Here is a 140,855-nt window from a genome sequence, read left to right on the forward strand (position 1 = left end):
TCAGGAAGTCCAAAAAACTCCCTAAAAAGCCTCCAGTTAATCCAAAATGCTGCAGCAAGAGTCCTGACAGGGACTAGAAAGAGAGAGCATATTTCTCCTATATTAGCTTCCCTTCATTGGCTTCCTGTTAAATCCAGAATTGAATTCAAAATCCTGCTCCTCACATACAAGGTCTTAAATAATCAGGCCCCATCTTATCTTAATGACCTTGTAGTACCATATCACCCTATTAGAGCACTTCGCTCTCGCTCTGCAGGCCTACTTGTTGTTCCTAGAGTATTTAAAAGTAGAATGGGAGGCAGAGCCTTCAGTTTTCAGGCCCCTCTTCTGTGGAACCAGCTTCCAGTTTGGATTCAGGAGACAGACACTATCTCTACTTTCAAGATTAGGCTTCAAACTTTCCTTTTTGCTAAAGCATATAGTTAGGGCTGGACCAGGTGACCCTGAATCCTCCCTTAGTTATGCTGCAATAGATGTAGGCTGACGGGGATTCCCATGATGCATTGAGTTTTTCCTTTCCAGTCACCTTTCTCACTCACTGTGTATTAATCAGTGTTGGGTAAGTTACTTTAAAAAAGTAATTAATTACTAATTACTTAGTCAATATTGTATTTAAAATAATTATCTAATTACTGAGTCAAAAAAGTAACTTAATTACTAAATAAGTAATTTAACGAAATACTTCTTAAAATCCCTATAAACCTTGAGTGGAGAAACAATAGAAATTAAACTCTTTAAATAATATTTTTTTTTTAGAGACGGAGACTCTACAGTACACAGCGGTAGCATCTCTTCCACAGTGTAGCCTGCAATCATTTTTTAAGCTCACCTTCAGACGCTTTCTGTGCTGCTGAAGTAAAATCAAGCTTCGTCTGCTTAGCAGGAGTTGCTGCGGTGTTATCCGTGGATGATGAACAAGGATCACTCAGAAGTGTTCGTCTATGCTCTCGTGTCAGGTGCTTCAGTAGATTACTATTAACAGCAGCCGATAGTTTTTTCTCCCCACGACATAGCTTACATATTACTGTAATGTTCTTGTCTGCTTGTTTCAGAAAAGTGAAGAGACGGGAATATGTCCATGTCATAAAACAGCCACACGCTTCAGCCGAGTCCAACATCCGCTGTAGAATACGACTATGCAGCAAACTGGCGCGAAATGACGCGCAGCTGCACTACAGCCATGTTAAAGCGGCAGAGTTTACTTCTACGTTTAGAAGATAAATTAATGAAATTAAATAATGATATTCAGCGAGTTTAATTATTTTACAATGTAACACAAATACATTGTAAGTAACTGTAATTAAAATACCTAAAAATGGACAGTAATTAGTTACTCTACTTTTTCAGTGGAAAAGTAATTTAATTACAGTAACGCGTTACTTAGTAACGCATTACACCCAACACTGGTGTTAACAGACCTCTCTGCATTGAATCATATCTGTTATTAACCTCTGTCTCTCTTCCACAGCATGTCTTTATCCTGTCTTCCTTCTCTCACCCCAACCAATCACAGCAGATGGCCCCGCCCCTCCCTGAGCCTGGTTCGGCCGGAGGTTTCTTCCTGTTAAAAGGGAGTTTTTCCTTCCCACTGTCGCCTAAGTGCTTGCTCATAGGGGGTCATATGATTGTTGGGTTTTTCTCTGTACCTATTATTGTGCGATCTACTGTACAACATAAAGCGCCTTGAGGTGACTGTTGTTGTGATTTGGTTCTATGTAAATAAAATTGAATTGCATTGAATTGAATTAACCTTTGGCATGTGTCTGCTTGAGTGGAGCAGGGAGTGATTTAAATAGTTACTGTGTATTTTTAGTGTTGTTCCTGAAAACATTTGTATTATTTTGTGATTATGGTATCTCTGCCCGTTGGTTTAGGTTGGAATCATATTTTTTCTCTTCTCTGTGGGGTGTTATTCAGCTTGTACTGGTGTAACTGTAATCATAGGTGAAGCTCATTGGACTTTATATGTATTCCATTTATCATTCATCCTAGGTACCGAAGTGACACAGCACCACACAAAAGCCCCTCATGTCTTCATATCTTGGGAAATTGGGAAATCGGTGGAGCGATTTATTGAAATATTTGCAAAGTATTTAAGACAAAAACAGAAGATCTTGAAGGTCAATATTTGACATTTTTGATATTTTTGTCATTTCTACATGACCACCTTTATTCTTTAGCACAGTCTGAACTGTGTTAGGCAGCTTTTTGCAGTGTTCAGGAGTAGTTCTCCAGGACTTTTGAAGGACATTGTGATTTAAAAAACAAAAATCCAGATATGCTTTTACTGCACTGGCAGCGAGTTCAGTTCTTCTGTATCAAGAATGGCTACCTGACAGCTGCCCTTCCATTGAGACCATTTCTGATGATGCTTTAATGGACGACTGAAAGAAAAAAAAACATTATTCGGTATTTCTACTTATGTATTACAGCTTCCAAAATCACAGCATTCTTAGATAGCTGGAAACAGGACAGAAGATCAAGTGTTTAAATGTCTTCAAGAGTTTTTTGGGGTTTTTTTGGCAAGTTGTGCTGCTGTGTCTGCCTTTTTATGACAGGGTAAAGCACAACTCCCAGTACCCCCCACTGCCCATGGCCTTGAATAACAACAATAAAAGCAGAGTTTCTCTGAAAATACAAACAGTAAACTTAAAATGAGTGATGCTTGTTTCATGATGCTCCAGATGTTCTAAGCTGGTAAAAGCTTTGAACTGCAAGCAGACCAGTTCAGGACCTGAACTCTTCCCTGCTATTTTATCAGACGCTGTTTAGTATGATGTTACTGAAATATGTAAGGCCTTCACTTAAGAAGACATCGTATCAATTGGAGAATTTGTTGTTGTATAACCTGTAAATACCTTTGAGCACCTTTCCAGATGTGGAAGCACTATTACATACCATCAGAGATCAGGTTTTGTAAGTGAGCTCTAATAACAAGTCAGATGCCTCCTTTTGAGGATGCAGTGTCCATGTTGTTCCCATAATCCTAAAATTTAATCCGTCTGACCACAGAACAGTTTTCGACTTTTTACTGACGTTTGCCCCAAAGAAGAATAGCAGTGTCTCTGGATCATGTTCACATGCGCTGTTTTCTTTGCATGATACAGCTTTAACCTGCACGTGTGCATGGCATAGTCAAGTGTGTTGCAGTAATATCTGTAAACGTTTCAAAGCTCTTTCAAACCAAGGATCGCAGGTGCCCAGGACTGATTTTCAGCCTTGTTGCTGTGCACAGAGATTGCTCCTGATTCTCTGAAACCTTTGGCGATGTTATGTGCCGTAAATGATGAGATATTTATAGTTTTCAGAATTCTGTCCTGAGAAACATTGCAATTATTTTGTAATTGTTTTTGCAAACTCTGAACATCTTTACTTCGGGTAACTCTGCCTCTCTTAATACTCAACAATGTTATTGACCTGTTGCCAATTAGCCTAATTCAGTTAAATGTTAGTTAAATAATTATACAGATGTTTCATTTTTCGCTTTTTGTTGCTGCAACTTTTTGGAAAATTGTTACTGCCATCGAATTCAAACCTTTATTAAAATTGTACATTTTCTCAGGTTGCTGGTTCCCTTAAGAACATGGCTGGATAAATCTGAGGTCAAGATCACTAACCACCATCATTTAAAATTGGAAATTTGACCACATCACACATGTGACAAATCACTTACCTTTCACAAAATAGTGTCTGAAGTACATGCCTCCACCCACAATTAAGAAAGCAGCCAAATTCAAGAAAACCAGGAGAACTGTGACCCTGCTGCGACCTGACAACAAAAATGTGAACAAAAACAGGAAAATTGTGTGATGTTAAAATAATGCTGCAGAATCTCTAACGCTGCACATGATTTTTCATTTGTTTGCACTGACCTCCACCTGTGGCCCTCTGGACCTGCAGCTGCACTGTTGCCTGACCCTGTTCAATACCAGACTTGCGGGCGGTGCAGGTGTAGTTGCCACTATCAGACAGTTGAAGATTTTTCAGAGTGAGGCTGAGGTTTCCAGTTTCCAGAGCATCAGTATTCATGGACGTTCGCCCGCTGTAATGCTGGTTTTGGTTCTGAAGGTTATCACCTTCCGGTTCACGCAGGTGAACTGTGGGTGGGTTGAGGTCGGACCGGCTCCACACAACTGCGCATTCTTTCACATTAACACTGAGAAACTTACATGGCAGCAGGACAAACTCTGCTCCCTCCTGCACCTTCACACTTGAGGCATGCTGGGAAACTGTGAGGACAGGAAGAGTTTAAACCTGAAATCATTCCCACACTTTATTATGACAGCAGGAAACTTATTACAGGCTGAAGTAGACACAGACACAATACAGCAGTTCCAGTGATGCACACCGGCTGATTTCATGAAATCATGTTGATTCAGTGTTTTTTTTATTAGTTTAGATAAGTAAGGACATTATTCCTGAGACATGACCAAAGTGGCGGCTGTTTCATAACTGTCACAAAACCCGTGAGACCAGTTACACTGTCATGGTGGCTAGAGAGGAAATGAAAACCGCCAAGTGCATCAGCTTAGAGGGACTCGAGCTGATAACAGAACAGATAGAGACCATTTTTGTCTCACTGCTTCAGTGAGAGAAGACATTTAAGATAAAGTTACGCTGGCTCGGATAATCTCAACTGCAACAGCATGTGGCAGTTGAGACCTCACCTTGTTTATGAATGCACACAAACCTGTCTGACTGTGTGTGTCTCTGTGTGTCTCTGCAAGTGTGACATTAATGGAGCTTGGATCGTGAGAACAGAGGCAGATTTTCTTACCGTGCAGGAGGATCACAAACACCAACAGGGTCTGCATCTTTCTGTAAAAACAGCAAATAGCTAAAACTTTTCCTTCAGTCGTCTTCTGCCTGAGGAAATCAGCAGTAGATCCACAGACATAATCCACCTGCTCCTCACCTTAAACGAACACACCTTCAATTTTTTTCATTCAGGAAGAGGAAACACTTGTTCAGAGGGAGGACGGGACTGTTCACGCACCTCTAGCCAGTAAAGACGACGACAAGAGAAACAAAGCAAATAAAGAGAAAAGAAACGTGAGTCAGGACCAGTTTAAATTTTAATCATCACGTCAGACTAAAGTGAAATATTATCTTTGTTTCCTCGTGTACTTCCACATATGATAAATGTGAATACAGAACATAATAGTAATCATCATAATAATAAATTATGTTTTATTACTGTCTACCAGCAGCAGCTTCACAGCCCACCAGGGGGCCCACACACTGTTATTTGCAGACTACATGAAAGGCTGGTGGTGAAATGTGAGTCTATTCAGTGACAGACAGAAGCTGAGCAGGTAACACTTTCTAATGAAAACATAACAACCAATGCTGGTTATTTATATAATATGGCTAATTCAACTTTGTACTGCTGATAAAACCAAGAGGACAGGTTTAAAATACTTCCCCCAACAGCAGCCGTCACTATAAAGGTAACTGTGGTTAGTATCTGCAAGAAAATACAGATGCTAGCAACAGTTAACTTTATAATAACAATAGCTAACTTCAATTCAGCAATAAACAATATTATTATTATCATTAGAAAAGAACAGGAGTGATGTACTGGTAACACAGTGTAAGAGTAACAGTATTTAGAATATTAGTAGTTATTAATTATATTTTAGTCAAGGTCAAGTATTACCCTTCCACCTCTAACAGTGATGATATATTAGTTTAGGATTAACAAATATTGTAGTTTGTATTCTTTCTTTACATGTTAGAGTTTTAAATAACAATATTTATTCAGTTGTCTGTGGAAAGGCAAAGAGGGAACTGCACATCTCGTTCAGTAACTATAAAAGAAAAAGTTTCCTCTGTGTTGCTGTGAAAATCACTCATTCAGTTCAGCAGCTCAGCCTCACTCTGCAGAAGCAGCGTGCCGAGCTGATGATGTTAAGAGGGAAGTAGTGAAGGTGATGATGTCGCTCTGCTGTCAGTCATCATCCCGACAACATGAAGACTGCATCTGCTCCTCTGTGAGTCACTGAAATCCTTCACTGATCTTTTTCATCGATTCATTGATAGCAGCTCTAATAAACACTCTTGGATGCTCTCACTGTCTGACTGCTTGTTTTAGGTGAGAGGATCAGTTCACTCTTCTTCTCTTGTATTACAGGTTTCATCTGAGAGCAGTCTGTGATTGGAGCCAGGAAGAGATATTATTGGCTTATAATGAATATCACAAGTTTATTTTATTTTAGAGCTTCCAGACCTTCTGCAGTTTATTCTGGAGTAATGCATTAGTAACGTCCACCATGTAATCTGGACTGTCATAATAAATTGAGGCCTCATGCCCAGTTAGTGACTGTAACATGAAGTCAGATGACCTCTTTTCATCAAACATGCAGGGTCAGGAAACCACAGCTGCTGGCTGCATGTGCCACAGATTCTTCTGCCTGTTTTGTAGTCTTCACTTCCTCTATTAGAAGCACATTTTCCACAGTGAGTCAAACCAAAGAAATGGAGACTGTTTTTGGTAAAATCAGGTTTCTTTTTGCATGTTTGGTTATTTTTCTGGTGCTGAGTTCTAAAGAGCAGCAGAGTGTAATTTAGCCCTAAACTTGTAAATAAAAACCACTTTAAGAGATTTTGATGCATGCTCAATCATTCAGGTAAGTCTCCAAAAGTTGATTCTGTTCATCTGGACGTAGCGTTTTCAGTCAGAGAAACGTTTCATCATCCAGGTGACGTCTTCAGTCTCAGCTGACTGCAGGTTTCAACCTTATAAACAGAACATTTGCATAATGATTGAAACCAGCACCACTGAAGGAACAATGGGCCGGGAGGTCAGCTCCTTAATCTTAATTATGCAAATTCTCATGACCATTGATCAACAACCACTGATCAATGGTCATGAGTACCATTCACAGAGAGTTGGGGAATGGCAACAACATTAACATCTTTCCACCAGGGTAGGTGCACAGTTTTGCTAAAGCAGAAAGACTATCATGAGAATATTTTGTCCCTGCTCAGTGACGAAAATGCTTATGAGCCCCTGACCTCATACCACAGGCTATACCAAGGGGAACCTACACCAACTCTGTATGGTTTACTGAAGATACATAAACAACCTGACCTCAACCTCAGCAACAGGACCGCTCTCAGCATCGACCAAGTGTGTTTGCTTTTGGAACTGTGCCTTCATTCCACCTATTTCACAAACAAGGGTCAGTTCTACAGGCAGGAACATGGGTGTGCCATGGGCTCCCAGTTTCACCCATCGTGGCCAATTTGTACATGGAAGAAATGGAAAAGAGGGCTTTGCCATCCTACCCTGGAACACCACCAAGCCATTGGTTCAGGTATGTGGATGACACCTGGGTGAAAATCCAATCTCAGGACGTTCCACAATTCACGGATCACATTAACTCGGTGGACCAACACATCAAATTCACCAGGGAGGATATGAAAAGTGGCAGGTTAGCCTTCTTAGACTGTGAGATTTCCATCAGTAATGGGGGACATCTAAAAGCTGACGTGTACCATAAACCTACACATACGGATCAGTATCTAAGGTTTGACTCTCATCATCCACTGGAGCACAAACTGGGTGTCATCAGGACGCTACAACACAGAGCGAACACCATCCCCACTGACACAGCAGCCAGGGAGGCAGAAGAACATCAAGAAGGCCCTGAGTAAATGTGGTTATCCCAGCTGGACTTTTGTCAAAGCTGGGAAGCCACCTAAAGAAAGCTCCAGCCGATCCAGGAGAGAAGGACAACCGCTGCCCAAGCGAAAACCTGTAGTGATCCCATATGTGTCAGGAGTATCAGAGCAGTTGAGACGCATTTTTTCTAAACACTGGGTCTCTGTGTCTCTAAAGAGCTCCTCAATACACTACTTGTACTTCAGCTTGGCCTCTTTGATGACCAGAGTCACTGTGCCCCTTTGTAAGCCTGTAAGTCCCCAAATTTGAGACAGTGGTGACAACAGACTGGGACCAGAAAAAGTAGCTGCATATATCATTCATTAGCTCCCAAACTGTCCAGTTATGGACTGAAACAGTGAGGGTTACCGTGAACATGACTCATGCAGTTTATCAGGGAAGCGGCTCAGCCTCGCTCTGCACAAGCAGTGTCACAAGCTGATGGTCTTAACAGGGAAGTGGTGAAGCTGAAGGTGTCACTCTGCTGTCAGTCGTCATTCCGACAACATGAAGACTTCAGGTGTGTCTCTGCTCCTCGGTGAGTCAAACACTGAAAAACTTTTCATGCTTACTTTCAGTCATGTATTCATTTATCACCGCGTCATCACACAATAAAGTGGGAAAACACGTTTTCAGCAGGAGGAAGCTTTTGCTGAGGGTGGATGGATCCCCAAGTGAAGTTTGTTGGATCTGCTTAAAGTTTGTTTCATTTAGGAGAGAGGAAGAGTTTGCTCTTTTTCTGTTGCCTGTTTTCTAGTAGGGCTAAAGTAATTTAATTAAAAGTCATTGAAAATAGACAGTGATGCAGCTCACACTTTAACTCAGAGGCATCTAATGAAATAAATTCTTTCACACAAGCATGAAGCAGGAAAGTGTGCTTACATCATGACTTTATCTCATCAACAGATGTGGATGCAAATGAGTTCTAAGCAGGAAAACCTTTTTTGTGATCCATCATGTAATTTGGACTCAGAGTTAGAGCTTCATGTTAAGTTCACTGTCTGTAACATGATGACTTAAGGAGAAGTCGGGCAACCTCGTTTCTTCGAACATCGACGTTCATTCAGGAAACCACAGCTGCTAGTTGCACTCACCACACGTTTGTCTTATCTGCCTATTATGTAGCCTTCACTTCCTTTAATAAGAGCAAATTTTCCACTATAAACACAGAGTCTAACAAAAGACTGGAGACTGTTTTGGTCATTTCCCTCAGAGTTTGTATGTTTTGTTGTTTTTCTGGTGATGAGCTTCAAACAGCAGCAGATTGAGACTCAAATAGAACCTAATAAAATCAGTGAAGCTGTTCATTGCTCATGTCATCCATCAGGGAGTTACTTTAATATCATTACATTGTTTGCTTTTAGTAAATGTGGGAATTGAATATGAATTCATTTTATGTTTTTCTTTTCTTTTTTATTTCTTAATACCTAACTGCTGCACCTGTACTGCCCGTATCTCTGCAGATATACTGTATAGCCACTCAAAACTGATGTTCAGATAGAGGGTGGGAGCCGCCTGTTTTCTCTCTCCACTATAATCCCTGACAATTTTATTAGTTTGGGCGACCTTTACATGTAGGTTGTTGGGATCACAGCAGAGTTAGAACAGAGGGGACATGGTGTTTGTTAAATGTCCGAATGGCCCAGGTGGAAGAAGCTGTTAGTGAATCTGGAGATGTGGGACCTGAGGTACCAACATACAACACTGTAAAAAATGACGGATGCCACCAAAGTAAATAGCAACATTTTACTTTGTTGTTTGCATCATTTTTAAAAATGTATCATTTCTATTTGCATTTCAAGTTATGAAAGGTATTCATTAAACATGTTTATGTTTTTTTTTTCTTTAACTGTTTTCCACTCGGACTATACAAGAGGTTGAAGATACTATTACATACGGAGAGAACTCCACACCGGGTGTAGGCTTGCATGACTAAGAAACTATTTGAGGCAATTTTGTGGAGTTTGAGGTTGGACTCGGCTGCACATGTGTGCTTAAGCCGATCGATGGCTGCAGACTCTGTGGGAACTGAAATCAGCCCGTCATCGATGCAGAAGTGTCTCTCGACAAAGTGTCTTGTGTCTGCTCCAAAGTTTGTCTCGCCTTCCCAGGTGGCTCGTCATAGGTAATAGATGGTTACTACTGGTGACGGGCTATTACCAAAAATATGCACCCGGGCGTGGTCTTCCTGCACTTTGTCACATGAGTAGAAGTAATCAACAACTTTCTATTCATTTTTATTCTTATGAGCACGAGAGAGAGAGAGGGGGGGGGGGCAGGTACACAGTCACTAAAGATGAATAGCACAGCATTTAGTTGAATAGACGTTAAAAGAGAAGGTGTTTCAACAGCTGTTGTCTGCACCCTTGACACAGGAGAACAGAAGACTTCACCACCAGGACCTCCCCACCAACTGGGTGTCACCAACTTTCTCACAACACCTAACTGTGACCTACACAGATAACCAGTGTGCAGCTTTGAAATATAACATCCAGAGTCTATGTGACAAATGGCTAAACAAGTGCCATCACAGCAGGGTGAAGGGTGAACATGGTAACATAGAAGATGCTCTCCCAGGCCTATTACTGCCTTCTGGTCATAATGTCCACTCTCTTTCAGTGACCTCTGACCTTTAATATCCTCTGACCTTCAGTGACCTCTGACCTCCTGTTTCAGGTGTGTGTGTGCTGCTGCTGTCTGCACTGACTGTTTGTGCAGGTGAGTAGATGAAGTGCACCATGGTCCAGGACAAACACTGAGTGTAAACACTGATAGAAACTGTCCGTCTGTCCTCCAGTCTCTCTGAGCATCAGTCCAAACCTTCAGCAGTTCTTCACAGCAGCCTCAGTGTCTCTGACATGTGAAGGTCAGCTGGGCTCTGATGGATGGACGGTGAAGAGGGACACAGGAAGTGGGACTGAGTCATGTGGAGCAGGGGGGCGGGGCTTCGGGAGGTTCAATGGTTCATCCTGTGTTTTTGATGAGTTCAAGCCAATCAGTGGAGTTTACTGGTGTGAAGGTGAAGCTGGAGAGAAGAGTGAAGAAGTCAACATCACTGTATCAGGTAATGAAGTCATTCATTTCATCATCAGACTAACAGCACACTGTTATACCACCTCTACATCACTCTGTGTGTCTTTTCTTCAGATAAACATGTGATCCTGGAGATCCCTGCACTTCCTGTGAGGACAGGAAGTGATGTCACACTACGCTGTAAAAAGAAAACTGGTGGCACAGCTGCAGCTTATTTCTACTTTAATGGACGTCCTGTTGGACCTAAATCAGAGAAAAACATCACCATTAACGTGCAGCAGTCTGATGAAGGTCTCTACTGGTGTGCTCCTGATGAGTTTGGATCATCTCCTCAGAGCTTTCTGAGGGTCAGAGGTCAGAACACTGACATCACTTCCTGTTTAAAGCCAATCTGCTGAGCTGATGATAAACTGACTGAACCAGCTTCCTCATCTCTCCTGCAGGTCCTTCAACCACAGCCTTGTTTACAACAACAAAAGAAGCAACAACAACCATAACGTCACTCACAAACACTCATATCTCCTCTTCTTCTACCCTTCTTTCTCCTCCCCCTTCTCCCTCTCCCCCCTCCTCCCTCATATTCCCAATTGTAGCTGCTATAGGTTCCCTGGTGCTGTTGGTTCTGGTTCTGTTTGTACTTCATCTTCTGTGGAAGAAGCGCACAGGTATAGCGTCTGTCTCAAATTTTCATCCAAAGTCATCATCTTGGACACATCAAGACAGCCTCCATCAGCGTTTCTATTTTTAGAACACTTAGAAAGTAGATTCAGACTAAAACTCCACAGACACAAATACTAGTATTCTTTCAGATCACTTCATCTTTGCAGGGAGATACCAGTCAGCTCCAGTAAATGATGTCACCTATGCTGAGGTCACCAGTAGAGCCTGGACCAATAAGACTCCAGCCAGCGAACCTGAAGTACTTTACTCCAGTCTGAGGACAAACACTGCAGGTACACATTCACCTGTGTTCTAACGAGGGACATCAATGAGAGATAAACCCAAAAGTAGTTTTCATTGGGCTTGTAAAATGTGCTCAATGAAACAATGAGAATCTTCTTCTCACATTTATCAAACTAGTGTTTTGAAAGTGGGATTGACAGCAGGTGCAGTTCATTCTTTAGGTTCCTGTTTCCTCAGTAAAACCTGTCACTGGTTTCATAATTAAAGCTGTACTGTGGTTTCGTTGGTCAGTTCAGTGTTTATAACATGAGTCAGCAGAGAGAGACGTGGCACTGAGACAGGAAATCCTGCAGCTTAAACAGATATGATCGGTGTTTGATGGGAGTCAATTCAGGTTTGTGTGTATGACACAGTGTAACAGGAGCTGTCGGCCTGAACTGAAGATTAAAAATAATCTGAGCGGATTTGGTTTGTTTTTAATCCAGATGTATCTTTTCAAAAATAAATCGGAGAAGCACACGTTGGACAGTTTAATAAAAATACTGTACAAACCAGCAAACCAGCAAAATTAGGAAAATAACAACCAGTACAAGGTGAGAATGTACTGCTCGCGTTCTGACTCTAATCTGAGGAGCAAAAACACATTTTAAGACATTATTTAAAGACAGGCAGCGAGTGGGCTGAACTAACGAGGGCAGGGTGATGCTTCCACAGTTTAGGCTACAGCTGAAAAAGCCCAGTCAGCTCTCACTTTGAGTCACGTTTTTGGGACTAGCAGGAGAAGCTAGTTCAGTGACCACATTATTTCTTTTATTGCCATGTAAATCTGAGGGTTATACACAGTAGTAGCAGTAATCAGATGTAAAAGCACATAAATAGTGAAGTCACCTGAGTCAGTAGTTCATATTTCCCGGAGTCGAGCGTTCATTCACCCACATCAAAACAGGTGCTGCTGGTGTGGTTAACTGCTGAGAGAAGCTCTCTGTGACGGAGCTTCTTTGTTGAGATCAGTGGGAAATGATCAAAGGTAAAACACATAAACCATGAAGTGTTTTATGTGTTTAAGATCAGTCTAGCAGCTATTTGAATGTTGTGGACTCTGTAGAGATAAACAGTGTCTGAGAGTAGAGAGAGTGCATGTCAGCAGATACCGGTGCTGAGATGCAGGACTGAACAAAGGAAGATGTAAAGTTACCACACAGCAAAAGATGTTCTTAACTTTGTTTCTTGTCTTCATCTCTTTGTGTGACTAGTGTTTAAAGTGAAACAAAATGAGTTCTTTTTCAGAGAGAGATTCATGAAGCCCCTCACAACGTCTTCATAAGAATTAAGATTTCTCTGCAGGATTATTATTAAATGAAAACAATATATATTTGAATTCAGTTCAGCAGGCAAACAGGGTTGATGGGAAATCCAAGTTCAGTGAGTTGTAAATAAAACCCGGATATTCAGTCACTCATTGGCATGTTCTTGTCTTGATGATGTCATCCCAAAAACACACATGACCAATGCTGACATCATCACTCAGACCCCTGAGGACACAGGTAGGGAGGCTGCACCTATATGACTCATGTCCCAGTGTTATTACATGCTGAACTATCGGGGCGACTGTGGTTCAGTGGATTGGGAAGCTCCTCTATAAGTGGAAGGTCGCCGGTTTGATCCCTCCTGCTCTCTGTCTGTCCTGGTGGTTGTGTCCTATGGCAAGACACTTCCCCTACCGCCTACTGGTGATGGCCAGAGGGGCCGATGGTGCGATATGGCAGCCTCGCTTCTGTCAGTCTGCCCCCGGGCAGCTGTGGCTACAACTGTAGCTGCCTCCACCAGTGTGTGAGAGTGACTGTGGAACTGTACTTTGGGTGCCTAGAAAAGTGTTATATAAATGCAATCCATCATTAACTTTTTTCTCTTTAAGCTTCAGTTTAAAAATTAGGTTTAAAGTTTCGTATATTTGTTACATACATATACATTTTAATTAGGTTTTAAAGTTGGTAGGACAATAAATGCCTCACCCTTCTCGTGACCTGCACCATGACTGCACACTCAACTGTCCCATTTTTACAGAAGCTAAAGGAACCACAGACACCACAGAAGAAGTGTAAACAGGAAGCTGAGGACAGACCTGCAGACTTCCTGTGGACAGTCTCACTCTGTTAGTCACCGTGGGAACATTTACAGGCAGTCATCAGCTTCCTCCTTTCTTCATTCACTCCCATTCATTCACACAGTGATGTCATTGTGGGAGCAAGTTCCTCCTGAGCAACCAGGATTGACGGGGAACTAAAGAAATCGACCTGCTGCTGGTTTGAGTCTGTGCAGCTTGAACTCTGACAAAGGTCTACTGCGAGGTGAAGAGTCGTCACTTTCAGGAGCTGCTTCCATCATTTCAAACTGATCAATACTCTGAACTTATGAACACTCATGTTTGACACAGAGTGTCCTGTGATGGTCCTCAGTCTTTGAGCTAGTTTTTGTGTTTGTTATGGACTATGTGTTTATTTGTTCTCTTGTTTCAATGACCTTTGTTCTGGTTCTATATTGGTGTCTCTTGAGCTCAGGTTCCCTTATTTGTCAGAGTCGTCATTATTTATATTTCTTATTCTCTATTTCTTGTTGTTCATGTTTATTTCCTTCGTGTCCAGTCTGTGCCAGCCTCTTCTCTGTGTTTTGTTATTCTTTCAGTCTCCCCGCTCACGTACCTGCGTTTGTCTGTTTTCTCTGTGTTCTGTCTCATTGTGTTTGTAATCCCATCCCTGTGTTTAGGTCCTCAGTCTCCCTCGTGCCTGTTTTGCTGTGTTCTTCTGTGAGTTCTATGTTTCCTTCGTAGTTTCCTGTTTATATTCTCTAATTTTCTTTTTTTGTTTCTCTTGTATTTTTATGTTTCTTTCTGAGTATCTTCTAACATTAATAACGCTGCCTCTTTTAGCCGACCCCTTTGTTTCCAAGTCCTGCATTTGGGTCTTGCCTCTGCCTGCCACACAGCTGTTCATGACAGGCACAGAAAACGATTTTGAGCCTAGAAGTAATAAATGCATGAACTTGTTTTTCAGCATCACTCTGAGACAGGATATTTCTAATTTTAGAGATGTTGCTCAGATGGAAGAAAGCAGTCTTACATATTTGTTTAATATGTGCATTAAAGGACATGTCCTGGTTAAAAATGACTGGTTTCATCTCAAAGCTGGCCAGTTGGACAGGAAACAAAACAAGATGTTATTTACATATGAGCATCACACTTTACCTGAAATACACAAAGAATCTTTCTAATAATAGAAAACAGTTTCAAACCTGCAGGATTAAAGTGATGAAAGTTTGTGATTTAAATTTGTCTCATAAACGTCCAAAACCTGCTGAAGGTTCAGTTCAGTTAGTATCTGTAACATGACGACTGAACATGAAGGCAGACGACCTGTTTTCATCAAACAGGAAACCACAGCTGCTGTGTTTAGCATCGCTCCTGCTGATTGGGTCTGTTATGTAGACGATGTTTCCTCTATTAAGAACTAATTTTCCACTGTGTGGACAGAGTCGATAATCGTCCTGTGTCTCTCAGAGTTTCATTGTTTGGTTTTCAGTCTAAATGTTGCCATCAGTCACTGTCAGTTTGGGCACCGAACCTTAAACACGCATGTCAACAATTAGTAATGCATAAACAGCAAACCAGCAGGATCTCTCTGTGCACTGTGAACACTGACTGAGGCTCATGTGATGCAGTGGGTTGTCTTCTAAATGTGTCTTCTTGTCTGCATGCTGAAGTATTCTTAGGCAAGATACTGAACGCCAAATTTCTTCTGACGCCTCCATCCAAACGTGAGTGTTTGATAAGGGTGCTTAGAAAGCAGTGTGTGAATAGCTGAGTCTTGAGTGCTCAGCTGGATTAGAGCAGTAGCAGCAGTTCGTTTACACAGACAACCAGTTTACATCTATAAATGATGATCAGTGAACTGCCATCACTCGTGGTTGAAGCGTTTCTTATGTAGAGCCGGAAAATAAACCAAGCTTGAACACTATTTTTACTGACCTTTATCTGTGTAGCCTTCCTGTATTGAGCTTGGCAAGGACTAAATGTCATCTTTTCATTTCCAGTCAATTTTATTCATATAGCGACCAATCACAATAACAACCACCTTTATATTGTAAGGTAGACCCTACAGAGAAAAACCGAACAATCATATGATCATCTGACCAGACCATATTTCACTGGCTTCTCTAAATGTTCAGCAAACTTTAAATGCTCTTCATCATGCTTTTTCTTCAGCAATGGCACCATGGATGGTGACCTACATGCCATGCCTTCTTGAAACAATTATACCTGCTGATTCCAGGTTTTTCTGTAGCACCTTGGCTCTTCAACGACTCTTCTGATCATTATTATATATGGTGAAATGATGTTCTTTCCACCTCTGCATTAAGAACCCAACAGTGCTCACTAGAACCTCCAGTAGTTTAGAACCAATACCTTCAGTATGTTTTGCAACAATACGGTTGTGAAGGTTTTGAGACGGCTCACTGGTTTACCCATCATGAGATGTTTCTTTTGTGACACTTTGGTAATGACACAGATCTTTATAGGTCATCAGTTGGGACTGAACCTGCTAATATTAATTTGTAATAACTGTCAGGATGGCTTTCAATTATTGATAAATTTCATTTGCCATGAATCATGATTTCCTATGTCTCATTGCACCTTCCTTTTCTTCCTTTTGTTTTTCTCTGTTATTTCTCATTATCACACGTTAACCCCTGACCTGAACTTTCAAAGGTGAGTGATAAAACATTAATTGAATTACAATATTATCCAAAGAACAGAAGTAAATACAAAATGCAGTTTCTAAATAAATGTGTTTATTATTAAGGGGAAAAACCCAAACCTAGATGAACATGTCAGAAAAAGCTATTGCCCCCTGAATTTAATAAATAACTGCAACCAAGCATTTGTAACAACCTGCAATAAATCTTTAACAGCACTGTGGAGGATTTTCAGCCCACTCACTGTTGCAGAATTGTTGTAATTTAGCCACATTGCTGGGTTTTCAAGCATGAACCACCTTTTTAAGGTCATGTCACAGCATATAAATCAGATTCAGGTAAGAACTTTGACTTATTTGGGTGTTTTGCATAATTTTCCGGCTGCAGAAACCAAGTGCGCTTCAGGTCAGATGAGAGCGGATGGCCAGATAGTCTCCTAAAGAATTGTTTCTTTAAGAGGGCCGAATTCATGGTTCCATTTAGGGAGGCAAGTCTTGCAGGTCCCGAGGAAGCAAAACAGCCTCAGACTATCAGACTATCACCACCATATTTTACTGTTGGTATGAGGTTCCTTTTCTGAAATGCAGTGTGTAATGACACACACTCATCAGTCCAGGGTTTTTTTCCCCAACAGTCTTGGAACTCTGCCACGCAGGCTGGTGTGCTCCAGTCCCTTTCTTAAAGTGTAGTCATGAGAAAGGGACTTTAATTTTAACTTGAACTAAAAGCTGATCCTAAACTAAGCACAGATCAAACTGGTTGATCAGCCATCAGAGGAGTCGGATCAATGGAGCTGCTTCTGTTCCTGATGTCCCCTGTTTGATCCTGGACCTGAACTCTCCCTGCAGAGACAAGACAGTCAGACAGGGACAGACAACAAGAGACAAACTTATATTTTTATACTGACCTTTGACCTTTAATAGCACCGTGGTCTCTCTTGAAATGCTTCTTTCTTTGCTGCAGACATTACAGATGTATTCTCCACTGTCTCTCTCTGTGGGCTGTTTCAGGGTCAGACTGAGGTCTCCAGTTTTCAGCAGGTCTTCATTCATCTCCGTTCGGTCTCTGTAAACCTGGTGCTGTTTGTGAGGCTGGTCAGAGCCGTTCTTATACACGTGGACCTTCCTGTATGGTTCATAGCGTCTCCACTCCACTTTAGCATCTTCAGGCAGGTTTTGTGTGGTTTTGAAGGGCAGCTGGACAGACTCCGCCCCCTCCTCCACCTCCACCACACAGTCTGAGAGGACAACAAACACAACATGAGCTGTACAGACAGCAGTGAATCTAGAAAACACCTTATTAAGCTTCTTTATGCTGCAGTCTGATATTTACATTTAATTATTGTCATTTTATAAACAAATACACTGTAAGAAATATTTCATAGGTATTTGCACTGACTCATCACTCTCAGCAGAACTGTTTTCTTTCTCTTGATCCCTTTCCCCTCAACTCTGCAGATGTACTTTCCAGTGTCTCTGTCTGTGGGGAGCTTCAGGGTCAGACTGAGGTCTCCAGTTTTCAGTGAGTCGTCTCTCATTTCGTTTCGCTCTCTGTAAAACTGGTCTCGTGCGTCAGGCTGGTCAGAGCCGGCGTGATATTTGTGAACAGTCATCGGTGGTTCAGGTTCATAGCGCCACCACTCCACTTCAGCATCTCCAGGCAGGTTTTCTGTGGTTGTGAAGGGCAGCTGGACAGACTCCGCCCCCTCCTCCGCGTCCACCTGACAGACTGAGAGGACAACAAACACAACATGACACAGCAGCAGTTTTATTCAATGATTCCAAAGAGAACTTTAATATTCAATTTTAAGCTCAAACTATGATATTTGTCTTTGCTTGTGTTGATTTCCTAAAGATGAAATATACTACACTCATTTAATTCAGGATTAATGTATTTTATTGGTTGTTCTTCATTTCTTTTGAATTGTTGCCTTCAGTCCACTTTAGTAGGATTTGAGTGGGACTGCTCACAAAGAAAGAACGAGTCTCTAATTTTTTATGGTAGTTTAATTTTAATAAAGGGAGACAAATTATCACCTCGCCTCTGTCGGTGTGCCCCAGGGTGGCTGTGGCTACACTGTAGCTGCCATCACCAGTGTGTGACTGTGTGTGTGAATGGGTGGATGACTGAGTGTAATGTAAAGCGGGTCCTTAGGGACTGAGTAAAGCGCTATATAAATACAGGCCATTTACCATTTATTAACAAAAAATCCAAAAAAGAAAGATTACATAAAAAGGGTAAATTCATCTGTATATCATTGAATGAAACACATATTTGGACCCTTAAACTTACCCAAAACTACAATCTGTGTGTTCATGTAACACACAGATTGCGATCAATCAAATCAATGAAGTACAGATACTCCTGATCTCAACTCATTTTGTGTATAAAGTATCTATTGTATTGTATCAGTACAATCTATTTTGGTAACTAGTTACAAGAAAGTGGAGCATATAATGACAAGATGACACTTTATTGGATCTTACACCAGTTTACCCAGAGCACTCCGCTCTCGCTCTGCAGGCCTACTTGTTCTAGGACCAATTAGGTCCTAGAACTGAAGAAGCTTCTCAGATGAGAGGTGAAACGTCTTCAAGCAACTTAAAGAAGTCCAGATGTTTTTCCTTTCCACACTCCTTAGACTACGATGACCTGGATCACTGAGAAGCTTCACAGACAAGATCCAAACTACAACTCACATTTGATAAATGTTATCATTAATTCCACTTTTAAAAAGAACCTCTGCAACTTTGCTCTGCTTCACTTCAGCAGCATCAGGTAATGTTCATATGTCGATTCATGGTTTTCTACAGTTTTTGATCTACTGCAGAATATTTTTAAGGTTATCTGCTATAAAACGCCAGACCAGGAAAATCTCCTTCATGTTTTTCTCTGTTTTATCCTCAGTTACTTTCACACAAAGACATCTGCTGTGATGCTCACAATTGTGATGAAGTCTCACATGTATCAATACTGATAAATGATCAGAATTATAATATTTCTGACTGTCTGAGGCTAAATTGAATCAAATCGGGACCTCGTGAATCGGAATCAAATGGATTATAGAAATCAGCGATGATACCCAGCCCTAGTGAGCAGCCTAGGCCTGACAGAGTGGATGTAGGTGTGGGTAATAAGGAAAGATGAAAAGAACTACTGATAACTTTTTTGTTAAGTTAAAGTCTGATCCGTCTGAAGTTCATAGCCAGCTCTGACACGGTGCCATCGATCTCTGAATGCTGTAAAAGCAGCAGTGTATCCAGGAAACACATTATACGTGATAAATGCACTGCCCGAGTGTCCCCTCTCCCCACTGCCTTTCAACAGCATGCAACAGCAAACAGGTCGTCAGAGGAGCCGAGATGATGATTGTGTTGATTGTGGTTGTGATGATGTGTTAATACACTAATACACCTCTCTGAATGTAATAATTAGTCATTAATAACCTCTGCCTCTCTACCACAGCACGTGTGTTTATCAGCCATCGTTTTGTTGGAATGGGTCAGAAATGGCCGCCCCAGTCCTGGTTCTGACGGAGGTTTCTTCATGTTAAAAGGGATTTTTTCCTCCCACTATCACCAAAGCACTTACCCATAGTGGGCTCATATGATTGTTGGGTTTTTCTCTGTTTTCTCTGTATTATTGAAGGAACTACCTTATAATATAAAGTGCCTTGACGCAGTTGTTGTTGTGATTTGGTGCTGTATAAATAACTGACTTAAATTCATTTCTGACCTTTGACTCGAAGCCTCACTTCTCTCTTCAGCAGGATGTTTCCCTCGCTGCTGTAGGCGGTGCAGGTGTAGACTTCGTTGTCTCTGTCTGTGGGGTATCTCAGGGTCAGACTGAGGTCTCCTGTTTTCAGCAGGTCTTCATTCATCTTCGTTCGGTCTCTGTAAAAGTGGTCTTGTTCTTCAAGCTGGTCAGAGCCGTTCTCAGACATGTGGACCTTTGTGGTCCGGATGTAAATGCAGGTCCACTCCACTTTACTGCCTTTAAGCAGGTGAAGTTTGGTTTTGCAGGGCAGCTGTACAGACTCGACCCCCTGCTCCACCTCCACCAGGGGGACTGAAAGGAGAAAAAATACCACAATGAGCTGAACACAGCATCATCAGCACTGAGAACATTTTGTTTGGATGAAGTGAAACATCTGCACTGAAAACATGTTTGACTGGCTGCAGCCTGGGATTTGTCCCATTGCTCCACTGAGCAGACACTGTGTTATCTTTGGTGTCCTAAATCAATTATGGGAAGAAATTTATCATCTGTCTTTATCTTCACTTACTACACCCAAACTGGAAATGTTAATAGACCATAATGGGAGCTTGCCTACTTAATATTTCCTTTGAATTTTCTCTCTACATGTAGATTATTATGAACTTTTGTTAAATAAGCTATTATTCTGGGCTATGCAGGCCCAGACAAAGCGTGCAGCATTTTAATGAGGTTGTTTAATGTGGAATAGAAGAAATAGAAGAAGCTCGTGTGAGTTTCCTTAAGAAAACATCTAATCCTCAAAATCCTGGTGCTTTCAGGCTGACATTGACTCAAAAACATAATCATTATAATATTTTCATTCTAAATTATTTTATAAATTTCTCTGAAACTCCTCAATTTCTTGGACTAGTGTCACATCTTCAGTTTGAGCTGATAAAAAAGTAATGGTTGAAAAACCTAACTTAATAGATCTTACTGTAGCTCACTCATCAAGTCCTGTTCACCTCAGGGACAGATTATCAGTGTGGTCACCAAGCTCTTCAATTCATGACTCACATCTTCATCTTCTGTCTACAGCACTCACCTCTGACATAGAGCTTCACTTGTTTCTTCTTTAGGATGTTTTCCCCCCTGTAGACGGTGCAGGTGTAGGTGAGTGCGTCTCTGTTTGTCGGGTATTTCAGAGTCAGGCTGAGGTCCACAGCTATCTGCAGGTTTTTCCTCATCATTGTTCGATTTCTGTAAAACCAGTGCTGTTTTTCAAGGTGGTCAGAACCGTTTTTAAAGACGTGCACTATCCTGTTGGAGCTGTCAGTCCACTCTACAGTTACATCTTCATGTCGGTAAACTGTGGTTATAAAGGGCAGCTGAACAGACTCCACCCCCGAATCCACATCCACCTGTGGGACTGTGAAGTAAGAAAAACAAATAATGATTTGTGCACGCAGTCTGTCAAAGCCCCCATGTTTGACATGTAAAGTGTGTGAGGGGAGCCTGTTCTGCAAAATGCGCTGGAGGATTCCTTAAGAACATGAAACATGGGGAAACACTGGTTTGTGTTTTATTGAAAGAAAGGAGACAATTAAAACCACCTATTAACATAACTAATAGATTAAGAAGAAGTAAAAACACTGCAAGTCAAGTCAAGTAAAACAAATCTGAGGTTTAGGGATGATTCAGATTATTCACAATGCAAACACGTCACACACACAACATACCTTCCTTAAAATAGCCTCTGAAGTGAACTCCAACACCCACGATGACAGCTGCAACTACAGCCAGGACACCCAGAGCCACTGGGACACTGATGGGAACTTATAACACAATGAAAACATGAACATTACATGATGTTAACATGAAATGATTAACACTCTGTGACACTACATGTGATTTTGAATCTCTTTGCACTGACCTCCACCTTTGACCCGCTGAACCTGCAGTTCCACTCTTGACTGACCCAGTTCTACTCCAAACTTACGGACGGTGCAGGTGTAGCTGCTGCTGTCAGACAGCTGAAGCTTTTTCAGAGTGAGACTGAGGTCTCCGGTTTCCAGAGCGTCAGGATTCATGGATGTTCGGCCGCTGAACTGGTCATTTTGGTTCTGGAGGTCATCGCCTTCTCGTCGACGCAGGTGCACTGTGGAGGGATTGAGGTCATAGCGACTCCACACAGCTGTGGATTCTTTTTCTTCAAAAGTAGGAAACTCACAGGGCAGGAGAACAAACTCCGCCCCCTCTACTACCTCCACACCTGAGGCACACTGGGAAACTGAGGAGACAGACATAGACAAAGACCTTATTGATCCCACATAAAAATAGAAAAAATAAATAATAAAAAGATTCAATGGTTACTATGTGCAGAAAAATAACACAAGATGTTTTATGTGCACATAAAGTGCAGGCAGTGATAGTTATACACACATATTTCTAAACAGTGTTTATCCTGTTTATAATGTTACAGCCTGGCTTCTGTCGGGATGAAGGACCTGTGATAGCGCTCCGTCCACAGTCTCCGTCCACAGTCTCCATCCACAGTCTCCATCCACAGTCTCCGTCCACTGTCTCCGTCCACAGTCTCCATCCACAGTCTCCGTCCACAGTCTCCTTCCACAGTCTCCGTCCACTGTCTCCTTCCACAGTCTCCATCCACAGTCTCCGTCCACTGTCTCCGTCCACAGTCTCCGTCCACAGTCTCCGTCCACAGTCTCCTTCCACAGTCTCCGTCCACAGTCTCCATCCACAGTCTGATGCAGGGATGAGAGATGTTGTGCATAATAGCCCACCCACCTCCTTTATGGGGTCTAGGGGACTGTCTAGGACAGAGCTGGCCCTCTTCACCAGGCTATTTAGCCGTTACCTGCCCCTCTCTCTGCTGCCGCCTCCACAGCAGAGCTCTGGATAAAAGATTGCAGACATCCTCAGTAATGTCCTGCAGACTTCAGCCTGTCAGCACAGTCGACTTTGGTCCTGGTGCCAAGTTTGAGTGTTTTCTGAGCAGTCCAGGTTATTGTTAAGGTGAACACCCAGCAGCTTGTACATGGTGACCACCTCCATGCCCAAACTTTGGATGAGGTGTGGTTTGACCACCACCTGCTCCGTCTGATCATTTGCCTCAGATACACATCCAAGGATGGCTGTATCAACGGATTCAGTTTATCTGCCCACCAGTGACAGATGTGGATTCTTCATGCTCAAAGACTATTTCCAAGACGTTTCTCCTGTCTATAATAATGCCGTGTGTGTGTGTGTGTTTACCTTTGCTGTTTTTATATTTTGTCTGTCATCTCTCCCCCTTGCCTGTGATATTTTACCCACTGACTGTCTTACTGTTCAGAACTCAGGCCTGGATTACAGCTGGACTTCAGTTTCAGTGTGTTTGTGTTTGAGTCCCGTCATTGTTTTAAAAGAAATGAGAGGACTACAGTTCACTTTTTTCTCATTTACATACTTCTTATGGTAAAAGTCTGGTGCAAACATACACTTGGTCCTAGAACAAAAAACAATTCTCTCTTTTGGCTTTAACTATGCGAGAATAACCTGCGGCATTTGAGAACTTATCTTCCAGATCAACATGCACAAACCTGTCTGACTGTTTCTGTAAGCAAAACCAGTGTGTGTGTGCTTGTGTAAATATGTGTGTGTGTCATAAGTTTAAAAGAAACTTTTCTTACCGTACAGGAGGATCACAAACAAATCCAAAATCTTCATGTTGCTATACATAGAGTAGACATCTACAAAGTTAATCTTCAACCTGAACCGACTACGAGATTAAATAATCCTGCCAAGAAGCCAAAGGTGTTTTCTGGCTGCTCTCCATGTCACACATCACACCTGTGGATTGTTTTCATTCAGGAAGAGGAAACGATTTTTTAAAAGCAGGAGGAGGAGGAGTGTTCACAAAAGCCTCAGCCAGTAAAGAAGAAACTGTTTGAATGAAAGAAGCATTCATTAGAGTAAAAACCTAAATAACCTATTTGCACATTTAAAAACTTCCTGCTTCAAATCTGTGATTTTAATCTGTTATGCATAACTTTAATCATGACACTTTTTCAACATGAAACACTAAAATTAAATGTTTCCAGTTTTGGATCTGTTGATTCCCACTCTCTTTTAACTATTTCCCCACCATCTAAGTGCATCTAAGCACAGCTGGGATTGATCTTTATTTTCACTTCTCTTTAAATGTAACTTTTAATCATAAATATTATAGGATAGATTTAAATTCTAGTTACAAAACTGAAGAAAACAGCAAAAACAACAACAAAAAATCTACTGCCATTCACATGTAATACCTGTACAGCCCACCAGAGGGATTGATACTCAAACCAAACACAGCAAAGGCTGATGGTGACCAGTGGGAGTTCATTCAGTAACAGAAAGGAACTGAGTGGGTAACACTTCATAATGGCCACTGTTATTTAACTGTGAATTATAGGTGTTAATTTAACTTTACCATACTGCATGACACCATCTTTATTTATAAAGCCCTTTAAAATAAAACCAGGGTTCACAAAATGCTGTACACGCCAGCAAAAAAATGTGTTTTAAGAAGAGTTTAAAACTCAGAAAGAGAAGAAGCCTGCCTAATGTGCAAGGGCAGATCGTTCCACAACTTTGGAGCTGCTACAGCCAAAGCAAATTAATGCTTACTAAGGGGGTGGGAAGGTGTATATGGCTGCTGCATCTCAGAGAGGTGGGGGCAGGCTATAAGAGATTTAAAAACAAATAGAGAACTTTAAGAAGGACCCTAAAATGTACAGGTAGTGTCATGGTCTCCGTGCCTGCCCGGCCGGCCCCACAAGGCTGCATGTGGTGTTTGGTTTCCTCTCTCTCTGCCTGGGCGGAGCTCAATGTGGGCTCCCGCCCTTGGCCCACACACCTGTCAACAATCAGCTGTCATCACCTGGAGCACTATTTGAGGCTGGAACACAGATCCTCTCATCGCTGGATGATTGTACTACAGATGTTAGTGATTCTCCCAGCTCCTGTGAACCTGTGCTTGAGTATACCTGTGATTCGTGATTTGTGAGTGACTTCCCTTTCCTCTGCTACAGACTTTCCTCCCCGGACCTCCCTGTCGTGTGAGCGTGTGTGAGTTTCGGCAAGAAGACGTGAGCGAGTGTGAGAGAGCTACCCTGTGATTCCCTGGAGTTTGGATTTTCCCTTCACTGTATATATCGTGCACTGGTGCTGTAAATAAACTGTTTTTGGAGGCGTCACACCGCTCTGCTCTTGAGTTCCTACTACCAGTTTGTGACAGGAAGCCAGTAAGTGAAATTAAAATGGGGGTAATGTGCTCAGACCTTTTTGTTCCAGTTAAAAGATGCGCTTCATAACCTGCAGACGCCTAACAGATGCATCACTAACCCCACTATAAAGTGCGTTACAATAATGGAGTCTAGAAAATTCCCACATGTGGGACTAATAAAGGTACATCTTATCTCATCTCTTATCTTAGATGTAACAAAGACATGGATTACTGTCTCAAAAAGCTGCTCTGATAAGATGGGCTTTATTTTTGCCAGTTGTCTCAAATGAAAAAAAGACAGATTTTACAACAGCTCTGACCTGGCTTTCAACTTCATCATCTGCCTCCATTTAAACTCCCAGGTTAGTGGTGATTGGTTTAACAAACTGTGCCAGCAAACCAAGATCCATAGTAGTGGTCTCAGAAGTGCCACCAAAAACCATCACTTCTGTTTTCTGCTCATTAAAATGTAAAAAGTTCAAAGGCACCCAGGCCCTTATTTCATCAAGACATCTGAACAGAGGGTCTACTGAGAAACCATTTATCTTTTAAGTGGGAAACAAATCTGGGAGTCATCGGCAAAACAGTAGAAAGAAACCCCATGTTTCCTGAAAATATACTCGGGTGGTATCAGATATAAGGAGAAAAGAAGCGGGCCTAAAACTGAACCCTGTGGAACCCCACATTGAAAAGAAGCAGCAGAGGATACAAGCTCACGAAGTTTCACAGAGAAAGTTTGGTCTGCCAATTAGGATCTGAACCACTGCAGTGTGGTTCTCCTAACACCCACCACCTGCTCTAAACTGCACTAAAATCTTATGATCCACTGTATCAAAGGCAGCTGTTAAATCTAAAAGCACGATCATAACACAGTCATGTGATGCAGTTCCTAAAAAAAATTATTAAAAGCTCTTAAAAGGGCAGATTCTGTACTATGCAAAGCTTTAAAACCAGATTGAAAAACTTCCGAAATACAACATTCTTCTAAAAATGGATATTCATGGCTTGTAAACTACCTTTTCAAGAATTTTTGAGATAAAACTCAATTTGGAAATAGGTCTGTAATTTGCAGTCATTTCAGGATGTGAATTCCAGTAATACTGTAATATTTGCTGACACCTGAAGTTCATCCTTCTTCCGTTTACGTTCAGCTCTCTACACTTTCTTCTGGCTTCACAGGTGCCTTCATTCAGCCATGGTTCAGATATGGCTTTTACTTATCTAAGATTAAGGAATCCCAACAGCCACTTCATAAATGTATGGCACAGCATAGAAGAGCCACCTTCACAGGACAAGACTCAGCAGTCCATCTGCATCTAAAGGACAAAGGTCACTCTTTTGAGGATGCCAAAGTTCACAAGCCATCTATGTCCACTGTGAGCGACCATCTTTGAACAGAGGCGGGGGTTTACGACACCAACTCTCTGCCATCTATAATCCAGTTTTGAGATCCCTCCCCAGACGCCTTAACGCCCACTCACACCCTGGGCCATCTGACCTCAGGAAATCACATGATAGGGTGGCGTTAGGTTTCACAATGAACTCACCCAAAAACCTTGGCTGATTGTGACCCACACACGTTTTCACACCATTGTCCCTCTTGGGGGGACACTCCCACAGGGCTTAAATCTGGGATTTTCCACAGTTCGACCCTAGAACTGAAGAAGCTTCTCGGATGAAACGTCTTCAAGAAACAGCTGTGAGGACAGAGCAACTCCTTGGTAAATAATGCACTTGATGGTGACTTATGAAGGTCCTTGCAGTCCAGTTGATCTTGCGCACTTCCAGGATCCCTGTGTGAGGCACAGAGTCATAGGCTTTCTTGTAGTAAATGCAGGTGGTGCAGATGTTGGTCAGTGTAGTTTTCCTTTGTGTGCCCCACTCACATATTAATCCTTATTCCTCTTTGTTGCTATGCCTAACAGGAACTTATATGAAGTACCGAGGTATTCGGGTGAGACCACTTGCTTCTTGGGATCCTTTGGCATCAGGGCTGTCTCCGGCCTCCACTACATAGCACTGAGACGGCACTTTTAAGGATTTTTAACGCTATTCTTTTAGCTCTGGACTCTGGCAGCCCTGCTGCCCTTTTATTGTTGGACTTGTCAGCAGCTTTTGACACGGTCGACCATGACATCCTGTTATCACGGCTAGAATTTCATGCTGGCCTAAAAGGATCTGCCTTACAGTGGTTTCGGTCCTATCTGTCAGAAAGGTTTTTTTATGTCAGTATGGGCCCCCACAACTCCAAAATAGCCCCTCTTAAATACGGTGTACCTCAAGGCTCTATTTTGGGTCCTGCTCTGTTCGTACTCTATTTGTTGCCATTGGGCTCCATCTTCTCGCGGTACAGCATTTCATTTCATTGTTTTGCTGATGATTTGCAGATTTATCTACCTTTAAAAGCAGGGTCAGACCATCCCCAGCTCTTATTACGCTGCCTTGATGATGTCAAACAGTGGTTGTCATTAAATGTTTTAAAGCTAAATGAAAATAAAACTGAGGTTGTCATTTTTGGCAACTTTAATCATATCGACATCACTCTGGGCGCCTTTCCTCGTATTGTAAAACACATGTAAAAAACCTCTGTGTCTATATTGATGGTTCTTTTAAATTGAAAAAGCAGGTGAGTGCAGCAGTTCAGTCCTGTTTTTTTTAGTTAAGACAGCTAGCCAAGGTAAAGAAATACCTTCCGGCTAACGCCTTTGAGCGTGTTATTCACCTTTTTCTTACTTGCAGATTGGACTACTGCAATTCATTGTATTATGGTCTAGATCAGGCCACCATCCATCATCTTCAGATGGTTCAAAATGCAGCTGCTCGCCTGCTAACTGGTACCAAACGGAGAGAGCATATAACCCCACTTTTAGCTTCTTTACACTGGCTTCCTGTCTCCTACAGGATCCAATTTAAACTTTTACTTTTTGTTTTTCAGTCACTTAACGCCCGAGCCCCTCCTTACCTGTCTGAGCTCCTCTCTGCCTATGCTCCAGGAAAAACCACGAGGTCTAGCTCAAAACTAATGCTGTCCATCCCACGGACTAACCTCAAATCCCATGGTGATAGATCCTTCTCTGTGGCAGGTCCCAGACTTTGGAATAGTCTCCCCTTAAATATTAGATCTACACAAATACTTGAGCAATTTAAATCTTTACTAAAGACACATTTCTATGCCCTGGCCTTTAACACACCATGACCCAAACATTTTGGTCTTATTTGAATCAGTGTAGTTATTGTTTTAATTCTTTTACTGTCCTATTATTGTTTTTTATTGTTATTATTGTATTACATTGTTGCTTTTCAATACCATTTTTATATTGTTAAGCACTTTGTGCAGCATCGGCTGTTTGAAATGTGCTATATAAATAAATTTGACCTTGACCTTGACCTTAAGTTAGGAGCCAAAAAGGGTGTAGTTTGTGTGTGTGAGCACCGGTGTGTACACCTGTGAGCATGGACGCGCTTGTTTTTAAAAGGTTCCTTCATGTAATGATCTGCTAGAGGGTGTGGGGGGGCCACAGCCCCATCCTCCAGGGCATGAAGCAGGTATGGAGGAGATCAAAACTCCAGACATCCAGAGGCCCCCAGAAGACAAGAGACCAAGGAAGACCAACAGAGGGGCAGCCGCGCCACTGTCCCAGAAAGAGCTGAGGAGAGTCCCAGATGAGGGCTCACTCAGCAGCCGCGGAGCAGAAGCCAGGGGGGGTTGCAGTGACGCGCCCGTGAGCTCCGCCGGCAGCCAGCTGTGCCTGAGTGACCGAGCCCCAGGCCGAGAGGCCGAGGGCACCCCACCCCCGAAGTGGCCCGAGCGAGCCCCAGGCTCCAGGCCCCGATAAGCATCCACCAAGGAGTGAGCCGGTGTGTACCTGGACGCCCATCCCCAGACACAAAGAACCACCAACGCACCGATGTCTGAGGGTGTCTGCCACCGGATATGAACTTTTTTCAAGACAGTGAATCTTGAAACCAGAGAAAAAATAGAGAATTTTAACTTGTTCCATTGGCAGATTTTTTTCACTTATTTCAAGCTAAAATATTTATTAGAATTCAAATTTAGACAGAAACAAAGTGAATAATATTATTTTATTATCACGTTGATGCAGCACATGGTTCAGTTAGCTTTGTATAAACACGTGTTAGAAATGTTCTTCAATCAGCTCTTTTTACTCTCATTTCACAGCCAGTACTTTTTACTTTTACTTGAGTAAAGAAGTTGAAACAGTACTTGGAGTATTTTTAACAGTAGTACTTCTACTTCAGTACACACTGTGTGTACTTTTACCACCTGTGTCTGAGACCTCCTTCAGGGTCCACCTGAAGCTCTCAGTCTGCTGTGGAAAAAGGAAATCCAGGTGAGTTTCTCCTGATCACCTGAGGCCGTCATTACTGTATGAACCCACACACCACTCCTCACTCCTCCCACCCGCTGCACACAGTCACTGAGTACAGACCGGCTGATTCCTGTAAAGGGAGAGGCAGGAAGAGGTGGAGCAACAGCTGAAAAACAAGAAGCTCAACGTCATTTTGCAGAAGTGAAAGTGTGAGAGAGCAGCAGCAGAGCTGCAGTCGAGTCCTGTTTGTCTCTAAAAGAAGATTCACTGGAGTCCATCAGGTTTCTCTCAGCAACAGTGGTGAGTGCAGCTGATCACACTTCCTGCTTCTACACAAATCTTCACTCTGTTCACTTCATCAGGGTCTAGAGCGCCACCTCATTCCTCCATGGTGCCACTTAGGCTACGTCCACACTCGCCCGGATAGATTTGAAAACAGCGCTCCGTGTCCACACTAGTGTTTTCAGTCGTTTTCACAGAGTTGTGCGTCCACATTAAGACGGCTGAAAACGCTTACGTTCCAGTCCTGCGCATGCGTGAAACGCAAGACGATTCGACCGGTCTCATTTCTGTCTGCCGCTTATTCACTTTCCGGCTGTTTGAAACGTCGCGGCAAAAGGTGGAGGAAAAGCACCGAGTTTTAAAATGGACTAACAATGAGGTGGAGTTGTTGCTGCGAGTAACACAAAAGTACAAAGTTGCAAAAGCGAGAGAGAAATAAAGAATTTGAAGAAAAGCTCTGTGGAGCATGTGCAGACTGATATTCATCTTTAATAGGACTGTCAAAACTGCAGCTGTATAATGCTCTCCACTATCTTTGTTTAATTGGTCACATGCCTGCATCACATGACTAACATGCATCATTGTTTTAGAAAGTCTCTGTTTTCACTGTTCACTGTGACACAAACGCACCGTCTCCAAATTATTTACTTTCCGGCTGTTTGAATCGTCGCAGCAGAGGTGAGCAGCGTGATAGGAGTGGATGTAGCTGTGGGTAATGAGAAAAGATGAAAAGAACGATTGATAACTTTTTCGTTAAGGCCGGTGCTCTGACACGGAGCCATCAACCTCTCAGTGTCTAACACTGGTCTGCAGACGGCATCAGATAATGAGACACATTAGATGGACTCTGAGCCCACTGACAGTAAAAGGGTGAAGTGTAGACATTTGGAAGAGAGCGGCCTGACCAGTTTCTCTGACTATGATACTGTAAAGCTGACAACATGATGCATTTACTGTGGTGAGTGTGCAAAGACCATGGCAGGTGTTGTGCCAAGGTAGGGATCCCCAACAGGATCTGTTTCCCTGCGTCAGGAACATCGGCTGGGCAGGGAAAGCGGACCCAACGCACTCCGCCTCCATCACGACCAACTAGACGTGGAAGGAGTGATGTTTTAGTGACAACATGAAAGATGAGTGTGACCGTTCAGTTTGTGGGTTACAACAGAAAATGATACATTTATTGTTCTCGTGTGTTATCGGACGGGATCATTTTAACAAACCGAGGACATTTTCCTGATAATTATCTGTATCCTCCTGTAACTTTACTGTTTAAAGAGCTAAAACCTCCAACATTTCAGGATCAATAAGTCCTTATAAGACGTGTTTGTGAGCTAAAAATCAAGAATGTGGGATACTGTTTGTCTGTGTCAGCCAAACAACTTCACATCTTTGTAACGACTGTTAAAAAGATGTTCATCCTGTTGATCCTGTTCATCTGGACGCTGCACTGTACAGCAGACACGACGTTGTTCAGTTTGTGTTTCAGATGAACCAGTTTGTGTCTGAGTGTGTTGCTGGGTCTCCACCAGTTACTCTGACAACTGAAGGTTCAAGATTTTTATTTTGACATTTGCACACAGGACCAACAGTCCATGCACAGTGGAATACTTGTGCAGAGCTTTCCAAGTCAAATCACACTTTAACAATATAAAGACAGAAAAAGCAGGAGGATAGAAATGAAGTCCGGAGTAGGGTAGTCGTACTATTTTCTATATACAAAGAAAAAGAAGAAAATGTACAGAGTGTGTAGTTCTCTACCTCTTATCGCACTCACAGTGTTGCACATTTGTTCCACAGATCTGTTTCACAAGTCTGTTGTGAGTGTATTGCCCGATGGTCAGTGAACCGATGATACATTCAAAGTGAGGTTAAGTAGTGCTGTGTTATTTTAAGTGTTCAGTGTGTTTTTGTTTGCCGTCAGTCTGACAGTTGTGGGGAAGAAGCTGTTGAAGAATCGTGTTCTGTGTGTGATGCTGCTGTCCGCTCTGTTGTGTCTGAGATTGTATGTGCAGCTTTGTATGTGCAGGTCCATGGATGCAAGTGTTGTTCCCATAATCCTCTCTGCAGACTTTCTGACTCTGCAGAGCCTTCCTCTCTGTCTGTGTAGTGTTTCCATACCAGACAGTGATGCCTGCGGTGAGGATGCTGTCTATCAGTCCTCTGCAGGCCTGGGTGAGAGGGTGGTGGTTCATGCCAGCTTTCCTGAGCAGCCGAATGAAATAAAGCCTTTGCTGGGCTTTTTTCACAGTTGCTGTAGTGTTGAGAGTCCAGCTCAGGTCTGATGTAACCTGCAGTCCCAGGAATCTGTGGCTGTTTGTCCTCTCCACCTCCGTCCCTTTGACGATAAGATGCTGCAGGGGAGGGAGTTCTTCCAAAAGTGCAGTATTCATTCCTTGGTCCGTGTTGAGGATGAGGTGAAGAAGCTTCTGTGATGAAAAGAAACTTAAAGAAGTCCAGACGCTTTTCTCTCCAAGCTCCTCAGACTACTGATGCTTGTTTCTCTCTTTGTAAAAATGAAATTTAAAGTGAATTTTGAATCAAATGTTTCTCTTCTTTCTCCCTCAGAGTGCAGACATGTCTGCTGCCAGCAATCTGCGATCTGAAGATCAGTTTCTGTGCTCCATCTGTCTGGATGTGTTCACTGATCCAGTCTCTACACCATGTGGACACAACTTCTGCAAAACCTGCATCAGTCAGCACTGGGACACTAATGACAGAAAGAAGTGTCCTATGTGTAACAGAGTGTTCAAGAGACGACCTGAACTAGACATCAACACTTTGTTCTCTGAGATGGTTGCTCAGTTCAGACGTGAAGCTCAGCAGAAAGCCAGCAGCAGCAGCTCAGAGCAACAAGCTGCCAAACCAGGAGAAGTTCCCTGTGACGTCTGCACTGGAACCAGACTGAAGGCCCTGAAGTCCTGCCTGGTGTGTCAGACCTCCTACTGTCAGACTCACCTGGAGCCTCATCTGACACTGAAAGGCCTGAAAAGACATCAGCTGGTTGATGCTGTGGAGAACCTGGAAGGCAGGATGTGCACGAAGCACGATAAACTCCTGGAGCTGTTCTGTAAGACCGACCAGACATGTGTCTGCATGCTCTGCTCTGTTTTAGACCACAAGAACCACGAGTTTGTTCCTCTGAGAGAAGAATATGAAGGAAAGAAGGCAGAGCTGGAGAAGACAGAGGCTGAGATTCAGCAGATGATCCAGAAGAGACGACTGAAGATTCAGGAGATCACAGAGTCGGTGAAGATGAGTAAAGATGCTGCAGACAGACAGAAAGCAGAAGGTGTTCAGGTCCTCACGGCTCTGATGGAGTCTGTTGAGAGACGCCTGAAGGAGCTCATGAAGGAGATCGAAGACAAACAGGAAGCTACAGAGAAACAGGCTGAAGGTCTCATCAAAGATCTGGAACAGGAAATCTCTGAGCTGATGGAGAGAAGCTCTGAGGTGGAGCAGCTCTCACGCTCTGAAGACCACCTCCACCTCCTCCAAAGCTTCTCCTCCCTGAAAGCTGCTCCACCCAGCAAGGACTGGACAGAGGTCAGAGTTCATCCACCATCATATGAGGGGACTGTGGGGAGAGCTGTGGCTCAGCTGGAGGAGACAGTCTGGAAACCCATGAAGAAGAAGCTGTTTGAGGCTGAGCTGCAGAGGGTGCAGCAGCATGAGGTGGATGTGACTCTGGATCCTGATACAGCTCATCCTAAACTCATCCTGTCTGATGATGGAAAACAAGTGTACTGTGGTGATGTGAGGAAGAATCTTCCAGACAACCCAGAGAGATTTTCTTACTATGCTATTGTTTTAGGAGAGCAGAGTTTCTCTTCAGGCAGATTTTACTTTGAGGTTCAGGTTAAAGGAAAGACTGAGTGGACTTTAGGAGTGGCCACAGAGTCGATCAACAGGAAGGGACAAATCACACTGAGACCTCAGGATGGTTTCTGGACTGTGATGCTGAGAAATGGAAATGAGTACAAAGCTTGTGCTAAGTATTCAGTCCCCCTCTGTCTTCATCCTGGTCCTGAGAAGGTGGGGGTGTTTGTGGATTATGAGGAGGGTCTGGTCTCCTTTTATGATGTAGGTGCTGCAGCTCTGATCTACTCCTTTACTGGCTGCTCCTTCACTCACAAACTCCACCCATTCTTCAATCCCTGTAGCAATGATGGAGGTAAAAACTCTGCACCTCTGATCATCTGTCCTGTCAATCAAACTGATCAACGACTGATTTAATTGGATGAATGATTGATTTTTCTTGAAGGGAACAAATGAACATATTGAGTGTAAATCCTCTACAGTCTCCATGTTTCTATAGAATCTGATCATCAGGACTCTGATTCACACTTTGATTCTCATGGAGTTTGATTTGAACAGAAGAAAAGTTGAATCAGGAAATGTTCCCACTGATGGAGACTCGAGCTGAAGAGCAAATATCAGAGAACAAATGTCCAAAAGCTTCATTTCCAATAAAGTTTGTTCAATGCTTTGAGTGAATCCAGACTCATGTGTGGCTGTTATACGGAGCATCAGAGTCCAGCTGAGTTATGTTGGATACAAACTGCTTATTTTGGCTCTGTGAGGAGTTTTGTTCACTGAAAACTGATGAGACGGATAATATTCAAAGAACTCTGTAGAGATTCATGCATCCATGTTCTCCACCTGCAGGTGTGGAGGAGAAAGGTGGAGCACAGACTGCTGCATCCTTCCAGTCACATCATTTTGATGATTATATTTGCATGTTGTGATGATTTGGGTTAAAGACAAACAGAGTTGAACGGCTGCAGTCACAGCATGAAGACGATGCTGAAGCTGAGCTGTCAGTGAACATGTTTCACTGTGATTTGATTTGAAGAATAGAAAGTGTGTGTGGCTGCTGACAGCTGCAGTCTCTGCTAGTCTGCATAACACACACACAACTTTCCCCCTGAGGCAACGATGCAGCAACAACACAACAGCTGCAGACACACACACACACTGTTAAAGAACACTTTACTGTTTAAGGCAGAATTCCTCAGTAACAATGATTTGAGTCTACTGTGTCTACTGTGGTTTCCAACATACAATCTACTGAAACATGTTTTTCTTTCTGCCGTACAAACTATTTGATCACAACATCTTTGCTTTTTTCCTCCAATCGTTTATTCTGATTATTTTATTTAGTTTAACTAAGAAAAGCTTAAAATTTAACTCTTAACCTGTGTAGGAATGTTTAGCTTATTTTAGAGTTTAGAAATATGTTATCATAGAATGTAGAATTATTGTAGGGACACTGTTTGTAAAGTAATAAAGGCCTCACTCTCTTGTGAAGTTAGGAGTAGATTTTAGAAGGCTTCTCCCCCACTGAGTGGAAATTCCCCAGAGGATGTCTTAAGGTGGGGGTGTTAACATTTGTAACTGTGGGGGGAGTTTTATGACCCCTAGGGAGTCATCTACACCCACAGTGTTTTAACTGTCACGCACACACATCCACACGCACACTCACTCATGTGCACTCACACATACACACAGGTATGCGCACACACTCACTCACGAGCACTCACATAGACACGTGGGAACGTGCACATGTAGGCATTCACGTGCTCGTGCACATACACACAGACAGAGTTTGCAGCACACCGTAGGGGGGTTTTATGATGGGGTCACTTCTATAAAGCTGGCTGTAACTAACAAAGGGGTGAAGATTTTTGCAGAGGGACACCGGCCTCATCTTCCCTTCTAGAAGTGCATGCTTAAATGAAGAAGAGTAAAGATAAATGAAGATGAATAAAGTTTTGTGAAAATGACTACTGAGTCCGGTGCCATCTCTGGATGCTCGAGGAATAAAAAGAACCGGGGTAAAACTGATTTCTCAACAGTTTTGGTGCCGAAACCCGGGATTCGCTCGAGGCTCAGAGATGAATTGGCAGAGCTGAGATCGTGAAACGAGGCGAACAGAGAGCTAGCTCACATGATTAAAAGGTAAGCACGACCTGTTTATTTTCGAACCGTGCATATTGTCCATCCATCCATCCATCTTCATCCGCTTTATCCGAGGCCGGGCCCGTGCATATTGTTTAAAGCCTAAATTATCTGTTCGCTAAGTTGAACGTATCCCAGTGTAAATTCACTCAGTAGAAAAGGCGGCTAGTGACCGCCTCAGTGCGACTAAAGCAAGAGACTTTTTTTTAAGAACTCCAAGTTGATGTTTAGCGCCCCGTAAGGATATCTCGGTGCGTTAAAGCAGGAGACGTTTGTTACGGATTAATAGAATCGGTGTTTCATCCGTCCTAGTCATTAGGAAAAAAAGTGGCGGTGTGTGATCCGTCCCCGTGCGTTAAAGCAGGAAACGTGTGTTATTATTAGTTAGAAAGCGGGGCTGAGAGGCCTCGTCGCCAGCTACGGGCTGCGCGTGTCACGGGTTTGGTTACCCCACCTAGTCTCGGACGCGGGGCTAGGACCTGAAGGCAGGAGATCCAGGGTGGTGACCTGGGGATTTGTGGCTCCTTAAATAACTAAGTCGGGGAGAGGTCCCTGTCACAGTCTGAAGTATGCATAAAAGCAGGATTGGTTGCTTTCGCCAGTTAGATTCCGAGCTGAGTTGAACCAGTGCCTGATGCAGAAGGAGGACGGTGTAGTGTGTGTGAAAGCGCCGTTAGAGTCGGCGTCTCGTCTGAAGTACGGGAGTCAATTAAAGTAATAAAAGAATTCGTGTCTAAAAGTGTGTGTTTGTGGTGTGCAGAAATCGCGGCAGGAGGCCGTGTCGCGAATTGTTGCAAGCTGTGAAGTCAATTGGGGGGTTTAATTTGGTTTTATATTTTTTCGGGGAAGAGAAACCGCAGTATCAAGTCCGTGGCGCAAGTTTTGAACAATTCGTGAGGTGCACGAGCGGTGTGCCGCTTGGGGCGTTGTCCTGAATCAGCAGAAGTGTCTCGCAGAAAGTTTGAATGGGACTGCGAGAAGCATGAAGTGTGTGTGAGCCAGCCTCGAGGGGGCGGGTTCACAGGTGGGACGAACGAAGAGTAAAGTGTGCGTGTGTGTGAGTGAGAAAGAAAAGGTGGGGGCAAGTGACCAGCCTGTGAGTGTGTGTGAATTCCTTGATCATAAAGAGGGAGACAAAGTAGATTAGTTGATTTTCTGTGAAATAATAAGAGTTAATAATTAAGAAATTGTAGTGATCAAATATGAGAAAATGAACTAAAGTAAATAAAGCAAATTAAAGAGTGGATCAGTGTTAGACTAATGATAAATAAATTGATAAAATTAACAGTGACATTTAAAGTGATCAAGTACTCAAGGATGAATGGAGAATTTGATTGCTGACTGTATGAGAGCTGTTGGGCTGAAAGGAAATGAGGTTGAAGGAGTGAGTTAACAGGTTAATGTGGGGTGAAAAAAAAAGAGAGAAAAGAAAATGATGAAAACAAAGAAAATAAAGTGTGGAAGTGGGAGTGGGAAATTGTCTCCAACTGGGAAGCAGTGACGCTAGGTCACCTTCTTCCCCTGCTGGTTTTATGATGGGGTCGCTTCTATAAAGCTGACTGTAACGAACAAAGGAGTGAAGATTTTTGCAGAGGGACACCGGCCTCATCTTCCCTTCTAGAAGTGCATGCTTAAAGATGAATAAAGATGAATAAAGATTTTGTGAAAATGACTACTGAGTCCGGTGCCATCTCTGGATGCTCGAGGAATAAAAAGAACCGGGGTAAAACTGATTTCGCGACACCTGATTTAAACGTTTAATTTCTCATTAACTCAGACTTTTAATTTATTTCCTTGTTTAATGTATTATTTCTTTATCCTTGTTTAAGTTTTGCCGATCCTTTCTGTGTAACCTGTTTAATCTGACCTTTGACCCTTTAATTTTAATTTAACAGTACTCTTGTTTTGACCTTTGACCTCTTTATTCCTTATAACCAAAAAAACCCTTTTATCTGATATTTTCACCTTATTGATTGATTATATATATCTATTATATTTTCTCACCTTACCTTATTTTGACCTTTGACCTATGTCCTTGTTAGCCTTGATCTTCCTTCATCAAACGTGAAATTTCTTTCACCTTTGAACTTAAAGCTTAAATCAAACCTTTGTTAAAAAGCTTCTTACCAACTTGTAATTCCAACTCTCTGCATTAAACACGTATCTTATCATATAAACACTGGATCACTGAGAGAACTTTAGGCAGAACCAAATGAAGCAGCTGACCTCGTCAAACTCACAGCGACAGTAACTGACAGTGAATTATTTTAATCTTCTTCATTGTATTTGTTAGAAACATTTATTTTCCTTTAATTGGACTTTGGTTAAGTTCAATCCGATGTATTAACCGACCTTTGAGGTGAAGTGCAGCTGCGAAGAACGCTACGGCAGGCAATGAGGTGCGTTTAATGTCGCTCTGTTAATTTGAGCGTCCATAAATTGAATGTCTTATTTTTTCTTACTTTATTATTGCTAATTTATTGGAGAATTTGGCCATTTAATTAAGATAGATTTTATGTTGTTGGTGGTAAAGATCTGGATGGATATTTTACTTTATTCTGTGTTTCTATTTTTCAGTTTTACTTTTCAAGACTTGGTGAATTGCCTTTTTCTACTTTTTGTTTAGTTTTGTTAAAATTAGCAGCAGTGAGAAGTGTTGTTGTCGGTCTTGAATATATTTGATGTAGCCCATACTGTTAAGGTAAGTGTCATGTTTTTAGTTGTTAGTCTGATGAAGAATCTTTTACTTTTCTCCAAAAGTTGATTGTGTTTATCTGGACATAGTGTTTTTCAGGTCCAGCTGAATGCAGGTTTCCCCAGTCTTATACGTGTCAGGAGCATCAGCACAGCTGAAATGCATTTTTCCTAAGCACCGCGTCTCTGTGGCTTTTAAACCCCAAAACACGCTAAAACAAAAATGGGTCCACCCCAAGGATGGGGTCCCCCGGTGTAGTAACCTCGTTTCTTCGAACATCGACGTTCATTCAGGAAACCACAGCTGCTAGTTGCACTCACCACACGTTTGTCTTATCTGCCTATTATGTAGCCTTCACTTCCTTTAATAAGAGCAAATTTTCCACTATAAACACAGAGTCTAACAAAAGACTGGAGACTGTTTTGGTCATTTCCCTCAGAGTTTGTATGTTTTGTTGTTTTTCTGGTGATGAGCTTCAAACAGCAGCAGATTGAGACTCAAATAGAACCTAATAAAATCAGTGAAGCTATTCATTGCTCATGTCATCCATCAGGGAGTTTCTTTAATATCATTACATTGTTTGCTTTTAGTAAATGTGGAAATTGAATATGAATTCATTTTATGTTTTTCTTTTCTTTTTTATTTCTTAATACCTAACTGCTGCACCTGTACTGCCCGTATCTCTGCAGATATACTGTATAGCCACTCAAAACTGATGTTCAGATAAGAGGGTGGGAGCCGCCTGTTTTCTCTCTCCACTATAATCCCTGACAATTTTATTAGTTTGGGCGACCTTTACATGTAGGTTGTTGGGATCACAGCAGAGTTAGAACAGATTGGACATGGTGTTTGTTAAATGTCCGAATGGCCCAGGTGGAAGAAGCTGTTAGTGAATCTGGAGATGTGGGACCTGAGGTACCAACATACAACACTGTAAAAAATGACGGATGCCACCAAAGTAAATAGCAACATTTTACTTTGTTGTTTGCATCATTTTTAAAAATGTATAATTTCTATTTGCATTTCAAGTTATGAAAGGTATTGATTAAACATGTTTATGTTTTTTTTCTTTAACTGTTTTCCACTCGGACTATACAAGAGGTTGAAGATACTATTACATACGGAGAGAACTCCACACCGGGTGTAGGCTTGCATGACTAAGAAACTATTTGAGGCAATTTTGTGGAGTTTGAGGTTGGACTCGGCTGCACATGTGTGCTTAAGCCGATCGATGGCTGCAGCCTCTGTGGGAACTGAAATCAGCCCGTCATCGATGCAGAAGTGTCTCTCGACAAAGTGTCTTGTGTCTGCTCCAAAGTTTGTCTCGCCTTCCCAGGTGGCTCGTCATAGGTAATAGATGGTTACTACTGGTGACGGGCTATTACCAAAAATATGCACCCGGGCGTGGTCTTCCTGCACTTTGTCACATGAGTAGAAGTAATCAACAACTTTTTATTCATTTCTATTCTTATGAGCACAAGAGAGGGGGGGGGGGGGCAGGTACTAAAGATGAATAGCACAGCAATTAGTTGAATAGACGTTAAAAGAGAAGGTGTTTCAACAGCTGTTGTCTGCACCCTTGACACAGGAGAACAGAAGACTTCACCACCAGGACCTCCCCACCAACTGGGTGTCACCAACTTTCTCACAACACCTCACTGTGACCTACACAGATAACCAGTGTGCAGCTTTGAAATATAACATCCAGAGTCTATGTGACAAATGGCTAAACAAGTGCCATCATAGCAGGGTGAAGGGTGAACATGGTAACATAGAAGATGCTCTCCCAGGCCTATTACTGCCTTCTGGTCATAATGTCCACTCTCTTTCAGTGACCTCTCACCTTTAATATCCTATGACCTTCATTGACCTCTGACTTTCAGTGACCTCTGACCTCCTGTTGCAGGTGTGTGTGTGCTGCTGCTGTCTGCACTGACTGTTTGTGCAGGTGAGTAGATGAAGTGCACCATGGTCCAGGGCCCTATTTCAGGAAGCCGGTTTAGTGCAAACTCTGAGTAAGTACACCCTGAGTGAACGAAAACTCTGGGTTTTCGGTTTCACAAAGCGAGTTTAGATTAATTCTGAGTGAGTCACTATGACGACACACTCCGTGAAGCTAACCTGCCCCCTAGCAGGTTTACTTCAACTAACCCTGACGTTCTCCGCCTCTGTGTCGGAAACCTGACTGTAGGAAGTGTCAGACATGGCGTGCCCCTGCCTTGAAGAGCCAGTAGATGTTGAAGCCCAAATTCTCCGCAGAGCTCTCCGCCGGGAGAGAGTGATTAGAGCGCGTTTGGACATTTTATCATTTCCTGATGATTTTCTGTGTGAACGTCACCGTTTTTCAGCACAATCTATAATTTATTTGAATAACATCCTCAGGCCTAATATTGCTCATGTGACACATCGCGGACATTCCACAAAATTCCACAAAATTGCAGGTATCAGGATGAACAAAACTTAATTCATGATGTGGTGATACTTGAACTACTACTTAAATTTTACATTTATTTTCACGGTTCCCAGGCGTGATTGGCTGTACAGATGGCACTCACATTCCAATCATTGCTCCTTCAGTAAATGAAGGAGACTATGTGAACAGGAAGTCTTTCCACAGCATTAATGTACAGGTACATAGTTCCCTGTAGCATTTCAAACTAACAAATTATTTCATTATAGTAATGGATGCTAATTTGTGTTCTCTGCACTGTGAAGATCATATGTGATGCTGCCAACATTATCACAAATGTGGAAGCCAAGTGGCCAGGCTCTGTGAGTGGTGGTGGTGGAGGACCCCCACCTGTTTTTCGGGCCTCCGCTTTTTTTCTGTTGGCTATATATATATATTGTATTCACCACAAATAAACCCATCTAAAAAAGAAATTGATCAGTTTTTGGACAACATAACTCTTCCAAAATTATTGGACACTCAAGCAATGGCACTGGATTCACCACTGACACCAGGTGAACTCCAGGAAGCCCTGATAAGTATGCCCAATAATAAGGCTCCAGGTCCAGACGGCTTTCCTGCAGAATTCTACAAAGAATTCTGGTCGATTCTAGCACCAGTTTTCTACAGAACGTTGTTGGAAATTAAAGAAAAGGGCAGACTTCCATCAAATATGAATTCTGCAAACATTAATCTCCTGCTAAAACCAGGCAAAGACCCTGTATATCCCTCAAGCTATCGTCCAATATCCCTTATAAATGTAGACCTTAAAATAATCTGCAAAGCTCTCTCAAAGAGACTGGAGAAAATAACCCCCCTCTTAATTCATCCTGACCAAACTGGTTTCATAAAAGGTAGGCACTCATCAACAAATACACGTAGATTACTTAATTTGATAGACTACTCATACAGTAAAAACCTAGAAACTACAATATTCTCTTTAGACGCATTTGACAGAGTTAACTGGAAATTTCTATTTGCAACTTTACACAAATTTGGTTTTGGATCCTCTTTCATAAACTGGTTAAAAATATTATATAATTCCCCAACAGCTTGTGTTAGAACAAATGACCAGACATCCTCCAGCTTCTGTCTCCTGAGGGGCACCAGGCAGGGATGCCCACTCTCCCCTTCACTGTTTGCAATTTTTATTGAACCACTAGCAGCAGCAATTAGACAGAATTCAGTAATTAAGGGCATAAAATGCAAGAACGTGGAACATAAAATCAGCCTTTATGCGGATGATGTGTTACTCTTTCTCCAAAATTCACAAACCAATATCTCTGGGGTGATTGAATTGATAAACTCTTTTGCAAGAATATCAGATTACTCAATTAACTGGTCAAAATCTACAGTCCTACCGATTAATTGCTCCTTCCATAATTCCTCTTCTACACCACTGCAATCGGGAAATATAAAATATTTAGGTATTAATGTTTCTCCTAAGCTTGCAGATCTAACTAAATTAAACCATATCCCACTTCAAATCAAATCAAATCACTTTTTTATTGTCACATCACATGTGCAGGCACACTGGCACAGCACATGCGAGTGAAATTCTTGTGTGCGAGCCCCACAAGCAACAGAGATGTGCAAACACAACAACACAAATGAGCAAAATACAAGAATGGCCAACCTGAAACTAATAAATATATGTACAATATATAATAGTGTATGCATTTCTGGATGTGTATACTAAATATTTTCCTACGTGTGTGTGTGTGTGTGTGTGTGTGTGTGTATACACATTTTTACAAATTAAATAGTAAAAAAATAAAATAAAATAATAATAATAATAATAATAATAATAAAATATATAAAATATACAGAGTTGAAAATGTGCAAAACAAGTGGCATTTATATACAGTGTGGAGTGCATAATGTTGAACTTTTAAAGAAGGTAGAAGATGATCTGGCTAGATGGAAATGTCTACCCATATCACTCATGGGAAGGGTTGCCGCTATAAAAATGATGATCTTACCAAAAATAAATTATTTATTCTCAATGATCCCAACTAAACCGCCACAAGATTGGTTCAGATCTCTAGATTCATGTATGTCCAAATTCCTTTGGAAAAATAAACCCCCACGTATAAGCTTAAAAACACTACAAAAGACCAAGGATAAAGGAGGACTAGAACTGCCTAACTTTCAGCACTACTTCTTAGCCAACAGGCTTCAGTTTATCTCAGGATGGCTAAAACACACCCTCTTAGATGAACCTTGGCTAGATGTAGAACAAGCACTCTGCAATAATCTAGAGATCTCAGACCTACCATTTATCAGCTCAAACATCCAACGACATGAATGCTTTAAAAGCATCAACATCAGCTCTTCTCTGACAGCATGGTGGGAGTTTCTAAAATTGACGGCGTCTTCATTAATCCCATGCAAACGTACACCTATCTGGATAAAATATAATAAAATAACGTGTTAAATGGGTGGAAATCCCTAGATCAATGTTTAAATTAACACTCACGCATTGACTCTGTCGGCTTTGTTTTGCCATGCATGCTCCCTTTCTTTTGCAGCTGAGGCTGTGTTACTTTTTTTCTGCAAAATTTGCATGTTATCGGCATATGCTGCCATCAGAATTTCGGCCTCAAGCGCTGTAAAATACATTGACCGCGCCTTCTTTCCCTCCGTCTCCATGGTGACTCGCTTAATCTGTGCTCCACTAATCAGGGCTTTATGTATCCTCGTGCGCGCGCTTAACTTGGGGTTAAAGCAACTCCGCGTTGATTGAACTAATTGTTATCAGCCTTTCTGAAACCGAATATTCCAAGTTGGACAGTTCGGGGTTACTCAACCCTGAGTATCGTTTTTCACTCTGAGTTTTCTAAACCGGCTTCCTGAAATAGGGCCCAGGTATAGGTGGAGTTGTCTCCATCTGTGGGCTGTTTCAGGGTCAGACTGAGGTCTCCAGTTTTCAGCAGGTCTTCATTCATCTTCGTTCGGTCTCTGTAACGCTGGTGCTGTTCTTCAGGCTGGTCAGAGCCGTTCTCATGTTTCTGTCACACTGAATCTGCAGTAATGCATCATATTCTATAAAATCATATGTTTGTAGTGGCTGTCCTGTGAGGACCACGTCTCTCTAAACAAACAGCTGTTAATGAGCTCACAAACACAGGCCTACAGCTGGATTTGAAAAAGTCCATTCAATAGAAAATCAACAGTCACAGCTGGATTCAAAGGCTTGAGCTCTGTGTGACATGGTTACCTGTCAGCATCTACAGGGGGATTCAAATATGAAGGAAACATGAAGGTGGTGCATTAGAAAAACTGCTGCTTTCAAGTGCAGAGCAACAAACTGTTTGAACTGATCCAACTTTATTAACACAGACAAAGATTTGTGCATCAGCTGTTTGCTGCTATAGATATAATCCAGCTGATGTGGAGAACTACATGTGACACTGTGATGCAGCCATGAATCTGACTGATTTCTTTCCATTTTCAAAGGTTGATGCATCAGTTAAAGTCCTTAAAAAGCTCAGAAATAAAGAGAAAGGTTGGTTACAGCAAAGAGAGGCACTGGCAGCCTTTAAGACACTAAACAAGAGAAACAGATCAGAGAACATCAGACTGAATAAGTGGAATAAAGTGAAACAGAGAACTAACGCTCCCTAAGAATGGAGCTGTCAGAGGAAGAGAGCAGCAAACTGAAAGTCTCTGTTAGCTGCAGAGCTCTGAAACTTCACACAGCTTTGGATGATAACATGGAGAAAGGATGTGGAGATGTTCACACTTCTGCTAGAAATCATCTTCTAGTTATTGTGACTCAGATATGACTGATTATAGATGAGGACCAAAGAAGGTTGTTACTGAGATTTGAGCTGACTTAGCTTAGCCTGTGTTTCAGCCACATGCTAAACAAACACATGTTCAGAAACTAGAAGATGTTACCTTTCAGATGAAGTCTCACACATGAACTTTGCTCCTACAGTTCATCTGCTGAAGCTTTTACATTTGGGAGGAAATCAAATAAAAACCAAAACAGCCACAAACATCAGACATGCTAACACTGTGACATTATTGGATGGAGCCACTGAGACTGAACCACCATCATGAGTCTGACCTCTGACCTTTGACCTGTATCTACAGCACTGACCTCTGACTTTCAGATCCACTTGTTTCTCCATCATGATGTTTCCCTCCCTGTTGTACACGGTGCAGGTGTAGGTGGAGTTGTCTCCATCTGTGGGCTGTTTCAGGGTCAGACTGAGGTCTCCAGGTTCCAGTAAGTTTCTCTTCATCTTTGTTCGGTTCTTGTATTTATCGTCCTGTTCTTCAGGCTGGTCAGAGCCGTTCTCATACATGTGGACCTTCCTGTTGTTTGCATCCTTCCACTCCACTTTAGCATCTTTAGGCAGGCAAACTGTGGTTTTGCAGATCAGCTGGACAGACTCCACCCCTGAATCCACCTCCACCCAGGGGACTGAGAGGACAACAAAGCACAACATGAGCTGTAGTGAAGGTTACTAATGTTCTCCTCATGACCTGTTACAGAGGACTTATTTCTGGTTTGAGCTCAGTGTAGACCACAACATTTTACTACAAAAACTAAAACACACCATACTTATAAAAGGAAATTCACTGCAGTGGTTTGAATCAAATCTATCTAATTGATTCCATTTTGTTCATGTAAATGAGGAATTTCCTTGACAAATAAATATTAGGCAGGGATTTACATCGAGTTCTGTGTTGGGACTATTTCTGCTGACATAATATATTTAAAAATATTAGAAAACAATAAAATGCTAGAACAATACTTGGTTCTATACAATGTAATGTAAAATTATTGTATATTATTTACATAATTGTGTTGAACTGTATTGGGGTTTTTGTTTTTAACTTCTTCTTTTTTTTTTCTTTTTCTTTTTATGTCCCGTTTGGATCTTTAGCCATCAGAATTGTTGTCTTGAGGCCAAGAAAGATGCCAAGGGGATTTATTTTACCCAGTGGATCATCATGGCCTTGCCATATTGGTCCATTTGATTGACCTTTATTATAATTATGAATTTATTTTATTTTCAGTTGCTACAAACGGGACAGACATAACTGTGGGATAGGACAGGGAGAAAGAATGAAAGAAAGAGAGGGAGAGAAAGAAAACCAAAGGGGAGAAGAGACGATGAGAAGGGGGGGAAGATAGAAAAACAAAAAAAAAAAACTCTTGGGTCACCTGTATGGAGAAAAAAAAACAGAAGAGAAAGCAAACAACAAAGAGCAACATAATAAAAAAACAGCACCATCACAATAAACTAGCTAGCCATAGATATCAATAGTTACTAAATAATAAACGATATTGTGCAGCACGCAAGATAAACAGCGCACAGTGTGCTTTGAGGCAGCAGCCAAGAAAGCTGTAGTCCACGTCTGTGAATACCCATGTGTACACCTGTGTGCATACCTGTGTGGATCAGCATGCTTGCATTCCAAAGGTTTCTCCATGTAATTTTTTTTAACTTCTGCTGCCCTCTGTGTCAGATCAATGCAGTGAAGCACACACACTGTTTAGTAAAGTCATGTTGTGGAGCTGTTTCACTGATCAATGACTGAGTCTGAAGGAGGTTTTCTGACTTCTGGAACAAACCTGGAAGTTTCTCTTCAGCTCTCTGTATCAGCTGTTTGTAACTCTCAACTCTTTCAGCTTCTGGAACAAGTTTGTGTGAGCCACAGTCGAGGAGCCAACAGAGGACACCCGCTAACCATCGGCATTATGGGTAGTGTAGGAGGAGACACTCACCTGACATGAAATAGTGCCGGAAATGAAGTAATAGACCTCCAGAAACCACAAGAAGAACCAGAAGAACCAGGAGAACCAGGAGAGCTTTGGCCCAGGATGGAAATGGTTCTGTGGAGAAACATAAAACAATATCAACATGACTGCTGAACACTGACCTCAATCTCCTGCACTGACACCTGGTGTTTTTCTACATGTCTGACCTTTGACCTGCAGCACTACTTTCTGTCTCAGGATGTCTTTGTCCCTGTAGATGGTGCAGATGTATCCTCCACTGTCTCTCTCTGTGGGGTATTTCAGGGTCAGACTGAGGTCTCCAGTTCTCAGCAGGTCTTTGTTCATCTTTGTTCGGTTTCTGTAAAAACCATCCTGGTGATTAAGGTGGTCACTTCTGTTTGGATACACACTATCTGCTCCAGGTCAGAGTAAGTCCACTCCACTGTGGTGTCCTCAGGCAGGTCAGGTGTTGTTTTGCAGGGCAGTATGATGGAGTCTGAGCCTTCCTCCACCTTCACCTCCACCTGCAGGTCTGAGAGGAAAATAAGCAGCAACAGTCACACAGATGGTAACTGAAGCACAACTGAGTATTTTATAGTCCTGACCTCTGACTCTGTCCTGTAACACTCATCATAGATAATAATGTCCTCTGACTCTTTGATTTTCAATAGTAACTAAGGTGGATCTAATGAGATGTTGCTATGGTTACAAACGACCAAGTCTCCCTGTGAAGCACACACACGTTTCTGCATGTTATGTAGAAAAGGTCTGGAGCTGAAGAAGGAAAACTTTCTCCAGGACTTTAGAAAGAAAAGACAATAAAAATTGGTCTGTAGTTGGATAAAACTGTTGGATCCAAGTTCTACTTTTTAAGACTAGGTTCCACCACAGCATGTTTAATGTCACCAGGGACACACCCAGCCTGAAGACTGTCACTGATAATAGAAAGCAAACACATACCAACAGTGTCAAAAACATCTTTCAGTAAACGAGATGGAACAACCTTCCGATTACAAGCGAACTCCCAACTCTTGAGCCACGATCGCCCCAATGAAGAATGAATGAAGAATGAAGAATTTAAAATGTTTTCACATGCTGCTCTCGATGCTACAGTACATGGGGAGTGGCGGTAGGCAGATTAAGAACTGAGTTAATAATGCTAAATAAAATATGAGGTTTGTAACAGGTTTGTAAGACACAAAGAGTAAACTTTAAGAGTAAGTACTTAATATTATGTCACTTATTTATGTGCAAATGTTTAATAATGAAGAACATTAAAACATTACTGTTGGCCACATGTCGGCAAAGTTATGTGACATTAGCGATGTTTGTACTTTCAGTGTTTACTTGATTTTAAAGCCTTTAAATATACGCCGTTCAATAGTCGACCTTCATCTGACAGAGAATGTGATGATTTTGTGGATAATTAAAGTCAGTCATATATCCACAAACACAACAAGCTGAAAGTCAGTGATGCTGCTCGGTTTGCAGTCCTGAACATCACGGCACAAGCAGGATTCACTGCACTGTTAATGTGAGCTGTGTTATATTGCTGCCTCTGTTCGGTGGTGTCGAGCCAAACGGACTTTAACGTGTGTTTGAACGAGCTGACGGTTCACTCGTTAAGCTGAAAGAAAGATGCTTTTATCACAGGAGTCACACATGTGTCCACTGCACCATCTGGAACTCTTCTTGTTTAGCACTCGTAATGACACAAACACTAAATCCTCCTGTTTGTAGCAGTGTGTACACCTGAGACTGTCACCTGTCTGTCTGTCCTGCACTCTCTCTCTGTTTCTTTCTCTCTGATTGTGGAATAAAAGTATGAACATGTGTTTATAAGTTACACTTGTGTCTGAATCCTGCAGCTTATCACACATTTGATTTCCATGTGTGACGACTGCAAGTGTCCAGAGTGAGGACAGACTGAGGGACCCACTGCTGCACATCATCTGTGAGGCTTTGCAGCCCTGATGATCCACCAGGACAAACTCAGCAGTGTGTGAGGAAGAGGAGGAGGAAGAGCCAGCAGCAGCTGACAGATGGAGAGAATAGACAGACTGTTCCCTGTTTGTGAAGCACTGCTAGAATAGGACTGCTAGTTGCAGTTCTATGAAGCTTTGAGTATTTTGGATCAGTAGCACTGCTGTGTTTGTTGCATCATATTGCTGTAACTGTTTATATGCTTTATATATTCTGAGGTAAGTTGATCTATAGTGTTACATCATATTCTATAAGGATGTTATGTGTTTGTAGACTTTCTGCCCAGTTTGACCCATTTAGCAGAAGTCAGCCTGTTTAAGGCTCTGATATCTATTCTGTGTGACTTACAGCAGTTATGACATGGTCTGATTTTCTCACCCAATAAAGGAATATTTCATATATCAGTCGACTCTTCATTCTATCAGACACAGTTATCACAGCTCCTACATTTTGTTTTTACACATATATGTAAGCATTGAGCCAAATTTAGTAATGCCAACATATTGAGATTTTAGCTTGTAAACACACTTCTTGTAGTTGGTCTGACCTTAACTGTAGCAAGCTCTCACTTAGCTGGTCTTGCAGTTGCTCCAACTCCATACTGTGTGTGACGATTCTGTAATCTCACACTGCTTCTCAGTAGCACCGCTGATCCCACCGCTGCCACCAAATTTTGTTGCACACTTGGATTAAAATGAATTGAAACCAGTGTGGCTTTGTGAGTTCGCCTTTACTGCATCTGCAAATATATACATGGACATAGCACAAGTTACACACTTTTGCAGTCTCACACAACTCTTATAGGCGCACTGCCTTATGGGTAGTCTTTAAACTCAAATCACTAATATTTCTTACAGTGTAACAATGAAATAAACATAAACAAAAGATAGTGTGATCCACCAGTCTATATCTGCTGTGATTACAGCCCGGTACAGGTATAAATCCACAAAAGTGCCACGAGGTTTCCACACAATCTAATGAATTAGATCTAGCTGCTAATCGTTAGCATTAGTGATTTGACGTTCTGTATCGAGGCTTCGAAGCGTGTGTAGAGTAATGGAGGGGGCGTTTCCGCGAAGCGCGTATCGAGGCTTGCTTCATTTATGGGAGGAGCTGAAAATGATGACGTCCGAAGCCTTGCTGTCCGGCTGTACCACGTGTCTGGTTCAGGAAGCGGTTCGAACTTTGCCGCAAGCTATGACAGCGATATAAACCCCTCAGACCCCATTCAAAATGTGGATGTTTGATGGAGAGTTGCGGTTAGTGAGAGTTACAGACAGTTTGGAGAGAGTTAGAGACAGTTTGGAAAAAAAAGAAATCGCCTACGACCTGCCACAGTGGAGAAACTGTTGTTTTTGAATAAAAACCAATGATGTGTCCCCTAAACACTAATCACTGTCCTTGCCTCAATGTTACAAAAGCACAACCACTGTCCACACCTCACCTCACAGTATATGATCATTTCCATTTTAGGCATTTCCAAATAATCATTTTCCATACTGCCAGCATAAATATACACAGTATATGTATATGTATATGTATATGTAGCTGTTGCTGTTCTGAGAGTCTATTGTGCAATTGGTGTGATATGCCCATGTAGAAAGGACGGCACTGCAACGCTGGACTTGCCCTTACTCTGGGCTCCCTCTTTATTCTGGCAACTGGTACAAAGAAAACAGCACACAGTCTTCATTAACAATCTGCAAAGCAACTGCAACATTCAGTTCACCAGCTTGGGAGTTTTTTTCCTTTTTCCTTTTCCAAACATAACACTTAACAAATGACTAAGATATATTTATACAACACAACATCAACAAAAGCTTTCTTTTAAAAGTTCTAGCTGAAACCAAACTTGTGATCGTATAGTAGCAATATTATTTATTTATTTTTCTCCTTTTTCCTAACCAACAACAACAATAACATATAAAAACAGCTTTTCTATTATAAAACAATCATCATTGTTCATCTTTTTTTTTTCCTATACAACAGCATCAATTAAAACTTATACTTAACAGCGCCTACCTGGTACAAAGAAAACAGCACACAGTCTTCATTAACAATCTGCAAAGCAACTGCAACATTCAGTTCTGTTAAAAAGAATTAGAACAATCACAATCTCATAGAGAAGCATTAGAGCTGAGTGCAAGTCAAAAAGCACCCGACTAGCTAACGAGTATTAGCTTAGCATGCTAACTAAAAATGCTACTCGTGAATAAAGTTACTACCCATGCATCAAAATGCCTGTAACTTTCGGGATACATGCTAGTACTGCTTACAATCAAAATACATGTTGACAATTACCACTATGAGGGTGTTTTCATTAATACAATTACAAAATTGACAACAGTATCACTCACTAGCACCTACCACCAGCTTGGGAGTTTTTTTCCTTTGCTGAGGCATGCGCTGTGCAGCAATTTGGAACCTTAACAGTTGCAGTTGCTGTGTTTGTCCACCAGGTGGCTCCAACTATTCACAAAGCACATCAATTTTGAGGAAATTCATTAAGCTATTTTCTAACTCTGTTACATACTGCATCACTACAATATACATGTTTTACACACTCCTTTTGTTGTTGACATTTACAGGCTGTGTGCAAAAGGCCACACTCTTCAAATTCATGCCAACTAATATTTTTACGTCCAGTAGGTGTCCTACTAGAGCAAATGAAGCTTCAAGAAGCTTCGCGTTGGGGTGAACCAATTGGATGAAAAGCTTCAGTGCTTCATGAGGCTTCATCTGCCCATCACTAGTTAGCATCACGGCTAATTCACATCGCTACCAATAACTTATATACTAATGACACATAGTGGGGATTAACGGCCAACTTTCCCACATTCTCTGCAACCACGTGGACTCATCTGTAGATACATTTTAAGTTATTTACCATCTTGTATCTGCTTACCTGCAAATATATACATGGACATAGCACAACGTTACACACTTTTGCAGTCTCACACAACTCTTATAGGCGCACTGTCTTATGGGTAGTAGCTGGGCTTATTTACTCCCGCTAGAGCTGCTCATTTTAGGGGATACTCCCTCTTGTGGTGTAACGGAGGAATAACTACGCTTCCTGCACTATGTCATTTTTGGAGACTGGGGCACACATTATTTTACCACAATCAAAGAAAATACATATTTGAACAATCAGACCATTTAACTAACTATAATATTGTAACTAAAGATTATGGAGGGGGGGGGGGTGTCCTGTTTTGTCCACAATGTCTTTCTTGTCCTTACATTTGTCTCTTATATATAACACATCTATATATACACTGTCAAAGATACTTGAGTGTCTTTGAGTGAAGATTTAAGGTGATAGGAAATATAAATAGCTGCAACTTGAATCTTTACTGAAGCTCAGTATTTGACAAAGAGTTCACTCACATGAATTTCCCTCACACGCGCTGTACCAGTGTACCTGCACATGTGATGTGACAATAGAAGTGATTTGATTTGAGAGTTCAAACTCACTGCTGTAATAACTAATAATGATTAATATAATAACTATAATATTGGCCAGCTCATATTTACACTGATTAGTCTCATGAACAACATTAACTATTTGTTATTTACTAGCTAATCTTAAATGACTGTTCAGTACAGAAGTGAAGCCCAACAATCATGTTTTACAGTCCTGTGGTCTCAGCCTCAGATACAAAATATGTTCTCCTTCATTTCTGTCAACCACACGTTTCCAGCTATCATGGTTGCTAGGCAACCTGGCCAGCGCGACGGCTAGACCCCCATTTCACAAGCCTCACACTTCCGGCCTTAGCGGTCTTTAAGTACGCGGCCCTTGAGGACCGTTGAGGCTCCGTACTTTAAGGCTGCAGACCCTGAATTGGGATACAGCCAATATAGCGCTCCCCAGTGGCTGCAGCCAGGTGCTCTTGATTAAATCAGGTACCGAAGCAGTTAAGTTCGAAATGAATCTTTGGACGTCACTGATCACGTGACTTTGGTCAAACGAATCAAGCTTCGACACCGCTCCGTCGCGGTGTCGAAGCTTTAAGCGAGCTAACACCAGCTTTTAGTGTCCAGGTGTGGAGTGTACCTTCTTTTTCATGTCTTTATGAGAATTAACTGTGAGTTTGCTTTGTTTCCTGCTTTAACAGTTTGTTTTTATGAACTTTACTGTTTGTTCAGCTCATGTTTGATTTTTTCATACAATAAAGTACCGTAAGTATTTTATGCAAATTTCTGCTTTTACAGAGTAATTCCAGCACAAATTTAAGTAGGTATGATGGTTTGCCATTTAACTTTGCCCATCAGAGTATGCTTGTAGCTCATATTCATAAAGCCAGGGAGGTTTGTCACTTAATTTTACAAAAATGATGTATGCTAAGTGAAGTATGCTTGTAGGTCACAATCACAAAGGTAGGGTGGTTTGGCGCTGAGTATTTTTCTAGCTAATATTCATGAAGGTACGACGCGTCGTCACGTAATATCGTGTTGTGCGCATGCGCAGAAGCAACGGATAGGATGGTTTGGCAGGTAGGATGGATTCCCAGAACACCTACTTACAAAACCGTCGTCTTGCTATTATAGCCAGCCCGTTGTAACTCGGCCGAGTGTGTCCGCCATTTCCTGTTTCTGTATGTGTGGTCCAGTGAGTCCAGGAATCGGGCTTAAAACGGAATGCGTCCTAAACTCGGCCGCTGTTCCACAGTAACTGCTGTCAGATTAACTGATACAGTACTTGGTTAGCTTAGCTAGCAGAGCAGCTAGCAGTTACAGTATGAGCTCTCTGTGAGCAGTCAGCTTGGGCATTGTTACTAAAATAAAGCTGCTCTCTGCAATTTCTACAGCGATGTTTCACCTGCTGCTTTGTAGGACTACAGTAATTGGGGGGATTTGGAGTCTGAAAGCAACTCTCTGAGGCACTTTTTGTAGTGAACTGATGAAAGCTGTGTCTCAGATGGAGTTGATGTTAGTCCAACACATCAGACATGACCTCTGCATCACCTAGTTGATGTGCACATGAATGATTTGTTTCCTCTGTAGGTGAGGGTAGAAAGTGTGTGTGAGCTGATGTGGATTTGAATTGAGCAGCATGGATCAGTGTGAGGACAGAGAGGAGGGAGTCCCTCCCTCTAAAAGAGCCAGAGAGAGCCAGACCAATGCTCAGAGGTGAGATGACCATCTCTAACTGTCCATGACTCTTCTACATGTCACAGCTCAACACTCACATCACTGCTCCATCATTATTCACAGTAACCAACTTGGACCTCCACCCAGTGACGAGTCAAAGGACATGGGTGATGAGTTTAAAGAAGACATCTGTCCTCCTGCAGAGAGGTAATTTGTGAATAAATGTTGTTGTCTCAGTGTTTGTTAATAAATCCTCCACGTTTAATGTCAGCTCACCTCTTGTTCACACACATTTCAGTCAGAGTGTAAAGAATGAATGTTGTAGGTACTTCTGCAGTGAAGAGGCTGAGTATCTTTAGGACTCGATCTGCTCAGCAGTGTTCTTAATTTTTCTTTAATTTGTGTATAAACAGCAGTGTCAAGGCTAAAGTTGCATTCAATGAAATATACATGCCTACTAGATGTCACTGCTAATTCTGTTTAATATCATGTTTTGTAGAAGAATCCTTGTTATTTATATTTGTATCTTATTCTACTAAGAGGCAAAGTGTTTTTCTTGAACAAATATTTTTTTCCTATAATAAAAATTAAAAATGATTAAAAAAGTGACTAATTTAATAAACAAGTTGTTACACAAACAAGCCTTACTTTTCTCCTTATTCATTTATTGAAGTACCACAAAAATCCAGATGTATTTTGACAAAACGAACAGTAAAAAGAAAAAAAAGAAAAGTCAGTCCTTATAAATGATCCAGTGAATCATGTCCACGTGTTTTACAGACCAAAGACAGAGAAGGCAGTGGGAGTGCAGCTGCTTGAAATGTTGAACAATCTGGGAGACGAGGAGCTGAAACGTTTCCAGTTTTACCTGCAGACTGACCCTGGCGATGACTTCCCCAAAGTCTTTAAACGCCAACTGGAAAATACAGACAGACTGAAAACAGTTACACTGGTGCTGCAGACGTATGCGGGCAATGAACTGGAGGTGGCGAGCTCGATTTTAAAGAGGATGAATGAAGGTCAGACTACGCAGTATGCAGATTCAATATTATCACAATTAATTTTGTGATATGTATTAAACTGAGGCTGTTTTAGTCTAAATGAATAGCAATGGTACTAAAAGTAGCTGTAGCTAATACTACATCTGTGGGATGATTATGGGTAATTTTTTCTCTAATGATTAAAATTTTGTGAAGAAGTTCATGAAGTCATTACTAGCTAACGTTAAAGGGATGGTTGGCTCAACAGAGCTCTGACTGTTTGTCAGCCTGGCTACAGAGCTGAAGAGAAACCTGGGGTTGTTCTTATTTTCTTCAATCAGTGATGAATAGTAAGATGTTCTGGCTTTGCGGAGGGCTTTCTTATAAAGCAACCAACTATTTTTCCAGGCTAAATTATGATCTTCTAAATTTGTGACACGCTGTTTCATCTCTGGCTTATTAGATTTCATCCCGCTTTAAGGTGCAGGTGAAATCTACTCTCCACTGCTGTGTAATCAGTTATTGTATTAGGCTTTGTTATAAGGGAATGATCAGACGAGTGTTTTCAGTAAACACTGTTAATGTTCAGTTTCTATTCCATATGTTAAAACTAAATCTGTGTGGGTTCTTTTACACACTGAGAGAAGCCAATTCAGTCTATTAACTAATTAAATGCTGTGTTTAGGCTGTCATTTTTAGCATCTTCATGGATGTTAATATAAATGAATGACCTTGTTCAATAAAATATTTAAGTATTTTCTATATCTAGAATTGTATGTTTCTAACCTTTGTGACATGTCATTTTCATGCTAATTGAAGATGGTTCAATGAAAGGTCCAATTTGATTTGTAGTCAAATTACTCGAATATCTCCTGAGATTTTAACGAAAGTTATGAAGATGTAAATGCATGATTATATAAATAATGGTTGACACTGTAAAAACCATAATAGACTAATCATCCTTCTTACTGTTTTTAATTCAGAGGCTCTTCAAAAGTGTCATCGTCATCTTAAATTCAAGTCTAATCTGAAGAAGAAGTTCCAGTGTGTGTTTGAGGGGATCGCTAAAGCAGGAAACCCAACCCTCCTGAATCAGATCAATGCAGAGCTCTACATCACAGAGGGAGGGACTGCAGAGGTCAATGATGAACATGAGGTCATACAGATTGAAACAGCATCCAGGAAACCAGACAGACCAGAAACAACAATCAGACAAGAAGACATCTTTAAAGCCTCACCTAAAAGGGATGAACCAATCAGAACAGTGCTGACAAAGGGATTGGGTGGCATTGGGAAAACAGTCTTAACACAGAAATACACCCTGGACTGGGCTGAAGACAAAGCCAACCAGGACATCCAGTTCATATTTCCATTCACTTTCAGAGAGCTGAATGTGCTGGAAGAGGAAAAGTTCAGCTTGGTGGGACTTGTTCATCGCTTCTTTACTGAAACCAAAGAAGCAGGAATCTCCAGGTTTGAAGACTTCCAGGTTGTGTTCATCTTTGATGGTCTGGATGAGTGTCGACTTCCTCTGGACTTCCACAAAACTACAATCCTAACTGACCCCAGAGAGTCCACCTCAGTGGATGTGCTGCTGATAAACCTCATCAGGGGGAAACTGCTTCCCTCTGCTCGCCTCTGGATAACCACACGACCTGCAGCAGCCAATCAGATCCCACCTGACTGTGTTGGCATGGTGACAGAGATCAGAGGGTTCACAGACCCACAGAAGGAGGAGTACTTCAGGAAGAGATTCAGAGATGAGGAGCAGGGCAGCAGGATCATCTCCCACATCAAGACATCACGAAGCCTCCACATCATGTGCCACATCCCAGTCTTCTGCTGGATCACTGCTACAGTTCTGGAGGATGTGCTGGAAACCAGAGAGGGAGGACAGCTGCCCAACACCCTGACTGAGATGTACATCCACTTCCTGGTAGTTCAGGCCAAAGTGAAGAAGGTCAAGTATGATGGAGGAGCTGAGACAGATCCACACTGGAGTCCAGAGAGCAGGAAGATGATGGAGTCTCTGGGAAAACTGGCTTTTGATCATCTGCAGAAAGGAAACCTGATCTTCTATGAATCAGACCTGACAGAGTGTGGCATCGATATCAGAGCAGCCTCAGTGTACTCAGGAGTGTTCACACAGATCTTTAAAGAGGAGAGAGGACTGTACCAGGACAAGGTGTTCTGCTTCATCCATCTGAGTGTTCAGGAGTTTCTGGCTGCTCTTCATGTCCAGACCATCATCAACTCTGGACTCAATCTGCTGGAAGACCAAGAAATGAACTCAAAGAAGTCTGAAACTAAAGAATCTGCAGAGAAACACTTCTACCAGAGTGCTGTGAACATGGCCTTACGGAGTCCAAATGGACACCTGGACTTGTTCCTCCGCTTCCTCCTGGGTCTTTCACTGCAGACCAATCGGGCTCTCCTGCGAGGCCTGCTGACACAGACAGGAGGTAGCTCGCAGACCAATCGGGAAACAGTCGAGTACATCAAGGAGAAGCTCAGTGAGAATCTGTCTGCAGAGAAAAGCATCAATCTGTTCCACTGTCTGAATGAACTGAATGATCACTCTCTAGTGGAGCAGGTCCAACAGTCCCTGAGATCAGGAAGTCTCTCCACAGATGAACTGTCTCCTGCTCAGTGGTCAGCTCTGGCCTTCATTTTACTGTCATCAGGAGAAGATGTGGATGTGTTTGACCTGAAGAAATACTCTGCTTCAGAGGAAGCTCTTCTGGGGCTGCTGCCAGTGGTCAAAGCCTCCAACAAAGCTCTGTGAGTAAATTTGTGATCAGGCTTTTGTTTTGTTTTTTTAATATTTATTCTAGCAACAATTGCAATTTGTTAATTGCACAATTGTGTAAGTAACAAAAACTGTGATGGGTGCTTGTCCATTAACAAAACATTAACAAATTCCAAAGCGGCAGACGGTATCGGTGTTGCCAACTCCTCAGTAAGGAAACTTGCTAAGTTGCTAAATAACGTCATCTCCTAATTTGCGCAATTGGTCATGCTTATGTAATTGTAACCTGTTTTAGGAGTTAGAAATAACATTGCGGAAGAGTAAAAAACACCCTAAATGCATTTGGAATACATTTACAACTACAAATTAAATTCTTTTAGCAATTGTTTTGTTTAATGTCACATTTCCACCCCATCTCCCTTACCCGGTCTTGGTGCTGGCAGAAGCTGCCTCTACTAAACATATCATGCATTATGTATACAGTGTGCTGCTCAGTAAAATGTATTATTTACGATTACTTTTGCATTTGTTGTTGTTGTTGTTTTTTGTTTTTTTTTTCTTCAACAGGTGGTCAAGCAGATTTTCAGTCTATCCCTCTTCACCTCCATTTTTCTCTACCTCTCCTTCTCGAGTATAGCAAAATATTCAATTGGGAAAGTCTGGGCATTTTTGTTTTGTGGGGGGTTTTTTTTTTTGTTTGTTTTGGGGGGGGGGGGGGGGGGGGGGGGTGAAGGCATGTTTGCCTTCAGACAACAATTGTGATTGCTGCAGTGCCGGACAGACAATAAGTACATACTTCCTTCCTTCCAGCTTAAATTTAGAGATTTTTAGTTAACAATGACTTGTAGTGCCCCTGCAAGATGTGTTTTTCTTGTCTTTGTTTAATAAATGTCACAGATTTCATGCTGCTTTATTTTGTAGGCTAAGTGTCTGTGAGTTGTCAAAGACAGGCTGTGAAGCGCTGAAGTCAGTACTCAGCTTAAAGTCCTCTAGTCTGAGAGAGCTGGACCTGAGTATCAACAGCTTGGATGATTCAGGTGTGAAGCTTCTGTCCGCAGCCTTGAGGAGTACAAGTTGTAAACTGAATGCTCTGAGGTCAGTATATTCAGTTTTAGTTGGGTTTTTTTTGTATATTTCCCTTGTTCAGCTGACAAATTAATCAGTTAAAAATGTAGGTCATAATGAGAAATACTAATACACACTTATTTCTAAGTGAAACTGTCACATTTCTAACCTCTTTAATCCCAGGCAATAAGGATTCTTTAAAATACAGTGCTAAATGTAGCAGCTTCTTACTACACACTAGGGCAGGGCGATATGGCCAAAAAAATATATCACGATATACATTTGAAAATTTGCAATAACGATATAACTGACAATATAATTTCTGTGAGACACAACTTTACTAGCGCAGAAAACCCCCATCCATTTATTTTCACTTAAACAAGCAGCTGTTTTTATTTCATTAAAGCTATATAAAAATTTAACAGTGCAAATGCAAATTACAAATAAAAAAAAGCCAAATATGTATTTTTCGGACCATAAGGTGCACGGGATTATAAGGCACATTAAGCGAAACAAAGCAGTCAGATAAATCAAACTTTATTCAACTCATTCTTCTTGCTTCCTCCACTTCCATACTATTGATTCATTAATGCTGTATTCTATCACAGCTCTGCTCTATTCCTATGTTATTGCAGTATAATGACTAACCTCGTATTGTGGATGGATTATCTCAGTTGTTGTCCTGACTGAAGTGTGGTCCGTTTACAGCATCCTGCCATGCGATTGCATTTGTCTCTAATCATCAGGAAGCTTCACGTTAACTTTGAATGAGTGGAAAAGTGTTAGTGTTCATCCTCCAGCTTCACTGTTGATGTTATGCTAACATAGCTGTGTCGCTAGCGATCACATAGCACATCATTATATACCACCTAGCCCAACTTCAGTAACCCTACAAACGTCACTGTAGTTTTCTGTCTTCATTTATGTTGGAAGTGATAGCAGAGCTGTACGTTTGAATTTTTTCAGAAATCTCTCAGTCAGAACATGCTATACCATGTTTAGGAAACTAGCGAGTTAACTTCCGCTAACTTCCTGCTAACTTCTAACTCCGTTAAATGTAATGAATTCTGTTTTCGTTGATGCCTAGATGTTAAACATCATAGTTTCACCTGGTTAAGCAGCAATGCTGATCATTTTATTAAAGATGAAAGAATTTAGACAGTTTTTAACTCTCAGTGATATTCGTTTGACTTCGGGACCTTAAAGGACGGAGTTTAGGACCCAGATTCACGAGCACCTTAGTTCGACAAATACGGTAGTAACGACGGCCCGCTTGCATGTTCTACAAAAAAAAAAAAATTGCTCTGTGTATCTGACGGACAAACACCAAACCAGTTAAGTTGCACCTTTTTTTTTTTTTTTTTTTTTTAAAGAAACCAATTCTGGTTCATCCGCTTCACTCAACAATCTGCTTTCCCTATTCTCATTCTCCATTACCGTCGTTCTTTTTCAGTACTGAGCATGCACGTTTTACCCATATTCTATCGCTATATTTCATTGTCTTATCGTTGCCAAGCATTGGACCGGTATTACCGTGAACGGTATAATATGGCGGTCAAAGGAGCTTGCAAAGAAAAGCGTCTGGACTTCTTTAAGTTACTTGAAGACGTTTCACCTCTCATCCGAGAAGCTTCTTCAGTTCTAAGGTCAAATGGTGGAGAGTCCCAGATATAAACCTAGTGGGAGTAACCCCCCACATTCCTCGCTGCACTGTGCCCAGACCTCTACATTGGAGAGACCAAACAGCCACTTCACAAGCGCATGGCACAACATAGAAGAGCCACCTCCACAGGACAAGACTCAGCAGTCCATCTGCATCTTAAGGATAAAGGACACTCTTTCGAGGATGCCAATGTTCACATTTTGGACAGAGAGGACAGATGGTTTGAAAGAGGAGTGAAAGAAGCCATCTATGTCCACTGTGAGCAACCATCTTTGAACAGAGGCGGGGGTTTACGACACCAACTCTCTGCCATCTATAATCCAGTTTTGAGATCCCTTCCCAGACGCCTTAACGCCCACTCACATCCTGGGCCATCTGACCTCAGGAATTCGCATGATAAGGTGGGGCCAGGTTTCACAATGAACCCACCCGAAACTCTGGCTGATTGTGACCCACACCCAGTTTCACACCTTGGCTCAGGCGATTAGAGGATCATCAGGGGGTCCTTTTGTCCCTCTGTGGGGGGTTACTCCCACTAGGTTTATATCTGGGACTCTCCACCATTTGACCTTAGAACTGAAGAAGCTTCTCGGATGAGAGGTGAAACGTCTTCAAGTAACTTAAAGAAGTCCAGACGCTTTTCTTTGCAAGCTCCTTTGACTACGATGACCTGGATGACTGAGAACCTTCACAGGTATAATATGGCCCAGCCCTACTACACACTGATTAGTAAAATGAGTGTTTTATTGTTCATGTTATAATTTTCAGACTGAGTCTCAGTAACCTGTCAGAGAGGAGCTCTGAAACTCTTTCTGCTGGACTACAGAATCTAAACTGCAAGCTGATTACTCTGAGGTCAGATCAAGGTTTTTGTTTTTGTTTTTCTCAGAATTTGAAGTTTATCCATTCATTGTTGCATCTTGTAAGGTTTCTGGAGGTATTCCTTAAAACAACAACAGGATTAAATACTGGCAACAACTCTATACTGACAACACTTTTATACCAGTGTTTGTTTTCTTTCTTTCTTTCTTTTTTTTTTTAAAGCCTGATGGGTTGTAAGTTCTCAAAGGGAAGCTGTGAAGCTCTGTCCTCAGTTCTCAGCTCCCAGTCCTCTAGTCTCAGAGAGCTGGACCTTAGTAATTCTGAACTGCAGGATTCAGGAATGAAGATTCTGTCTGAAGGAATAAAGACTTCACAGTGTACACTGGAAACACTCAGGTAAGATCAACAATGTTATATTTATTTTCGTCAGTGGCCAAAAATAACGAATAATTGCAGCTAATTTGATAAAGGTCATAAATATGTTTTGTATCATTTTGTAACTTCTCACTGCACTACGATTGCACTTTAACAAAGGTGTTGTTTGTGTTCTCAATGATTTTGCAGACTGAGTAGCTGTTTCCTGTCAGAGGGAAGTTGTGAAGCTCTGTCCTCGGCTCTCAGCTCTCAGTCCTCAAGTCTGAAAGAGCTAAACCTGAGTAACAATAACCTCCAGGATTTGGGTGTGAAGCTTCTGTCTGCTGCACTACAGAGTCCACAATGTAACCTTGAAACTCTCAGGTGAGGATTCAAATCTTTCCACAGATGAACATTTAAGTGTGATTTATATTGTTACGCAAAAAGCTAAGTTACCATTTTAGGTAAGGGTTTTTTTTCCTTTTTGAATAAATGTAGTAATGTGTGTATTACAAAATGACAAAGTGGGATGGAAAAGAAGAAAGATGAGTTGGGGAGAAAGTTGACAGAAGGAGAGCAAGAGGAAAAAAAACATCTGCTTGAATACCCACTGTATAAAACAAAAAACAGCATAGCAGAGAAACCACAGAAACAACCAACATATCCACAAATTAGGACTGGGAGATGTAAAGAAAATCTGTGTGTGTGTGTGTGTGTGTGTGTGTGTGTGGGTGGAGACTGGATAGCGTAGTGGTTAGACTACACGCCTCCCCCCAGGATCGCAAGTTAGATTCCCGCCTGGGGCACCAGTGTCCTACTTACTGCTGGATATGCAGCACCATATCCTCCTTGTTGTCCTCCATATGGAGTTGTTAACTGCCCTTCCTCCACGGAAGACACAACAATGTTCTCAGTCAGCAGCGCTCCACCTAAACTATACACAGTGCAGGTAGGACACCGCTTTTTCCTCCTGAGTCGCCTGATGGCTTGCCAGAAATAGGTGTAGGTGTGCCAGGCCTGTCCAGCATCCTTCGGCATCCGAACCGGCTCTTACGGCTCACTAAAAAGAGCCGGCTCTTCAGGTTGCTTTAATGAATTTATTATTAACAATAATATAAAATTATGCACACAATGAACCTCTAATGTAAAAAATGTTTAATCATATAAATATTCTTGTATTTATTCAAGCACACAATGTAAAATAAATAAATATATTATAAAGTACAAAAACCAACTATTTACAATTCATCTTTTTACCTTTTAAATTTTCAGCTTTTTTCCTTTCAAACCAATTCAAAACAAAAGAACACACAACACTACAGATCACAACACAATAAAATATCGATTAAAATATGCAAAAGAAAAAATGAACAACCAGATCTCCAATTAACCCTTTAAAGCCGGTCAGAGCGGGCACGCTCTGTTTTGCGTAACTATTTTTAAATCCCAGTAGCTCTGCAACCACGTAAGCTAGCGCAATTTTGTTTGCATATGAAACTGGAGCAGTTGTACTTACATCTTATGCCATCAGCTTGTCCTAGGTCACAGTTTCCTTCCACATATAGCTTTGCAAAAACTGCATAAAAAGCACTTGCAGCAACAAAAACATAATATTCCAGAAGCACGCTTTGCCGATCCGATCAGCTGTTCATAACACTTCCTAGGTCCATCAGCACGAACTATCGCACGTCCGCCATGACCTGCCTGAAACCGGAAGTGACGTCATTTTGCGGAAATGCAGTCTTTTACTATCAGGGCCTAATGAGCCTATACTAGTGTTTTTAAAAGTTATGTTTGACTTTGACTTTCTGTGTCGTTTCTGGGATGCTTAGGACTCATATTGCACTGTTGGAAATAGTTTATTTTGATGCATATGCTGTGGGGGTTGTTGTTGTTTTTTTTGTTTTTTTGTTTTTTTTTTTGCAAATTTGCACTATAATATTCATTTTCGCTTTTTCTGCAATATATAAGAATTGGTGTATTTCAAAAATAAAACTATGAAGACACTTAAAGTAAATTTTCTGTGGTAGGAAACTATTTTGTGCAACTTTTTTGTATTTACAGTTTTGAGGGATAAGCCTCTTAAATTTCTCTAACTAGAAATATATATGTTAATAAAAACACAATTTTTTTTTTATATAGTTTATTGCACTTTTTTGCAATTTATGTAATTACTATGCACTTAATGCAGACATATTATTAAAACTTGGACTATAATGGTTGTATTGATGTATAGCAACTTGAAATGCTCCCAAAAATGGCACTACAACATGTAAAAATATCATATAAGCTCTGGCGGACTTGGTTCTATGGTAGGTCTGAAAGGGTTAAGGGAAAGGTTGGCATTCAGGAATATCAAGTGCCTTAGCTTTGAGGATCTGATCCGGTTTCTTCTGTCATTCATTATCTGTCCTGTTTTGGAGAAGATTCTCTCTGAGGGGACTAATGTTGCTACAATGCAAAATCTCCATGTCATCACCTGGGTAAGACGGGGATAAGTATAAGCCTTTGTCTCCCACCAGCTCAGTGGATCTGCACTTCTCTGGCAAAGGGGCTCATCAATGTAGGATGTCACTTCCAGTATTCCATCTGCTGAGGGATTCCTTCTGGTAGTGTCTCTACTTGCTCGTTCTTCAAAGAACCTCCAAACAACAGATGCTTGTTGCTCCTTTTGTTCATCCCCTTCTGCCTCTTCTCCCTCTTGGTCCCCTGGCAGTGGAGTTGGTTTGCTGGATCTTGCTGCTGCAGTTATTCTCTGAAGAGCTTCATCCACCGCTCTGGTGTCATTAAAGACTAGCTTCTTGAATCTTGGATCAAGAATGGTGGTTTCAGAGAGAACAGCATTATATTCCATTCTTTTTTCTGTCTATGGATGCACAGAGAGCATCCACCAACTCTTTCACTTTTCCTGTAGTTACTCTGGTTTGGTGTTCAGCTATCACTCTCTGTAGACCCTTGCACAGGATTAACATTTTGGAGGCTGTGACATGGCTGAAAAAGAGTACATAACAAGTTTCAAAATTATGCTTTTTTTTTTTTTTTTTTTTTTTTTTTTTTATAAATTCAGCAGTATATTAGTAGGGGTACAACGATACACAAAATTCACGGTTCGGTTCGATAGTTTGGTGTCACGGTTTGATATTTTTTTTGATACAAAAAATGTTCATGCCTTTTTTTTAAATTTGTCATTTATTAAATTTTCACGGCACATTCTGCACCACATCTCTGTGCGTTCATCATTTGTTTGAAGCCAGCTCACCTCCTGCAACCACTTTTCCGAGAATACGCGCTTCTTTTGTGGTTCAGACTCCTTCTAACATTTCTTTGGAGGTGGAGGAACATCACAGTAATTGCTTAAAGGAGCTTCTTCAACATCTTGAAGAGTTCTAAACAAATGTCTGTCCTCCTGAAAATCTTATGTACGCAAACACCGTTGCAACTTCTTATCTTGTGCGCGTTTTTTTTTTAAATTTATTTTGACAGCGATTGCGCACCTGCGGACCACTTATGTGCAGCCCTGGTTATTTAGCTCGTCATATTGCAGCCACAGAAATTCTTTTGTCCATGAAACCATAAAGCTGCACTTTCTTTTTGCCGTATATTCTGATTTGTCATAACTTTTCCGTTTTGTGGTAAGCTTTTCTTTGGCTGTCACTTCTTCACCCTGACCTGTCTTATTTGGCTCAGCAGAACTAAAATATATATGTCCTGCTGCTTTTACACACGCACTCACATAACGCTCAGCGATTCTCTGCGCGATCAACCTCTCACATGTTTAAGCTTGCTGCCGGAGATTTCACTTGTCATGTTTGCATAGTAAGCTAACGATTAATAAGACGATGTCAGAGGAATTGGTGCGCAAATTATCATCACTCACCAATCAGTGCTGTCGCTCTCTATACACAGTTCGTGCGATTGCAAAGTGAAAGCAAAAAACAAGCGCAAATTCAAACGCGATTTCAATATGTCACATATTGACAGTGGCTTACCGATGCCAATGACATAATTACCCAGCTACATTTCCGAAAGAATGCAAAAGCATTGACATATATTTTTCCTTCCGACGGGCAGGGCAGAGATAAATGTTGGTAGCCCGACTGGAAAAATTGCTAGCCCCGGGACGTCGGGCTAGCGATTTTGCAAGCCCTGTATGTGATTGAGGAATCACTCATCTTTGGAAAAGAGTTTATTACAGAGAAATGTCTCTTTCCAAAATAAAAGCTATACTATCCGCTTCTTCTGGGCTATATTCTCAGCAGCATATTAAACATATCAGGTCCCCATAAGGAGAATCATGTGCTAACGGCTGTCTAAATGACTCTGGTAAAGTTTGTAGCATGCGTGCTTGTTGTTTTTGTCTGCTTCCACTTGTCTTTGCACTAGGATGATGTCGGCGTAAATGTGCAGTCATATTCGTTGTGGCCACTAGTGCTGTCAGCGTTAATCTCGTTGAAATGACGTTAACGAGCTACCGCGGATCGCCCCGTGCATGGGGCTGGACGGCCAACACGTTAACAAGCTAACTGCGCTAACACACTAGCTCCCACCCATGTAATTGAGCATTGCGTGGCACATCCAACATACTGTTTTACTTTAGTCCATGACGCGCTTACCTTCAGGGTCATACTTCACATGAAAACCAAAATAATTCCAAACGCCAGATCTGAATGAGGGTGGGGGAGGTTCGATTTGCCATGTTGCAAGGAGAGCTTAACTTTTGTCTCGCTAGCTTGCCCTGCGCTCAGTGAATCTGCGTTCGACTACTCCGCCTAGGCTGCACTGTCGAGCGCAGATCCACTGAGCGCTCAACACAGACAGCATCGTCAGAAGGAAAGTTGATAAAATTAAAAATTTTGTATTGTTCGATACATATACGTACCGAACCGAAAGCACTGAATCGAACGGTTCAATATCGATACTCATATCGTTGCACCCCAATTATTTATGTTCATGTCTAATCTACTTTTCATACCAGCAATGGAACTTACTACTACTAATAATGCAATAACATTTGCACATAGGGCTGTTTGATATAACGATATATATCGGATGACGATATAAAAACGTCTAGTTTGATTTTATGCTATCGTTTGTTTCGTGGTGTCGCAAAAAAACCTGTTTACGGCAATTTTTTTTTTTTTTCACCGTTTTGATGCTCACTGTAGTGGCTGTATTAATTTCTTAAAGTTCTTTCGCTTATATTTAATATAACCACACTATGGACGGAAAAAACGCCTGTTTTTATGAGTTGTCACTGGCAAGAACAACAGTAACACCATCGCGTGTCCGCTTGTTTATGTTCCACATAAACCTTTCACAATAAAGCTCAAGATCCTGTTGAGACTTTTAAAAATAAACTGAGAGTCCCAGATGAGGGGTCACTCAGCAGCCGCGGAGCAGAAGCTGGGGGGGTTGCAGTGACGCGCCCGTGAGCTCCGCCGGCAGCCAGATGTGCCTGAGTGACCGAGCCCCAGGCCGAGAGGCCAGGGGCACCCCACCTCCGAAGTGGCCCGAGCGAGCCCCAGGCTCCAGGCCCCGACAAGCGGCCGCTAAGGAGTGAGCCGGTGTTACCCAGACGCCCGTCTCCGGAAACAAATTACCACCAACGCACCGATGTCTGAGGGAGTCCGCCACCGGCAGCGGAAGTGGTGGTGGGGGGAGATAGGCCTCCAAACCCTAGAGGGCCTGAGATGTCCCCAGAGAGGTGGCGTCTGATACCCAACCTGACATATAGACACAGACATACAGGCACACACAGACACAAACATCCATTCCCACCCTCATGCTCTCATATGCACTTACTCCACACTCAACCAACGTGGAGACAGATATAAAGAGTCGCTGTACACACAATCACACTCCCCAAGCGTACTCTACGAACCGGGTCTAGGTACCCCTGCCCCTGGAGGGGGGAACTGCACCCAGACCCAGGTGGTGTTGCCCTTTTCCCTGCAGTGGGGAGAGGCAGACCGCCCCGACTCCGCAGCAGCAGGGAGGCCCCACACTCCAGACCCCAGTTGGACGGCCAACTCCTCCTCCTAGCCCCCCGCTCCAGCAGGCCGCAGACAACGGGGGTGAGAGAAGACTCCAAACCTCCCTCCACACACCCCTACTCCAAGGCCCTGCATGTGTGGGTGGTTGTGGTGGAGTGGGAAGAGGGAGACAGCTGGAGATGGGGAGGGAAGGAAGGGAGGGGCAAGTTACCCCTCCCTGGGGCCAGCTCCCCTGCTGACCCCAGTAGGCACCCCCATACTCTGCGACGCGCCAGGGAAAGGGAGCCTAGGCCCATCCGGACCGGGACAGTCCACCCAACCCCACCACAGAGAAAACTGCACCCACCCCATCATCCACTCATCTTCCAGACTACATAAGACGATAGACGCCCAGGCTGAGATCTTCCTCCACCTCTCCTGTATCTCCCCCTCCTGCAGAGAGAGTTCCTGAAGAGAGGAAAGCTCCTGCAAGATGTGACAACTTCCCCCACCAGCTGAAAAGCCCCCCAGGTGGCTCGACGCACCGGCGGCACCCTGCGCCAGGGCCGGGCCCCCACACACCCACCCGCCCACAACCCTGGCAACACACCGGCCAGGGCCCCAGAGCCGGAGCGCCCCAGAACCTCATGCCCATCCCGGACCCACCCTGGGGCAGCCAGGCTACCAGGTCAGTAACCCACGTCCATCAGCACAGACCCTCCCCTAGCCCCACTGCACGCAGCCACGAGGAAACCGTCACATAAGAGCCAACAGAGCCCCTAATTGGCCATGACCGCTACCCCGGGTTGAGCCCCCTAAGGAAGATGCCTCCGGGGAACCCCCCCGACGCCCTAAGCCTGTCCCTACCCCCACACCAATCACAACAGTGAAGGCCTTCACTTTGTCCACAGCTGGCTTCATCACCTTCAAAGCATCTCTCACAACAAGGTTAATTGTGTGCGAAAGACATGGGTGGTGGGTCCATTTCAGGATTTGAATTGCTTTTGTTATGTTAGCTGCATTGTCAGTAACACAGCAAACCACTTTGTTTTCCACATCCCACTCTTTTGCCACTTTGAGCAGCTCTTCTGCTAAGTTCTCAGAAGTGTGTCTGTCGCTGAACTCAAAATAATCCAGAAGACAGGATACCATTTTATAATTTTCAATAAAGTGACACGTAACTGACAAGAAGGATGTGGTGGTTTGGGATGTCCAGCTGTCAGTTGTTAGACACACTGCTGTTGCTTTTTTTAACCCTCTTGCAGTGATGCACGTTCTTTCATATATGCCTGGGATGATGATATTTTTTTTGGGGGGGGAGAGAGCCTTCCTGCTTTGAATTACATACAGGGATTCAGTGCATGTATAAAAGTCTTGAATCCCTTATCGTCCACAACAGAAAATGGTTGGAAATCAAGTGCTGTCATTTTTGCGAGTTCTTCATCAATTGTGTTCTGTCTTGCTGGGGTCACAGACTTCTGCAGAAACTGTCTCATTGAGCTCTGGCTTGGTTTAGGTGGTATACTGCATGACGCTTCAGAGACTGCAGCAGAAGAAGGAGCAGCAACAGTTGCAGTAGACACACTAGCACCTTCATTTATATCACCCTCAACTGACTGTGTTTTGTTTTGTTTCTCCCCCATTGCACTGATGGGTGGGCAGTTCTCAGGTGCCTATGCATATTGTTTGTGGAGCCAGCTCTATATGAAATTCTTTTCTTGCAGACTCTACACTCTGCCTTTGTATTGTCAATAAAATTGAAGTGGTTCCAGATTTTGCTTGTTTTCTTGGTTGCTTCACTCATTTTCTTTACTGTACCTTTCTAAATTGACGACGTTGTCTCTTGTTGTTGCTCTCTTTCTCTCTTTCTCTCTCTCCCTCCTGCTCTGTTCGTGTTGTTCTACTGCCCAGCGCTGAGCAGAGGGGGGAGGGGCACAAACGCATAGCTGTGTTTGCTCCCCTCCCCCCCTCTGCTCAGCGCAAACACGGGCTAATTTATTGAGTTTATCTCAAGGTTCTTTATTTGTCACATGCATAGTTATACAAGTATAACACACAGTGAAATGTAGCACGAGGCTCACGTCAAGCGAAAAAAAGTTAGCGAGAGGGCAAGAGAAAGAAAAACACCCCCACGGCTCCCAATAAGAAGCCGGCTCCTGTCGTTCACTTCAAAGATCCAGCTCTAAGAGCCATTTCGTTCACAAACGACCTATCACTATTCCCCGCCATCTGATCCAACTGACTACCAGGTGGCGATCAGTTGACAGCTCAGCTCCTCTTTCTTCTCAACTCCTGTTTTTAATCCTGATGCTTAGATTTCATGGATGGAAATGGATAATGTTGTATCAGGCATCCAATCGTTGACAGATGGATTGTTTTGTGTGTCTGCAGTCTGTCAGGCTGTCTGATAAAAGAGGAGGGCTGTACTTCTCTGATCTCAGCTCTGATCGCCAACCCCTCCCATCTAAGAGAGCTGGACCTGAGCTACAATCATACAGGACACTCTGGAATGACGCTCCTGTCATATGGAAAACAGGAATTACCTTCTCTGGACACTCTCAGGTATGATGAAAATGTCTGATAGAGGAGGAAGAGATGGAAATGGTTCTTGTGTCCTTCACTCACTTTTTTTCTTGATGCATGCTCATCATCCAATAAGGAAATCCCAAAAATTTGATTCTGTTCATCTGGATGAGCGTTTTCAGTGGGAGAAACGTTTCGTCACTCATCCAAGTGACTTCTTCAGTCTCAGCTGACTGCAGGTTTCGTCTCCCCAACCTTATAAATAGTAAATTTATGCGTGAAACTAGCACCACTGGTGAACAATGGGCTATAAAGTCAATTTCTTGATCATTAATATGCACATTTTAATTGTTCTCAGAGCTAACCCAGGACCATTGTGAAAATGGGTTCATCATGAAACTGACCTAAAAGCCCTTTTTTTCTTTCATTCAAGTGGTTAGTTTAAGTCAATGCTGCACTCAGAGGTCGTGTACAGTAACCACACTGACACAAAGATGAGAAAAACAGCTAGCAGCAAAGGCAGGGGGGTGTCCTTTCCAGCTAAACAGATAAGGAATATAAAGATAATGACGGTCACAGTTTGAATCAGTCATATTTCATTCAATACAGTGGTGTACTGACAGATCCAGGATCAGTCAAAATCATCAGCAGTTTGAGCACATATGGATTGAAGTGTATTTGTGAAAATGTTGTTCTGTTCCTTTATCGGTGTCTAACAGTATGTGTATGAGAGCGACGTAATGTCCATGTGTGCATGCTGGAAGAGACTGTGCTGGTCTGACCCCCCTCCTCCTTTCAGGGTGGAGCCTGCTGGAGAACAATGGTTGACACCAGGTCTGAGGAAGTGTAAGTGTGTTTTTAATGTGATTCATGAAAACAAAGCAGCACACATTCAACCATCTTCAAACTGTCACATCACTCATTCACATCTCTGATGTCAGGAGTCATCATCAAAGTGTCAATCAATGAACAGATGATGGATCAATAACTGCAGCTGGATTGTGTTTGTTCTCTCATCAGATTCCTGTCAACTCACAATCGACACAAACACAGTACACAGATGGCTCAAACTGTCTGACAACAAGGTGACACGTGTGTGGGACACTAATTCATATCTTAATCTTGATCATCCAGACAGATTTAATTGGCATCCACAGCTGCTGTGTGAAAATGGTCTAACTGGTCGCTGTTACTGGGAGGTCGAGTGGAGCAGAAGCGTTCATATATCAGTGAGTTACAGAAGAATAATAAGGAAAGGAAAGGGCATTGACTGTGTGCTTGGATACAATGCTCATTCCTGGAGTCTGAGGTGCTCAGGTTTTGGTCCTCATTCTGTCTGTCATAATAAGAGAGAAACACCCATCTCCTCCTCCTCCTCCTCCTACTCTGTCTCTAACAGAGTAGCAGTGTATGTGGACTGTCCTGCTGGCACTCTGTCCTTCTACAGAGTCTCCTCTGACACTCTGATCCACCTCCACACCTTCAACACCACATTCACTGAAACTCTTTATCCTGGATTTGCATTTGGCTATGATTCCTCAGTGTCCTTGTGCTCAGTTGAGTGTAAAGAGTCTCCTCCTGTTAGAGAAACACTCTGACTGTTGAACAGATAGTTCAGTCTCTACATGTTTGTCTCTTTCACTCAGAAACATGTTTTCAGATTCATGGATTCAATCGGTTGATGTTTTAAACCGTTTTAAATGATTCCTTGTGAACGTCTTCCTCTTCAGTCCTTTAAACATGGAAGCTCACATTATTCCAGGATCCACCTGTTGTTTTTGTCTTTTTCCACTCAAAGCTTCATCGTGAATATTAGTATGTTGTGTTTCTCTGAAGCTCAGGTCACAACCAGATCCTCTGCATTTTCAACAAGTCTGAGCTCATTGAAATGAATCCAAATGTTTGATTTCTTTCTTAATTGGATTTTTCCATCATGGCTGAATAAGTGGACATCCAATAGTACTGTGTATAAACTATTAAAGGCATTCAGCATCTCTCATGTTTCTGTCATTCTATAAAAACAGCTGCTTTTGATCAGTTTTTAAGAAACTCCTTGATCTCTTCATTGATGATTATTTTTTTTGACCCTCATCCGGTGAGCAGATGAACTGCATGTCAGTTTGATGAGCACAGTTGCCATGAAGTGTTTTAAAATTTTTACTATGTGTCAAAAATTTTGAAGCCAGCAAGCCAAATAACCTTAACCACCTGAAGATGTGGAGATTCACCTTTTTCTTTTTTTGTTCTTTTATATCCAATTAAAATCAAATTGCTCAAAGGTCCTCTGGAAAAAGAGTACAATTCTTGAAACAGCGTTTATTAAACAGAGTCATATAAACAGCAAAACATGTCAAAGCAAGCGAAACAAACTCTGGGGTCTAGAGCCTTAAGCACAGACAGAAAGAGCTGATGGGGACATTTCTGACCCTACTTCTCCAAGATTCCGTAACCCCTCCTCTAGCAAGCTTTTAACTTTTGACTTTTTTGTCTTTTAGTTGTTTAAGTTTAAACTATAGGTATTTTCCCAATTTTACAAATGTCGGTATTATAACAATTATTGACTAAATGTGTTTGTCAATGTTTTACTGTAACCAACATGTTGAATTTACACGTTTTTGGCACTTGTCTTACATCATTTTCTGGGCACTCTTCACACACCTTGTCATCCATCATTTCATTAGGTCATCTTGGAGTTGGATGGCCAAAAGGAATTTAGAAGTTCAAGTAATAACAGGTGTAAGGCCAGCTACTTAGTAGGAAAAAGAGAGTTCCAGGTGCATCGTCAGCAGGGCCAACTTCGATTAACCTGATGTTTTGACTTATTACAATAGGCCATGACATGGTCAAAAGTTACATGTTAATCCTAATTATTAAATCTCACAAACTGTGAGCTCACGCAACAAGTGGCGCCGACTTGTGATATAAGTGGATAATACTAGACCTAAGCATATGGTGACAGATAGTTTGAATATAATGTGGCTGTTTACAGAGATTCGTGGCGTTGCACCTCGGATCCTTCAGAGGTTTTTCAGGTTTCCCTGTTGGATTGTTATGTGGGAAACAGGTTTCTGTATGTGTAGTGGCCAGTGTTGGGACTAACGCATTATTAAGTAACACTTACAGTAACTACGTTATTATTGTGGTAACGAGCACGGTAACTAGTTATTATGACAAAATCAGGAACGCGTTAGTTGTTACAGCAGGTGGATCAGAGAAAGGGGACGCCGGTCCGAGTGTGAACTGAACTTCAGGTAAGAAGTTATGACCTGCAGTCTCTCTGGGTCAGATATAAACCAAGTTTAGGTGGAGTTTATTTTCGTTATGCTGACTTTTTCCGTACTGCGTACTAGCTAGCATGACGGAGTTTCTATACAGCTGGGTGGGTGCTATGAAGTTAACGATGTTGAACTTTATTTTGTTCATAAGGTTAATTATTAGAGTTGCCAACCGTCCCGTAAAAAACAGAATCGTCTCGTATTAAGAGAAAACATCACGCGCAAAGCTGGGGTTATTCTGTCTTTGCTGCACAGCTGCCTCTTCTTCTCTCATCCTCTCACCCTCCCTCTCCCGTTTCTACTTCAATCATGAAAACGGATCAATGATCAGCTGATCGGCTCTCTTGTTTGTTTATCGCCCACTTTGTGCCAGAAAGAGGAAACCAGCGGATGTCGCGCTAAACAACAGCAGCACGTTTAAGCTTGATCAGCTGTTGTTAGAATTTATTAAATATTAATTTCTAGTATCAGCTGATGTTTGCTGGAGCCACAGCTGTAAAGCTGCTGGTCATGATATCGGTTTGGATATGTGGTGAGCAGAGATGGGCAGTTACTGTAATCCGAATACTTTTTTCAAGTAACGAGTAAAGTAAGGGATTACTATTGCAAAAACGGTAATTAGATTACCTTTACTTTCCCGTAGGAACGCTGCGTTACTGCGTTACTAAAACCGTGATTTTTTTGCGAGAATTTCTCATGACAGTGACGTAAGCGAGTGCGCCGTTCGTGACAACAGCTGTGTGCAGATCAACAATGGATCACATATCGAGTGCGGGAGAGAGTATGAGCGTGCAGCGTTTAAAGCGTGGAAGTACTGACCTTACTTTGAGTTTGATTCCATAAAAAGTGACAAAAACATTAGCGTCCGTTGTGCGTGGGAAGAAAACTTCTTTTTACAGCGAAAAAAAACCCTGAACTTCCAAGCAAGCTCCGAGTGCGCTATGACGTAATGGGAAATTCACAGAGAAACTGCCGTATCCTTCCACTGACCGCTGCGGCACACCTGCACCAGGGTAAACCTCCGCCTACCCCACTCCTGCTTTACAGGTGAAAATAGAGCAACAGGACCGCTAGTCTTTGATTTTATTTATTTTCTGCTGTGTTTTACTTGCATCTATTTGAAAGAGTGAGTGTAAACACACAAAAAAATATATTTTATGTGCTGGAATGTGCAGAAAATAGGTTTAAATATTAAACAAATTTCTTCCAGTCAGAGAATGTTGCATATAATTAAATTTTTGCTTGATGCATAAAGTTAAAAGATTAAAATTAATAAAACTATAAAAATTTTAAAAAGAGACTTTTCCATTTGATTACATTTTGTATGATGGATTATGCAGAAAAAGTAGAATTGGGCTGAAAGATCTATCGCTTTATCACCTCTTCAGGTTGTAAATTGTGTTTTTAAAAAGTAACTAAGTAACTAAGTAATTAATTACTTTTGAAAATAAGTAATCAGTAAAGTAACGGGATTACTTTTTGGGGGAAGTAATCAGTAATTAGTTACTGATTACTTTTTTCAAGTAACTTGACCAACACTGGTGGTGAGAGGGAAACATGAAGATGAAACCAGGAGATGTCCTTACTGAATCATCAGAGCTGAACAGGTGATGGAGAAACAGGTTTACCTTTTAGGTGACATGGATGAGTTGAAGTTATGAACTGTTTCTGAGAGACAAATAACACCAGGATCCTTTTTTACATAGCTGACAGCTGGTAACTGTGCAGGGGCGGGTCTAGCAAAGTGTTGCCAGGTGGCCCGGTGGGGCATTAACAAGGAGAGGGGGGCACAAAGAAATACTTTTCTTTCTTATTCTCATTTAAAATGTCTCACCTTTAAAAAATAATTATCTGAATCTTACAACAAATGATTGATAGATTGATGCATATATACCATCAGAACAGTGCACATCACTGTCACAGCAGCGTTTGTTTTCATTCAAAGGCTTTATGATTTTTCCTATAATGGCGGGCCAGTTTGTAGTCAAAATGCCTGGGACGATTCTTTGTCCCAGTCCAGCTCTGTATGCAGCTCATCTGCAGTCTGGTGTTACCTACATCTTCCTATTCGGAAGGCAGAATTTCCAAGTTCTGAGTACAATTGAAAGCACCACGACTGCAGTTTTTGTGTTGGATGTAAAAAGCGCACATGACGCTGTGACGTAGGCTAGAATCATGGCAGCAGTAAATGACGGTCCAGGCGTGGGATTTCTCTCGTGGAAATATGCACATTATCTTTTCCTTTCTATTGGTAGGTGGCACAGTGCACTTGTGGCAAGTAAGTAAGCTAGAAGACTGGCAAAGTTATGGAAGCAACACATTAACAAGAGAATTCTGAGTAAAACCAAAGTTACTTTCCCTAGTAACTAGTTACTTTGAAAGTAATGAGTAACTTGAAGTAACTGAGTTACTTTTTATAGAAGTAACTAGTAATGTAACTAAGTTACTAATTTAAAGTAACTTACCCAACACTGGTAGTGGCTAACTGTTGACGTGTCAGAAAGTGGTCATTAAATGTCCTGATGAAGGCTCTTTAGTTTAAAACTAAACTAAACTGACCAGAGCTGAACAGTTACATTTATTCTGCTTTCAGCCTGTTAAAAATAAAATTCAGCTTTCATCAATTTCCAGTTTTCCTGGTAACACTCTTAAACCCACAAAATCCCAGTGTCAGCTGTAACTGTGTCAGAACAGCCTGTGGCAGTTTGCCTACATTCACCAGTTTCAGCCTGAACTAGCTGAAGCTTTAATCCGTCCAAATCTAAATCCAAAGATAACAGCTGACAGGTCAAAACACATGTCACTGCACTCAAACACACCTTCAGTTTGAACGTCTCTGCTGGCAGAATCTTTTTTTGTTCCAGGAAGAGAAAATACATCAGGGAAGGAGGAGAGTGAAGGAACCTATCAAAGCTTTTAGGGAACCTGTGTCAGTGTAAGATATTAATAATTAAACATTAATGTGGCCCACCCAAAATTAACAGAAACACTGAAAGTAATGGAGGGTATTTACATGTACATAAAAATGTGAATTAGCCATCTGTAGGTGTAATTATTGTAGGGTCAGTGTTCTCATTAACTGTAGTTTACAGGGTCATATGACACAGTCTGCAGTGTAGCAGCAGTGCACGAGTCTGAGGGCAGGTACTGTAAACTGTTGGTTTTAGTTTCCAGGCAGTTTTTTCACCAGTTTAATAAATGTGATTGTTTTTTTTATCCCAACCACACAAATCTCATTTACAGATAAAATAGTCATAGTCTTTACTTCCTTGTTGATCTGCAGTGCATCCTGAATACACCATGACAAATCTTAGAAACTGGCTTCTCCCAAAAAAAAACAAGCTGTAGCGGTCAGCAGCAACCATATCGAACAGTAATATTTATCACAGATTAGTAGTCTTGTTTTGCTTACTGACATCTGCAGAGGCTCCAATTCACTGTTGGTGATTACTGCATCTGTTCACCAGGAGAAACCATTGATGTTTGGAGGGTGGAGTGGTGACATGTATGCTTTAAATCCACCAATCACAGAGCTCCATCATTGATCTTACAGTCACAACATTCACCAGCAGAGCTCTGATCATACTTCTCTCCACAATCACTAGATGTCTCCACACTCTGTGCTGACTCCAATGAATGATTTATGTTGTAAGTTAAAGACTCAATACAATAATACAGAGAAAACCCAATAATCATATGACCCCCCCCCCCCCCCCCCCCCCCCCCCCCCCCCCCCCATGACAAAGAGCTTTGGTGACAGTGGGAGGGAAAAACTCCCTTTTAACAGTGAAAACCAAAAAGAAAGTATAAAAAGACACAAAATAAATTAATTTAAAAAAAAAATCATGTTCTATAAAAGTTATTTCACCTGGAAAAAAACCTTTACAAAATCTACACCCCCCCCTTCTCTGGCCATGCTTAATCAACTCTATGTATGTATGGAGTTTATGCATACACTTGAACTTGCTTTGAGGAGATATGGCTGGCTGCACACCAAAACACATTTTTATTGGAATTCCACGTGAAAGACCAACACAAAGTGGTGCACATGTGAGAAGTGGAACGAAAATCATACATGATTCAAAACATTTTTTACAAATAAATAACTGAAAAGTGGGGTGTGTGTAATTGTTCAGCCCCCTGAGTCAATACTTTGTAGAACCACCTTTTGCTGCAATTACAGCTGCCAGTCTTTTTGGGTATGTCTCTACCAGCTTTGCACATCTACAGACTGAAATCCTTGCCCATTCTTCTCAATGTCGGGTAAGTTACTTTGAAAAAGTAATTAATTACTAATTACTAATTACTTAGTCAATATTGTATTTAAAATAATTATCTAATTACTGTGTCAGAAAAGTAACTTAATTACTAAATAAGTAATTTAACTAAATACTTCTTAAAATCCCTATAAACCTTGAGTGTGCAAACTATAGAAATTAAACTCTTTAAATAATTTTTTTTTTTTAAAGCCGGAGACTCTACAGTACACAGCGGTAGCATCTCTTCCACAATGTAGCCTGCAATCATTTTTTCAACTCACCTTCAGACACTTTCTGTGCTGCTGAAGTAAAATCAAGCTTCGTCTGCTTAGCAGGAGTTGCTGCGGTGTTATCCATGGATGATGAACAAGGATCACTCAGAAGTGTTCGTCTATGTTCTCGTGTCAGGCGCTTCAGTAGATTACTCCTGCTATTAACAACGGCCGATAGTTTTTACATATTACTGTAATGTTCTTGTCTGCTTTTTTCAGAAAAGTGAAGAGACGGGAATATTTCCATTTCATAAAACGGCCACTCGCTTCAGCCGAGTCCAACATCTTCCGCTTTAGAATACGACTATGCAGCAAACTGGTGTGAGATGATGTCCACCTGCACTACAGCGATGTTAAAGCGGCAGAGTTTAATTTACTTGTATGTGGTAGTCAGAGGGCCCGGTGGCGCCAGTGTCCGGCAGCCTCGCCTCTGTCAGTGCGCCCCAGGGCAGCTGTGGCTACAATGTAGCTTGCCATTGCCAGTGTGTGAATGTGTGTGTGAATGGGGTTGATAACTGAATGTAGTGTAAAGCACTTTGGGGTCCTTAGGAACTGAGTAAAGCGCTATACAAATGCAGGCAATTTATGTTTAGAAGACAAATTATTGAAATTAAATAATTATATTCAGCGAGTTTAATTATTTTACAATGTAATGCAAGTACATTGTAAGTAACTGTAATTAAAGTACCTAAAAATGAACAGTAATTAGTTACTCTACTTTTTCAGTGGAAAAGTAATTTAATTACAGTAACGCGTTACTTAGTAACGCATTACACCCAACACTGATTCTTCTTTGCAAAACAGCTCCAGCTCAGTCAGATTAGATGGACAGCGTTTGTAAGCAGCAGTTTTCAGATCTTGCCAATGTCAGGGAGTTTTTAATGTTTTATTTGATTATGCTTCAAATGTTATGTTATACTTATGTTCACATATTTCACCAGACAGATTTCTTTTGCAACAGGAAGCTGACCCTGTGACTGTAGACATTTACCGCAAGAGACCAGTACAGAAATACACATCCGCAGAAGTTGACTTGCATTATATTATTCTTAGAAATTGACTTGTAGCACACACACTTTGTGACACACACACACACAGCTTACACACAGACAGCATCAGGACCTGCGTAACAGGAAATGTGATTATATTTGCATATTGACGATGTAACCTATAAAAATAAACAAATGCTGCAGTTCGAGGTGTCTCTCTGTCTGAGATTCACCCATGCAGCACGTTAACTATCTCGAGTGTCTCAGTGTTGTTTATTCACCTGACTGTTTGTTAACTATAAATCTCTGACAGCCAAAGATTCGTGATTGGATTTAGATCTGGACTTTGACTGGGCCATTCTAACACATGGATATGTTTTGTTTTAAACCATTCCATTGTTGCCCTGGCTTTATGTGGGGATGGGGATGGTGTGTTCAGAGTGATGTGCAGTGTTAGTTTTCTGCCACACATAGTGTTTTACATTTTGGCCAAAAAGTTCCATTTTGGTCTCATCTGACCAGAGCACCTTCTTCCACATGTTTGCTGTGTCCCCCACATGGCTTGTGGCAAACTGCAAACGGGACTTCTTATGGTTTTCTGTTAACAATGGTGTCATGACCCTGTGCCTTCTCAGCTTACTCTGCATGGCTACAAGTGTTTCTGTTGTGTTGCGTCTCTCTCTCCTCCCGCGCACCATGCTCTACCGGGGTGGAGTCATGACGACAAATGCTAGTAAGGCTCAGCGGAGAAGTGGCATCACTAACTCAGGCTGTCGCCCAATGGATTCCACTGTCCGACAACCCGCTTCCTGCGGCCCCTCCCCAGGTAACACATGCTCCTGCCGTCAATACAGTAGCCACAGCCACGCCTCAGTAGCTTCCGCGGTGTCGCTGGATAAGCTTTTACCTTCACCTGAGGCTTTTTCTGGGGAGATGGGAAAGTGTGCGGGATTTTTGTTGCAGTGTTCCATGCAGTTTCAATTATTACCGCATGTGTTTGCTACTAACGGGGTTAAGATTGTTTATGTCACCCAGCTACTACGAGATCGTGTCTGCCCTGTCCGGTCACCGTTTGTCAGACATAATGCACATCACCTTGCCTGTCACACTCACCCTCTCCGGTAACCACGTTGAGAACATTTGTCTCTGTGTGTTTAAGGCACCAGTGACCCCGCTCGTACTAGGTTATCCATGGCTTTCACAACACAACCCACTGACTGGAAGAAAGAGCAAATAATGGGGTGGAGTACGGACTGCCACATGAACTGCCTTCGGGCTGCCACTCCATCTGTCCCTTCACGCCTCCCTGCGAAGCCTTCAAAAGCGCCAGAATTATCTTCCCCGGTGGGGGCAGGTTTCTTCTTTTTGACAAAAAGACAAAACACTCCGGCCGTGTATAGATTACCGCGGCCTCAACAAGATCACTGTAAAGAACAAGTACCCTCTTCCCCTCCTGAATTCCGCTTTCGAACTACTCCAAGTGGGCACAGTGTTCAGCAAACTAGACCTGCGAAACACATACCACCTGGTGAGAATTCGAGAAGGAGATGAGTGGAAGACCGCCTTCAACACACATATTGGACACTTCGAGTATCTCGTCATGCCCTTTGGATTAATCAACGCGCCCGCGGTCTTCCAGGCTTTAGTAACAATGTTTTGAGGGATTTTATAAATCAATGTGCTTTTGTGTACCATTCTAAGTCCCAGGCTGAGCACGAGAGACACATGAGGCAGGTCCTGCAGCGCTCCTGGAGAACAGGCTATTCGTGAAAGGGGAAAAGTGTGAATTTCACGTTGACACGGTCGCCTTCCTAGGCTAAGTCATCTCTCGTGGAGATCTCAAACCTGACCCAGAGAAGGTCCGGGCCGTCGTGGACTGGCCCCAACCAGCAACTCCAACGGTTCCTAGGATTCGCCTTACAAAACTCACCTCCCCCAAAGTTCCTTTTCAGTGGGACCTCTGCTCAGGTGGCCTTTTCCCTGCTAAAGGAGAAGTTTGCTACCGCCCCCATCCTCCGTCAGCCCAATCTCAGGCAACCGTTCGTGGTGGAGGTGGACGCTTCAGACACCGGAGTGGGAGCTGTTCTGTCACAGCGATTCGAAGGTACACTCCATCCCTGTGTGTTCTTTTGTCATCGTCTCTCCCCCGCAGAACAAAACTACGGCATTGGCAATCATGAGTTGTTACCGTGTGTTCACACCGAACACGATGGGCGCGTGAAAAAAGCCCCAAACGCCCCTAACTTGACGCCTGCACATTCGCAACCTCTACGCGTGTCCAAGAAAAATCCATCGCGCCCCAAAATATCATATTTTAACGCGTGTGAACTGGAAATGTGGGAGGGATGTGGGAGGAAGTTTTGCCAGACTGGTATCTTTGCAAGATGGCAGCTGTCGAGCTAGCGCTTGAGGAGAGAGTCTCCCTTCTCTATTTACTGTGGAGAGCAGAGCAGCAGCGTAAAAGACGTCCTCGCCGTACCTGGGTCCATCAGGTCCTCCAGAGGTGTGAGCAGTTTGGTGAGTTTCACCATTTGCTCCAGGAGCTGCGCCTGGATGACGGCCGATTCCAGCGCTATCACCGTCATTCACTCGGCCAGTTTGAGGACCTGCTGTCCCGCGTCGGTCCCAGAATCGCCCGCCTAGACACAAACTACAGGCGCTCAATCCCACCTGCAGAGCGCCTGTCCATCTGCCTGAGGTTAGTAAAAGTATTTAATACGGTAGTCCTTTATTGATACCTGTGCTAATATATGCTAAACCATCCTCATGCTGGATTTGAACAGGACAGGAAGATAAGCTCCGCCCAGCAGCTGAGTCCTCTCTGCTCACACTGGTGTTGGACTGCAACATCAGGGAGTCTGCTTCCACATCTGGTTTCCACAGCTGGAGGAAGCTGTCCCACGAGCACGCCTACGCCCCTCTGTCATTACTGAAGTAGTGATGGTGTTTAGTCAGTGTGAGACTGTTTCACTGGTCCAAGCAGAGATTTACATAAATGAGCTTTTATGAGTTCTTATATTATCTGATCAGGCCGTTTGCTCCTGTTAAAGATAAATGTGCATCGAACGTTGTGGGTATTCATGAGTCTAACAGTTTAAACCTGTGTGTGACGTTGTGTCCTTGAACGGCCCTGACAGACGGCTGTAGTCCATAATATTAATGTTTCCTGCTGACTAAAATATGCAGCTGAGCTCTGTGAGGGCAGAGCTGCTGCTAACAGGTGAGTCTGTTACCTGGACTGGACTGAGTGAGCTGCTGTGTCACAGCTTTATCAGTGACACACTCAGCATGTGTGTGTGTGATATGTCACAGTGCTTGAAACACACATGAAAATATATTAAAGGTTGAATCTTTTTTCTTTTGGTTTGTGGAACAAAAATCAGCAACGAAGAAACGCGAGCGTAAAACTTGGTGTAGAAGTGCAACAAATGTAAGCCAGCTCATTTGATGCTGTGAAGCTTGAAAAGGATTTGCGCACCTACATCATTATTTACGGTTTAAATTGTGCTGCCTTCAGGTGCACCTGGTAAATTCAGGAATCTCTACTCCAAACCACAGCAGGTTGTTTTAGAGGCTTTTCTGGGTTAATGTTGGTTTGTTGGCAGAAACATGTCTGTGATCGCTGTGTTGTTCTTTTTGATGCAGGATTTCATGTAACTCGGTGCTAAAATCATAACAATGAAGTTTAACAGTTCTAGTGCTCATGCGTCAGCTAGCATGCATCAGCTAGCATGCATCAGCTAGCATGCAGCCTGTTTCAGTTGCTCCTGCTTTTACTCTTTACTCTAATTTTTTCTTACTTCTTTCTTTGTCCTTTACTGAGTGTGTTCATCTGTTTAAAAGCTTTCTTTTCAGACATGTGGATCGAGAGAGTTTTTGTTCTGCTGTTGCTTTCACTGAGGAATGGGACCGCAGCACAGCAGCTACACACCAGAGATCAGCTGAGCCGCCTGATGCTGGTGTTGCAGATTAACTGGTGTCTCAGATTAACTGGATTAACTGGCCTGTAAATGGAGAAAACTGAACACAGGAATATTTGGATTTGCTTCTTTTTCTCTGCTCATGTTCAACTTGTCTGATTCAAGCTGGGAATATTTATTAGAAACAAAGTGAATAATATTAATTTATTATCACGTTGATGCAGCACATGGTTCAGTTAGCTTTGTATAAACACGTGTTAGAAATGTTCTTCAATCAGCTCTTTTTACTCTCATTTCACAGCCAGTACTTTTTACTTTTACTTGAGTAAAGAAGTTGAATTAGTACTTGGAGTATTTTTAACAGTAGTACTTCTACTTCAGTACACACTGTGTGTACTTTTACCACCTGTGTCTGAGACCTCCTTCAGGGTCCAGCTGAAGCTCTCAGTCTGCTGTGGAAAAAGGAAATCCAGGTGAGTTTCTCCTGATCACCTGAGGCCGTCATTACTGTGTGAACCCACACACCACTCCTCACTCCTCCCACCCGCTGCACACAGTCACTGAGTACAGACCGGCTGATTCCTGTAAAGGGAGAGGCAGGAAGAGGCGGAGCAACAGCTGAAAAACAAGAAGCTCAACGTCATTTTGCAGAAGTGAAAGTGTGAGAGAGCAGCAGCAGAGCTGCAGTCGAGTCCTGTTTGTCTCTAAAAGAAGATTCACTGGAGTCCATCAGGTTCCTCTCAGCAACAGTGGTGAGTGCAGCTGATCACACTTCCTGCTTCTACACAAATCTTCACTCTGTTCACTTCATCAGGACTCATCACAGTCACACTGGATCCATAGAAATCTGCTCATGTAACCACAGATCCACTGTAGGAGCATCAAGCTGCTGCTTCAGTCTCACTGTGGCTCTGCTCAGGACTGTGGACTCAGGCTGTGCTCTGGACTTCAGACTGACTCCACACTTCCTGGTTATTCATCACTTCCTGTTCCTATTAGATTGATTCTGGATCTGATTGATCATAAGGATTACAGATGTGAAAACACCTATTTATTCTTTATTGATATAAAGCCTTTGACACTGTAAACCAGCAGATTTTGGTCAGTACTTCAAAAAGTCATTCACACATTTTACAAAGATTATCTGACTTAGTGTATCCTGTAAGAGTCACAGATGATCCTCAATCATTCAGAAAACAGTCGATGCTGCACTTTATAACTTTGTGTGGAAACATGAATCTCATTATTTAAACAGATGTGTTTGAATCATCCTGATAATCAGGCTTTAACCCTTTAGAGCCGATCGGAGCGGGCACGCTCTGTTTTGCGTAACTATTTTTAAATCCCAGTAGCACTGCAACCACGTAAGCTAGCGCAAAAATTTTTTTTGCATATGAAACCGGAGGAGTTGTCCTTACATCTTATGCCATCAGCTTGTCCTCGGTCACGGTTTCCTTCCACATAAAGCTTTGCAAAAACTGCATAAAAAGCGCTTGCAGGAACAAAAACATAATATTCCAGAAACACGCTTTGCCGATCCGATCAGCTGTTCATAACACTTCCTACGTTGGAATAGACGTCAGCGCGAACTTTTGCATTTCCGCCATTACCTGCCCGAAACCGGAAGTGAAGTCATTTTCGCGGAAATGTAGTTTTTTTTTTACCATCAGGGCCTCAGGGCCTATACTGGTCTTTTTAAAAGTTATCTTTGACTTTATGACTTTCTGTGTCGTTTCTGGGATGATTAGGACTCATATTGCACTGCTGGAAATAGTTTATTTTGATGCATATGCTGCTTTTTTGCAAATTTGCAGTATAATATTTATTTTCGTTTTTCCTGCAGTGTAGAAAAATTGGTGTATTTCAAAAATAAAACTATGAAGACACTCAAAATAAATTTCCTGTGGTGGGAAACTATTTTGTGCAACTTTTTTGTATTTACAGTTTTGAGGGATAAGCCTCTTAAATTTCTCTAACTACAAATATATGTTAAAAAAGCAAAAACGATTTTCAATTTTTTTGTAGTTTATTGCACTTTTTTGCAATTTATGTAATTACTATGCACTTAATGAATACATATTATTAAAATCTGGGCTATAATGGTTGTATTGATGTATAGCAACTTGAAACGCTCCCAAAAATGGCTCCACAGCATGTAAAAATATCATATAAGCTCTGGCGGACTTGGTTCTATGGTAGGTCTTAAAGGGTTAAACATGTCAGAGTTCCACACATCAGCTGTGATATTCAAGCTGACCTGGATCAAACATGTTGTAGCGGCAACCTTCGGTCCTTCTTTGCCGCTTCTGCAGAACGTAAAGTTTCTGACTCGTGCTCTTGTTCAGTCGCTTGGATGCCTTCCGGTAGCAAAAAACGAGGCGAAGGAAAAAAGGGGCAAAACATTTATTTTCCATACAAATCGAAAGGTACAAAACAAATGCCTCTGGTGGGAGCTCCGTTTATATTCCCTTTATGTTACAACAAAAAAAAAAAAAACATTAAAACGGCGACGGTCAAAAAACTGTTGCTCCACGTCCTGCTTGCTTACCTAACCTTTTTACCCACACCCCTCCGCATGCGGGCCAAATACACACCCCTTTACGACATCTACCAACACTTTACAACAACAACAGACTAATAAAGCAGGATTAATTTATGGAGCACAGCATATTACATTATAACATAAAATGATCAAGATTATAATAGAAACTTAAAGATCATGACAAATACTTAAATATGGCATGATGTAACTGAGTAAAATATTGGCCTGGACTTGGCTCCAACACATGTCATCAGACACAAACATAGATGATGCTGTTTAATCCCAAAGCTTATTTAAACAAACTGGAGGACAGAATTCCTCCTTAAATGGGATTTTGATCAAATCCACTGATCTCATTTTCACACACAGGCTTTATCATGGTGGCTTCTTCTCTACTAACATCAATCTTTCATTTAGACAAACAAATATGTGAAACACAAAAATAAATCAATGTTTTCTGAGGATCCAGAATAACATGAATGATGTATCCCAGCGAGTGACTGGAAAAGTTCATCTTCTTCCACATCCTGAGTTTGTGAGGATGTTCCAGTATCTGTGAGAGAAAACAGGACAGTTTTTACTGACGCACAAATGGACCAAATATACAGACACCTGAATAAACATGTTCTCATCAATGCCATTAAAATACTGGATCAACAGTTAATAACACATTTCTGAGGTTTGTGATTCATCGTCCTCCTCACTGTCAGCTCTACTGGAACAGTCACTGGTTAATATTAATGGGTCATTGATCTGGACGTACAATAAGAAGTATTCAGTCACCAACAAGGTCGAAGTTTACTTCACAGTAATTGATGGAAAATATCCAACAAACTGATTTATTCAAGTATACAAATGATCTGGATGAATCTTGGACCTTCTGTAAAACAGAGAAACAATTTCACATCTTTGTAACGACTGTATTTATCTTCATCCCCAAACGTTGATCCTGTCCATCTGGACGCTGCACTGTATAGCAGACACTACGATGTTAGGTTTGTGTTTGGATGAACCAGTTTGTGTCTGAGTGTGTTGCTGGGTCTCCACCAGTTACTCTGAGAACTGAAGAAGCTTCTCTGATGAAACGTCTTCAAGAAACTCAAAGAAGTCCAGACGCTTTTCTCTCCAAGCTCCTCAGACTACTGAGATTTGAGATTTAAGTATTTATTGTCATTGTCAGAGAACAATGAAATTGTGTTTGGGGCTCCGTACAACCCGTAAATAAAATAATGGAAGAGTACCCCTTAAAACCCAAGTGTAAATATTTAACCCAGTGTGACTCCAGTGCAATAAGACAATCCTTAACAACAACATAAGAACATGACAAGTAATGTTCATAAGAAATTCGGGAGGGGGAAGAGAATAAAGATATGATGCACCAATGCAGACCAGTTCAGTGCTATTTAGAAGTTGGATATGGTTATTGTCCGTGAGAGGGGGGCAGAGAGTTCAGGAGCCTCACAGCCTGTGGATACAGGCTGTTGGCCAGTCTGGATGTTCTGGCCTGTATAGACCTGTACCTTCTCCCTGAGGGCAGCAGGTGGAAAAGGTGGCGTGCAGGGTGATGTTGGTCCCGCAGGATACTGTGCACCCTCCTCAGACAGCGAGTGGGGAAGATATTACTGATCTCTGGCAGACTTGTTCCAATAATTCTGCCAGCTTCTTTCACCACCCGCTGGAGTGCTTGCTGATCGGCCTTGGTGCAGCTGGGGAACCACACTAGAAATCCATGCGTCAGAACGCTGCTGATGGCACAGTTGTAGAAGTTCAACATCAGAGATCTGGGAATGTGTGCGCTCCGCAGTCTCCTCAGGTAGTAGAGGCGCTGTTGGGCCTTCCGTGCAACTGAGGTGATATGGTTGCCCCAGGACAGGTCCTCGGTCACAGTTACCCCCAAGAATTTAAAACTGCTCACCCTCTCCACCGCCCCACTGCCAATAAAGAGAGGCAGATGGTTGTTATGACCCTTCCTCCGGAAATCTACAATGATCTCCTTGGTCTTTTTGGTGTTTAAGACCAAGTTATTGTCGTGGCACCATGACTCTAGTTGTTGCACCTCTGTCCTGTAGTTTGTCTCATCGTTGTTGGATATAAGTCCGAGCACTGTAGTGTCATCGGCAAACTTAACGATGAGATTGGACGCGCAGGAGGAAATACAGTCATGGGTGAAGAGAGTGTATAGCAGAGGGCTCAGGACACACCCCTGAGGGGCACCGGTGTTGACCACAAGGGTGGAAGAGGTGTTCTTACCCACTATGTCACTCTGTCTACGGTTAGTGAGGAAGTCCACAATTCAGTTGCACAGAGAGGAGTTAAGTCCCAGTTGGTGGAGTTTGGGACGGAGTTTGTATGGCCGGATGGTATTAAAAGCCGAGCTGTAGTCTACAAAGAGGAGCCGTGCATAGGTGTTCCTGTGTTCCAAGTGCTTCAGTAATGTGTGCAGCACTGTGGCGATCGCATCCTCGGTTGACCGGTTCTCCCTGTATGCAAACTGGTGCGAGTCCAGGGATGGTGGAAAAGCAGCTCTGATGTGTTTAATGACCAGTCTCTCCAGACATTTGGCGGGAATGGGGGTGAGTGCCACAGGTCTGAAATCGTTCAGACATGTGACATTTGACTGTTTTGGGATGGGAACGATGGTTGCTGCTTTGAAACAGGATGGTACCAGTGAACAGGACAACGAGGTGTTATATATAGAGGTGAAGACGTCCGCCAGGTCCGCAGCACAGTCTTTTAGCACCCGGCCCAGCACTCCATCCGGCCCGGCCGCCTTCCTGGTGTTAATGCTCCGGAACACACGCCTCAGCTCATGAGTGCTCAGGACCGGAGCAGGGTCGGTTGAGGGGAGAGGGGACAGGACAGGGTCGGTGTTCTCCCTATCAAAACGGGCATAAAAGAGATTTAGATCCTCAGCCAGAGTAGGACTGTCGGCTGAGGGTGATGGTGTTCTTCTTTTGTAGTCCGTGATAGCCCTGATGCCCTCCCAGACCTGCCTTGGGTTTGTGTTGTTCTCAAACCTGGCCTCGATACGCCTCCTGTGCTGCTGCTTGGCAGGCTTGATGCCTCTTCTCAGGTTGGCCCTGGCAGCACTGTATGCCTCCTGGTCCCCGGATTTGAAAGCGTTGTTCCTCGTTCGAATAAGTTGTTGAACTCCGTGTGTCATCCAGGGTGGATTATTAGGGAACACACGGAGTCGTTTCCAAGTTGTTACATTGTCCACACAGAAACAGATGTAGTCCAAGACAGCGGAGGTGTAACTGTCCAATGCGACACGATTGTCAGTGTCCTTCACCTTGAATACATCCCAGTCTGTGCAGTGGAAACAGTCCTGAAGCATCGGAATAGCATCCTGCGGCCATATTCTCACGGTTTTGGTTGTAATCCCAGTGCTCTTGATCTTTTGTGTGTATATTGGGTGTAGCAGAAGGGAGAGATGGTCTGACAGACCCAGGTGGGGATAAGCCTGGGCTCTGTATGCATTCGCCCTGTTGGTATACACCTGGTCCAACGTTCTATCTCCTCTGGTAGCACACTTCACATTTCGGTGGAAATTGTGAAGTACAGATTTCAGGTCCGCGTGGTTAAAATCCCCAGCCGCAATAAAGACACTGTCCGGGTGTGCTACCAGGCTGTTATTGATGCTGCTGCTCAATTGTGCTAACGCTAGCTTAGCATTAGCATCTGGTGGAATGTAAACAGCGCAGATATAAACGGCAGAAAATTCCCGAGGGAGATAGAATGGACGGCACTTTAACACCAACAGTTCTACCTCTGTACTGCACAGCCTTTCCGTTACCGTGACGTTCGTGCACCAAAAGTTGTTAATATAGATGCACAGCCCCCCGCCGGTCTTCTTACCCGAGTCCGCAGACCTGTCGGCTCGATAGGCGGTGCGGCCCGCTAGATCAATAGCCGCATCGGGAATGGCGCTGTCCAGCCAGGTTTCAGTGAAAATCATGCACGAACAGTTATTAAAAGTCCGTCGAGTGGCGATCTGCAGTCGTATTTCATCCAGTTTGTAACGGATTGAACGGGCATTGGAGAGGAATATGGTCGGGAGTGGTGGTTTAAACGGACTAGTCTTTAGACGTGCCCACAAGCCTCCCCGCCTGCCTCTCTTCTGCCTCCGCTCGCAACGTCTCCTCCTGCGGCTTGCTGTTGCGGGTAGCCCCGGGGGTTGCTTAACGATCTCCGGGGGGATGAGATACTCGGATGTTAGTTGAAGATCTCCACGGCTTAGTTGTAGTAGATCATCTCTGTTGTATTGAAGTAACCCCAGACTGTGTGAAATAATACCATCCATCCATCCATCTTCATCCGCTTTATCCGGAGCCGGGTCGCGGGGGCAGCAGCCTAAATAATACCCAATACCACCAAAAGTGCAAAAATGTAGGAGCTCCGGGTCGCTGCGTCTGTGCGCGCCGCCATCTTTTACTGACGCTTGTTTCTCTCTTTGTAAAATGAAATTTAAAGTGAATTTTGAATCAAATGTTTCTCTTCTTTCTCCCTCAGAGTGCAGACATGTCTGCTGCCAGCAATCTGCGATCTGAAGATCAGTTTCTGTGCTCCATCTGTCTGGATGTGTTCACTGATCCAGTCACTACATCATGTGGACACAACTTCTGCAAAACCTGCATCAGTCAGCACTGGGACATGAATGTCATCTGTCAGTGTCCCATGTGTAAAGAGACTTTCTACACTCGACCTCAGCTGAAGATCAACACTTTGTTCTCTGAGATGGTTGCTCAGTTCAGACGTGAAGCTCAGCAGAAAGCCAGCAGCAGCAGCTCAGAGCAACAAGCTGCCAAACCAGGAGAAGTTCCCTGTGACGTCTGCACTGGAACCAGACTGAAGGCCCTGAAGTCCTGCCTGGTGTGTCAGACCTCCTACTGTCACACTCACCTGGAGCCTCATCTGACACTGAAACGTCTGAAAAGACATCAGCTGGTTGATGCTGTGGAGAACCTGGAAGGCAGGATGTGCACGAAGCACGATAACCTTCTGCAGCTGTTCTGTAAGACCGACCAGACATGTGTCTGCACGCTCTGCCCTGTTTTAGACCACAAGAACCACGAGTTTGTTCCTCTGAGAGAAGAATATGAAGGAAAGAAGGCAGAGCTGGAGAAGACAGAGGCTGAGATTCAGCAGATGATCCAGAAGAGACGACTGAAGATTCAGGAGATCACAGAGTCGGTGAAGATGAGTAAAGATGCTGCAGACAGACAGAAAGCAGAAGGTGTTCAGGTCCTCACGGCTCTGATGGAGTCTGTTGAGAGACGCCTGAAGGAGCTCATGAAGGAGATCGAAGACAAACAGGAAGCTACAGAGAAACAGGCTGAAGGTCTCATCAAAGATCTGGAACAGGAAATCTCTGAGCTGATGGAGAGAAGCTCTGAGGTGGAGCAGCTCTCACGCTCTGAAGACCACCTCCACCTCCTCCAAAGCTTCTCCTCCCTGAAAGCTGCTCCACCCAGCAAGGACTGGACAGAGGTCAGAGTTCATCCACCATCATATGAGGGGACTGTGGGGAGAGCTGTGGCTCAGCTGGAGGAGACAGTCTGGAAACCCATGAAGAAGAAGCTGTTTGAGGCTGAGCTGCAGAGGGTGCAGCAGCATGAGGTGGATGTGACTCTGGATCCTGATACAGCTCATCCTTATCTCATCCTGTCTGATGATGGAAAACAAGTTTATCATAGTGATGTGAGGAAGAAACTTCCAGACAACCCAGAGAGATTTTCTCACTGTGTTATGGTTTTAGGAGAGCAGAGTTTCTCTTCAGGCAGATTTTACTTTGAGGTTCAGGTTAAAGGAAAGACTGAGTGGGATTTAGGAGTGGCCACAGAGTCGATCAACAGGAAGGGAGACATCACAGTGAGACCTCAGGATGGTTTCTGGACTGTAGTGCTGAGAAATGGAAATGAGTACAGTGCTTGTGCTGGTCCTTCAGTCCCCCTCTGTCTCCATCCTGGTCCTGAGAAGGTGGGGGTGTTTGTGGATTATGAGGAGGGTCTGGTCTCCTTTTATGATGTAGGTGCTGCAGCTCTGATCTACTCCTTTACTGGCTGCTCCTTCACTCACAAACTCCACCCATACTTCAGTCCCGGTATGAATGATGGAGGTAAAAACTCTGCACCTCTGATCATCTGTCCTGTCAATCAAACTGATCAACGACTGATTTTATTGGATGAATGATTGATTTTTCTTGAAGGGAACAAATGAACATATTGAGTGTAAATCCTCTACAGTCTCCATGTTTCTATAGAATCTGATCATCAGGACTCTGATTCACACTTTGATTCTCATGGAGTTTGATTTGAACAGAAGAAAAGTTGAATCAGGAAATGTTCCCACTGATGGAGACTCGAGCTGAAGAGCAAATATCAGAGAACAAATGTCCAAAAGCTTCATTTCCAATAAAGTTTGTTCAATGCTTTGAGTGAATCCAGACTCATGTGTGGCTGTTATACGGAGCATCAGAGTCCAGCTGAGTTATGTTGGATACAAACTGCTTATTTTGGCTCTGTGAGGAGTTTTGTTCACTGAAAACTGATGAGACGGATAATATTCAAAGAACTCTGTAGAGATTCATGCATCCATGTTCTCCACCTGCAGGTGTGGAGGAGAAAGGTGGAGCACAGACTGCTGCATCCTTCCAGTCACATCATTTTGATGATTATATTTGCATGTTGTGATGATTTGGGTTAAAGACAAACAGAGTTGAACGGCTGCAGTCACAGCATGAAGACGATGCTGAAGCTGAGCTGTCAGTGAACATGTTTCACTGTGATTTGATTTGAAGAATAGAAAGTGTGTGTGGCTGCTGACAGCTGCAGTCTCTGCTAGTCTGCATAACACACACACAACTTTCCCCCTGAGGCAACGATGCAGCAACAACACAAAGAACAGCTGCAGACACACACACACTGTTAAAGAACACTTTACTGTTTAAGGCAGAATTCCTCAGTAACAATGATTTGAGTCTACTGTGTCTACTGTGGTTTCCAACATACAATCTACTGAAACATGTTTTTCTTTCTGCCGTACAAACTATTTGATCACAACATCTTTGCTTTTTTCCTCCAATCGTTTATTCTGATTATTTTATTTAGTTTAACTAAGAAAAGCTTAAAATTTAACTCTTAACCTGTGTAGGAATGTTTAGCTTATTTTAGAGTTTAGAAATATGTTATCATAGAATGTAGAATTATTGTAGGGACACTGTTTGTAAAGTAATAAAGGCCTCACTCTCTTGTGAAGTTAGGAGTAGATTTTAGAAGGCTTCTCCCCCACTGAGTGGAAATTCCCCAGAGGATGTTTTAAGATGGGGGTGTTAACATTTGTAACTGTGGGGGGAGTTTTATGACCCCTAGGGAGTCATCTACACCCACAGTGTTTTAACTGTCACGCACACACATCCACACACACACTCACTCACGAGCACTCACATAGACACGTGGGCTCGTGCACATGTAGGCATTCACGTGCTCGTGCACATAGACACAGACAGAGTTTGCAGCACACCGTAGGGGGGTTTTATGATGGGGTCACTTCTATAAAGCTGGCTGTAACTAACAAAGGGGTGAAGATTTTTGCAGAGGGACACCGGCCTCATCTTCCCTTCTAGAAGTGCATGCTTAAATGAAGAAGAGTAAAGATAAATGAAGATGAATAAAGATTTTGTAAAAATGACTACTGAGTCCGGTGCCATCTCTGGATACTCGAGGAACAAAAAGAACCGGGGTAAAACTGATTTCTCAACAGTTTTGGTGCCGAAACCCGGGATTCGCTCGAGGCCCAGAGATGAATTGGCAGAGCTGAGATCGTGAAACGAGGCGAACAGAGAGCTAGCTCACATGATTAAAAGGTAAGCACGACCTGTTTATTTTCGAACCGTGCATATTGTCCATCCATCCATCCATCTTCATCCGCTTTATCCGAGGCCGGGCCCGTGCATATTGTTTAAAGCCTAAATTATCTGTTCGCTAAGTTGAACGTATCCCAGTGTAAATTCACTCAGTAGAAAAGGCGGCTAGTGACCGCCTCAGTGCGACTAAAGCAAGAGACTTTTTTTTAAGAACTCCAAGTTGATGTTTAGCGCCCCGTAAGGATATCTCGGTGCGTTAAAGCAGGAGACGTTTGTTACGGATTAATAGAATCGGTGTTTCATCCGTCCTAGTCATTAGGAAAAAAAGTGGCGGTGTGTGATCCGTCCCCGTGCGTTAAAGCAGGAAACATGTGTTATTATTAGTTAGAAAGCGGGGCTGAGAGGCCTCGTCGCCAGCTACGGGCTGCGCGTGTCACGGGTTTGGTTACCCCACCTAGTCTCGGACGCGGGGCTAGGACCTGAAGGCAGGAGATCCAGGGTGGTGACCTGGGGATTCGTGGCTCCTTAAATAACTAAGTCGGGGAGAGGTCCCTGTCACAGTCTGAAGTATGCATAAAAGCAGGATTGGTTGCTTTCGCCAGTTAGATTCCGAGCTGAGTTGAACCAGTGCCTGATGCAGAAGGAGGACGGTGTAGTGTGTGTGAAAGCGCCGTTAGAGTCGGCGTCTCGTCTGAAGTACGGGAGTCAATTAAAGTAATAAAAGAATTCGTGTCTAAAAGTGTGTGTTTGTGGTGTGCAGAAATCGCGGCAGGAGGCCGTGTCGCGAATTGTTGCAAGCTGTGAAGTCAATTGGGGGGTTTAATTTGGTTTTATATTTTTTCGGGGAAGAGAAACCGCGGTATCAAGTCCGTTGCACAAGTTTTGAACAATTCGTGAGGTGCACGAGCGGACGGCACCCGCTCTGTGTGCCGCTTGGGGCGTTGTCCTGAATCAGCAGAAGTGTCTCGCAGAAAGTTTGAATGGGACTGCGAGAAGCATGAAGTGTGTGTGAGCCAGCCTCGAGGGGCGGGTTCACAGGTGGGACGAACGAAGAGTAAAGTGTGCGTGTGTGTGAGTGAGAAAGAAAAGGTGGGGGCAAGTGACCAGCCTGTGAGTGTGTGTGAATTCCTTGATCATAAAGAGGGAGACAAAGTAGATTAGTTGATTTTCTGTGAAATAATAAGAGTTAATAATTAAGAAATTGTAGTGATCAAATATGAGAAAATGAACTAAAGTAAATAAAGCAAATTAAAGAGTGGATCAGTGTTAGACTAATGATAAATAAATTGATAAAATTAATAGTGACATTTAAAGTGATCAAGTACTCAAGGATGAATGGAGAATTTGATTGCTGACTGTATGAGAGCTGTTGGGCTGAAAGGAAATGAGGTTGGAGGAGTGAGTTAACAGGTTAATGTGGGGTGAAAAAAAAAGAGAGAAAAGAAAATGATGAAAACAAAGAAAATAAAGTGTGGAAGTGGGAGTGGGAAATTGTCTCCAACTGGGAAGCAGTGACGCTAGGTCACCTTCTTCCCCTGCTGGTTTTATGATGGGGTCGCTTCTATAAAGCTGACTGTAACGAACAAAGGAGTGAAGATTTTTGCAGAGGGACACCGGCCTCATCTTCCCTTCTAGAAGTGCATGCTTAAAGATGAATAAAGATGAATAAAGATTTTGTGAAAATGACTACTGAGTCCGGTGCCATCTCTGGATGCTCGAGGAATAAAAAGAACCGGGGTAAAACTGATTTCGCGACACCTGATTTAAACGTTTAATTTCTCATTAACTCAGACTTTTAATTTATTTCCTTGTTTAATGTATTATTTCTTTATCCTTGTTTAAGTTTTGCCGATCCTTTCTGTGTAACCTGTTTAATCTGACCTTTGACCCTTTAATTTTAATTTAACAGTACTCTTGTTTTGACCTTTGACCTCTTTATTCCTTATAACCAAAAAAACCCTTTTATCTGATATTTTCACCTTATTGATTGATTATATATATCTATTATATTTTCTCACCTTACCTTATTTTGACCTTTGACCTATGTCCTTGTTAGCCTTGATCTTCCTTCATCAAACGTGAAATTTCTTTCACCTTTGAACTTAAAGCTTAAATCAAACCTTTGTTAAAAAGCTTCTTACCAACTTGTAATTCCAACTCTCTGCATTAAACACGTATCTTATCATATAAACACTGGATCACTGAGAGAACTTTAGGCAGAACCAAATGAAGCAGCTGACCTCGTCAAACTCACAGCGACAGTAACTGACAGTGAATTATTTTAATCTTCTTCATTGTATTTGTTAGAAACATTTATTTTCCTTTAATTGGACTTTGGTTAAGTTCAATCCGATGTATTAACCGACCTTTGAGGTGAAGTGCAGCTGCGAAGAACGCTACGGCAGGCAATGAGATGCGTTTAATGTCGCTCTGTTAATTTGAGCGTCCATAAATTGAATGTCTTATTTTTTCTTACTTTATTATTGCTAATTTATTGGAGAATTTGTCCATTTAATTAAGATAGATTTTATGTTGTTGGTGGTAAAGATCTGGATGGATGTTTTATTTTATTCTGTGTTTCTATTTTTCAGTTTTACTTTTCAAGACTTGGTGAATTGCCTTTTTCTACTTTTTGTTTAGTTTTGTTAAAATTAGCAGCAGTGAGAAGTGTTGTTGTCGGTCTTGAATATATTTGATGTAGCCCATACTGTTAAGGTAAGTGTCATGTTTTTAGTTGTTAGTCTGATGAAGAATCTTTTATTTTTCTCCAAAAGTTGATTGTGTTTATCTGGACATAGTGTTTTTCAGGTCCAGCTGAATGCAGGTTTCCCCAGTCTTATACGTGTCAGGAGCATCAGCACAGCTGAAATGCATTTTTCCTAAGCACCGCGTCTCTGTGGCTTTTAAACCCCAAAACACGCTAAAACAAAAATGGGTCCACCCCAAGGATGGGGTCCCCCGGTGTAGTAACCTCGTTTCTTCGAACATCGACGTTCAGGAAACCACAGCTGCTAGTTGCACTCACCACACGTTTGTCTTATCTGCCTATTATGTAGCCTTCACTTCCTTTAATAAGAGCAAGTTTTCCACTATAAACACAGAGTCTAACAAAAGACTGGAGACTGTTTTGGTCATTTCCCTCAGAGTTTGTATGTTTTGTTGTTTTTCTGGTGATGAGCTTCAAACAGCAGCAGATTGAGACTCAAATAGAACCTAATAAAATCAGTGAAGCTATTCATTGCTCATGTCATCCATCAGGGAGTTTCTTTAATATCATTACATTGTTTGCTTTTAGTAAATGTGGAAATTGAATATGAATTCATTTTATGTTTTTCTTTTCTTTTTTATTTCTTAATACCTAACTGCTGCACCTGTACTGCCCGTATCTCTGCAGATATACTGTATAGCCACTCAAAACTGATGTTCAGATAAGAGGGTGGGAGCCGCCTGTTTTCTCTCTCCACTATAATCCCTGACAATTTTATTAGTTTGGGCGACCTTTACATGTAGGTTGTTGGGATCACAGCAGAGTTAGAACAGAGGGGACATGGTGTTTGTTAAATGTCCGAATGGCCCAGGTGGAAGAAGCTGTTAGTGAATCTGGAGATGTGGGACCTGAGGTACCAACATACAACACTGTAAAAAATGACAGATGCCACCAAAGAGTCACAGAAGGTCTTCAAAGCGCTCCCTGGACTCCAAATGACCTCAGCCGCCTCAGCAACTGCGTTTTCTAAGGACAGCGCTAGCAAACGCTCTCCGCTTGCGAGTGAAAAAGAAAAAGCACCACTTCCCTTCCTTATTCATGTTGAAGTGTACCATGTCCACCAATCAAAAAATGATATGGCAACATGAGGTGTTTGGTTGTTTAGGAAGAGGGAGAAGTTTTAGGAGTGACACCAATGAGAGAGAGAGAGCGAAAGAAAGAGAGAGAGCAAGTTTTCACATGTGAGAGATTAGTGACGTTTAGTGTGTTATGCAGTTATTGGGTTTTTGTGAGTTATACTAGTGAATGTCACAGGTGCTCCTGCTGTCAGACCTTGTGGTGTTCTCCTCTGTTTTATAGTGGACAGGACCTATTCTTTGGGAGTTGCATGAATACTTTGTGTGCCTTCTTATTTGATGCAACACACCTGATTGTTCTGTAAATAGTTTGAAATGATTGTGCAAAAAACTCTGAGGCCTTGGCTGCATTTTGGGGTAAATAGCAACATTTTACTTTGTTGTTTGCATCATTTTTAAAAATGTATAATTTCTATTTGCATTTCAAGTTATGAAAGGTATTCATTAAACATGTTTATGTTTTTTTTTTCTTTAACTGTTTTCCACTCGGAGTATACAAGAGGTTGAAGATACTATTACATACGGAGAGAACTCCACACCGGGTGTAGGCTTGCATGACTAAGAAACTATTTGAGGCAATTTTGTGGAGTTTGAGGTTAGACTCGGCTGCACATGTGTGCTTAAGCCGATCGATGGCTGCAGACTCTGTGGGAACTGAAATCAGCCCGTCATCGATGCAGAAGTGTCTCTCGACAAAGTGTCTTGTGTCTGCTCCAAAGTTCGTCTCGCCTTCCCAGGTGGCTCGTCATAGGTAATAGATGGTTACTACTGGTGACGGGCTATTACCAAAAATATGCACCCAGGCGTGGTCTTCCTGCACTTTGTCACATGAGTAGAAGTAATCAACAACTTTTTATTCATTTTTATTCTTATGAGCACGAGAGAGAGAAGGGGGGGGGGGGGGGGGGGCAGGTACACAGTCACTAAAGATAAATAGCACAGCATTTAGTTGAATAGACATTAAAAGAGAAGGTGTTTCAACAGCTGTTGTCTGCACTCTTGACACAGGAGAACAGAAGACTTCACCACCAGGACCTCCCCACCAACTGGGTGTCACCAACTTTCTCACAACACCTAACTGTAGTGATGGCTAAATGAAGCTTTCCGAAGCACTGAAGCTTGTATTGAAAAACGGTTCATGACTCGAAGCTTTTCAACACAGTCCTCTCCGGTGACATCTGGTGGTGAAAATTTTGAAGAGCAGCTTGAATCTGCAAAATAAAACGGACTGCTCAATCATCACTGCTCACTCAAGAGTGGAGTTCTCTCTGATATTGGGCCACCGTTCCATTGCTTTGAACATGTAATTGGTTTTGTTTTCTCGATTGGGGGGCTGAAAAAAATGTAATGCGTATTTGCGTAATACATTTTGATCAATAAACTTTCCCTATTTAAACATGCACTATGGTGTGGCCTTTCTTTGCTCATAACTCCTTGATGTTGGTAAATACAATAAGTGAGCAATATATATAATATACATATGAGACTGCACAGCACATTATGGAGTATGCCCCTGCTGTGAAGTCCTGCCTCCATCTACTTGTCATTTAATCACTGGACAGCTGGACAGGTTCATACAAAATATTAGATGAGGCCAATTGTCCTATACATATTTTTGACCTAGGGGTGGGATTGATTGTGAACTGGAAAGGGAAAATGCTTAGGGAGCTGAGTACGGCTGCATCGTCACTGATTTGTAGACTCATTTTGATTCGATACAGGATCCGATTCAATTTGATTGGAATCTGGAAAGTTTTGCCTCAGTCAGAAATATTACAATTCTGATCATTTAACAGTATATATCCATAATTTCGTATCTATTAAAAGAAAGCTGACACATGTGAGACTTAATTAGAGATGTAAACAGAGAGTTATGAAACCTGCAGCTGCAGAAGCCAGCGGAAAAAAAAGAGGCAAACACAGCGCGGACCCGACGACGCACCAAAATCTGACTCTGACGCGTCGGGTCCGCGCTCTGTGTTCACGTTTGTATGCAGAATCCGTAAACCTGCTCCCAGTTACTGTTTTAGCTGCATGGTGTTTGACGACATGTTGTGAGGTTTAACCTGAGATGCTGGCGTTTCAGGCATAATAACGTTAATTTACAAATCGACACGGGATTTTAATGAATCAATATCACTTTATTCAATTTAGCATGGATTGTAATCAGAAAGGCGATAATCAAAACCCACCCCTAATCAAGAACTTGCAAAGTAAAAACATGATCAATGTAAGGTAGCCCTTTTGTTATTTACATTTAAAAAGAGGATTAGTGTTACTGTGCGCTGGCTGAGTCTGTTTCTTTTCTTAGAAATAGTTTCTCCTGCCTTGGAGAAAATCCACTTGCATGGAACAGAAGAGGCTGTGGAGTGCAGGAAGTACACTGCAAGCTGGTAGATATGCAGGTATTCCTGGGTCCTGCAGACTATCGTATAGTGTCAAATACATTTTTGTAGTCTTCATCAGCTTTAATTCACATGGAAGTGTTCCTAAAGTCATATGCTGTAATGATATTTACATTATGAAAACATGATTTTGGACATTTCAGGTTTTTCACTTCGGCAGATAAAATGAATTGAGCAAAATCAACTCAAAATATTCCCACACGCCAGAACGTCGTCTCTTCCTCGCTGGCTCCATATCTGTCAGTGGAATGATCACCTCTTCGCTCTCTGTCACCATCAACACACTCCACGAATCCCGTGGATGATTCACTTCCTTATATCCGTTTGAATCAGGTACCGAAGCAGTTACGTGCGTAATGAAGCTTCGGACGTCACTGGTCACGTGACTTTTGCCAAACGAAGCAAGCCTCGACACAGTGCTTCTGAACCAGTGTGTTGTTTTTTTCGACACACGCTCCGGAGCGTCAGCTTCAAGCGGGCCATCACTACCTAACTGTGACCTACACAGATAACCAGTGTGCAGCTTTGAAATATAACATCCAGAGTCTATGTGACAAATGGCTAAACAAGTGCCATCACAGCAGGGAGAAGGGTGAACATGGTAACATAGAAGATGCTCTCCCAGGCCTATTACTGCCTTCTGGTCATAATTTCCACTCTCTTTCAGTGACCTCTCACCTTTAATATCCTATGACCTTCATTGACCTCTGACCTTCAGTGACCTCTGACCTGTTGCAGGTGTGTGTGTGCTGCTGCTGTCTGCACTGACTGTTTGTGCAGGTGAGTAGATGAAGTGCACCATGGTCCAGGACAAACACTGAGTGTAAACACTGATAGAAACTGTCCGTCTGTCCTCCAGTCTCTCTGAGCGTCAGTCCAAACCTTCAGCAGTTCTTCACAGCAGCCTCAGTGTCTCTGACATGTGACGGTCAGCTGGGCTCTGATGGATGGACGGTGAAGAGGGACACAGGAAGTGGGACTGAGTCATGTGGAGCAGGTGGGCGGGGCTTTGGGAGGATAAATGGTCCATCCTGTTTGTTTAATGAGTTCGAGCCAATCAGTGGAGTTTACTGGTGTGAAGGTGAAGCTGGAGAGAAGAGTGAAGAAGTCAACATCACTGTATCAGGTAATGAAGTCATTCATTTCATCATCAGACTAACAGCAGACTGTTATACCACCTCTACATCACTCTGTGGGTCTTTTCTTCAGATAAACATGTGATCCTGGAGATCCCTGCACTTCCTGTGAGGACAGGAAGTCATGTCACTCTACGCTGTAAGAAGAAAACTGGTGGCACAGCTGCAGCTTATTTCTACTGTAATGGACGTCTTGTTAGACCTAAATCAGAGAAACTCATCACCATTAACGTGCAGCAGTCTGATGAAGGTCTCTACTGGTGTGCTACTGATGAGTTTGGATCATCTCCTCAGAGCTTTCTGAGGGTCAGAGGTCAGATCACTGACATCACTTCCTGTTTAAAGCCAATCTGCTGAGCTGATGATAAACTGACTGAACCAGCTTCCTCATCTCTCCTGCAGGTCCTTCAACCACAGCCTTGTTTACAACAACAAAAGAAGCAACAACAACCATAACGTCACTCACAAACACTCATATCTCCTCTTCTTCTACCCTTCTTTCTCCTCCCCCTTCTCCCTCTCACCCCTCCTCCCTCATATTCCCAATTGTAGCTGCTATAGGTTCCCTGGTGCTATTGGTTCTGGTTCTGTTTGTACTTCATCTTCTGTGGAAGAAGCGCACAGGTATAGCGTCTGTCTCAAATTTTCATCCAAAGTCATCATGTTGGACACATCAAGACAGCCTCCATCAGCGTTTCTATTTTTAGAACACTTAGAAAGTAGATTCAGACTAAAACTCCACAGACACAAATACTAGTATTCTTTCAGATCACTTCATCTTTGCAGGGAGATACCAGTCAGCTCCAGTAACTGATGTCACCTATGCTGAGGTCACCAGTAGAGCCTGGACCAATAAGACTCCAGCCAGCGAACCTGAAGTACTTTACTCCAGTCTGAGGACAAACACTGCAGGTACACATTCACCTGTGTTCTAACGAGGGACATCAATGAGAGATAAACCAAAAGTAGTTTTCATTGGGCTTGTAAAATGTGGTCAATGAAACAATGAGAATCTTCTTCTCAAATTTATCAAACTAGTGTTTTGAAAGTGGGACCTGAATGCAGGTGCAGTTCACTCTTCAGGTTCCTGTTTCCTCAGTAAAACCTGTCACTGGTTTCATAATTAAAGCTGTACTGTGGTTTCGTTGGTCAGTTCAGTGTTTATAACATGAGGCAGTCAGCAGAGAGAGACGTGGCACTGAGACAGGAAATCCTGCAGCTTAAACAGATATGATCGGTGTTTGATGGGAGTCAATTCAGGTTTGTGTGAATGACACAGTGTAACAGGAGCTGTCGGCCTGAACTGAAGATTAAAAATAATCTGAGCGGATTTGGTTTGTTTTTAATCCAGATGTATCTTTTCAAAAATAAATCGGAGAAGCACACGTTGGACAGTTTAATAAAAATACTCTACAAACCAGCAAACCAGCAAAATTAGGAAAATAACAACCAGTACAAGGTGAGAATGTACTGCTCGCGTTCTGACTCTAATCTGAGGAGCAAAAACACATTTTAAGACATTATTTAAAGACAGGCAGCGAGTGGGCTGAACTAACGAGGGCAGGGTGATGCTTCCACAGTTTAGGCTACAGCTGAAAAAGCCCAGTCAGCTCTCACTTTGAGTCACGTTTTTGGGACTAGCAGGAGAAGCTAGTTCAGTGACCACATTATTTCTTTTATTGCCATGTAAATCTGAGGGTTATACACAGTAGTAGCAGTAATCAGATGTAAAAGCACATAAATAGTGAAGTCACCTGAGTCAGTAGTTCATATTTCCCGGAGTCGAGCGTTCATTCACCCACATCAAAACAGGTGCTGCTGGTGTGGTTAACTGCTGAGAGAAGCTCTCTGTGACGGAGCTTCTTTGTTGAGATCAGTGGGAAATGATCAAAGGTAAAACACATAAACCATGAAGTGTTTTATGTGTTTAAGATCAGTCTAGCAGCTATTTGAATGTTGTGGACTCTGTAGAGATAAACAGTGTCTGAGAGTAGAGAGAGTGCATGTCAGCAGATACCGGTGCTGAGATGCAGGACTGAACAAAGGAAGATGTAAAGTTACCACACAGCAAAAGATGTTCTTAACTTTGTTTCTTGTCTTCATCTCTTTGTGTGACTAGTGTTTAAAGTGAAATAAAATGAGTTCTTTTTCAGAGAGATTCATGAAGCCCCTCACAACGTCTTCATAAGAATTAAGATTTCTCTGCAGGATTATTATTAAATGAAAACAATATATATTTGAATTCAGTTCAGCAGGCAAACAGGGTTGATGGGAAATCCAAGTTCAGTGAGTTGTAAATAAAACCCGGATATTCAGTCACTCATTGGCATGTTCTTGTCTTGATGATGTCATCCCAAAAACACACATGACCAATGCTGACATCATCACTCAGACCCCTGAGAACACAGGTAGGGAGGCTGCACCTATATGACTCATGTCCCAGTGTTATTACATGCTGAACTATCGGGGCGACTGTGGTTCAGTGGATTGGGAAGCTCCTCTATAAGTGGAAGGTCGCCGGTTTGATCCCTCCTGCTCTCTCTCTGTCCTGGTGGTTGTGTCCTATGGCAAGACACTTCCCCTACCGCCTACTGGTGATGGCCAGAGGGGCCGATGGTGCGATATGGCAGCCTTGCTTCTGTCAGTCTGTCCCCGGGCAGCTGTGGCTACAACTGTAGCTGCCTCCACCAGTGTGTGAGAGTGACTGTGGAACTGTACTTTGGGTGCCTAGAAAAGTGTTATATAAATGCAATCCATCATTAACTTTTTTCTCTTTAAGCTTCAGTTTAAAAATTAGGTTTAAAATTTCATATATTTGTTACATACATATACATTTTAATTAGGTTTTAAAGTTGGTAGGACAATAAATGCCTCACCCTTCTCGTGACCTGCACCATGACTGCACACTCAACTGTCCCATTTTTACAGAAGCTAAAGGAACCACAGACACCACAGAAGAAGTGTAAACAGGAAGCTGAGGACAGACCTGCAGACTTCCTGTGGACAGTCTCACTCTGTCAGTCACCATGGGAACATTTACAGGCAGTCATCAGCTTCCTCCTTTCTTCATTCACTCCCATTCATTCACACAGTGATGTCATTGTGGGAGCAAGTTCCTCCTGAGGAACCAGGATTGACGGGGAACTAAAGAAATCAACCTGCTGCTGGTTTGAGTCTGTGCAGCTTGAACTCTGACAAAGGTCTACTGCGAGGTGAAGAGTCGTCACTTTCAGGAGCTGCTTCCATCATTTCAAACTGATCAATACTCTGAACTTATGAACACTCATGTTTGACACAGAGTGTCCTGTGATGGTCCTCAGTCTTTGACCTAGTTTTTGTGTTTGTTATGGACTGTGTGTTTATTTGTTCTCTTGTTTCAGTGACCTTTGTTCTGGTTCTATATTGGTGTCTCTTGAGCTCAGGTTCCCTTATTTGTCAGAGTCGTCATTATTTATATTTCTTATTCTCTATTTCTTGTTGTTCATGTTTATTTCCTTCGTGTCCAGTCTGTGCCAGCCTCTTCTCTGTGTTTTGTTATTCTTTCAGTCTCCCCGCTCACGTACCTGCGTTTGTCTGTTTTCTCTGTGTTCTGTCTCATTGTGTTTGTAATCCCATCCCTGTGTTTAGGTCCTCAGTCTCCCTCGTGCCTGTTTTGCTGTGTTCTTCTGTGAGTTCTATGTTTCCTTCGTAGTTTCCTGTTTATATTCTCTAATTTTCTTTCTTTGTTTCTCTTGTATTTTTATGTTTCTTTCTGAGTATCTTCTAACATTAATAATGCTGCCTCTTTTAGCCGACCCCTTTGTTTCCAAGTCCTGCATTTGGGTCTTGCCTCTGCCTGCCACACAGCTGTTCATGACAGGCACAGAAAACGATTTTGAGCCTAGAAGTAATAAATGCATGAACTTGTTTTTCAGCATCACTCTGAGACAGGATATTTCTAATTTTAGAGATGTTGCTCAAATGGAAGAAAGCAGTCCTACATATTTGTTTAATATGTGCATTAAAGGACATATCCTGGTTAAAAATGACTGGTTTCATCTCAAAGCTGGCCAGTTGGACAGGAAACAAAACAAGATGTTATTTACATATGAGCATCACACTTTACCTGAAATACACAAAGAATCTTTCTAATAATAGAAAACAGTTTCAAACCTGCAGGATTAAAGTGATGAAAGTTTGTGATTTAAATTTGTCTCATAAACGTCCAAAACCTGCTGAAGGTTCAGTTCAGTTAGTATCTGTAACATGACGACTGAACATGAAGGCAGACGACCTGTTTTCATCAAACAGGAAACCACAGCGGCTGTGTTTCGCATCGCTCCTGCTGATTGGGTCTGTTATGTAGACGATGTTTCCTCTATTAAGAACTAATTTTCCACTGTGTGGACAGAGTCGATAATCGTCCTGTGTCTCTCAGAGTTTCATTGTTTGGTTTTCAGTCTAAATGTTGCCATCAGTCACTGTCAGTTTGGGCACCGAACCTTAAACACGCATGTCAAAAATAAATCTACATTAGTAATGCATAAACAGCAAACCAGCAGGATCTCTCTGTGCACTGTGAACACTGACTGAGGCTCATGTGATGCAGTGGGTTGTCTTCTAAATGTGTCTTCTTGTCTGCATGCTGAAGTATTCTTAGGCAAGATACTGAACCCCAAATTTCTTCTGACGCCTCCATCCAAACGTGAGTGTTTGATAAAGGTGCTTAGAAAGCAGTGTGTGAATAGCTGAGTCTTGAGTGCTCAGCTGGATTAGAGCAGTAGCAGCAGTTCGTTTACACAGACAACCAGTTTACATCTATAAATGATGATCAGTGAACTGCCATCACTCGTGGTTGAAGCGTTTCTTATGTAGAGCCGGAAAATAAACCACAAGCTTGAACACTATTTTTACTGACCTTTATCTGTGTAGCCTTCCTGTATTGAGCTTGGCAAGGACTAAATGTCATCTTTTCATTTCCAGTCAATTTTATTCATATAGCGACCAATCACAATAACAGTTACCTTTATATTGTAAGGTAGACCCTACAGAGAAAAACCGAACAATCATATGATCATCTGACCAGACCATATTTCACTGGCTTCTCTAAATGTTCAGCAAACTTTAAATGCTCTTCATCATGCTTTTTCTTCAGCAATGGCACCATGGATGGTGACCTACATGCCATGCCTTCTTGAAACAATTGTACCTGCTGATTCCAGGTTTTTCTGTAGCACCTTGGCTCTTCAACGACTCTTCTGATCATTATTATATATGGTGAAATGATGTTCTTTCCACCTCTGCATTAAGAACCCAACAGTGCTCACTAGAACCTTCAGTAGTTTAGAACCAATACCTTCAGTATGTTTTGCAACAATACGGTTGTGAAGGTTTTGAGACGGCTCACTGGTTTTACCCATCATGAGATGTTTCTTTTGTGACACTTTGGTAATGACACGGATCTTTATAGGTCATCAGTTGGGACTGAACCTACTAATATTAATTTGTAATAACTGTCAGGATGGCTTTCAATTATTGATAAATTTCATTTGCCATGAATCATGATTTCCTATGTCTCATTGCACCTTCCTTTTCTTCCTTTTGTTTTTCTCTGTTATTTCTCATTATTACACGTTAACCTCTGACCTGAACTTTCAAAGGTGAGTGATAAAACATTAATTGAATTACAATATTATACAAAGAACAGACGTAAACACAAAATGCAGTTTCTAAATAAATGTGTTTATTATTAAGGGGAAAAACCCAAACCTAGATGAACATGTCAGAAAAAGCTATTGCCCCCTGAATTTAATAAATAACTGCAACCAAGCATTTGTAACAACCTGCAATAAATCTTTAACAGCACTGTGGAGGATTTTCAGCCCACTCACTGTTGCAGAATTGTTGTAATTTAGCCACATTGCTGGGTTTTCAAGCATGAACCACCTTTTTAAGGTCATGTCACAGCATATAAATCAGATTCAGGTAAGAACTTTGACTTATTTGGGTGTTTTGCATAATTATCCGGCTGCAGAAACCAAGTGCGCTTCAGGTCAGATGAGAGCGGATGGCCAGATAGTCTCCTAAAGAATTGTTTCTTTAAGAGGGCCGAATTCATGGTTCCATTTAGGGAGGCAAGTCTTGCAGGTCCCGAGGAAGCAAAACAGCCTCAGACTATCAGACTATCACCACCATATTTTACTGTTGGTATGAGCTTCCTTTTCTGAAATGCAGTGTGTAATGACACACACTCATCAGTCCAGGGTTTTTTTTCCCCCAACAGTCTTGGAACTCTGCCACGCAGGCTGGTGTGCTCCAGTCCCTTTCTTAAAGTGTAGTCATGAGAAAGGGACTTTAATTTTAACTTGAACTAAAAGCTGATCCTAAACTAAGCACAGATCAAACTGATTGATCAGCCATCAGAGGAGTCGGATCAATGGAGCTGCTTCTGTTCCTGATGTCCCCTGTTTGATCCTGGACCTGAACTCTCCCTGCAGAGACAAGACAGTCAGACAGGGACAGACAACAAGAGACAAACTTATATTTTCATACTGACCTTTGACCTTTAATAGCACCGTGGTCTCTCTTGAAATGCATTTTTCTTTGCTGCAGACATTACAGATGTATTCTCCACTGTCTCTCTCTGTGGGCTGTTTCAGGGTCAGACTGAGGTCTCCAGTTTTCAGCAGGTCTTCATTCATCTCCGTTCGGTCTCTGTAAACCTGGTGCTGTTTGTGAGGCTGGTCAGAGCCGTTCTTATACACGTGAACCCTCCTGTATTCAGGTTCTTTACGTTCCCACTCCACTTTAGCATCTTCAGGCAGGTTTTGTGTGGTTGTGAAGGGCAGCTGGACAGACTCCGCCCCCTCCTCCACCTCCACCACACAGTCTGAGAGGACAACAAACACAACATGAGCTGTACAGACAGCAGTGAATCTAGAAAACACCTTATTAAGCTTCTTTATGCTGCAGTCTGATATTTACATTTAATTATTGTTGTTGTCATTTTATAAACAAATACACTGTAAGAAATATTTCATAGGTATTTGCACTGACTCATCACTCTCAGCAGAACTGTTTTCTTTCTCTTGATCCCTTTCCCCTCAAGTCTGCAGATGTACTTTCCAGTGTCTCTGTCTGTGGGGAGTTTCAGGGTCAGACTGAAGTCTCCAGTTTTCAGTGAGTCGTCTCTCATTTCGTTTCGCTCTCTGTAAAACTGGTCTCGTGCATCAGGCTGGTCAGAGCCGGCGTGATATTTGTGAACAGTCATCGGTGGTTCAGGTTCATAGCACCACCACTCCACTTCAGCATCTCCAGGCAGGTTTTGTGTGGTTCTGAAGGGCAGCTGGACAGACTCCGCCCCCTCCTCCACGTCCACCTGACAGACTGAGAGGACAACGAACACAACATGACACAGCAGCAGTTTTATTCAATGATTCCAAAGAGAACTTTAATATTCAATTTTAAGCTCAAACTATGATATTTGTCTTTGCTTGTGTTGATTTCCTAAAGATGAAATATACTACACTAATTTAATTCAGGATTAATCAATCAATCAAAGCTTTATTTGCCACATGCAGGTTGCCCTGCAGTGAAATGGGACCCCCCCCCCCTCGACCTTACACACACAACACAGACATCACATGAGGATACAAGTCAGAGATCGGTAGCGTTACAGAAAAACACTGAACTATACACTACAATGGGAAAGTACAAGAGGAAAAAAAGAGACCTCTACTCATGCTGTGCTTCCATGGTAGGACAGCACGAGAACAGGAGACAAAAAAACTCCTCTGCACAAAAAGCACATAAATGTCCACAGCACAAGACATGACAACCCACAGGATTGGGTTGTCATGTCGCCCGAGTGTCCCCTCTCCTCACTCCCTTATCTTCCCAGGGAAGATAAGGGAGTGAGGAGAAAAGGGAGAAAAGAGGGAGAAAAGAGGAGAAAAAGTGCGACCGCCTTCGCTGAGAGCAAGACAAGTACAATAATAATTCAATAATGTATTTTATTGGTTGTTCTTCATTTCTTTTGAATTGTTGCCTTCAGTCCACTTTAGTAGGATTTGAGTGGGACTGCTCACAAAGAAAGAACGAGTCTCTAATTTTTTATGGTAGTTTGATTTTAATAAAGGGAGACAAATTATCACCTCGCCTCTGTCGGTACGCCCCAGGGTGGCTGTGGCTACACTGTAGCTGCTGTCACCAGTGTGTGACTGTGTGTGTGAATGGGTGACTGAATGTAGTGTAAAGCGCTTTGGGGTCCTTAGAGACTGAGTAAAGCGCTATATAAATACAGGCCATTTACCATTTATTAACAAAAAATCCAAAAAAGAAAGATTACATAAAAAGTGTAAATTCATCTGTATATCATTGAATGAAACACATATTTGGACCCTTAAACTTACCCAAAACTACAATCTGTGTGTTCATGTAACACACAGATTGTGATCAATCAAATCAATGAAGTACAGATACTCCTGATCTCAACTCATTTTGGGTATAAAGTATCTATTGTATTGTATCAGTACAATCTATTTTGGTAACTAGTTACAAGAAAGTGGAGCATATAATGACAAGATGACACTTTATTGGATCTTACACCAGTTTACCCAGAGCACTCCGCTCTCGCTCTGCAGGCCTACTTGTTGTTCCTAGAGTATTTAAAAGTAGAATGGGAGGCAGAGCCTTCAGTTTTCAGGCCCCTCTTCTATGGAACCAGCTTCCAGTTTGGATTCAGGAGACAGACACTATCTCTACTTTTAAGATTAGGCTTAAAACTTTCCTTTTGGCTAAAGCACATACTTAGGGCTGGACCAGGTGACCCTGGATCCTCCCTTAGTTATGCTATGTCGATTCATGGTTTTCTACAGTTTTTGATCTACTGCAGAATATTTTTAAGGTTATCTGCTATAAAACGCCAGACCAGGAAAATCTCCTTCATGTTTTTCTCTGTTTTATCCTCAGTTACTTTCACACAAAGACATCTGCTGTGATGCTCACAATTGTGATGAAGTCTCACATGTATCAGTGCTGATAAATGATCAGAATTATAATATTTCTGACTGTCTGAGGCTAAATTGAATCAAATCGGGACTTCGTGAATTGGAATCAAAGGGATTATAGAAATCAGCGATGATACCCAGCCCTAGTGAGCAGCCTAGGCCTGACAGAGTGGATGTAGGTGTGGGTAATAAGGAAAGATGAAAAGAACTACTGATAACTTTTTTGTTAAGTTAAAGTCTGATCCGTCTGAAGTTCATAGCCAGCTCTGACACGGAGCCATCGATCTCTGAATGCTGTAAAAGCAGCAGTGTATCCAGGAAACACATTATACGTGATAAATGCACTGCCCGAGTGTCCCCTCTCCTCACTGCCTTTCAACAGCATGCAACAGCAAACAGGTCGTCAGAGGAGCCGAGATGATGATTGTGTTGATTGTGGTTGTGATGATGTGTTAATACACTAATACACCTCTCTGAATGTAATAATTAGTCATTAATAACCTCTGCCTCTCTACCACAGCATGTCTGTTTATCAGCCATCGTTTTGTTGGAATGGGTCAGAAATGGCCGCCCCAGTCCTGGTTCTGACGGAGGTTTCTTCCTGTTAAAACTGAGTTTTTCCTCCCACTATCACCAAAGCACTTACCCATAGTGGGCTCATATGATTGTTGGGTTTTTCTCTGTTTTCTCTGTATTATTGAAGGAACTACCTTATAATATAAAGTGCCTTGACGCAGTTGTTGTTGTGATTTGGTGCTGTATAAATAACTGACTTAAATTCATTTCTGACCTTTGACTCGAAGCCTCACTTCTCTCTTCAGCAGGATGTTTCCCTCGCTGCTGTAGGCGGTGCAGGTGTAGACTTCGTTGTCTCTGTCTGTGGGGTATCTCAGGGTCAGACTGAGGTCTCCAGTTTTCAGCAGGTCTTCATTCATCTTCGTTCGGTCTCTGTAAAAGTGGTCTTGTTCTTCAGGCTGGTCAGAGCCGTTCTCAGACATGTGGACCTTTGTGGTCCGGATGTAAATGCAGGTCCACTCCACTTTACTGCCTTTAAGCAGGTGAAGTTTGGTTTTACAGGGCAGCTGCACAGACTCGACCCCCTGCTCCACCTCCACCAGGGGGACTGAAAGGAGAAAAAATACCACAATGAGCTGAACACAGCATCATCAGCACTGAGAACATTTTGTTTGGATGAAGTGAAACATCTGCACTGAAAACATGTTTGACTGGCTGCAGCCTGGGATTTGTCCCATTGCTCCACTGAGCAGACACAGTGTTATCTTTGGTGTCCTAAATCAATTATGGGAAGAAATTTATCATCTGTCTTTATCTTCACTTACTACACCCAAACTGGAAATGTTAATAGACCATAATGGGAGCTTGCCTACTTAATATTTCCTTTGAATTTTCTCTCTACATGCAGATTATTATGAACTTTTGTTAAATAAGCTATTATTCTGGGCTATGCAGGCCCAGACAAAGCGTGCAGCATTTTAATGAGGTTGTTTTAGTGTGGAATAGAAGAAATAGAAGAAGCTCGTGTGAGTTTCCTTAAGAAAACATCTGATCCTCAAAATCCTGGTGCTTTCAGGCTGACATTGACTCAAAAACATTATCATTATAATATTTTCATTCTAAATCATTTCATAAATTTCTCTTAAACTCCTCAATTTCTCGGACTAGTGTCACATCTTCAGTTTGAGCTGATAAAAAAGTAATGGTTGAAAAACCTAACTTAATAGATCTTACTGTAGCTCACTCATCAAGTCCTGTTCACCTCAGGGACAGATTATCAGTGTGGTCACCAAGCTCTTTAATTCATGACTCACCATCTTCATCTTCTGTCTACAGCACTCACCTCTGACGTAGAGCTTCACTTGTTTCTTCTTTAGGATGTTTCCCCCCTGTAGACGGTGCAGGTGTAGGTGAGTGCGTCTCTGTTTGTCGGGTATTTCAGAGTCAGGCTGAGGTCCACAGTTATCCGCAGGTTTTTGTTCATCATTGTTCGATTTCTGTAAAACCAGTGCTGTTTTTCAAGGTGGTCAGAACCGTTTCTAAAGACGTGCACTATCCTGTTGGAGCTGTCAGTCCACTCTACAGTTAAGATAAGATAAGATAAGATAACCTTTATTAGTCCCACACGTGGGAAATTTGTTTTGTCACAGCAGGAAGTGGACAGTGCAAAAGTTATGACGCAAAAATTAGAATACAATAAGAATAAATACAGTACACAGCTGTACAGAATAGAATAAAATAAAATACTATATACAGTAGAATAAAATAGAATAAAAATATACAATAAGATAAAAATAGAATACAAATACAAATACTATATACAACTGAGTAAAAATACAACGATGCCAGAAAGGATTATTGCACTTAGTGTTATTGCACATGTGTGGATGTGTGTGTTTGTTCAGTTAAAGTCTTTGTTGTGGAGTCTGACAGCAGTGGGGAGGAAAGACCTGCGAAATCTCTCCGTCCCACACCGTGGGTGCCGCAGTCTCCCACTGAAGGAGCTGCTCAGTGCTGTCACAGTCTGCTGCATGGGGTGGGAGATGTTGTCCATCAGGGATGACAGCTTAGCCGCCATTCTCCTGTCACTCACCACCTCCACTGAGTCCAGAGGGCATCCTAGAACAGAGCTGGCCCTTCGGATCACCCTGTTCAGTCTCTTCCTGTCCCCAGCAGAGATGCTGCCGCCCCAGCAGACCACACCATAAAAGATAGCAGAAGCCACCACAGAGTCATAGAAGGTCTTCAGGAGTGGGCCCTCCACCCCAAACGACCTGAGTCTCCGCAGCAGGTACAACCTGCTCTGCCCTTTCCTGTAGAGGGCGTCTGAGTTATGAGTCCAGTCCAGTCTATTGTTCAGATGAACACCAAGGTACCTGTAGCTGTCCACAGCCTCAATGTCCATACCCTGGATGTTCAGTGGTTGCAGTGGAGAATGCTTGTGCCTGCGGAAGTCTACCACCAGCTCCTTGGTTTTACTGGCGTTGATCTGGAGGTAGTTCAGCTGGCACCAGTCCACAAAGTCTTGAGTCAGTCCTCTGTACTCCTTGTCGTCCCCATCAGTGATGAGGCCGACTATTGCAGAGTCATCAGAGAACTTCTGCAGGAAGCACTGGGTGGAATTGTGGGAGAAGTCTGCAGTGTAGATGGTGAAGAGGAACGGAGCCAGAACCGTTCCCTGTGGGGCCCCCGTACTGCAGACGACCCTGTCCGACACACAGCCCTGAGTCCTCACATACTGTGGTCGGTCGGTGAGGTAGTCCAGGATCCAGGTAGTGAGGTGATGGTCCACTCCAGAGTTCACCAGCTTGTCCTTCAGAACCGAGGGAAGAATAGTGTTGAAGGCACTGGAGAAATCAAAGAACATGATTCTCACAGTGCTTCCAGCGGTCTCCAGGTGAGCGAGGGAACGATGTAGGAGGTGAATGACGGCATCATCCGCTCCAATGCCAGGCTGGTAGGCAAACTGAAGTGGGTCCAGTGATGAGCTTGTTAGGCGCCGAAGCTGAGCCAGGACCAACCGCTCCAGGGTCTTCATCAGGTGGGATGTCAGAGCCACCGGCCTGTAGCTGTTGAGGTCCTTGGGGCGTGAAGTCTTTGGCACTGGTACAACACAGGAGGTTTTCCAGAGCTGTGGGACTCTTCCCAACCTCAGGCTCAGGTTGAAGAGGTGCTCCATCACCCCACACAGTTGGTCCGCGCAGGACCTGACGACCCTCGAGCTGATGCCATCTGGGCCCGCTGCCTTCTTGCCATTAATCCTCCTCAGTTCCCTCCTAACCTGGGTGGTTGAGAGAGACAGGCTGGAGCCTTGTGTTGAGTGTGTATTGGATGCTGTTGTTGGGGGTGGGGGGGAGTGAGCAGGGTGAATAGAGGAGGTGTGAAGTGTCTGAGGTGTCAGAGGTGGAACAGCAGCAGTGGGGGTGGGTGAGTCTGCAGCCGATGTTGTAGACTGTCTCATGGTTACATCTTCATGTCGGTGACCTGTGGTTATAAAGGGCAGCTGAACAGACTCCACCCCCGAATCCACATCCACCTGTGAGACTGTGAAGTAAGAAAAACAAATAATGATTTGTGCGCGCAGTCTGTCAAAGCCCCCATGTTTGACATGTAAAGTGTGTGAGGGGAGCAAAGAGTAATTCAATTAGGATTCTAGACAAATAGCTGCCGTTTGTCCTCAGGCTCCTCAATGAGAGAGAGGAGCCTGTTCTGCAAAATGCGCTGGAGGATTCCTTAAGAACATGAAACATGGGGATACACTGGTTTGTGTTTTATTGAAAGAAAGGAGACAATTAAAACCACCTATTAACATAACTAATAGATTAAGAAGAAGAAAAAACACTACAAGTCAAGTAAAACAAATCTGAGGTTTAGGGATGATTCAGATTATTCACAATGCAAACACATCACACACACAACATACCTTCCTTAAAATAGCTTCTGAAGTGAACTCCAACACCCACGATGACAGCTGCAACTACAGCCAGGACACCCAGAGCCACTGGGACACTGATGGGAACTTATAACACAATGAAAACATGAACATTACATGATGTTAACATAAAATGATTAACACTCTGTGACACTACATGTGATTTTGAATCTCTTTGCACTGACCTCCACCTTTGACCCGCTGAACCTGCAGTTCCACTCTTGACTGACCCAGTTCTACTCCAAACTTACGGACGGTGCAGGTGTAGCTGCCGCTGTCAGACAGCTGAAGCTTTTTCAGAGTGAGAGTGAGGTCTCCGGTTTCCAGAGCGTCGGGATTCATGGATGTTCGGCCGCTGAACTGCTCATTTATATTGCAAAACACCAGCACTCTGAGAAGATGCAGCAGCAGATCTCAGAGAATGACTCGGCCTCTGTGTGGAAAGGTTTTAGGAATATCACCAACTACAAGCCTAAAACCCCCCACTCCACTGATGACTTGCTCTTGGCCAACACCCTTAACAACTTTTACTGCCGTTTTGACGAGCCATCAGGCAGCCTTCACACCTCCAACGGCCCCAACAATAGAGGCACTTTGGACACTCATTCCCCCACCTCTCCCCCCTCCATAGAGCCATCACCACATTCAAACACTTCACCTACAACACCCCCCTCCTCACCCCACACAAAAGAGGATTTCACACCACCTCCTCCCACCACAACTCTTCATATTCATGAAGCAGGTGTGAGGAAGCAGTTTAAGAGTCTGAATGCTCGGAAAGCTCCCGGCCCAGACGATGTGTCTCCTGCCACCCTCAGACACTGTGCAAACGAGCTGGCCCCAGTGTTTTCTGGCATTTTCAACTCCTCACTGCAGGCATGTCATGTGCCTGCCTGCTTCAAGTCCTCTACCATAATCCCTGTCCCCAAGAAACCTAGGATCACTGGACTAAATGACTACAGACCCGTGGCTCTGACATCTGTGGTCATGAAGTCATTTGAGCGCCTGGTTCTCTCCTATCTCAAGACCCTCACGGCCTCCTGGACCCCCAGCAGTTTGCATACAGAGCCAACAGGTCTGTAGATGACGCCATCAACATGGCCCTACACTTCATCCTGCAGCATCTGGACTCCCCAGGAACCTACGCCAGGATCCTGTTTGTGGACTTCAGCTCTGCCTTCAACACCATCCTTCCAGACCATCTCCAAGGCAAGCTTTCCCAGATGAATGTGCCTGATCCCATCTGCCGGTGGATCACTGACTTCCTGACGGACAGGAAGCAGCATGTGAGGCTGGGGAAGAATGTCTCGGACTCCCGGACCATCAGCACCGGCTCCCCTCAGGGCTGTGTTCTTTCTCCTCTGCTCTTCTCCCTATACACCAACTGCTGCACCTCCACCCACCAGTCTGTCAAGCTAATCAAGTTTGCAGATGACACCACTGTTATTGGACTCATCTCGGACGGGGATGAGTCTGCCTACAGGAGAGAGGTTGAACGTCTGGTGTCCTGGTGCAGCCACAACAACCTGGTGCTAAATGCCCAGAAGACAGTGGAGATTATTGTGGACTTCAGGAAGCACACAGCTCCACTCCCCCCCATCATCCTGTCTGACACCCCCATCACCTCTGTGGACTCATTCCGCTTCCTGGGTACCACCATCACCCAGGACCTGAAGTGGGAGCCCACCATCACCTCCGTCATTAAGAAAGCCCAGCAGAGGATGTACTTCCTGAGGCAGCTGAAGAAATTCAACCTGCCAACACGGACGATGACGCAATTCTACACTGCAATCATCGAGTCCATCCTCACCTCCTCCATCACCGTGTGGTACGCTGGAGCCACTGTCAGGGACAAACAGAGACTGCAGCGTGTTGTGCGCTCTGCTGAGAAGGTGATTGGCTGCAGACTCCCATCTCTGCAGGACCTGTACACCTCCAGGACACTGGGGCGTGCAGCTCAGATCACAGCTGACCCTTCTCACCCTGGACACAGTCTGTTTGACCTGCTCCCCTCAGGCAGGAGGCTCCGGTCCATTCGCACCAGAACCTCTCGCCATAAGAACAGTTTCTTCCCCTCTGCTGTTGGACACATGAACAATAACTGTATGACTGTTCCCACCACTAACACATGACCCTACGCTGTGTTCACTGCATCATTCCATGTTTGGCACTGATCACCACCTGCACTCATGTATATATCATGTATATATGATATATATACATGATTGTGGGGCGACCGTGGCTCAGGGGGTTGGGAAGCGTATCTGTAACCGGAAGGTCGCCGGTTCGATCCCCGGGCTCTCTGTCCTGGTCGTTGTGTCCTTGGGCAAGACACTTTACCCTACCGCCTACTGGTGTTGGCCAGAGGAGCCGATGGCGCGATATGGCAGCCTCGCTTCTGTCAGTCTGCCCCAGGGCAGCTGTGGCTACAACCGTAGATTGCCTCCACCAGTGTGTGAATGTGAGAGTGAATGAATAGTGGTATTGTAAAGCGCTTTGGGTGCCTTGAAAAGCGCTATATAAATCCAATCCATTATTATTATTATTATATCTATCTACTTAGCACTTTTAATTCTTACTCTTATTTTTATTTTCATGTCTATTTAAGCGCAATTTATGACACTATGTTTGCACTGAAGCACCGCAGCAATTTCCTAATGTTGTAAACCTGCTCAACATTTGGCAATAAAACCCTTTCTGATTCTGATTCTGATTTTGGTTCTGGAGGTCATCGCCTTCTCGTCGACGCAGGTGCACTGTGGAGGGATTGAGGTCATAGCGACTCCACACAGCTGTGGATTCTTTTTCTTCAAAAGTGGGAAACTCACAGGGCAGGAGAACAAACTCCGCCCCCTCTAGTACCTCCACACCTGAGGCACACTGGGAAACTGAGGACACAGACATAGACAAAGACCTTATTGATCCCACATAAAAATAGAAAAAATAAATAATAAAAAGATTCTGTGCAACTATATGCAGAAAAATAACACAAGATGTTTTATGTGCACATAAAGTGCAGGCAGTGATAGTTATACACACATATTTCTAAACAGTGTTTATCCTGTTTATAATGTTACAGCCTGGCTTCTGTCGGGATGAAGGACCTGTGATAGCGCTCCGTCCACAGTCTCCGTCCACTGTCACCGTCCACAGTCTCCGTCCACAGTCTCATGCAGGGATGAGAGATGTTGTGCATAATAGCCCACCCACCTCCTTTATGGGGTCTAGGGGACTGTCCAGGACAGAGCTGGCCCTCTTCACCAGGCTATTTAGCTGTTACCTGCCCCTCTCTCTGCTGCCGCCTCCACAGCAGAGCTCTGGATAAAAGATTGCAGACATCCTCAGTAATGTCCTGCAGACTTCAGCCTGTCAGCACAGTCGACTTTGGTCCTGGTGCCGAGTTTGAGTGTTTTCTGAGCAGTCCAGGTTATCGTTAAGGTGAACACCCAGCAGCTTGTACGTGGTGACCACCTCCATGCCCAAACTTTGGATGAGGTGTGGTTTGCTCGGGAGGTTGACCACCACCTGCTTCGTCTGATCCTTCTCCTCAGATGCACATCCAAGGATGGCTGTATCAACGGATTCAGTTTATCTGCCCACCAGTGACAGATGTGGATTCTTCATGCTCAAAGACTATTTCCAAGACGTTTCTCCTGTCTATAATAATGCCGTGTGTGTGTGTGTTTACCTTTGCTGTTTTTATATTTTGTCTGTCATCTCTCCCCCTTGCCTGTGATATTTTACCCACTGACTGTCTTACTGTTCAGAACTCTGGCCTGGATTACAGCTGGACTTCAGTTTCAGTGTGTTTGTATTTGAGTCCCGTCATTGTTTTAAAAGAAATGAGAGGACTACAGTTCAGTTTTTTCTCATTTACATACTTCTTATGGTAAAAGTCTGGTGCAAACATACACTTGGTCCTAGAACAAAAAACAATTCTCTCTTTTGGCTTTAACTATGTGAGAATAACCTGCGGCATTTGAGAACTTATCTTCCAGATCAACATGCACAAACCTGTCTGACTGTTTCTGTAAGCAAAACCAGTGTGTGTGTGCTTGTGTAAATATGTGTGTGTGTCATAAGTTTAAAAGAAACTTTGCTCTTGAGTTCCTACTACCAGTTTGTGACAGGAAGCCAGCAAGTGAAATTAAAATGGGGGTAATGTGCTCAGACCTTTTTGTTCCAGTTAAAAGATGCGCTTCATAACCTGCAGACGCCTAACAGATGCATCACTAACCCCACTATAAAGTGCGTTACAATAATGGAGTCTAGAAAATTCCCACATGTGGGACTAATAAAGGTACATCTTATCTCATCTCTTATCTTAGATGTAACAAAGACATGGATCACTGTCTCAAAAAGCTGCTCTGATAAGATGGGCTTTATTTTTGCCAGTTGTCTCAAATGAAAAAAAGACAGATTTTACAACAGCTCTGACCTGGCTTTCAACTTCATCATCTGCCTCCATTTAAACTCCCAGGTTAGTGGTGATTGGTTTAACAAACTGTGCCAGCAAACCAAGATCCATAGTAGTGGTCTCAGAAGTGCCACCAAAAACCATCACTTCTGTTTTCTGCTCATTAAAATGTAAAATGTTCAAAGCCACCCAGGCCCTTATTTCATCAAGACATCTGAGCAGAGGGCCTACTGAGAAACCATTTATCTTTTAAGTGGGAAACAAATCTGGGAGTCATCGGCAAAACAGTAGAAAGAAATCCCATGTTTCCTGAAAATATACTCGGGTGGTATCAGATATAAGGAGAAAAGAAGCGGGCCTAAAACTGAACCCTGTGGAACCCCACATTGAAAAGAAGCAGCAGAGGATACAAGCTCACGAAGTTTCACAGAGAAAGTTTGGTCTGCCAATTAGGATCTGAACCACTGCAGTGTGGTTCTCCTAACACCCACCACCTGCTCTAACCTGCAAATTAAAATCTTATGATCCACTGTATCAAAGGCAGCTGTTAAATCTAAAAGCACGATCATAACACAGTCATGTGATGCAGTTCCTAAAAAAAATTATTAAAAGCTCTTAAAAGTGCAGATTCTGTACTATGCAAAGCTTTAAAACCAGATTGAAAAACTTCCGAAATACAACATTCTTCTAAAAATGGATATTCATGGCTTGTAAACTACCTTTTCAAGAATTTTTGAGATAAAACTCAATTTGGAAATAGGTCTGTAATTTGCAGTAATTTCAGGATGTGAATTCCAGTAATACTGTAATATTTGCTGACACCTGAAGTTCATCCTTCTTCCGTTTACGTTCAGCTCTCTACACTTTCTTCTGGCTTCACAGGAGCCTTCATTCAGCCATGGTTCAGATATGGCTTTTACTTATCTAAGATTAAGGAATCCCAACAGCCACTTCATAAATGTATGGCACAGCATAGAAGAGCCACCTCCACAGGACAAGACTCAGCAGTCCATCTGCATCTAAAGGACAAAGGTCACTCTTTTGAGGATGCCAAAGTTCACAAGCCATCTATGTCCACTGTGAGCGACCATCTTTGAACAGAGGCGGTGGTTTACGACACCAACTCTCTGCCATCTATAATCCAGTTTTGAGATCCTTCCCAGACGCCTTAACGCCCACTCACACCCTGGGCCATCTGACCTCAGGAAATCACATGATAGGGTGGCGTTAGGTTTTACAATGAACTCACCCAAAAACCTTGGCTGATTGTGACCCACACACGTTTTCACACCATTGTCCCTCTTGGGGGGACACTCCCACAGGGCTTAAATCTGGGATTTTCCACGGTTCGACCCTAGAACTGAAGAAGCTTCTCGGATGAAACGTCTTCAAGAAACAGCTGTAAGGACAGAGCAACTCCTTGGTAAATAATGCACTTGATGGTGACTCATGAAGGTCCTTGCAGTCCAGTTGATCTTGCGCACTTCCAGGATCCCTGTGTGAGGCACAGAGTCATAGGCTTTCTTGTAGTAAATGCAGGTGGTGCATATGTTGGTCAGTGTAGTTTTCCTTTGTGTGCCCCACTCACATATTAATCCTTATTCCTCTTTGTTGCTATGCCTAACAGGAACTTATATGAAGTACCGAGGTATTCGGGTGAGACCACTTGCTTCTTGGGATCCTTTGGCATCAGGGCTGTCTCCGGCCTCCACTACATAGCACTGAGACGGCACTTTTAAGGATTTTTAATGCTATTCTTTTAACTCTGGACTCTGGCAGCCCTGCTGCCCTTTTATTGTTGGACTTGTCAGCAGCTTTTGACACGGTCGACCATGACATCCTGTTATCACGGCTAGAATTTCATGCTGGTTTTTTTATGTCAGTATGGGCCCCCACAACTCCAAAATAGCCCCTCTTAAATACGGTGAACCTCAAGGCTCTATTTTGGGTCCTGCTCTGTTCGTACTCTATTTGTTGCCATTGGGCTCCATCTTCTCGCGGTACAGCATTTCATTTCATTGTTTTGCTGATGATTTGCAGATTTATCTACCTTTAAAAGCAGGGTCAGACCATCCCCAGCTCTTATTACGCTGATGATGTCAAACAGTGGTTGTCATTAAATTTTTTAAAGCTAAATGAAAATAAAACTGAGGTTGTCATTTTTGGCAACTTTAATCATATCGACAGCACTCTGGGCCCCTTTCCTCGTATTGTAAAACACATGTAAAAAACCTCTGTGTCTATATTGATGGTTCTTTTAAATTGAATAAGCAGGTGAGTGCAGTAGTTCAGTCCTGTTTTTTTTAGTTAAGACAGCTAGCCAAGGTAAAGCCATACCTTCCGGCTAACGTCTTTGAGCGTGTTATTCACCTTTTTCTTACTTGCAGATTGGACTACTGCAATTCATTGTATTATGGTCTAGATCAGGCCACCATCCATCATCTTCAGATGGTTCAAAATGCAGCTGCTCGCCTGCTAACTGGTACCAAACGGAGAGCGCATATAACCCCACTTTTAGCTTCTTTACACTGGCTTCCTGTCTCCTACAGGATCCAATTTAAACTTTTACTTTTTGTTTTTAAGTCACTTAATGCCCGAGCCCCTCCTTACCTGTGTGAGCTCCTCTCTGCCTATGCTCCAGGAGAAACCACGAGGTCTAGCTCAAAACTAATGCTGTCCATCCCACGGACTAACCTCAAATCCCGTGCTGATAGATCCTTCTCTGTGGCAGGTCCCAGACTTTGGAATAGTCTCCCCTTAAATATGAGATCTGCACAAATACTTGAGCAATTTAAATCTTTACTAAAGACACATTTCTATGCCCTGGCCTTTAACACACTATGACCCAAGCATTTTGGTCTTATTTGAATTAGTTTAGTTATTGTTTTAATTCTTTTACTATTATTGGTTTTTTTTTTGTTACTATTGTATTACATTGTTGCTTTTTAATACCATTTCTATATTGTTAAGCACTTTGTGCAGCATCGGCTGTTTGAAATGTGCTATATAAATAAATTTGACCTTGACCTTAAGGTAGGAGCCAAAAAGGGTGTAGTTTGTGTGTGTGATCACCCGTGTGTACACCTGTGAGCATGGACGCGCTTGTTTTTAAAAGGTTCCTTCATGTAATGATCTGCTAGAGGGTGTGGGGGGGCCACAGCCCCGTCCTCCAGGGCATGAAGCAGGTATGGAGGAGATCAAAACTCCAGACATCCAGAGGCCCCCAGAACACAAGAGACCAAGGAAGACCAACAGAGGGGCAGCCGCGCCACTGTCCCAGAAAGAGCTGAGGAGAGTCCCAGATGAGGGCTCACTCAGCAGCTGCGGAGCAGAAGCCAGCGGGGGTTGCAGTGACGTGCCCGTGAGCTCCGCCGGCAGCCAGCTGTGCCAGAGTGACCGAGGCACCCCACCCACAAAGTGGCCCGAGCGAGCCCCAGGCTCCAGGCCCCGATAAGCACCCACCAAGGAGTGAGCCGGTGTGTACCTGGACGCCCATCCCCGGACACAAAGAACCACCAACGCACCGATGTCTGAGGGCGTCTGCCACCGGATATGAACTTTTTTCAAGACAGTGAATCTTGAAACCAGAGAAAAAATAGAGAGTTTTAACTTGTTCCATTGGCAGTTTTTTTTCACTTATTTCAAGCTAAAAATATTTATTAGAATTCAAATTTAGACAGAAACAAAGTGAATAATATTATTTTATTATCACGTTGATGCAGCACATGGTTCAGTTAGCTTTGTATAAACACGTGTTAGAAATGTTCTTCAATCAGCTCTTTTTACTCTCATTTCACAGCCAGTACTTTTTACTTTTACTTGAGTAAAGAAGTTGAATTAGTACTTGGAGTATTTTTAACAGTAGTACTTCTACTTCAGTACACACTGTGTGTACTTTTATCACCTGTGTCTGAGACCTCCTTCAGGGTCCACCTGAAGCTCTCAGTCTGCTGTGGAAAAAGGAAATCCAGGTGAGTTTCTCCTGATCACCTGAGGCCGTCATTACTGTTTGAACTTTACCCACACACCACTCCTCACTCCTCCCACCCGCTGCACACAGTCACTGAGTACAGACCGGCTGATTCCTGTAAAGGGAGAGGCAGGAAGAGGCGGAGCAACAGCTGAAAAACAAGAAGCTCAACGTCATTTTGCAGAAGTGAAAGTGTGAGAGAGCAGCAGCAGAGCTGCAGTCGAGTCCTGTTTGTCTCTAAAAGAAGATTCACTGGAGTCCATCAGGTTCCTCTCAGCAACAGTGGTGAGTGCAGCTGATCACACTTCCTGCTTCTACACAAATCTTCACTCTGTTCACTTCATCAGGGTCTAGAGCGCCACCTCATTTCTCCATGGTGCCACTTAGGCTACGTCCACACTCGCCCGGATAGATTTGAAAACAGCGCTCCGCGTCCACACTAGTGTTTTCAGTCGTTTTCACAGAGTTGTGCGTCCACATTAAGACGGCTGAAAACGCTTACGTTCCAGTCCTGCGCATGCGTGAAACGCAAGACGATTCGACCGGTCTCATTTCTGTCTGCCGCTTATTCACTTTCCGGCTGTTTGAAACGTCGCGGCAAAAGGTGGAGGAAAAGCACCGAGTTTTAAAATGGACTAACAATGAGGTGGAGTTGTTGCTGCGAGTAACACAAAAGTACAAAGTTGCAAAAGCGAGAGAGAATTAAAGAATTTGAAGAAAAGCTCTGTGGAGCATGTGCAGACTGATATTCATCTTTAATAGGACTGTCAAAACTGCAGCTGTATGATGCTCTCCACTATCTTTGTTTAATTGGTCACATGCCTGCATCACATGACTAACATGCATCATTGTTTTAGAAAGTCTCTGTTTTCACTGTTCACTGTGACACAAACGCACCGTCTCCAAATTATTTACTTTCCAGCTGTTTGAATCGTCGCAGCAGAGGTGAGCAGCGTGATAGGAGTGGATGTAGCTGTGGGTAATGAGAAAAGATGAAAAGAACGATTGATAACTTTTTCGTTAAGGCCGGTGCTCTGACACAGAGCCATCAACCTCTCAGTGTCTAACACTGGTCTGCAGACGGCATCAGATAATGAGACACATTAGATGGACTCTGAGCCCACTGACAGTAAAAGGGTGAAGTGTAGACATTTGGAAGAGAGCGGCCTGACCAGTTTCTCTGACTATGATACTGTAAAGCTGACAATATGATGCATTTACTGTGGTGAGTGTGCAAAGACCATGGCAGGTGTTGTGCCGAGGTAGGGATCCCCAACAGGATCTGTTTCCCTGCGTCAGGAACATCGGCTGGGCAGGGAAAGCGGACCCAACGCACTCCGCCTCCATCACGACCAACTAGACGTGGAAGGAGTGATGTTTTAGTGACAACATGAAAGATGAGTGTGACCGTTCAGTTTGTGGGTTACAACAGAAAATGATACATTTATTGTTCTCGTGTGTTATCGGACGGGATCATTTTAACAAACCGAGGACATTTTCCTGATAATTATCTGTATCCTCCTGTAACTTTACTGTTTAAAGAGCTAAAACCTCCAACATTTCAGGATCAATAAGTCCTTATAAGACGTGTTTGTGAGCTAAAAATCAAGAATGTGGGATACTGTTTGTCTGTGTCAGCCAAACAACTTCACATCTTTGTAACGACTGTTAAAAAGATGTTCATCCTGTTGATCCTGTTCATCTGGACGCTGCACTGTACAGCAGACACGACGTTGTTCAGTTTGTGTTTGAGATGAACCAGTTTGTGTCTGAATGTGTTGCTGGGTCTCCACCAGTTACTCTGACAACTGGAGGTTCAAGATTTTTATTTTGACATTTGCACACAGGACCAACAGTCCATGCACAGTGGAATACTTGTGCAGAGCTTTCCAAGTCAAATCACACTTTAACAATATAAAGACAGAAAAAGCAGGAGGATAGAAATGAAGTCCGGAGTAGGGTAGTCGTACTATTTTCTTTTTTTTTTTCTTAAATTTTTTTTTATTTTTGTATTTAAATTAAACATAACATGCTTATACAAAATCAACCAAGAACAATTACTGTTTTTAACATTTGTGAACTTATGAGCATGAAAGGAGAAAGGAGAAAAAAAAAAAAAGAAAGGAAAAAAGAAGAAAAAGAAAAGGAAGAAAAAAAAAAACTATTTCAACAATTATACATCCTAATCAAACAGGTTTTATTCCTGGTAGATGGTCATTTAATAATGTCCGTTTATTATTAAATACAATTAATTTAGGTTATGGAAAAGAGGTTAAAACAGCAGTACTTTCTCTGGACGCTCAAAAAGCATTTGATCAGATTGAATGGTCTTATATATTTGAGACTCTAAAACAATTTGGTTTTGGGGAGTACTTTAGGGATTGGATTAAAATGATTTATCTGTGTCCGGTGTCCTGTATTCTCACTAATGCAGATAAATCCTCTCCCTTTCAATTACAACGCAGGGTGAGACAGGGGGATCCCCTCTCACCGCTTCTTTTTGATATAGCCCTGGAGCCCCTAGCCATTAACATAAGAAACCACCCAGGTATACAGGGAGTTAAATTTGGGAATGTGGAAAGTCTTGTTAACATTTATGCAGATGACTTACTGATCTGCCTTTCCAAACCAGAAATCTCATTCCCTAATCTTTTAAATTGTATTAAACACTTTGGGAAATTATCAGGATATATGATCAATTGGGATAAATCTGAATTTATGCCAATAACAGATAATCTATGCCCAAAGTTCCTCAGCTCACTCCCATTCAAATTAGTAACTACGTCTTTTACCTATCTTGGTCTTAAGATCTCTAAAAATCCCAAACTCCTTTATAAATTGAATTTCCTGGAAATGCTGGATAAGTTCAAAGATGATATTAGAAAATGGAAGCTGCTTCCTCTGTCTCTGATCGGTCGAATAAATCCAGTTAGAATGGTGTCTTTGCCACGATTTTTATATCTTTTTCAAAACCTTCCTATTCACTTGCCACTTAAATTTTTTAAGCAGCTTGATTCATTGATTCACTCATTCATTTGGGCAGGAAAACCCCCTCGGATATCCATGGCTCATCTTCAAAAAAACACTTCCTGCGGGGGGTTAGGTCTCCCTGTGTTTAGACATTATTATTGGGCAGCAAATTCAAGAGCTCTATTGCACTGGCAGTGGGGCTCGCCTATTGATTATTGTCATGACAAGCTTCCGATCTGGCTCCAGGTAGAGGCAGCAACAGTATCTGAAGCCTCATTACCGGTCTTATTGTTTTCTAACACGGGTTCTTTTAACAATTCGCTCAGTCGTAATTTTGTTGTTAAACACTCCTTAAAGATATTAAGTCAAATTAGGAAATCTCTCAAACAACCTGATTTTTCAGTAGGAATGCCAATAATACATAACTACTTGTTTAAACCAGGTAAAATGGATAGGGTGTTTTTAGAATGGGGGGAACGGGATTGAAATACATTGAGGACTTATATACAGATGACAAATTTGTCCTTCCTTCAACTTCAAGAAAAGTTTCAATTACCTCAATCACATTTTTTTCGTTATCTTCAAATAAGGAATTTTGTTCAACAAAACTTTTCAGACTTTCCACTGAAGCCACGAAGTTATACTTACTTTGATATAATTCGGAAAGCAGATTTTAAACATTTGATATCTCAGTTTGTTAAGTGCTTTACAATCCCAGTTGATTCCGACCGAATTAAGAAAACATGGGCTGAAGACCTCGGGGTCCCTCTGTCTGAAGACCAATGGTCAAATTGTTTGTCCAATATTCAGAAAGGCTCAATAAATGCCAGATATAAACTAATCCAGTTTAAAGTCATTCATAGACTACACTTTTCTAAACTTAAACTTAACCGGATCTATAATTCTGTATCCCCCTTATGTGACAGATGTAAAGTCGGTGAAGGTTCCCTTGCACATTTATTTTGGCATTGCCCTGTTTTGAATGCTTTTTGGAGCCAGATTTTTTATGTGGTTTTCAAACCAATTTAGGAAAAAAGTACCACGTGATGGTACATTGGCTATACTTGGATCATTTGCATCAGTCGAATCTTTTTCCTTTTCACAAAAACAGATAATTACAATGGGTATGCTGGCTGCAAAGAAACTTATTCTTTTACAGTGGCGGTCTTCTTCGGCCCCGTGTTTTAACAGGTGGCTTAATGAGATGGTGTCTGTGGCCAGGGTGGAGCAGATAAGATTTGATAGAGAGGGGAAACTGGCGAGTTTTTGTATGATTTGGCAACCATTTCTAGAATTCTTAAAAAAATAACTGATCATAATTCATGCCTCACACTCCGCGTGAATTATTTTATTTGTACTATTTTCTATATACAAAGAAAAAGAAGAAAATGTACAGAGAGTGTGTAGTTCTCTACCTCTTATCGCACTCACAGTGTTGCACATTTGTTGCACAGATCTGTTTCACAAGTCTGTTGTGAGTGTATTGCCCGATGGTCAGTGAACCGATGATACATTCAAAGTGAGGTTAAGTAGTGCTGTGTTATTTTAAGTGTTCAGTGTGTTTTTGTTTGCCGTCAGTCTGACAGTTGTGGGGAAGAAGCTGTTGAAGAATCGTGTTCTGTGTGTGATGCTGCTGTCCGCTCTGTTGTGTCTGAGATTGTATGTGCAGCTTTGTATGTGCAGGTCCATGGATGCAAGTGTTGTTCCCATAATCCTCTCTGCAGACTTTCTGACTCTGCAGAGCCTTCCTCTCTGTCTGTGTAGTGTTTCCATACCAGACAGTGATGCCTGCGGTGAGGATGCTGTCTATCAGTCCTCTGCAGGCCTGGGTGAGAGGGTGGTGGTTCATGCCAGCTTTCCTGAGCAGCCGAATGAAATAAAGCCTTTGCTGGGCTTTTTTCACAGTTGCTGTGGTGTTGAGAGTCCAGCTCAGGTCTGATGTAACCTGCAGTCCCAGGAATCTGTGGCTGTTTGCCCTCTCCACCTCTGTCCCTTTGATGATAAGAGGTTGCAGGGGAGGGAGTTCTTCCAAAAGTGCAGTATTCATTCCTTGGTCCGTGTTGAGGATGAGGTGAAGAAGCTTCTGTGATGAAAAGAAACTTAAAGAAGTCCAGACGCTTTTCTCTCCAAGCTCCTCAGACTACTGACGCTTGTTTCTCTCTTTGTAAAAATGAAATTTAAAGTGAATTTTGAATCAAATGTTTCTCTTCTTTCTCCCTCAGAGTGCAGACATGTCTGCTGCCAGCAATCTGCGATCTGAAGATCAGTTTCTGTGCTCCATCTGTCTGGATGTGTTCACTGATCCAGTCTCTACACCATGTGGACACAACTTCTGCAAAACCTGCATCAGTCAGCACTGGGACATGAATGTCATCTGTCAGTGTCCCATGTGTAAAGAGACTTTCTACACTCGACCTCAGCTGAAGATCAACACTTTGTTCTCTGAGATGGTTGCTCAGTTCAGACGTGAAGCTCAGCAGAAAGCCAGCAGCAGCAGCTCCGAGCAAAAAGCTGCCAAACCAGGAGAAGTTCCCTGTGACGTCTGCACTGGAACCAGACTGAAGGCCCTGAAGTCCTGCCTGGTGTGTCAGACGACCTACTGTCAGACTCACCTGGAGCCTCATCTGACACTGAAAGGTCTGAAAAGACATCAGCTGGTTGATGCTGTGGAGAACCTGGAAGGCAGGATGTGCACGAAGCACGATAAACTCCTGGAGCTGTTCTGTAAGACCGACCAGACATGTGTCTGCATGCTCTGCTCTGTTTTAGACCACAAGAACCACGAGTTTGTTCCTCTGAGAGAAGAATATGAAGGAAAGAAGGCAGAGCTGGAGAAGACAGAGGCTGAGATTCAGCAGATGATCCAGAAGAGACGACTGAAGATTCAGGAGATCACAGAGTCGGTGAAGATGAATAAAGATGCTGCAGACAGACAGAAAGCAGAAGGTGTTCAGGTCCTCACGGCTCTGATGGAGTCTGTTGAGAGACGCCTGAAGGAGCTCATGAAGGAGATCGAAGACAAACAGGAAGCTACAGAGAAACAGGCTGAAGGTCTCATCAAAGATCTGGAACAGGAAATCTCTGAGCTGATGGAGAGAAGCTCTGAGGTGGAGCAGCTCTCACGCTCTGAAGACCACCTCCACCTCCTCCAAAGCTTCTCCTCCCTGAAAGCTGCTCCACCCGGCAAGGACTGGACAGAGGTCAGAGTTCATCCACCATCATATGAGGGGACTGTGGGGAGAGCTGTGGCTCAGCTGGAGGAGACAGTCTGGAAACCCATGAAGAAGAAGCTGTTAGAGGCTGAGCTGCAGAGGGTGCAGCAGCATGAGGTGGATGTGACTCTGGATCCTGATACAGCTCATCCTAATCTCATCCTGTCTGATGATGGAAAACAAGTGTATCATAGTGGTGTGAGGAAGAATCTTCCAGACAACCCAGAGAGATTTTCTCAATGTCCTGGTGTTTTAGGAGAGCAGAGTTTCTCTTCAGGCAGATTTTACTTTGAGGTTCAGGTTAAAGGAAAGACTAAATGGACTTTAGGAGTGGCCACAGAGTCGATCAACAGGAAGGGAGACATCACAGTGAGACCTCAGGATGGTTTCTGGACTGTGTGGCTGAGAAATAGAAATGAATACAAAGCTTGTGCTGACCCTCTAGTCCCCCTCTGTCTTCATCCTGGTCCTGAGAAGGTGGGGGTGTTTGTGGATTATGAGGAGGGTCTGGTCTCCTTTTATGATGTAGGTGCTGCAGCTCTGATCTACTCCTTTACTGGCTGCTCCTTCACTCACAGACTCCACCCATACTTCGGTCCCTGTACCAATGATGGAGGTAAAAACTCTGCACCTCTGATCATCTGTCCTTTCAATCAAACTGATCAACGACTGATTTTATTGGATGAATGATTGATTTTTCTTGAAGGGAACAAATGAACACATTGAGTGTAAATCCTCTACAGTCTCCATGTTTCTATAGAATCTGATCATCAGGACTCTGATTCACACTTTGATTCTCATGGAGTTTGATTTGAACAGAAGAAAAGTTGAATCAGGAAATGTTCCCACTGATGGAGACTCGAGCTGAAGAGCAAATATCAGAGAACAAATGTCCAAAAGCTTCATTTCCAATAAAGTTTGTTCAATGCTTTGAGTGAATCCAGACTCATGTGTGGCTGTTATACGGAGCATCAGAGTCCAGCTGAGTTATGTTGGATACAAACTGCTTATTTTGGCTCTGTGAGGAGTTTTGTTCACTGAAAACTGATGAGACGGATAATATTCAAAGAACTCTGTAGAGATTCATGCATCCATGTTCTCCACCTGCAGGTGTGGAGGAGAAAGGTGGAGCACAGACTGCTGCATCCTTCCAGTCACATCATTTTGATGATTATATTTGCATGTTGTGATGATTTGGGTTAAAGACAAACAGAGTTGAACGGCTGCAGTCACAGCATGAAGACGATGCTGAAGCTGAGCTGTCAGTGAACATGTTTCACTGTGATTTGATTTGAAGAATAGAAAGTGTGTGTGGCTGCTGACAGCTGCAGTCTCTGCTAGTCTGCATAACACACACACAACTTTCCCCCTGAGGCAACGATGCAGCAACAACACAACAGCTGCAGACACACACACGATTGTGCGCTCCCTTTCAGTCTGAACTCTCAAACACACAAACAAACTCTATCAATGTCGTACTGTTAAAGAACTCCTCCTTCTTCAGTAACAATGATTTGAGGTCTCTACCAGTGTCTCTTGTTTTGACCTTTGACCTCTTTATTCCTCATAACCAAAAAAACCCTTTTATCTGATATTTTCACCTTATTGATTGATTATATATATCTATTATATTTTCTCACCTTACCTTATTTTGACCTTTGACCTATGTCCTTGTTAGCCTTGATCTTCCTTCATCAAAGGTGAAATTTCTTTCACCTTTGAACTTAAAGCTTAAATCAAACCTTTGTTAAAAAGCTTCTTACCAACTTGTAATTCCAACTCTCTGCATTAAACACGTATCTTATCATATAAACACTGGATCACTGAGAGAACTTTAGGCAGAACCAAATGAAGCAGCTGACCTGGTCAAACTCACAGCGACAGTAACTGACAGTGAATTATTTTAATCTTCTTCATTGTATTTGTTAGAAACATTTATTTTCCTTTAATTGGACTTTGGTTAAGTTCAATCCGATGTATTAAGCGACCTTTGAGGTGAAGTGCAGCTGCGAAGAACGCTACGGCAGGCAATGAGGTGTGTTTAATGTCGCTCTGTTAATTTGAGCGTCCATAAATTGAATGTCTTATTTTTTCTTACTTTATTATTGCTAATTTATTGGAGAATTGGGCCATTTAATTAAGATAGATTTTATGTTGTTGGTGGTAAAGATCTGGATGGATGTTTTATTTTATTCTGTGTTTCTATTTTTCAGTTTTACTTTTCAAGACTTGGTGAATTGCCTTTTTCTACTTTTTGTTTAGTTTTGTTAAAATTAGCAGCAGTGAGAAGTGTTGTTGTCGGTCTTGAATATATTTGATGTAGCCCATACTGTTAAGGTAAGTGTCATGTTTTTAGTTGTTAGTCTGATGAAGAATCTTTTATTTTTCTCCAAAAGTTGATTGTGTTTATCTGGACATAGTGTTTTTCAGGTCCAGCTGAATGCAGGTTTCCCCAGTCTTATACGTGTCAGGAGCATCAGCACAGCTGAAATGCATTTTTCCTAAGCACCGCGTCTCTGTGGCTTTTAAACGCCAAAACACGCTAAAACAAAAATGGGTCCACCCCAAGGATGGGGTCCCCCGGTGTAGTTTCCACTGTGACAGACTGTAGGCTGGTTTCTCTCTGTGGTGGCCCCCCCACAGTGTACCCACCGTGCTTCACTGTGTGGACGCTGTTCTTTGGGTTGTAGCTGCATCTTCTTCTCGTTTCACCTCCACAGGACGTTTCAGTCTGCAGGTCTTCGTCCTCAGCAGTGTGGCTGAAGGTGTCTGCAGACGTGGAGCTCTGTGAGCTCACAGTGCGTCCCTGTGCAGCCTGTAGAGCCTTTGAAGTCTTTGCTCTGACAGGCTTGTTCTGTGCTGGGCGGCTCTTTGACTTTCTTCAGGTTTCCCTTCCTGACACTCTGATAACCTCAGATATCCACAACGTGAATCCTCACAAACATCTTTTTCTCTCTTTTCACTCAAACCTTCTGACGTTTTCACACCGACTGTAAATATGAAGAAAACCCTCAGTTTGACGCCACGCCCCCAAACCAGTTCGGCAGTAAAGTGTGAGCAGACGGAGCTGTTACCAGGATGTAAACAGGATGTGCCCTTTCACAGTTAAAGCCTCAGGAATAAAAACATGACCCGATCTTAAATTTTTAAAGATAAAATAAAGTTTAAAGACGACGATGAGCATGTGACTCACTGCTCAGAGCCCACTCACCCAGGTGCATGATGGGAGCAGGAGGAGGAGGCTGGGCCGAGCGTGTAGAAACCAAACAAACAAATAAACAACAGCACGACAAACACGTGAACCAGACTTTACCTGTAAACTTACCTGGTGTCTCCCAGGGAGACCACAGTTATGGAGCTGACAGGTAAGTACGTGCAGTACACACTTCCTGTCCTGAAACACACACACAGGTAAACCGCACAGGTACGTAACCATCGGCGTGACTTTGTATTGAACATTGGGGGGTCAAGATCTCTGTCTAAATAAATAAATCTGGGTACATTTCCAGATGATTAAACAACTATTTTGCTGGTAACACCTGAAACGAGTAAAGAAAACCAGCAGCCTATTAATGCAAGATGATCCATAACTTTATTGGGGCTGACATTGTTGGAAATGAGTCCAAATAAAGAGTCCAAACTTTTATAAGCCTGTCTATGTGTGTCTCACCTGGACAGCCTACTCTGGAAACCAGACAACAGCAGAGTGTTACCCAGCAACAGGCCAGGTGGGTAGGGGGTAAGTAAGTTAGCTGGATTTGATTGTTGACGATTTCGCGTGATCTTGGATCGTTCGGTTCTCCGAAGCTCATTCGGGACTTGCTGTCATAGCAACAGATCCGTAAGCGTAAACCTGCTCGGGAGCAGGCTTACTTTATGTAAACAGGATTAGATCACAGCCACTCAGGTATGTCCGCTTCATGTATACGAAAGCAACGGTGAAATATACTCACTCAAATGAGCAATCCTATTTATCCATATTGTATATTCTGTATCTATATATGTGTATATGTGGTGTATTTATGCTTATATCCTTACTCTCATTCCCCTTAATGTATCTGTAACAGGCAACTTCTTTCGGTGCTTTGCTACTGGAAACTGAATTTCCTGGAGGAACCCACCCGAGGGATTAATAAAGTTTCATCTAATCTAATCTAATCTAATCTACTTGGGTTTTCTTCCTGCAGCCCTCATGTTTACTCAAGGTTTAGTTCTGTCTTCATGCTGATTTTCTTGTTCAGTCGTGTCTCATGTTGCAGTTTGTCAATCCTGTCCCTGTGCTCTGTGTTCCCTCTGTTCAGTATCAAGTCTGTGCGTCATGTGTTTCCTGTTTTATTTTGATAGTCCCTGTCCTGTGTGCAGTGTGCTTGGTTTTGCTTCCCTTCTGTCATTAGGCCTGATTTGTCCCAGATGTGTTACCACCTATTCCCCATCTTCTCGTAGTTCTGCTTGTGTATTTAAGCCCTGTGTTTCTCTGTTAGTTGTTGTGTTGTACCCTCACTGTACTGTGTTTTGTTTTCTATGTGCTTCTGGTAATGTTTTGGTTCACTCTTTCCTGGTTTGATTTTCTACTTTCCCGGGTTTCTAGTTTGGGCTTAAGTTTTGAGTTTCTAGTTTTGTTTTCTTCTATTTCTATTCGAGTGTTCTCCAGCAATAAAGCTGCCACTTTAGTTAATCATTCTGTCTCTGGGTCCTGCGTAGTGATGGTGAGATGAAGCCTCATGATGAACTGAAGCTTTCCATCCAATTGGTCGACTCATGGTTCGAAGCATTGTGATGATTCATTTGTTCTACTACTCAATTCAAGTGAAGCGGGCTCTTTGATTATAATGATGTGTAAACCTTATGTACATCTGGATAATGACACAAACTACTGTTTGGTGCTTCACTTTTTAATAAACTAAAAGACAGAAATCAGATTATAGGATGTGTAGTGTTGTTTATTTATATTTTGGTGTTTATCATTTGTGATATTTATTACTGTGTGCATACTTTATTAGGAGAGACAAAATTAAAAAAAAAAAATCTCTTCCTTGCTGGTTCCATCGAAGAAGAAATGCACAAGTAACTATGTAGCACGTACGTAATCCAATTCCACAACACGGTGTGATGGGGAATCAGCTGTTTTCCTGCCCATGTTATTTCGAATCTGGCGCGAACCGGTGAACCAGTCCCTGAATCAGTTACGTGGTACGGACTGCCCGCGAGGCCTCGAACGTCACTGCATACGTAATCAAAGCAAGCCTCGATACGCGCTTCAGAAAAACGCCCCCGCGATTACCCGACGCACGATTCGAAGCTTCGACACACAGGACACATCACTAGTCCTGCGTTTGGGTCCTACATCCTGCCTGCCACCTCAACACCTTTAATTTTACAGCTTCTTAGTTATTATAAAGTGCTGCAACTCATAATGTTTTCTAAGATAGTAAAACCAGATTTAAACCGACTACTTCTACAAAGATGGAGCTAAAGTGATGATATACATTTATAGTTTGGACTTGGACACATACAGTCTGTTTTTCCTTATAACTACATGTGAGTTCAATTAACATTTTGTGGGAAAAGGGAATTTGTTTTTTAAAAGGATTATAGATTCGGAGCTGAATTACCCAACGGAACATCTCATTCACTGATGTTTGCTGGAGAAGCTGCTCTGTCTCTTTGTGATGGAGCAGCAGCGTGACGTACTGAAGACTGTTAACGGGGAAGTGCTGAAGCTGAAGGCGTCTCTCTGCTGCTCAGACTGACGTTCAGTCGTCATCCAGACAACATGAAGACTGCACCGGTCTCTCTGCTCCTCGGTGAGTCAAACACTAAAATCATCGATTTATTTATCACAGCTCCAACAAACAATATGGCAGGAAAACAACCTTTCAGCAGTTACAAGCTTGCAGCTACTGACTTTAAAGTTCATGTAAAAATTCTGAAAAGTTTCGTCAAGGCAGGAGGAACAGTTCATTCTCCTTCTTATGTCTTTCAGGTTTCATTGGATTGGTGGCTGTGAAGTTGGGCAGGAACCAAGAAGTGATGTTAATGTTGAATAATGGAGCTCACAGTTTTAACTGAAATGTATGAAGAGTGATAGAAAATGGTTTCAAACATGCATGATGAAAGTTTTTCGGTTTAAATCGATCTCATCATCACTGCAAACCTCTCAGAGGTTCAGACTCTCAGCAGTTTAACCTGGAATCCTGCAGGAAAGTCACCATATAGTCTGGACTAAGTCAGCGATTAAACTTTCTGCCCAGCTAAGTGTCAGTAACATGAAGACCAAAAGAACAAAAGAGACTTGACCTCTTTTCATCAAACATCTCTTCAGTCAGGAAACCACAGCCTCTGACTGCATGAAGCACAGGGTCCTCTGACTGCGTCCCTTCTTTTATCTAGTCTTCACTTCCTCTATTCACAGCCAATTTTCCATTAAGAGGACTGAGTGTATTCAAACAACCACAGACGGTTTTGACTGTTAAAGTTCCCATTCCCATTGACATGATGACCTTTAAACAGCAGCAGTGTGGGAGTGAAACAGGCCGCAAATCTGAAAATAAAAACTGTGCTTTTGAAGGGTGGCTTCTTAGTCCCACACTTTCTTCTCTGCACATGAATGAAAGCTCATCCATGCACAGTTCCTTCTCCATTGTTTACAATGCTGTGCACTGTGATGTTTACCGTTGATTGCCATCTGATCAAAAAATGTATAGAAAACAGGAAAAGACAGGCTAACCTGCGTTGCTGTCTCGGTGGTATTTTATAACTTCCTGTTCCTGTTACAGTGCACGGTGGTGTTTGTGTAGTTTAATCTGCGTGGCTCACAGATCTGGCAAAAATACAGACCTTCCATAATTAAGTAGAAGTACAAATACTACTGTTCAAAAATACTCCAGTAAAAGATGAAGTACTGATTCAACTTATTAACTCAAGTAAAAGTAAAAAAAAGTACAGACTAGGAAGTACTCAAAGTAAGAACGTACAAAGTAGTAGCAGTAAAACCCTGGCTGATTGTGACCCACACCCATTACCACACCTTGGCTCATGTGATTAGGTAGAGGATCATCAGGGGGTCCATTGTCCCGCTCAGGGGGAAACTCCCACAGAGCTTAAATGTGGGTCTCTTCACCGTTTGATCCTAGAACTGAAGAAGCTTCTCAGATGAGAGGTGAAACGTCTTCAAGCAACTTAAAGAAGTCCAGACGCTTTTCTTTCCAAGCTCCTTAGATTGTGGCAGATACTTCAGGAGATTAAAAAGTTTCCTGAGAGAAAAAAAACAACAACAAAAAAAAAACTGTGCAGCCTCAGTCTTTCTTTAAATGATCTCTGACCTTCAGTGACCTCTGACCTCCTGTTGCAGGTGTGTGTGTGCTGCTGCTGTCTGCACTGACTGTTTGTGCAGGTGAGTAGATGAAGTGCACCATGGTCCAGGACAAACACTGAGTGTAAACACTGATAGAAACTGTCCGTCTGTCCTCCAGTCTCTCTGAGCGTCAGTCCAAACCTTCAGCAGTTCTTCACAGCAGCCTCAGTGTCTCTGACATGTGACGGTCAGCTGGGCTCTGATGGATGGACGGTGAAGAGGGACACAGGAAGTGGGACTGAGTCATGTGGAGCAGGTGGGCGGGGCTTCGGGAGATTAACTGGTTCATCCTGTTTGCTTGATAAGCAAAGCGAGCCAATCAGTGGAGTTTACTGGTGTGAAGGTGAAGCTGGAGAGAAGAGTGAAGAAGTCAACATCACTGTATCAGGTAATGAAGTCGTTCATTTCATCAGACTAACAGCAGACTGTTATACCACCTCTACATCACTCTGTGGGTCTTTTCTTCAGATAAACATGTGATCCTGGAGATCCCTGCACTTCCTGTGAGGACAGGAAGTGATGTCACGCTACGCTGTAAAAACAAAATTGGTGGCACAGCTGCAGCTTATTTCTACTTTAATGGACGTCCTGTTGGACCTAAATCAGAGAAAAACATCACCATTAACGTGCAGCAGTCTGATGAAGGTCTCTACTGGTGTTCTACTGATGAGTTTGGATCATCTCCTCAGAGCTTTCTGAGGGTCAGAGGTCAGAACACTGACATCACTTCCTGTTTAAAGCTAACCTGCTGAGCTTATAATAAATTCAATGACCCAGTTTTATCATCTCTCCTGCAGATGTCTATGACACCACCACCATTTCACCAAGTGCCACCAAACCACCAACAACAACAACTATCAATCTCAATTCCCCTCCTTCTACATCGTCCTCCTCCATCATCTCACCTGTAGCTGCTCTGGGTTCTCTGGGTCTTCTAGATCTTATTCTGGTTGCAGCTTTGCTGTTTTGGAACAAAAAACAAGGTATAAAGTGTGTCAAACCCCCCAGAGCTCATTAGATTAAACATTTTACATGGAAAAATAAATTTTCCTTAATAATTATGTAATTATATACTATAATTCAATTATAAACTGTCCCCATTCACATTGTTTAGCAGAGAACTTATCTTACATGAAAAATATAGAGACACTTTTATTGATAAAGTATAAGACCCGATCCTTGGGGTGGAACAATTTTTGGCGCAGCGTGTTTTGGGGTTTAAATTCCACAGAGACCCAGTGTTTAGAAAAAATGCATCTCAACTGCTCCGATACTCCTGTCACAACAGTATCACTACAGGTTTTGACAAAAGTCCAGCTGGAATTAGTGATGGGATTTCCAGCTCTTTTTAGAGAACCGGCTCTTCCGGCTCCCAAGCGGCTCTTTGGGTTGTTTTGTTGCTTTAATTAAAAATGGTCCGGGGCTCCAGGGTCCGGGGGGAAGCAGGGATTAATCCCATACATGCTCTCAGTGGGTTCCAAACACACACACACTCTCTCGGGTCCAGGGCAGATCTATATACACACAGAGAGAGACGTCCAGGTTAGGGATAGTCTCAAACTCACAGATACAGGTTCAGGTCCGCCGTCATAAATAGTGCTCCAAATCAGCTGGGATCGGCTGCAGGTGTGACGGTGAGCACAGGTGCGTGGGCCAGGGGCGGGGCCCGTAATGAGCACCGCCCCAGCAGAGGAGAGAGAGCGCAAAGGAAACAAAACACACAAAACATGTTGCCAAACACAGAGTGAGCCAGCGAGGCACGAGGACCACGACACAAAGCACGTGCAAACTCCAAAACACATTTCTAGCTTTAACTGAACTTCCAAACAGAGCAGATCACTTAAATTACACAATTGAAAGCATGAAAGCATGTGTGTATTGTTTGTGTATTTATACACAAACACTCATATATAGTCAAATAATTGAAAAAATATGTTCATTTACCTGTTACTACCACACACCAAAGAGTCAAAGAGTCGGCTCTGAGAGTTTCCTTCGCGACCGACACATCACTAGCTGGGATAACCACATTTACTCAGGGCCTTCTTGATGTGATGTTCCTCCTGGCCGCTGTGTCTGTGGGGATGGTGTTCGCTCTGTGTTGTAGCGTCCTGATGACGCCCAGTTTGTGCTCCATGCTGGCAGACGTCTTCGGTTTAGAATCTTTTATTATTTGTCTCGTGTTTAAATCCTCGTCTTTCTCATTCCTGCAGAAAGGACGCTGTCATCAAGTCTGAGTCAAGTCACCTATCAGGATATGAACTTCAGACAGTCAGCCAATAAAATTACAGATACACACTCACATGTTGTTTTCTCCAGTCCGAGGACACTGCAGGTACACATTCAGCTGTTATCCAACAAGTTATTGCTTCACAAAATATGATTATGACCCTTTGTCCACTGTGGGTCCTTGTGATAATTTCTCTGCTCCTCTATTCGTCTTGTCTTTCCATCTCCTGGATTCTCTTTTAACCATCTACTCATTCTCGTTCTCTTGTGCATCAGGGCTGAGTTATTGATGGAGTTTCCCAGATCAAATTTAAAGGAGGATGGGAAGAAGAGGATTTTCTCTCTGCCAGTCCCGTCAGCTCCCTGCTAAGATTTAGAGCTTGTCCTGTTTTTCAGTATGAAGGCCCTGCTCATCTGTTTTTCTTGCCATTGCTTAAAAAGTGTACATTCTGCATCCAAATGTCCAGCTGCCTTCAACTTTGATGTTTGTCTTGGCCAAAAATAAGCCTTCAGTTTATTCCTTTGTTTAAATAAAAATCTCTTGCTGATAAACTGAACCCTGGCTGTGGCGTCAGAGTAGCGCTATATAAGTGCTACATAAGAACCAGTCCTTCTACCATTTACTAAAAGCAGGCTTTTGCCAGGGCTGCAAAGGGATTTGTAAAGAATGAGTTTTTAGTGTACTATGCTTCAGGCAGTTGTTGCATGGAAGTGGCTGTTACTGAAAGTCCAGCACAGACCTGTAGTGACAGCCAGTGATTGGCATTTTGAAATGATAATAATAGCATAATGATTTAAAATTCCAGGTTCCTAATGAAGGTCTTGCAGATAAACAGTAACACATTCTATAATTTATTATTAATAAATAATAAACAGGTGGAGCCGGTAGCTCAGCATGTTTGATTTGGCAGTTTTGCACTAGATGAGCTTCCTGAGGCAACTCAAACGGGATCTGTGTTTGCAGGTGGAACTGAACAACAACCTCTCCATTGGAGCCAATAATAAAAACATGAATAACAATAAGCTTTATTTGGGGCTCTGATCTGAGGATGTAACATCATTTGTAATGTGGGTCTCAACAAGCTCAAGGAACGCTTTAAAAGTAGCCATTAATATGGTAAAATCACAGGTAGCCAGTATAGCGCTGTTTTTTAAATATGCTGAAAGTGTGGCAGCAGAGTTTTGAACGAGCTGGACTCTTGACTGAGTAAAGTCTGCACTACATGAGAAGACTCGAGGAGATGAAAGCATGGAAAACTGTGAGATCAACAGATTCATCTTTTTCTGGTGAAATGTCTGGAAGTTTCTTTGGTTTGTGTACAAGAAAGTGAAACAATTTTCTTGAATTCTTACACATTTTTACATGATATTAGTAGGCGGCTCCTTTACTAAACAGCTCCAACTGTTTGATTTGTTTGAATTTTACAGGACAGCTTTTCCCCGTGTTACTCATTCATTATGGAGCTACTGTAGTTAACATGTAATGCTTCTCTAAAACCCTGTGACACAATCTTCTTTAACATTAGTGCGCATCAACCCTACATCTTCCCTGTTTTATTGCTGATGTTGGCCTGACAGTATTGGGGTAACAATGTCTCCTCTGTTTAGGAGAGGGCAGCAGGGTCACATCCTCACTGACATCACCTGTATTTGCACTACAGTCATTCCCTTCACTGACCTTTGCTCTCCTTCTCTTTTCCATCAGGTTGTGTAAAACTGAAACAGGCATTAAATGTTTACTACAAATGATGCTTTACACAGAAATGCATTGTTAGCTGTTTTTACACACCAGCCTGTGTGGACCTTTAGTCTGAGCATGGGGTCAAAGGTCAGGACAGAAATGCAGCACTGTAACACATATACATATGTAAAACATCAGACATTTGACTGATTTGTGTTGTGACATTTTCGTTTATACAAATAAATCATCATCACACACAGAAGAAATGTGCAGACCGTACATTTATTAGCTAATATCAGTGGATACAAGAAAAATGGTACAAAGACAAAGATTAGCAGCCTTAGTGTTTCTGTTCTGAATCTCTAATCTCTCACAGACATTCATCAAACCCTGTCCTCTATCAGCTTTCAACATAAGAAAAGTATTAGGCCTCATTGAAAAACAGTCTGTTTGCAGATGAAGTACTTTAAAAACTATACTTAAAAACATTTCATACACAAATCTGTCATTTATCCAGATTTTCTTGATTGAGTTTACAATTTACTAGAACTGCCAAAAAACACGAATAGAAACAAATGATGAAGGATCCACTTCAAGGAAAGTGGAAAAGCCTCTGTTAGCTGCTGTTTGCAGCTAGCACAGTCTAACAGAGGCTAATACCAACGCTAACCAACAGTTTAGCATATCGTCGACAGCTCACCTCAGCATGGCTGTCCTCAGTCAGCAGTGAGCTTTATTAACTTGCACACAGTGTTGGGAAGGTTACTTTTAAAATGTTTTCCATTGCAGATTACAGATTACATGCCCCAAAATGTAACTTATTCCGTTGCGTTACTCAATGAGAGTAACGTATTCTGAATACTTTGGATTACTTAATATATTATCATGCTGTTTACAACTACGTGAATGTACTATTGCTGTGATTTATTACTGTTACTGAAGGTCCGCGACTCCAAACCGTAGTAAAGGACCTCTGGCTCATACGTCGGGTCCGTGTCGGGCTCGTAGCTGAAAACTAGCTTTACTTTGTTGTCTGGGTCAACTTTGCTAGCAGAGACAGAGAGAGGCGTTGAAAGGCTGCTGCAATGGAAGTTATTGTATTTG

The 140,855-nt window shown here is 42.6% G+C and overlaps 11 protein-coding genes, 1 long non-coding RNA gene and 1 pseudogene across 18 annotated transcripts in view; 8 read left to right on the top strand and 5 right to left on the bottom strand.

The window, feature by feature from the left end:
* LOC146673051 (uncharacterized) overlaps nt 1–1,134 on the bottom strand; it is an 8,063-nt pseudogene extending 6,929 nt beyond the window's left edge. Inside the window, exon 1 of the transcript XR_014910390.1 lies at nt 830–1,134. The product of XR_014910390.1 is annotated as an uncharacterized LOC146673051 (transcript). The remainder of the gene's footprint in view (nt 1–829) is intronic.
* Nucleotides 1,135–2,232: 1,098 nt separating this feature from the next.
* On the bottom strand, nt 2,233–4,942 carry LOC146673052 (butyrophilin-like protein 2). Its single transcript, XM_085401634.1, has 4 exons — nt 4,778–4,942; nt 3,873–4,229; nt 3,674–3,769; nt 2,233–2,384 (listed from the first exon to the last, which is right to left on the bottom strand). The coding sequence occupies exons 1-4, from the start codon at nt 4,812–4,814 to the stop codon at nt 2,374–2,376; spliced, it is 501 nt and encodes a 166-aa protein (XP_085257760.1). The 5' UTR covers nt 4,815–4,942; the 3' UTR covers nt 2,233–2,373.
* LOC146673053 (uncharacterized) lies at nt 4,740–5,313 on the top strand. Its single transcript, XR_014910431.1, has 3 exons — nt 4,740–4,806; nt 4,951–5,052; nt 5,208–5,313. It is a non-coding gene; the product is annotated as an uncharacterized LOC146673053 (long non-coding RNA).
* A 1,999-nt stretch (nt 5,314–7,312) lies between these two features.
* Nucleotides 7,313–14,738, top strand: LOC146673054 (uncharacterized). Its single transcript, XM_085401565.1, has 7 exons — nt 7,313–8,204; nt 10,343–10,384; nt 10,464–10,730; nt 10,814–11,053; nt 11,143–11,364; nt 11,527–11,652; nt 13,667–14,738. The coding sequence occupies exons 1-7, from the start codon at nt 8,174–8,176 to the stop codon at nt 13,702–13,704; spliced, it is 966 nt and encodes a 321-aa protein (XP_085257691.1). The 5' UTR covers nt 7,313–8,173; the 3' UTR covers nt 13,705–14,738.
* A 1,040-nt stretch (nt 14,739–15,778) lies between these two features.
* LOC146673055 (uncharacterized) lies at nt 15,779–29,488 on the bottom strand. Of its 2 annotated transcripts, none has more exons than XM_085401469.1 (8): nt 23,740–29,488; nt 21,981–22,337; nt 21,787–21,882; nt 21,153–21,476; nt 20,087–20,419; nt 17,750–18,079; nt 17,259–17,588; nt 15,779–17,193 (listed from the first exon to the last, which is right to left on the bottom strand). In XM_085401469.1, the coding sequence occupies exons 1-8, from the start codon at nt 23,786–23,788 to the stop codon at nt 17,102–17,104; spliced, it is 1,911 nt and encodes a 636-aa protein (XP_085257595.1). In that variant the 5' UTR covers nt 23,789–29,488; the 3' UTR covers nt 15,779–17,101. The 2 variants fall into 2 exon arrangements, with proteins under 2 accessions (XP_085257595.1, XP_085257594.1); XM_085401468.1 differs by having other exon boundaries at nt 15,781–17,193; nt 22,555–28,413.
* A 131-nt stretch (nt 29,489–29,619) lies between these two features.
* On the bottom strand, nt 29,620–51,079 carry LOC146673056 (uncharacterized). Of its 3 annotated transcripts, none has more exons than XM_085401608.1 (6): nt 50,777–51,079; nt 49,324–49,493; nt 46,978–47,303; nt 46,778–46,885; nt 45,140–45,466; nt 29,620–29,777 (listed from the first exon to the last, which is right to left on the bottom strand). In XM_085401608.1, the coding sequence occupies exons 3-6, from the start codon at nt 47,114–47,116 to the stop codon at nt 29,620–29,622; spliced, it is 732 nt and encodes a 243-aa protein (XP_085257734.1). In that variant the 5' UTR covers nt 47,117–47,303; nt 49,324–49,493; nt 50,777–51,079. The 3 variants fall into 3 exon arrangements, with proteins under 3 accessions (XP_085257734.1, XP_085257731.1, XP_085257733.1); XM_085401605.1 differs by having other exon boundaries at nt 49,302–49,493; nt 50,777–50,841; XM_085401607.1 differs by lacking the exons at nt 49,324–49,493; nt 50,777–51,079 and having other exon boundaries at nt 46,978–49,111.
* On the top strand, nt 29,741–34,423 carry LOC146673057 (E3 ubiquitin-protein ligase TRIM21-like). Its single transcript, XM_085401511.1, has 2 exons — nt 29,741–29,947; nt 32,495–34,423. Exon 2 carries the CDS (start codon nt 32,504–32,506, stop codon nt 34,160–34,162), a length of 1,659 nt encoding a protein of 552 aa, XP_085257637.1. The 5' UTR covers nt 29,741–29,947; nt 32,495–32,503; the 3' UTR covers nt 34,163–34,423.
* A 1,665-nt stretch (nt 51,080–52,744) lies between the features above and the next one.
* Nucleotides 52,745–71,767, top strand: LOC146673058 (NACHT, LRR and PYD domains-containing protein 3-like). 3 transcript variants are annotated; one of them, XM_085401385.1, is made up of 12 exons: nt 52,745–52,845; nt 53,765–53,890; nt 53,975–54,058; nt 54,632–54,870; nt 55,815–57,612; nt 58,502–58,675; nt 61,077–61,163; nt 61,353–61,526; nt 61,695–61,868; nt 69,848–70,018; nt 70,779–70,825; nt 71,000–71,767. In XM_085401385.1, exons 2-12 carry the CDS (start codon nt 53,814–53,816, stop codon nt 71,575–71,577), a joined length of 3,603 nt encoding a protein of 1,200 aa, XP_085257511.1. In that variant the 5' UTR covers nt 52,745–52,845; nt 53,765–53,813; the 3' UTR covers nt 71,578–71,767. The 3 variants fall into 3 exon arrangements, with proteins under 3 accessions (XP_085257511.1, XP_085257514.1, XP_085257513.1); XM_085401388.1 differs by having other exon boundaries at nt 71,114–71,767; XM_085401387.1 differs by having other exon boundaries at nt 52,804–52,939.
* Nucleotides 71,768–83,010: 11,243 nt separating this feature from the next.
* LOC146673059 (E3 ubiquitin-protein ligase TRIM21-like) lies at nt 83,011–92,313 on the top strand. Its single transcript, XM_085401508.1, has 2 exons — nt 83,011–83,446; nt 89,749–92,313. Exon 2 carries the CDS (start codon nt 89,758–89,760, stop codon nt 91,426–91,428), a length of 1,671 nt encoding a protein of 556 aa, XP_085257634.1. The 5' UTR covers nt 83,011–83,446; nt 89,749–89,757; the 3' UTR covers nt 91,429–92,313.
* A 4,356-nt stretch (nt 92,314–96,669) lies between these two features.
* On the top strand, nt 96,670–101,419 carry LOC146673060 (uncharacterized). Its single transcript, XM_085402624.1, has 6 exons — nt 96,670–96,720; nt 99,817–99,949; nt 100,208–100,474; nt 100,558–100,797; nt 100,887–101,108; nt 101,271–101,419. Exons 1-6 carry the CDS (start codon nt 96,670–96,672, stop codon nt 101,417–101,419), a joined length of 1,062 nt encoding a protein of 353 aa, XP_085258750.1.
* A 4,748-nt stretch (nt 101,420–106,167) lies between these two features.
* LOC146673061 (uncharacterized) lies at nt 106,168–111,514 on the bottom strand. The gene is made up of 5 exons (XM_085401562.1): nt 111,330–111,514; nt 110,262–110,594; nt 107,520–107,849; nt 107,020–107,352; nt 106,168–106,954 (listed from the first exon to the last, which is right to left on the bottom strand). Exons 2-5 carry the CDS (start codon nt 110,467–110,469, stop codon nt 106,863–106,865), a joined length of 963 nt encoding a protein of 320 aa, XP_085257688.1. The 5' UTR covers nt 110,470–110,594; nt 111,330–111,514; the 3' UTR covers nt 106,168–106,862.
* A 10,867-nt stretch (nt 111,515–122,381) lies between these two features.
* On the top strand, nt 122,382–129,177 carry LOC146673062 (E3 ubiquitin-protein ligase TRIM21-like). Its single transcript, XM_085401505.1, has 2 exons — nt 122,382–122,590; nt 127,498–129,177. The coding sequence occupies exon 2, from the start codon at nt 127,507–127,509 to the stop codon at nt 129,175–129,177; it is 1,671 nt and encodes a 556-aa protein (XP_085257631.1). The 5' UTR covers nt 122,382–122,590; nt 127,498–127,506.
* A 5,068-nt stretch (nt 129,178–134,245) lies between these two features.
* LOC146673063 (uncharacterized) lies at nt 134,246–137,354 on the top strand. The gene is made up of 5 exons (XM_085401644.1): nt 134,246–134,291; nt 135,839–135,880; nt 135,960–136,229; nt 136,310–136,549; nt 136,639–137,354. The coding sequence occupies exons 1-5, from the start codon at nt 134,261–134,263 to the stop codon at nt 136,857–136,859; spliced, it is 804 nt and encodes a 267-aa protein (XP_085257770.1). The 5' UTR covers nt 134,246–134,260; the 3' UTR covers nt 136,860–137,354.
* Nucleotides 137,355–140,855: the final 3,501 nt, after the last annotated feature.

Source organism: Rhamphochromis longiceps, linkage group LG3 (assembly GCF_057381845.1).
Source record: "Rhamphochromis longiceps isolate RC_006_pf linkage group LG3, R_longiceps_female_GT1.1, whole genome shotgun sequence".
NCBI classification, from domain to species: domain Eukaryota; kingdom Metazoa; phylum Chordata; class Actinopteri; order Cichliformes; family Cichlidae; genus Rhamphochromis; species Rhamphochromis longiceps.

Bases quoted from the DNA above. Each gene is read 5' to 3' on its own strand.
- LOC146673052 (XM_085401634.1), bottom strand. From the start codon at position 4,814: ATGCAGACCCTGTTGGTGTTTGTGATCCTCCTGCACG. The intron at 4,230-4,777 runs GTAAGAAAATCT...CTGTCCTCACAG, and splicing joins GTTTGTGATCCTCCTGCACG to TTTCCCAGCATGCCTCAAGT. The intron at 3,770-3,872 runs GTCAGTGCAAAC...TTTTGTTGTCAG, and splicing joins CCAGAGGGCCACAGGTGGAG to GTCGCAGCAGGGTCACAGTT.
- LOC146673054 (XM_085401565.1), top strand. From the start codon at position 8,174: ATGAAGACTTCAGGTGTGTCTCTGCTCCTCG. The intron at 8,205-10,342 runs GTGAGTCAAACA...CTCCTGTTTCAG, and splicing joins AGGTGTGTCTCTGCTCCTCG to GTGTGTGTGTGCTGCTGCTG. The intron at 11,653-13,666 runs GTACACATTCAC...CCATTTTTACAG, and splicing joins TCTGAGGACAAACACTGCAG to AAGCTAAAGGAACCACAGAC.
- LOC146673055 (XM_085401468.1), bottom strand. From the start codon at position 22,714: ATGGAGACTGTGGAAGGAGACAGTGGACGGAGACTGTGGAAGGAGACT. The intron at 20,420-21,152 runs GTGAGTGCTGTA...TTCTCCTTTCAG, and splicing joins AGTGAAGCTCTATGTCAGAG to TCCCCCTGGTGGAGGTGGAG. The intron at 17,194-17,258 runs GTCAGTATAAAA...TTGTCTCTGCAG, and splicing joins GGTGCTATTAAAGGTCAAAG to GGAGAGTTCAGGTCCAGGAT.
- LOC146673057 (XM_085401511.1), top strand. From the start codon at position 32,504: ATGTCTGCTGCCAGCAATCTGCGATCTGAAGATCAGTTTCTGTGCTCC.
- LOC146673056 (XM_085401608.1), bottom strand. From the start codon at position 47,116: ATGAACAAAGACCTGCTGAGAACTGGAGACCTCAGTCTGACCCTGAAA. The intron at 46,886-46,977 runs GTCAGACATGTA...GTTTCTCCACAG, and splicing joins AGTAGTGCTGCAGGTCAAAG to AACCATTTCCATCCTGGGCC. The intron at 45,467-46,777 runs GTGAGTGTCTCC...TTGTCCTCTCAG, and splicing joins CCGGCACTATTTCATGTCAG to TCCCCTGGGTGGAGGTGGAT.
- LOC146673058 (XM_085401385.1), top strand. From the start codon at position 53,814: ATGGATCAGTGTGAGGACAGAGAGGAGGGAGTCCCTCCCTCTAAAAGA. The intron at 53,891-53,974 runs GTGAGATGACCA...CATTATTCACAG, and splicing joins AGCCAGACCAATGCTCAGAG to TAACCAACTTGGACCTCCAC. The intron at 58,676-61,076 runs GTCAGTATATTC...TATAATTTTCAG, and splicing joins TGTAAACTGAATGCTCTGAG to ACTGAGTCTCAGTAACCTGT.
- LOC146673059 (XM_085401508.1), top strand. From the start codon at position 89,758: ATGTCTGCTGCCAGCAATCTGCGATCTGAAGATCAGTTTCTGTGCTCC.
- LOC146673060 (XM_085402624.1), top strand. From the start codon at position 96,670: ATGGCCCAGGTGGAAGAAGCTGTTAGTGAATCTGGAGATGTGGGACCT. The intron at 100,475-100,557 runs GTAATGAAGTCA...TCTTTTCTTCAG, and splicing joins AGTCAACATCACTGTATCAG to ATAAACATGTGATCCTGGAG. The intron at 100,798-100,886 runs GTCAGATCACTG...TCTCTCCTGCAG, and splicing joins GAGCTTTCTGAGGGTCAGAG to GTCCTTCAACCACAGCCTTG.
- LOC146673061 (XM_085401562.1), bottom strand. From the start codon at position 110,469: ATGTCTGAGAACGGCTCTGACCAGCCTGAAGAACAAGACCACTTTTAC. The intron at 107,850-110,261 runs GTCAGAAATGAA...TTGTCCTCTCAG, and splicing joins AGTGAGGCTTCGAGTCAAAG to TCTGTCAGGTGGACGTGGAG. The intron at 106,955-107,019 runs GTCAGTATGAAA...TTGTCTCTGCAG, and splicing joins GGTGCTATTAAAGGTCAAAG to GGAGAGTTCAGGTCCAGGAT.
- LOC146673062 (XM_085401505.1), top strand. From the start codon at position 127,507: ATGTCTGCTGCCAGCAATCTGCGATCTGAAGATCAGTTTCTGTGCTCC.
- LOC146673063 (XM_085401644.1), top strand. From the start codon at position 134,261: ATGAAGACTGCACCGGTCTCTCTGCTCCTCG. The intron at 135,881-135,959 runs GTGAGTAGATGA...TCTGTCCTCCAG, and splicing joins TGCACTGACTGTTTGTGCAG to TCTCTCTGAGCGTCAGTCCA. The intron at 136,230-136,309 runs GTAATGAAGTCG...TCTTTTCTTCAG, and splicing joins AGTCAACATCACTGTATCAG to ATAAACATGTGATCCTGGAG.